The 121896-nt window shown below is 38.2% G+C and overlaps 2 protein-coding genes across 2 annotated transcripts; one reads left to right on the top strand and one right to left on the bottom strand.

The window, feature by feature from the left end:
- Positions 1 to 237: 237 nt before the first annotated feature.
- cracr2aa (calcium release activated channel regulator 2Aa) lies at positions 238 to 32505 on the top strand. Its single transcript, XM_079824711.1, has 18 exons — positions 238 to 491; positions 13005 to 13293; positions 16489 to 16600; positions 16727 to 16916; positions 19500 to 19646; positions 21103 to 21193; positions 21834 to 21929; positions 22886 to 23073; positions 23381 to 23452; positions 23532 to 23577; positions 23664 to 23758; positions 24034 to 24382; positions 26400 to 26532; positions 27927 to 28008; positions 28150 to 28264; positions 29022 to 29123; positions 29371 to 29447; positions 31257 to 32505. Exons 2-18 carry the CDS (start codon positions 13099 to 13101, stop codon positions 31339 to 31341), a joined length of 2175 nt encoding a protein of 724 aa, XP_079680837.1. The 5' UTR covers positions 238 to 491; positions 13005 to 13098; the 3' UTR covers positions 31342 to 32505.
- A 2736-nt stretch (positions 32506 to 35241) lies between these two features.
- Positions 35242 to 88416, bottom strand: LOC307131765 (protein arginine N-methyltransferase 8-B). The gene is made up of 10 exons (XM_079825640.1): positions 88312 to 88416; positions 69738 to 69977; positions 67822 to 67977; positions 53739 to 53802; positions 51437 to 51579; positions 51246 to 51333; positions 49404 to 49519; positions 46299 to 46449; positions 40029 to 40150; positions 35242 to 36068 (listed from the first exon to the last, which is right to left on the bottom strand). Exons 1-10 carry the CDS (start codon positions 88378 to 88380, stop codon positions 35985 to 35987), a joined length of 1233 nt encoding a protein of 410 aa, XP_079681766.1. The 5' UTR covers positions 88381 to 88416; the 3' UTR covers positions 35242 to 35984.
- Between the last annotated feature and the right edge of the window lie 33480 nt (positions 88417 to 121896).

Genomic DNA, 121896 nt, shown 5'->3' with positions numbered 1-121896 from the left:
ATAACCACATAAGTAGGCTACATTTAAATTCAATTCAGTTCAATACCCTAGTAGTTGTTAAATTCGGAACCGTACTACTTTTACACATCTTTCTATGGCTGAAATAGTAAGAGTAGTATGCTAGTATGTGGTCAAGTATTTAGTATGTACTACCAACTTCCGCGTGCGTTCCTTGGTTGCTATAGAAACAGACGGATGCAGGTCCACGTGGACGCAAGTGTCCCTCCCCGTGAACGCGCAGCAGTGAGTGTTTGATCAAACTTGTCGGAGGCTTTCTTGTCTCATGGGTCCTTAACGCGCTCAGCTTCAGTTTCAGGATCTTCTGGACGTTCAATTAAACTTCAGTCTCAGTCTTTGCTTGCTGAAATTTTCTGCAGTTAATGCCACTTCAAAATTGTGAAAAGTTTCACTCTTAATAGTACTTTTCAATAATATATATCTACTTCATGGGTGGATTTTATGAAGTAACATCAGCGGCTGCATGTTTAAAGGTAAAGTTGTTATTGTTTTTACCTAGATGTGTGTTTAACTTCACCATTTCTGTGTTCTATGTTTTGGCAACTCAGAACAGGAAGTGTGAAAGAAAGTGTGTGAAGGAATCTCCTACTGAGAGGAGGAAACAAGTGTTCCTGTTTTCATCAACTGCTTGTAGAGTTGCGTATTGTTTTTCATGTAGTACACGAGTTTTTCACATAGGTCCATCTGTAAAACCGCATTGCTTTGCCCCATTGCGTTCACTCTCAATGTGATATGCAATAACAGTGTATTTAGTAACACAACAATTGTTTTGTTCTCTTTTGAATGTAGAGACTCCCTAAGCATTGTCTATAGCTACTGTGTTAGTACAGTGTTGTCTAACTAGACTGGCAAGAAAAACTTTCCATTTGAGTCTTGATACTATGTTTGCATAGTGTAAGATCTTTGTTAATCTATGCAGACACGCAAAGTGTGGATGGTTTGTGCTAAACTAAAGGATTGCAGCTGATGATAGTGTTCCTGTTGCTAAATCAATCCATTGATTCTCCAAAACACTGTAGGGTCACAGGATGCTTTACTGGTAAATGTATTCCTTAAATACATTGGAAGTTGCTTTGGATAAAATCACCTGCCAAATGCATAAATATTAAGGTTTGCAATAAGGTCAGGCTTTTTTCCGCAATATTCTGGCATAGGATTATTGTGTTTTTTTTATGGAGCATTGCAGTGTGCATTATAATTTATTTATCCATGCAAATTATTATTTTATTATTATTATTTTTTAAATATTCATGTGTTCTTGTAATCTTTATTCAAAATAACTTCCCCTCCCACTAGCGACATCTCTGATGTGCGAGGGCGGGACAACCTGTCACTCACAAACCACAGGAATAGCAACAACAGTCCAACGAGCCAATCAAGTCCCGCCCTGCTTTTTTTTCTTGTTCGAGAAGCCGTTTCATTCGGATATACATCACAATAGGGAAGAAAAGACTATTGCAACTTCCATTTCATACCGACTTTAGTACAAACCTTATGTCATTACTCACCCTCATTTCGTTCCAAACCCGTAAGACCTTTGTTCATCTTCGGAACATAAATCAAGATATTTTTGATGATTTCCGAGAGCTCTCTGACCCCTCCATAGACAGCAATGTAATTAACACTTTCAAGGCCCAGAAAGGTTGGAAAGACATCGTTAAAATAGTCCATGTGACTACAGTGGTTCAACCTTAATTTTATGAAGCGACTACGTTTTTGCACGCAAAAAAACCCCCACAACAATAACAACTTTATTCAACAATCTCTTCTCGTCTGTGTCAGTCTCCTAGGCTGTTGACGTAGTAAATACAGTGCAGCACTTTTGAAGCGCTACGTCAGAACGCGGCTTACCATTGGCCGGCGGCGTTCACACAAGCACCATGACGCAGGAGCTATCCAATGGTGAGCCGACGTTCTCCCGTAGAGCTTTGAAAGCACTGAACTGTATTTACAACGTAAATTGTGTATAGGAGACTGGCATAGACTAGAAGAGATTGTCGAATAAAGTCCATCTATATATATATATATATATATATATATATATATATATATATATATATATATATATATATATATATATATATATATATATATATATATATATATATATATATATATATATATATATATATATATATATATATATATATATATATATTCATATTCCAGTCTGGTTTTTGACATTACATTAAAGTGAAGCTGTAAGTAGCTTTGCCCATGCACCTAAACTGTTTGAACTGGTGTGTTTGAGGAGAGATCCCCTGATATGATTGTAAAGCGCTTTGGGTGTACAGTAGTACATAGTAAAGCGCTACATAAATGCCTCATTTCAACTTCATAGCAAAGTACAGTGTTCTCTTTATTAACATGGCAGTATAGATAAAGGTTTCATGCAAAGCAGTAATGAAATTCCTTCTGAAGGGAGTTCACAAAGGGAGGTGTGTAGGCCTAGTTTTGGTGAAAGAACTCAATAGGCTAAGATCATCTTACTTATTTTCTTTTCCTGAAACATAATAAATCATTTACAAATACTTCAAGGAAATGTCTAGACTGAGGGTCTTTAAACTTTTTCAGGTCAAGCAACCATTTGTTACATGCATTACCATTCAAAAGTTTGAGGTCAGTAAGACTTTTTAATACCTTTATTCAGCAAAGATACATTAAATTGTAAGTGCCAGTTAATATGTTTAAAAAAAATCGATTTAAAATAAATACTGTTCTTTTTAACTTTCTATTCATCAATAATCCTGTAAAAATGTGTAATGGTTTTCACAAAAATACTAAGCAGCACAACAGTTATCAACATTGATAACAATAAGAAATGTTTCTTAGGCAGAGTATTAGAATGATTTCTGAAGGATCATGTGACACTGAAGACTTGAGTATTGATGCTGAAAATTCAGCTTTACCATCACAGAAATAAATAAAATTTGAATAATATTTCACAATATTACAGCTTTTTTCCCTGTATTTTTAATAATATAAATGCAGCCTTGGTGAGCAGAAGAAATTTCTTTTCAAAAACAATCAAAATAGAACAAATAATTTTTTTGCACATTTGTGTTCACGCTCTGGAGAGCACCAAATGCATCTATTTACAACGTGTTTTTGCAGTGGTGAGTAATGTAGCCAATCACAGATATAGTTGTTGATCTGTTGAACGGGATCCGAATCTCACTGCTCAAAGTTAAAGCAGGCTCGCGAAACTCGAGGCTATACAGTCTATAAAATCCATTGAATAAAACTATATTCATACTGCTAAGAGGACCGACGGCCAACTGCATGCTGCATAGTTTCGGAAGTGACATCTAAATATAAATGCTGATTCTCTGCACGAAACAGAAATATCCTCCTGAGACCCAGAATAGAAGTTTTACCTCTGTAGAGGACATTATGTTTTAGTGAATTTCTATGACAACATACAAAGTTTTAAGGATGGATATTCTTATGAAAATATTCCTTTTTATAACTCCCATTATTACACGTCTTTTTACATTAAATATTGTCCCAAAAACACATTACTATGCAAATTAGGTATAGTGTATAGATGCATTGCATGGAATGGGAATGGCATTTATGGCCATGCTTATCATTAATACTTGGTCAGTTTATTGATTTGTTTGGTTAACTTTGGATAAATATTCTATTTTAATACTATGCAGTGCACAAAATTAAGATTCGAGAGATGATTCAAATCAGTGTTCACTGTTCAATAAATTATGTTAAGTTTAGAAATGTTCTGCATCCACTTATTAATGTGACATTTTAGCATGCAAAGGAAGGGGAAGACTTCAAGATATCAGCCCTAAATATCGGCAACACACATCGGCCATCGGCTGACCCTGACCCTGTCGATCACTATAGGTAACAATGTCAATATCTTGATTTTTGAAAGTCTAAAAATAAATTGTTATTAAGAATAAGGAAAACATGGCTAATTAGCTAGTGCAATACTTTTTTTCACTTTTGTATCTCATAAATGTACACATCTCTGGAAGATATGTGACTCAACATAATAATCATAAATGTTTCTTGAGCATCAAATCATCATATTAAAATTATTTCTGAAGGATCATGTGACACTGAAGACTGGAGTAGTGATGCTCAAAATGCAGCTTTGCATCACAGTAATAAATTACATTTTAATTTCACAATATTACAGCTTTTTTATTTTTATTTTGAATAATATAAATGCAGCTTTGGTGAGCAGAAGAGACTTCTTTCAAAAACAATCAAAATAGTACAGTTTCCAAACTTTTGACTGGTAGTGTATATTTTTGGTACTGGAATATTGTTAAAATTGGTATGTGTAATGCAGTTATATGTTAATAGAGGGACAGAAGATACAATCCTAGTGTCAGCATTATTTATTCTTTAGGCATTCCTCTTTAAGTACAATAAGTATCAAGCTGTTTGAAAAATTCATTCACTTTTTTTTTTTTGACCATTGAAATGGGTACATTTCAACAATTTGCCCATTGAGCCGCATTGAGAGCAGCAGATCTCTAGGAATTAACCATGAACATCATACAAATGAACATACCAAAGGAAAAGTTTAAGAAGCAGAATCTAAAAGGATATTGATATATATTTAATACTTGAGTGACAGTTATGCAAACTTTGAGGGGAAAAAAACCCCTTGAAAATACATTTTCCCATAATTTGAAGTGTCACCATTGGAATATAATGAACATATTTAACTAACATACATGCCAATCTCTGTAAAAACAGTAATGCTGTTGCCATCTTTCTAAAGTCATTTTTACCCCCCTGTAATTTGGTTCAAATTCTCAGGTGAAAATGGTCATTTTGGCCCCCCTTACAAAATGGTGGTGGATTACTAAAATATTCATCCATGACATCTATTGTTTTGGAATTCATCACTGTTTATGTTTGTCTTTCCTCAGAAAAAAATATATTATCCTATAATGCGGAAGGTATGAAGCATTTATCTGAACTTTGCTTCTTAGCTTCCTAATAATAACTTGGTTGATTGAAGTTCACTTAATATTGTATTTGACACATATTGTGTCCAAAATGAGTTGGATCAAGTCCAAGACCCTATGACATAATTATGCCAGTGACTGACATGATTTTGGTCTGTCTTTAGTGGGTTAGTTTAGAGTTTGTGATTTATTGGTCAGGTTTACTAAGGCCACTGAAAGCACTGCACATCACAACTCTTGTATCTGTGGCATGGCTTGTCAGCTCCCATCAATCCCATTAGCTTTCAGCTTGTGGTCACTGCACAAATAACGTCTGTATTCCACTAATAAGAGAGACAGTGTTCCAGTCCTCTGGTTTCTGATGTTCTTGACAGCCAAGGACTGATTGCTTTTTTGTCTCTCGAGATGTTTTTATCCAACAAGACCCTGATGAAATTCAGATGTCGTATTTAAGTGCCACAACTAGTTTGTAGGGGTTGATGTAGTCATAAAGTTCTTTAAAAAAAAAATTGGGAGAGGCGTGATGAGTTTTTTTGTAAGAACCCATCTTAAAGGGATAGTTCACCCAAAAATGAAAATTCTGTCATAATTTACTCACCCTCGAGTTGTTCCAAACCTGTATGAGTTTCTTTGTTCTGCAGAACACAAAAGAAGATATTTTGAAGAATGTTGGGAACAAAGCAGATACAGCCACTATTGACTACCATAGTATTTTTTTTCATACTATGGTAGTCAATAGTTGCTCTCTCTGCTTTGTTACAAACATTCTTCAAAATATCTTTTGTGTTCTGCAGAACAAAGAAACTCATACAGGTTTGGAACAACTTAAGGGTGAGTAAATGATGACAGAATTTTCATTTTTGGGTGAACTATCCCTTTAAAGTCATTTTATAGCTCATATCTACAGTACTAAAGCATTGCAAACAATAAGTTTCCCTCCAGAGTTGTGAATTTAACAAATTTGAAATATTGCATAAAACATTGGCTGCAAAATATCTGAAATAAAAATGGAAATTGTTGCAATCGTGGAAGCCACTGTGGCTCTTTTTCCTTCATCATAAATTACTTGGACCTCAGAGCGTGCAGATGAAACGTCATGTTATTTTGTATTTGGAAGCAGATGCTTTCTTATAAAAATGATTATTTGGTGAAGTAAATACTACAGAAAAAAACTTATTTATACATGAAAAAGTTCAGACAAGAAGTGTAAAATCAATGTCAATTATATATTAGTACTCAATTCAAGCTTTTAGAAAATTCATAAATATCAATGATATAAAATTAAGTAAAATCTACTCAACTTTTCTGATAATGGTCTTCCCATCATGCACTAGGGCATGAATAATTAATAATGTAGATTTATGATATAATGTAGATATAATGTAGGTTTAGTCACTTGCCTTTTTGTGACATCATTTAAGTTCATTTTCTACCCAAAATGACACATTCATACGGTCTTTTACAGTCATTGTGTACCAAGTATTGAAGTCTCTGTGTTTGGGTGAGTGCCGCATTCCTGTCTTATATTATGTAGATGGGCATTATTTACTTAGATGTTTCTACGTAAAACAGACACTTTAAAAGCATGGTTTAATTCACTGTTATATTGTTTGAGTAAAATTTTTATCTTGTTACATTTACTTAACTTAGTTAAGTATATTTTATTTTAATTCTATATGTGAAATGAAATAAAAATAATTAATATTTACTTTTTTTTTATGAATGATGTTAAGTTCAAAGTAAGTAGTCACTTGATAAAAAAATCAAGTCACTTGATAATAATCTCTTGTACAGAGCAGTAGCAGTAAAAAAAACAATTCTGTGAGACAATTCAGGGAGGTTATCATACCCAACCCAACCATTTTGATGGCATTTCAGAATGACCCAAACCAACATTTGAGATACTATGGAATGGAATTGGTCTGTTGGTTATTCCAGTTATCCAATCACATCTTTTTTTTTCTCTTTCTTTTTTCCGAAGCAAGGGATTTATTCGGTAAATGTGTTTCCATCACAGTTTATGCACATGTCGTCTTATCAGATAAAAAAAAATATCTGCCTCAATTAAGCTCAAAGACTGCTTGTATGACAATGTATAGGAAAAACAATTTAATCACCAGGAAACCTAGATAACTTTTCATGAGGCTTTAACAAGTGCTTAAAAAAGTGGCTTAAAAAATGTGATAAACATAAAAAAAAGTTGTTAATGTCTAACATTTTTGCTTGATAAGCACATTAATACACACAGACATAATTGTGTGATATAACTGATCCCCTAAACCCTTACATACACTATTATAACCAACTAACTCAATTTGTAGGCAATCTATGAGATGTCACCGAGAAGTTATCAGTGTGATGTGTTGCTTTGCGGACTAATAGGCTTTACAAACTTTGAAATTACTTGTGTGCAGTAGAAATGCTAATTAAGATTGATTTCTCTTGTTAGACAACAAAAAACAATATTGCGCACATTCAAGCTGTTATGACAGGCAAACAAAATATGTAATCAATACACCTGCCATGAAACCCAGAGGTGCAATCATTATCATACATTTATTTCTTATTTTTTCTGCTTCATCTGCTTGCTTCATTTTGCATCAAAGTACCTTACCAAGCTGGCTATATTTTTAGTGTAAGTTCTTAGTGACTAACTTTGCAGTTGCTAAGATTTAAAGATGCAAGGATTGTAGAGGATTCTTTGAATGTAAATGTCTCCACTTAAAATTATTTGTTATTCAAAGATGCATTTTTTTATATATACAGTGAGGAAAATAAGTATTTGAACACCCTGCTATTTTGCAAGTTCTCCCACTTAAAAATCATGGAGGGGTCTGAAATTATCATCGTAGGTGCATGTCCACTGTGAGAGACATAATCTAAAAAAAAACAATCCAGAAATCACAATGTATGATTTTTTAACTATTTATTTGTATGATACAGCTGCAAATAAGTATTTGAACACCTGAGAAAATCTTGTTTGCAATTACAGAGGTCAAACGTTTCCTGTAGTTTTTCACCGTTTGCACAAACTGCAGGAGGGATTTTGGCCCACTCCTCCACACAGATATTCTCTAGATCATTCAGGTTTCTGGCCTGTTGCTGAGAAACACGGAGTTTGAGCTTCCTCCAAAGATTCTCTATTGGGTTTAGGTCTGGAGACTGGCTAGGCCACGCTAGAACCTTGATATGCTTCTTACAGAGCCACTCCTTGGTTATCCTGGCTGTGTGCTTCGGGTCATTGCCATGTTGGTGGAAGACCCAGCCTCGACCCATCTTCAATGCTCTTACTGAGGGAAGGAGGTTGTTCCCCAAAATCTCGCAATACATGGCCCCGGTCATCCTCTCCTTAATACAGTGCAGTCGCCCTGTCCCATGTGCAGAAAAACACCCCCAAAGCATGATGCTACCACCCCCATGCTTCACAGTTGGGATGGTGTTCTTGGGATGGTACTCATCATTCTTTTTCCTCCAAACACGTTTAATGGAATTATGACCAAAAAGTTATATTTTGGTCTCATCTGACCACATGACTTTCTCCCGTGAGTCCTCTGGATCATCCAAATGATCATTGGCAAACTTAAGACAGGCCTGGACATGTGCTGGTTTAAGCAGGGGAACCTTCCGTGCCATGCATGATTTCAAACCATGACGTCTTAGTGTATTACCAACAGTAACCTTGGAAACGGTGGTCCCAGCTCTTTTCAGGTCATTGACCAGCTCCTTCCGTGTAGTTCTGGGCTGATTTCTCACCTTTCTTAGGATCATTGAGACCCCACGAGGTGAGATCTTGCATGGAGCCCCAGTCCGAGGGAGATTGACAGTCATGTTTAGCTTCTTCCATTTTCTAATGATTGCTCCAACAGTGGACCTTTTTTCACCAAGCTGCTTGGCAATTTTCCCTGTAGCCTTTTCCAGCCTTGTGGAGGTGTACAATTTTGTCTCTAGTGTCTTAGGACAGCTCTTTGGTCTTGGCCATATTAGTAGTTGGATTCTTACTGATTGTATGGGGTGGACAGGTGTCTTTATGCAGCTAACGACCTCAAACAGGTGCATCTAATTTAGGATAATAAATGGAGTGGAGGTGGACATTTTAAAGGCAGACTAACAGGTCTTTGAGGGTCAGAATTCTAGCTGATAGACAGGTGTTCAAGGGTCATTCCACGAAATTGGTGCCTTTTGTGTCCCTAAGAAATAATCAGACATAGAATTATTATAACAACACATAAATTTGTGATTTAAAAACATAACAATACTATGTATTGTTTCCTCAATATTACATTAAATTAAAGTCAATTAAATATTATTTTAAGTAATTAAAATTGCTTCTAAGATGATAAGGGTAAGGTTTTTGCCATGTCCCTCGATATCATTGTTCTTTTTCATCAGGACTTTTAATTTGCAAACTGAAGGCAAAATTATTCTAAAATCACATTTGCATATAGCTATAAGTATATTCTCATTGTTGAGCAGTGTTTGGGCATAAGTATACTTTTTTTTTTTTTAACATATAAATAATTTTATCGGTGTCCCTTGATTCCATGTCATTCCTGTTACCCTTACCAAAAACCCCTTTAAAATAATTGTATATTCCAGTGACATCACTTCCAGGAAGTTACATCAGCTCTCATCATTATTCCAACAGTTGAAACACAAGTCATTTTCTCTCTCTCTTTTATAATGTTCTATTTTTGATGATTTATGAGGGTTGACTGAGGTGGGGACATCATGCAATGTCAAAACTGTTACCATTTTTAAAGTATAAATTAAAATTATTATTTATTTAACATAATGCAATCAATATCTACAAGTAATATCCTTTCAAAGTTTACTCCATGTGTTTTTGTGGTATTGACTGTTAGCTAGCAGTTAGCAAATTAGCTTGAATTTGTCAAACCTGTTACCGTCAGCCCTGTTACTTTTCTAGAAACAGGTTGTGACATGTGGGTAACAGGGAAAATATGACATGTGTCACCTAAGCCACACTGTTTTTAAAGTTTATCTGTGTAAAATGCAAACATTTTTAAATGTCATCCTGCGTGTATTATTGAGCTAATGCCTATATTATTCAGAGTGGGTGGTATATGAGGATCAGTTACATTTTTAGTTAGTATTTTTGGTATTAGTATTGTTGGTAATTAAAGTATTAACTGTTTAAATAGTTTTAACATTTGTGTGATGATTTAAATTGTATTTTATATTTGCACTTTAATGCACTTTTTCAGATGATGGTAGTATGCCATTAAAGGGTTAGTTCACCCAAAAATGAAAATTCTGTCATTAATTACTCACCCGTAAGACCTCCGTTCATATTCGGAACACAAATGAAGATATTTTAGTTGAAAGCTGATGGCTGAGAAAGGCTTCACACAGGCCTCCATTGGCATTCAGTACATTGACACTTCCAAGATCCATGAAAGGCACTTAAAACGTCGTTACAAAGTCTATCTCACCACAGTGGCTCTACAATAATCATACAATGCGACGACAATAGTTTTTGTGCGCAAAAAAAAATCAAAATAACACCTTTATCCAACTTGTTCTCGACTTCCGTGTGCGCCTCCACGACGCATGCGCGAGAATATGACGCAGATCCGGCGTTCGGACATATGACCCAGAAGCGATTTGTTTACGAGCAGAGGAAGACGCGCGTGTCTAAGCTGTTGGATTCTACATTGATCGTGCTTTAGGTCTCGGCGTAGTGCTCAAAATGGAGCTTAAGTGTGTATTTCATCGATTCCCGAACACCGGCGCTACGTCATATTCTCGCGCATGCGTCGTGGAGGCGCACACGGAAGACAAGAACAAGTTGGATAAAGGTGTTATTTTGATTTTTTTTTGCGCACAAAAACTATTGTCGTCGCATTGTATGATTATTGTAGAGCCACTGTGGTGAGATAGACTTTGTAACGACGTTTTAAGTGCCTTTCATGGATCTTGGAAGTGTCAATGTACTGAATGCCAATGGAGGCCTGTGTGAAGCCTTTCTCAGCCATCAGCTTTCAACTAAAATATCTTCATTTGTGTTCCGAATATGAACGGAGGTCTTACGGGTGTCCAACGACATGAGGGTGAGTAATTAATGACAGAATTTTCATTTTTGGGTGAACTAACCCTTTAAGTGCAGCAGAAATTTTGAAACAATCCAACTGAAAAGAGGGACTAAAATACTGCTCAAATACATTAAAACTATAACATATTTCTAATTAAAACTATTGAATATAGTAACGCTTGTGTCTGCAACAGGGATGACAAAAATATCAAAACATGAGGTAGATAAATAGTCATAAAATAAAAAATTTCATGGATCATTTCATGGATATTTTTAAAACATAGATTAAACTTATTTTGTATTTTAATTTTTCAAAGTTGAAAAGGCACCAATTTCGTGGAATGACCCTCAAATACTTATTTGCAGCTGTATCATACAAATAAATAGTTAAAAAATCATACATTGTGATTTCTGGAAAAAAAAATTGGATTATGTCTCTCACAGTGGACATGATGCTCCTACGATGATGATTTCAGACCCCTCCATGATTTCTAAGTGGGAGAACTTACAAAATAGCAGGGTGTTCAAATACTTATTTTCCTCACTGTATATGGTAATTTTTTTGGCTTCATCCTAGTAGGTATTCCCTTTATCCTAAGGGTACATTTTTAGCAAACAGACAACAATGGTGTCAAAACGATCCCCCTTCAAGCAGGCCTGCAAAAACGCCTACAAACACTGTATTATGGCCATGTCACTTTGTAAAGAAACCTATAGTCTGAATACACAATATGCATCCGCATGACATCACTGTTTTTACAAATTTGCGCTTTTGTAGTTTACACAGAGACGATAACGATATCGTTTTCAAAAATGTGCACTTTGAAACCCGCTTTCAAAATTTAGCGTTTTCAGTCCCCCAAAAAGCCATTGTCATGTAAATGAACGGCCAAAACACATAGGCCTAAGTTTTAAAGGCCTAAGTTTTCAAAGTTTTTAGTTGAAAATGGTGTTGTGTAGACAGCCTCTAAATGGACAAGATCACCATCAGGCATACTAGAGACCAGAATATCACATTAAATAATAACCACTCAGAATATCTTAGAAACTGCATAGGAACACCCTGGCAACCACTCACAACACCCTAACATTGAAGCAGCAAGTTTTACAGGACATGCACCACACAGATAGTTACAATTATAGTTTTCTTTTTGTAATATAATTGTTTTTAAAAGAAGTTTATTATGCTCACCAATGCTGCATTTATTTGACTAAAATACATTTTAAAAATAATCATAAAAAACAGTAATATTGTAAAAATATGACTATTTAAATTTTTTAAATATATATATTTTTTCTTTATTAATAATTTTAAAATGTAAGTTATTCCTGTGATGGCAAAGCTGAATTTTCAGTCTCACACGGTCGTTCGGAAAACATTCTAATATGCTGATTTGCTGCTCAAGAAACATTTCTTATTATTATCATTAATGTTGAAAACCCTTGTGCTGAAAAACACGTTTTTTTTCTTCTTAAATTTTTGGGTGAATAGGCTCAAAAGAACAGCATTTATTGCTGAATTCTATAACAAAAAAAAACTTAGACCACAAACTTTTGAACAGTAGTGTATATAGTATTTTATGTTATAGGAAGCAAATCCTATAAATTCTAGGTCTTTTTTTTGTCACAGCTCTCTAGCAATTGAAAGCAGATCCCTTTGTGATTTCTCCTCTTTATATAATTTTCTGTCAATGCATCAATTTATGACAATTCAGCTATAACATGTCAAATGGGCTGTAAATGCAATAATGCTTCCTCTGAATTCAGAAAATGGAAAGGTTATGACCATTTGTACTCGAAACATAACCTTCTTTCTCTCAATCTGTCTTTTTTAATGCTCCTTCTTTTCCTGTGCCCATCTTGGTGCCCTCGTTGTGTAATTAAAGAGGTGGTTGCTAAGAGATGGTGCTCGGCGGCACTCTAAAAGGATGCGATGTGGTGTAACTCAAAAGCTTTGTTCTCTCTCTCTACTCTTCTCTTCTGTCAAGGGCTGACCCATGTGAGGAAGGAGAGTTCGCACACACATACATACGCACGCACACACAAACACACACACACACACACACACACACACACACACACATGGACGCCATGGCATCTTTCTCCACCTTCAATACCTGTGGCTCCAAGGTGGATCGGGCGTCCCATCGTAGGGGAGAAGACAGACAGAGGACGTCCAGTGACAGCGACTGCAGTGCTGTGCTTGAGAAGACCAGAGAGTTTTTCCAAATGTGTGACTTAGAGGGCAAAGGCTTCATTACACGACGGGATATGCAGGTAAGGATAAAACTAGGCATTCATGTGATTTGTGATCAGGCCTGGAGTTTTATATAAAGAATGAAAACCCCCCAACATTTATTGAATAATTTCCTGGCATCGTTTTTAGCTGCGAACCATGAGCTAATTTGTGTTTGTTCACTCATATAAATTGTTTACTTGCAACAGAACATAAACATTGTTCTAAATAAAGTAATTCACTTAAGTAAACCCTAATTAAAAACACAGTTGGTTAAATACGGTGTGTAATTGGCAATTTGGTCTTTAAAAAATAACAAAGAAATACAACATGCTTTTTTTTTTTACCTTACCAAAGAAGAACAAAAAATAGTTTTTAAGGGTTCCCACAGTCTTATAGGAAATATATATATATATATATATATATATATATAAAAATTGTAATTTCCAGGCCTGAAGAATGCATGGAAGCTAGTTTTTTTTTTGACAATGACAATTATAATAGTGTCCTGTACCCACTAGTAAAAAAATTATATCTGGTGTCTGAATAATTTTTCGTTTGACTGTGTGTGTGTGTATATGTATATATGTGTATATGTATATGTATGTATATATATATATATATATATATATATACATGCATACATGCATACATGCATACATGCATACATGCATACATGCATACATGCATACATATATACACAGTCAAACGAAAAATTATTCAGACACCAGATATAATTTTTTTACTAGTGGGTACAGGACACTATTATAATTGTCATTGTCAGTGAGGATAGCAAAATAAAGTCAACTGTGACATAGTATACCCAAAAATTCTTCATACAATGGACTACCAGTAAAAATTTGGGACCACAATTATTCAGACATTTTGCTAATGCGACCTTTAACACCACATGCAATTGTGTACTTAATTTTAACATAATAGAATGCATACATACCTTTCTATCAAAGTTATCTGACATTATCAAGATTAATTTCTTCTGACACAGTTTGAGTTCTTGTCATATTTTATTACCATTTTCTAAACTATAGCGAATAAACTGTGATAATGTGAGAAAATGCTGAAGGTGTCTGAATACATTTTGGTTTGACTGTGTATATATATTCATTGTAAGGTTATGGAAAATGGAATATTCCACCAGGAGATCCATTATAAAGTTTTAATATATATGGATATAATAAGGATTTTCAGCCTCTTCTTGTGGATGTCAGGATTGGAGGAGCATGTGAGACCGTCCTGGAATTGGGGTGGGTGTTTTTAGACCACCCCTTCAGTTGTATTATTGTGCAGATTCGATCACCTCCTCCATTGATTGTACAGGCTTCCTTTGAAGTCTCGCTCTCGGTCCTTGCTCTGAAGAGCCTCTTTCAAAAGCATCACAGCTTTGATCCAGTGTCTGTGGAAAATGCATTATTAAACATTGGTTCCTCATCTTTATTTAAATGATGGCTCTTATTATGTCAACCGGTTTGGAATAAATAGATCCCACAGGTTTAAATCTTTCTATTAAATCTTTGTGAATATGCTATAAAAACTGACAAAACATTTATGCCTTTGCAAAGTAACTTGCATCATGGGTCTACCACATGTTGGTCTGGCAGAAAATGCTGACAACACTATTGGTGTTACAAAGAGAAACTTTTTCTAAACCTTCAGGCTGTCAAAAAAAAAAAGCCACAGGAGGAGTTTTATTACTGTTGTTAGAAGCTGTCACGTTGGTTTGCGGAGGAACTGGATGATGGCTCACAGTTTGTGCGCATCTTTACGCAAGTGTTTTCACATGTCCGTCAGCATTTACAACTGACTTTTACAAGTACAGAAAAAAAAAAAAAAACTCACTAAAGTCCACATATATGTGGAGTTTTATGGGACAGCTGATACCAGCGCATATTTGAGCAAACATTTGGCAGGTTCCCACACAAGGGTGTGTTGTTTGCTTCCTAAGAATAGTAACGTTCTTACTGTGTGTTAAAGGGGCTATATGCGTTTTTCTGAAATTTAAACTCGCGACTGACACTTGTGGCCAAAAAACAGAACTGCTCTCATTTTCTGCTCGCTCTCGCAGCGGTGGTGACGTCACATCCGCAGACAGCGCGGGAAAAGACGACCCGCCAGAAAATAGGAAAAATAGGAGACAGGCTTATAGGTGCACCCACTGTGAGCGGACAAGGTGTCAGTATGCTCATCAGGAGATGTTTGAGTCATAAATGGTAAAATAAAAAGGCTATTGTTACGTTTATTTTGGGGAAAAAGTTGCATATAGCCCCTTTAACTGGGTTGATCACCGTAAGATACAGCCTGTGTGATTTTTAAAGGTGTCAAACGTCAGCCTTTTGTCATGACACACATAACCTGGTAAAGAACAGGGGAACAGGTTTGGTTTTTAGTAACATTCAGTTCATGCTTCTTAAAAAAGGTTAAATTTGAGTTTTTATTTTCTTTGTAGGTGTGTATGACATCCTTCTTTCATTCTTACAATCGGAGTTATATAAAAAAAATGTCCTGGCTAACCCAAGCATTATAAACGCAGTGAATGGCAGCCCAAAAATTGAAGCCCAAAAAAGTGCATCCATCCATTATAAAAATAATCCAAACGGCTCCTGGGGGTTAATAAAGGCCTTCTGAAGCGAATCAATGTTTTTTTTTGTAAGAAAAATATCCATATTTAATACGTTATAAAGTAAAATATCTAGCTTCCGCCAGACTGCCTTCCGTATTCAACTTATGAAAAAAGCATAACTGGCGCGCCGATGTCGATGTAGCCTAAGCGTTTTGAACTGCGAGAGGCGTTACACTTTCTTCACAAGTTGAATATGGAAGGAGGCCTGGTGGAAGCTAGATATTTTACTTTATAAAGTTTCAAAAATTTATATTTTTCTTACACAAACTCATCGATTCACTTAGGCCTTTATTAAACCCCTTGGAGCCGTGTGGATTACTTTTATAATGGATGGATGCACTTTTTTGGGCTTCAAATTTTGGGCTGCCATTCACTGCCATTATAATGCTTGGATTAGCCAGGACATTTTTTTATATAACTCTGATTGTATTCGTCATAAAGAAGAATGTCATATACACCTAGGATGGCTTAAGGGTGAGTAAATTATGGGCTAATTTTAATTTTTGGATGACCTATCCTTTTAATATGCTTATTTTCAGGTGACGCAAAATGCTTTGTGCTTCTCTTAACATCAATATCATTTGTCATGTTGTTGTAGAGGTTAAATGGAGAGCTTCCTTTGAGTGCTGAGGAACTTGAGAACGTCTTTGACACTTTGGACGCAGATGCCAATGGATATCTGACTTTTGAGGAGTTCTCTTCTGGCTTTAGTATGTTTGCATTGCATTGGCAGTTCAGATTTGAATCCATACAGCAGTCATTTAAAAAAAGAAAAATACTACGTTGTATTTTGGGTTGTCTATATCATTTATTTGCTAATGTGTTTGTCTATTCAGGTGAGTTTATGTTTGGCCCTGGTGTGGCATCAATAGAGCATCATGCAGGTGAGGAGCCGGTCTCAAGAAAGTCTCCGGAAGTGCTCTATGAGAGCCAATGGGATGAGAGAATCAGCAGGGCAGAGGATGACGAGGAGAAACACTTCTGCATGCTAATGGAGAACCTGGGGGCGAGCAACATCTTTGAAGAGTGAGTGTCATTTCAGTCAGCTACACTTACTGGAAAATCTACCGCCACTTGAAATGGATCCTATAATTGATCTTCATTTTTAGGTTGTTATATATTTCAGTTAGGGTTTAAACATCAGTGGTTTCTTAAACCACAAGTTTTCTTGCATGGAACTACTCCAGCTAAGATACTGATTTAGTTTTTAAACGCATTAGTTATGTATTTCTATCTATAACAACGACAGTTATTGTATTTCTAAATGTCGTAATCATATAATTTAGATTTCATTTAAATGTCTCTTTACACCAAAATAAACAAGGCATGGGAAGTTTACATATAGATAGAAATTTCCACAAAACAGTCAATAGTAAAGGTCCTTGCAGTCAGCAAATTTTTGTATGCATTATTTCGCATTCGTCATCCTAAAAATGTTATTGTCAAAACACCACTCAAAATACTTGGATGTGAGAGAACGCATAAAATTGCCCCCGATCCGAGTGTGTAAGCGTGATTGACACAACATGAGGTCATGTTTTATTTATTAATGTGCAGAAATTTCAGACAAGAATTTCGGAAGGACCTTAAGAGAGAGAGTTTTGGCGGGTTTAACACGATCACGATAGATAAGCGAAGGCAAGCAGCTTTTCGTTTACATTCAATATGGCGGCCACCGAAGCGCAGCAACACGCTGCTGTTTTAAAAGATTTCAAAGGCAAGTTTTCTTTGAAAACGGAACAGAAACTTGCCCTGGAACAATTCCTACAAAAGAAGGATGTGTTTGCCTTACTACCGACCGCGCTGCAAAGTACATTACTTTACGTTATAAAGTAAAATATCTAGCCTCCGCCAGACTGCCTTCCGTATTCAACTTATGAAAAAAGCGTAATTGGCGCGACGATGTTGGATGTTGATGTAGTGTAAGCATTTTGAACTGCGAGAGGCGTTACACTTTCTTCACAAGTTGAATATGGAAGGAGGTCTGGCGGAAACTAGATATTTTACATTATAATGTAAAGTAATGTACTTTGCAGAGCGGTCGGTAGTAAGGCAAACACATACTTCTTTATAAGGTTTTAAATATGGATATTTTTCTTACACAAACCCATCGATTCACTTAGGCCTTTATTAACCCCCTGGAGCCATGTGGATTACTTTTATAATGGATGGATGCACTTTTTTGGGCTTCAAATTTTGCCCAAATTTTGTTGGTCTGATTGGTTGAAGGACTATCCAATTGCGTACAGAGTCATTTGAACTGTACCTGTTGACCACGTCTCTTGTGCAGTAGAAAATACAGAGCAGACTCCCCAGACTAATGTTCAATCTTAAAAGATTGAGCTTGGTCTAGTGATAGCCAGACAACATTTCCTCCCTTCTACTGGGAAATTGTTAGATTTTATATCAAAGTGAAAGAGCTTATATAATTTTTATAATTATTAAATAACTGTATAGAAATGTCTTTATTTATTAAATTTTTTTACTTTGAGTTTGCCATAAGAATAACCTTTGCTGCTGATATGACGTTAAACAAATAAATATGAAGACAGCACATTCCCAAAGGAAGGTACCTTTGATAAGATCAAGGGATTTTAATACAGGTCAATTATTGTCATCTCATTGACCATATGGTGAGTTGTCCCATTTTTTTGACCGCATGACCGGATGCACTTTCAATAAACTACCGCCACTCCTAAAAGGCAAACGGTGATGGTGGAAGACATCAATTATAAAAGTTCATCCTTCTGACTAACTGTAATCCTTGTGTACGGTTATTGCTTTTTCAAAGGGGAACTGACAGTTTGGATTAGATTCTGATATGCATTTCTAGTCTCAGCCGCAGCCATTACGCCCACCGACCGTTGGCTGAACGTTTGATGCATATGGTACACAACACTTCAGGAGTTTCAAAGTTGTCATCAGATTGGTTAAATTCTCTAGGATTCTTTAACGGTCCATCTGGAAACAAAGCCGTCGTGATGCCTAAACCCCTTATCTGGAAGAAGAAAGATGTCGTGTTTACAACTATGACAATGAGCGTTTACCAGGATCAACTAAACTTTGGATTTTCAAAAGTATGTGAAACATACCATTGTTACGGTCTGTTATTATGGGGACATCGACTTTATATTTGCCCGCCCCTAAACATGACGCTGAACAAAACTAACTGTAATCGGTCCTTGGCCAATGAAAGCTGCTATGGAGTCTGCCGTCAGTATGAAGTTATGACTATGCAAGACTAATGCATCTCATATATCAGCATATAAATAAAAGCTTTTAAGTTTTTTTTAGTCGTGATGTGTAATTTGGAGCTTTTCTTTGCTACAGTCTTTACTTAGTACTCGCAACCATCATGATTGAGAAGCAATTCATTTCTGAGACCAAGGTTACTGTACTAAAAACATTATTATAAAATCATGAGTTTAGAGTTTCTCATTTTGGGCCTTTGTATATTCATAGATCTTTTTAACAGTGGCCTCAAATATTTAATACAGTGTAATGCTTGTAACACATTGTTCTTGGAGTTTGATGCAAGAGACTACAATAGATAAAACTTACAACAAAGTTCTTTTTTTTTTTACAAACAAGTGTGTTGTGATGTTTCAGTCCAGGAGAGGTGCGGAGTCTTTGGGCCCAACTCAGAAGGGACGAGCCTCACCTCCTGTCCAATTTTGAGGAGTTCCTTTGCAGGGTCACTTATCAGATCAAAGAGGCCAACCAGGAGAAGAAAGAGATGGAGACTGCTCTTAAAAGGTCAGATGTCACTTTAGCACCTTAGTTCCTCTTAGAAACACCTTGTGCATTAAAAAGAAGTCATATGCAACAAGACTTTTGAAGTACTTACATAATTTAACATTTTCAGTATTTAGAAACGTAAGGGTGTGTTCACACTTGCAGTTCGGTTCTCTTGGTTCTTCTGGTCCGGACGAAAAAAAGTCCTGGTTCGCTTGGTGTTCAAACTGTCATTTTTTCACACCGAACCTAAAGATACAAAACAAAAAGATGGCTTTTAAACATATCATTTGCAATAAACTAGTCGAACATCCAAAACAAAGCTATGTGCGTTTGATGGAACTGAGAACTCATGAAAAGCTTATAAAATGTGTAAAAGGAGGCAAAACAATGGCACCTGTGAGGAGACGTGTTTCTCATGCCTGTACTGAACTGTGATGGGCAACATTGCGAGTATGACGAGAAAAAACATATATGCTTGAGCATTCTGTCCTTTTTAGGGTCGCATCTTGTGACATCATGCCCTGCCTTTGGTTAGTTTACATGGTTTTGGTCCGTGTTGCATTCATAGTTCTGTCGAACGAGCCAGAGTTGACTTGGAAGTGGACAGAGACCCATCTTTTCAGGGGTATTGGTCTGCTTGTTCGGATCGTACCCAGGTTCGGATGGCATCTTTCACACTTATTCAAATGAACCACGCTAACAGAGCAATCACACCAGAGTTCTTTTAATTTAACCAAACCTGCCAAGTGTAAACACACACCCTTACCGTTCAAAGGTTTGGGGTCAGTAAATAATTTTATTCTGAAAGAATGAATTAAATTATAAAAAAAAAAAAAGCAGCTCAGCTGTTTTTCAACATTGATAGTAAAAATGTTACTTGAGAACCAAATCCGAGATTCTAATCAAATATTTGAATGATTTCTGAAGGATCATGTAACACTGAAGACTGGAGCAGCATTCTGTTGACTATTTAAGGATATATTACATGCAAGTCAATATACCTTTTTTTTCTAATAAAAACAGTAAATGCAAGTACAATTTCTGTAAAAATACTACATGTATTATTGTTTAACCACAATAGAGAACATGTACTGAGGCTTGATAGCCATGTCTACTGTAGCTTTTAAAGACATATTCTTTTAAAAGAATATGTCAGTCTGACCCACCAGTAATCATATGCCATGGCAAAAGCATGGCATTTATTATAAATGAAAGCTGTCACGCTGCTTCTTTTCCTAGAAGATTTCTCTAGCTGCTTTTGTTACTTGATTTGTTTCTAACTTTAATATTCTCTCTCAGCAAACCGAGAAAAAATGACGAGTTAAAAATAGAGAAATCTCTTCTGAATCAAATTGTACAGAATAAATGCCCCTTTGAATGACGTCCGTTCCATGAATGCATTGAATAGTGTTTAATACTTTGATATGACCAAATTACTTAAAAGCTTTTTGAGTGACCCTGACTTCTTTAATAGGAAAGCAGCGACACATGATGATGAAATCCAGAGGCTGTATGAAGAAATGGAGCAACAGATCAAGAATGAGAAAGACAGGATACTCTTAGAGGTGAAGCTTTTATTACAATTTGTCATTTGAACAAATCCCAAACCCAGAGTATATAATGTGTTAACATTAACCTCTAAAGGTGATGATACACGGGGCAACTTTTTGAGCAATGTTGCCGTCAACGGGCAACCAGTTGAGACACAGGGCCTATGACTGATCTAAAGTATCCAGAAAGAAATGTGTTGCCCATTCTCAATGAGAAAGTGCCCAAGCAACATCGCTTGGCAAAATTGCCTGGCAACATTGCTCAAGTTGCCCCATGTGTCATCACTTTAATTGTGGACTTTAAGAAAAGCATAAAGGAGGACTATACAATGGGGAGAATAAATCTCATAGAACTGCATTGAAGCGGGGATATGAGGCATATGTAGAGACCAGAATATCATAGAGGTTTAGGAGAAGCGTCTTTTTACTTTAAACAAAAAAGAACCACCCAGAGCACCACACACTGCCATATAGGGTCTTTGGAGATTAAAAAAGTTATTGACGTTGCATTATATGTTCCTTTGATCAGATATTTGGTTCATGGGCTCTTCTAATCCTATTTGCATTAAGTTATGATTCTACATTAGGAACAATATCTGTAAGTATGTTTTTGGTGGAAACCATGGTAAATTGTCATGTGATCTTTGTTCTCCAGGATTCCGAGCGGTTCTTGACTCGCAGTCAGGACATGGAGCATCAACTTACCTCTAAGGAGAAAGAACTGGAAATTCTTTCTAGCAAACAGAAACGGGTTGGTCACAACTAATTCCTTTGCTTATTTACGTAGTCACCAAACCAGTTTAACTAGTAAAATGTATCAAGAAATTGCTCGTCCATTCACTATTTGAGTAATACATTGTAGTATAATAAAATAAAGGTATTTGAATATGAATAGGAACACAAAGAGTGAGATATTTTCCAGAAAGGATTGTATTCCTGAACAAATTAACATCTGAATTTTAAGAACTAACTTCTTACTCTATCTTCTAACTATCTTACTCGAGTTTCTCAGCATGTTTAACACAAACAGCAGGTGTTGTTTATCATTTGCTGGAAAGTATGTTCAAATTTCAGAAAGCCTCGTCTAATAGTGCTGACGCACACTAAAATAAAGGCTGATCTATGCACACAATAAACAAAACCCAGCAAAGCCTTTCATTGCTAATGAATGAACAGAAAGTAACAGGTCTTAATGCTTCCTTTGCTTCTCTCATTACAAGCTTCATTTTCTTCTCTTCTCGTCTGTGAACAACTGAAGCAAATTACTTTCTTTATTGCTTCAATACAACTTTGTGCAAAAGGGATTAAAACTGACTTTCAGTCAGTGCTAATGTGTTTGACTTTTATGTAAAGATCAAGCTAAAGTTTGGTACTGCATGTTTGGTTAAAGACATGCTATTGTGTGTCCTTTTTGTGTCTATATTTAGCAGCATAACTGTGTGTAAAAGCATGAGTGCAAGAGCTTTCTTATCAGTTCATTCCTCCCACGATGTCCTGGCCAAGCATTCACAATAACACTTCCAAGGCCATCTCAGTTCTAGATAGTGGTGTAAATATGCAAATCTGGCATAGATGCCGAACATTTATGTTAAACCTGATGGTCATGCTATCCCGCATGATTTGAGACTGTTTTAAAGATCTTTTTGTGCTTTAATTGTTTTCAATGATAACTCATTTTGTACACGTGTGCTGTTTGATCTCCGTTAGCTGGAACATCAGTGTCGAGAGCTGCACAGCGAGCAACGAGAGACGGCCGTGGAGAACGTCAAACTCAAACAGTATAATGAGGACTTGAGCCGTGACCTGGAACATACCACCCAGGAGCTGAGCCTGGCCCAGGAGCAACTCATGCTGCTGCAGGATCAGTCCTCACGCCTTCACGAGTCGCGAGAGATGTGAGGATTAGTTATGACATTTAGTGCTTTACTTCGAAATCTAAAGCGTTGTGTGAAAATACCAATAAGCAGAGTTGTTTCCTTGATAGTTGTAGTTTGAATAATCAAATGAAGGACAATTTCATACATACATGCATACATTTATGTATGTATATGTATTTGTGCATGTGTCCATCCATCCACATCCATCCATGGTTTCTCATAATGTACAAAAGCTAATTGAACAGACATTATGTCCCTTGTTTGATTTGTTGTCAGTCTTGCTGCCAAACTCATTGTCATTTAAAAGAGTTTGTGTTTTCTTCAGGGAGATTTATAGGGTTACAGAAAGCCTGCAAAGAGAGAGGGCAAGTCTTCTCAAGCAACTTGATTTGCTAAGGTAAGACATTACTATAAATGAAGGAGAAGGTCTTAATGTTTGCCCAGAATTGAAATGTGTTCTATTTAATTCCTCCTAGGGAAATGAACAAACACTTACGAGATGAAAGAGACATATGCTATCAAGTAGGTTCATATAGATGGGTGCTATGCAAGACATTGTACTGATCCTGCATTTTGACTATTTCAAGTCATTGTTTGCTGTCTCTCAGAAACCAAAGACGACTGCTGAAAAAAAACTCTCATGGAAACAAAGGTCTGGATCAATTACTGTGAATCATGCTGAACGGAAGCAGTCATTCAAGAGGTAAGGCTGTGTGAAAATGCCATCTGTACACTCAACGGTACTCAAGATGAAAGGATACAGTGAATCTGCAAATTCAAAAAGGATTTGTGTCTCCCGAGATAAAAGAACTAGTCATTTTAGACGCAAGTTTAATCAAAGCTTATTGTGAAGACATCAATAAGATGATGTTTTCTTGATATTTATAGCTTGAGTAATCAAAAAAGATACTACTACATCTTGCTCATGTCATTTTGGTGAATACATTTAAGTATACATGTGGCTGTTGTTGTCTCCAGCGACGACGATGAAGAAGTTCTGCCGCATTCTAAGCGGAAAAACGTGATTGGCGTAAATGGGCACAGCATGGACCTGGAGGAGATGGTAGATGGGCCTCCTTCAAAACATCAGCTCCAGAGGATCATCTCAATTGAGGAGGACCACCTCCCCCAACTCCTTCAGCAGGGTTTTCAGGCCCAGCTCAGAGAATGGAGTGAAGATGAAGAGTTGGAGGAGGGCATTGATCTCCAGATGAGCAATATCTACCCCACAACCAGCACTCCAACCTCCGTTTCACCCCCTCTAGGAGTCTCACACACACCCACTTCACCCAGGGGGCAGCCTGTGGGCAAAGAGACTGTCCATACGGTGAGAATATGATTTGATTGGTCAGAACCTTGGACATTTTGTTTCAAAATGAATACACTCTTAAAAATAAAGGTCTTTTTATTGGCATCAATGGTTCCATGAAGAAAATTTAACATCCATTGGATCTTTCCATTGCACAAGAAAGGTTCTATAGAGTGGAAAAAGGTTCTTTAAATTGACCCTCTGAACCCTCTGAACGCGCCGGCGCGTTTGCTCTTTTTTTTTTTTTTTTTTTTTTTTTTTTCTACATGACAGCAGAAACCACTTAAAATACTCCGTCATTTTTGGCCATACAGTACATATGAGTGCAAGACATCGTTATAAACGATATATAATCTACTTTTATTTATGTACACTCACAATAACAACATTGTTTTTGTAAAATAAAGAAAATAACAGGGTGCGCTTTCAGCTGTCTCTCTCTCCGCAAGAAACTTTCTGAGAGACGCCTGAATAATGAACTGAAACTCAGCGAAAACTTCTCACAAAGATGAAACGTACGTCTAAAGAAAGCTTGAAATGTCTACTTTTAAATAAAACAATTCTCATTTAAAACAAATATTCTCCTGCAATGTTATCCGTATGAAACTAAAGAGATGTACAGTTTCACCCACGCACATTCATAAGATAATGTACGTGATCTATGCAAAATGGTAAACGCCCCCAACAATGGCTTAATAAAATGTTCTTCACTCTAACTACGTTTACCCACACTAACTACACACAGATGAGTTAAGGCTGTTCTGTGTCTGTTCAAAATTCTGTATAAAGACAGTGCTGCATAAAAGTTTGATCAAATCATGCCTGCTCTGATCCATCTCAGGACCTAGTATCAAGCTGTGTAAATGCATTTTTGACATCTCTGAGCAGCAGTCTTTGTAAAGAAGCTTAAATGCCAGCTCAGAAGCGCTTCTGTGCCACCTTTGCAATGGAAATTTGGTATAAGAATAAATCTTTCCCCGCCATTGACAGAAATTTCCGTAATTTATGAGAAAACGCTTCCCCACCATTGATGGAAATTTCCGACTTTCCACTGTTATACGGTAGGGGGCGCTATGACACATCATCCGAAAGAGTACTGAATCTCCTGATCAGAACACGTGCTAAAAAAACGCAGAAACAAGCGATATCATATGTAATCATATGCATATGTAAAATAGGATCAACCTTAAATAGCATATAAATCAAAACTGCCTAATATTACTGAATGAAATGTCTACCCAGGACGAACAATAGGACTGTGCAAACATTAGGGGTGTTGGTGGACTTGTATCTAAATGTTCCTCGACCTGTGCTTTGATCATCATTCTGAATCCGATCTGGTTGTAGACAAAAACATGTTTTTCTCAGGATTGAAAGGATAAACAATTCTCAAAATGTTTCTTTTTTTATTAAACTTACCCACATTCAGGTGTTGATACAAAATAATGCATTAATCTAGAATAAAACACTCTTATGTACTTTCTTTTGAAACATTGCATGTTCAGATATTCATACAAAATATTCTGGGGGCCATGCACATTTTGGGAAAATGATCAAAAATGCTGCCGGTGGCTGCTATCTTTAAAAAAAAAAAAAAAAAAAAATATTGGCGGGGAAAGAGTTAAGAACTGTTCACTTAAGATTCTTTTGAGAACGCAAAATGCTTCAAGCCTTAATTTTTAAGAGTATAGTAGATATTAGGTGTATTTGTGTTGGATATCAGTAAATGTAATCCTTTCCTTTACTTAAAGAATGGCAATGAATTAATTAGCAGCTATGAAAACACAATCATTTTGCAATACCTGTTAATGAATTGAAAAAATATACTGTAAAAAACTAGAATTTATAAATGGTTTGCTTCTTTTTAATTGATTTACTGACATTAGCATGTATACTCTTATTTTTATTACAATTCAAAATAAAATGTGCTTGCATTCGGTGCATGACAAATGTAAATTTTGGACATTGGGTGTAACGTGAGTATTTGAGTCAAATGGATCCTGCTGATCCTGCTTTATTCCCTTTTTTTTTCCAGGAAGAAGGGTCCAGTTCAGGTCCAGATCGTCTGTTTAAGATTGTTCTGGTAGGGAATTCCAGCGTGGGAAAAACATCTCTTTTGCGTCGCTTCTGTGATGACTGTTTCCACCCTGATACGTGTGCTACTGTAGGTCAGTGGCCTTCAATTTACTTTTAATTTTTTATTTAAATTTTTTTATTTTATTTATTTATTGGTCAACAAGCAAAATTCCATTTGCAATCATTTTACACAGGAAAGCATGAAACATACAGGTGCATACATACAATTATGTATATACAAGCGCCCATAAATTTAAAAAATAAAATAAAAATAAACAAAAAATAATGTTTACATTCTTATTGACCAAAGGTGTAGGCTGAAGCTAAAGCTTATATTATGCCTACCCTTAACTCCACACAAGCAGCACTAATTAACATTCATTTAATATGACAAATATAGGATTTTCTCAATGTGTATTTAAAAAAAAAAAAAAACATGCATTATTATTATTATTATTATTATTATTATTATTATTATTATTATTACCACCATTACCACTACCAACACTGTCATCATTACCATCATGACTACTTGTTAATGTTTACTGGTATCTATAGGTATTTTAATTTATTTAACCTAAATAGCCTCAATGAAACACTAGTTCACCCAAAATGAAAATTGTCATGATTGACTTAGCCAAGAAAAAAAAGACCACAGCTTGTTTCACAACTTGTTGCCAAGTTATTGGCTCTGTTACTGTAATTCTTCACATGCTGATGACAGTGACACTGTTAAACGATATTTAGTTTCGTACTACGTTGAGGTTTTGCTGACTCTTGATTTCAACCTTTAACACAGTAAGGAGTGTTTCAAATAGAAGCCCGTGGGAAAGTTTTTCATAATTTTGTCATTGTCTTAACTGACCATTTTATAGTTTTTTTTATTGCGTCAATAATAATAATAATAATGATAAATATTATTATTATTATTATTATTATTTTTATCTCTGATGTTCACCATTTATTTGATCAAAAATAGTCAAAACTGTTTTGTGAAATAATTGTTTTCTATTTGAATATATCTATATTAATATTGTTGGGGAATCCAGGTAATTTTGATGAATAGAAATTCTTTCAAAAGTTTTTTTGTTGTTGCAATAAATAAAATAAACTTTACAAAATAGTAGACATGCAGTAATATCACTGTATTTTGACATGTGCTATGATACTGATCGATAATGTTCATGCACCATACTATTTTCATGGTACTTGAAAAGAATACCATGGTACTAAAATAATGTAGTAGCACTGGTAAGTTAAAAACATTGTGCCTCAATTTGCATGATTCCTATATTTAGCTGGTTTAAAACATTTATCAATAACTTGGTATTGACTAAAACCTCAAATCAATTCCATCTGCCCTTTAGTCAGGGCTTGTGCGAGTGGAGCTTCCTCTGGGATGGAAGAAAGCATAAAGACATTAAATGCCAGATCCCCTTCCTCCTCCTTCAGACTGACCTCTTTCATTTGTGTGACGTGTGTGCAGGTATTGACTACAGTGTGAAGACTCTGACAGTGGACAACAGCCAGGTAGCCCTGCAAATGTGGGACACAGCAGGACAGGAGAGGCGAGTGATATTTTCTAATTGAATTGAGTTTAATTAATCATAGTCCGTATGTTATCAGAGGCCTAGTTGATCATGCCATTGTGTCTACTAACTGAGAAAACCGATGAATGCAACTGATTCATTGTGGGTTTCCACCGTCAGGTATCGCAGCATCACTAAGCAGTTTTTTCGCAAAGCCGATGGTGTGGTAGTGGTGTATGACATCACTAATGAGCAGACTTTCACAGCAGTGAGGCAGTGGCTGGCCAGCGTGCAGGTGAGTGATTCATTTCCACTTTCTTTAGGAGTAAAAGACTAAATTTATGCTTAAGTACACAGACACCACTAAAATGTGGTGAGAAATTGATTGAAATATTAATGAAATAATGGGGTAAAGAAATATTTTGTCCAATAAAATACTCTCTAAAATACTATAAATACTACCTACTTCCAACTAGTAATAGCAAGTAGCAATTGGCGCTTTTTTCATTTATTTTATTTTCTTTTCCTTTCTTTTATTTATTTTCATCAGTGGTACACTGTGGTTTTCTTTTTTTTATGTAAGTTAGCTATTGGCCTAAATAAAAGAATGTGCCCTTTTATTAGTTCAACACAAAGTTCTGTTTCAAAAATCGTCACAAGGAAGAAAATGCCATCCAAAAATTTGGGGTCAGTAAGATTAAAACAATATATGTAATACTTTTATGCAGCAAGCATGTATTAAATGTATCATAAGAGACAGTAATTTTTATGATATCCTTTTTCTATTCATCAAAGAATACAAAAAATAAATGCATTTTAAAATATATTCAAATAGAAAGCATTTATTTTACATTGTAATATTTCACAATATGACTGTTTTTGCTGTATTTTTTTTAAAACATTTGTTCTTAACAATCTCAAACTTTTGAATGGTTGTGTATTTCTTCACCAAAAAAAAGCAATGAACTGCTTATTGCAAGTAAGCAAACGTTATCATCAATTCAGTTTTTATTAGTTAAAATGTGAAGTGGTTGTCATTTTTCATACTACAGGAGGGAGCAGGTGAGGGCATTCCCATCTTGCTCTTGGGGAATAAGACCGATATAAACGGCCAGAGAGTAATTCCGCTGGGAACGGGAGAGAAATTAGCAAAGGTGAGTGAATCTGGGCCCTGGAGTGGCACTAATGGATCACCATTAAACATTGTAAGCATGATACTCTTGAAATGAGCAAGTAAAAGAACCGACTCAGAAGAAGAATCAGTTTGTAGCTTGATGAGATGTATGAAGTGGTTTCCTGTCAGTTACTGTTGCATGTACTCAGCAGAACCACACTGAATGACATCAGAATGACCCTTTACTCTTAACATACCTTATTTTGACATTCTATTTACTCTTTCAGGACTTTCAATTGATTTTCTATGAGTGCAGTGCTTTTTCAAGCCACAATGTGACAGAGTCCATGATTCACATGGCAAGGTAAGAGTTTATGGTTACACTTTATTTAACAGTGTTACATGTACTTATTGTAGTAATAAGAGTAAATGATACATAATTACAAGCAACTTGCCTTAAACCATCCCCTATTCCTAACCCTACCCTGTAGTAAGTACATGTTGTTAATTGATATTACCCAGTACGTAAATGTATAATTACACTGTAACAGGGACACCGTATTAACAAACGTATTATATGACTAATTTCTTTTTAAATCAGAATATGGAAGAGTGTTGCTAAAACACACTACAGGTATATTCTGTGGTTCACTTTGCACTTTAATCTGACCAAGAGCCGCCCTATTCACACAGAATGTGCTTTTGCATTTCACCGCATGGAATTTCCATGGTTTTTCAATGTAAACATGCGCTAGGCGGATGTATTTTACATTTGCGCGCGTGTTTCGAACATGACACGCTGTTCTGAAAATGCAGAGCTCAAGGCTAAAAGAAGTTTAACATTTAAAAAATGCATCTCTAGACCTAAATGCATTTTGTGTGAACGGGCCCCTTAGACAGGAAATGACTGCATGACACCCACAAAACAACCAACCACGGTTTGTTTCATTTTTACGTGTTAAGTGCCGGGTTTATCTGTAATCTATGATACCACAATAATAGATAGATGTAAAAAAAATGGCACAGTGGTCCTGGTTGTCAAATAAATACAGATTATTCCTCTTGCATAAATGATGAAACTTGATGAAATATACACTTTTACTCATGACTCTTAGTGAATCTTCCTTAAACCACATTTTATGACACCACCCTTGGTTTACAAGCTTAAAATCCAGTGATTAGTTATTTTTTTTATATAAAAATGTTTCCTCATTGTTGTTATAAATAACTGAAATAAGTTTAAGTTGAAGGACCAAAATTACTACAAATAAAACTGAAATAAATAAAAAAAATTCAATGATTATTTACCCCTCATTATTGCCTTCCATCCTGTAACAAATCCTTCCCTCGTGGGCTAAAATGACCCTATAATTATACTTTTTTTGTCCAGAAACCTTTTCATATCATTTAATTTTTAACATATTTTGTTTCTATTTTTAATGATATTTTTTGGAGATTTTTTTGTATTTTATTTACCTTTATATTACTAGATTTTATCAAGAAATAATATAATTTAAGCACATTCTTCGCAATCTTTCAACTTCACATCAGCTCAAAATATCTCACAATGGCACAATTTGGGTGAAAAACAATAATATAACATGATATTTCATGACTTATAGCCTTATAGCTCTATATGGAGCAAATGAACAGTTCTGCTGGGTCAGTTCTTGAGTTTATCTATTCAGTATGCCTTTAGATACACATGTAATAATGTGTAAATAATTTTTTGGTAAAGTTTCACCATTTTTGGTTTAAATTTTGAACATTTGTTAGGTTTTTCTATGTTTACTGAAGCATTTCTCGCATTCTATTCATTCCTAAAGGGGGTCAAATTGACCCAAATAGACCTCTTTTTTTTTTACAGCCACATAAAATCAAAAAAAAATGTGTGTATACATGGTTCAAGTGCGATATCAAAATTGCACTGGTCTGTTTCCTGGCAGACTGGTAAAGGTCAATAACCCTGATTGTTGTGTGTTAATTCAGGCAATGTTATTGAAACTTGCCAAGCGTTGTCCAGTTTTGAGTTCAATACTTCAGTTAGTGAATAGACTGTTGGCATAACAATTCTTAATACCCTGAAAAGTCAATTGCATATGATTCCCACATAATAATTGTGTTGCATTGTACTGCACCTCATAAGATGTGGCACTTTTTTCCTCTCTGCCAGAGTTCTGAAAGAACAAGAGGACAGAGAAAAAGAGAAAACCGTGTCGCTCGTAGACAGCGCGGCTAAGAAGAAGTCCTGCTGCTAGTAGAGAACCACCCGTAAACACTCACAGAAACCTTGGTGTTAATGCTGATCTGGTTTTTCTTGCTCTTGTGTTCCATTTTTCTCTAACGTTAGCATTTTTGTATGACCACTGTAGAGTTAAAAATGCTTGGGCTTTTTTTTTTTTTTTAATAAACCAGTACCTCTTTACAGTGTGAAACAAACGAGTTTTATGAAAACAGTTAGATGTTGGGCTTTGAGTAGTTTTGTACACTCACTAGAATTAATCAAAAGTGTCCCTATTAAGGTCATTTAAATCACCCGTCACACTATTGAAGTAAACAAAGCTGTATTTTCGTATGTTGACTGTTGTTGTACTTTATCTTTTTAATATGAAGGTCTAGGAAAGTATATTTTAAATTAGCAAAAAAGGCTCCTACACGTGCTTGTTTACAGTCGTTTGCACAAATGTATTATTTATTACTTATGTGATGGATTGAGGATCTTGAATTATTCCTTAATTATTCCTAGCAAGCAGACACATTCTGAAAAAATGTCTCTATTTGCTCTCATCAGTATGAATATTTTTAATACCCTGCCATGAAGCAAACAGATGGTTTGCATGAGGATTCGGTTTTAACAGGGTTCAGTGTTGTTTTTTTTACTACATTGAAACGATTGATCTATTGAATTAGACTTTGTCTAATATTGATTTCAGAACACTTTTTGATTGTATTTTATGTATTGTGCCAACAGTAATGTGTGTGTGTGTGTGTGTGTGTGTGTGTATATATGTAGTCTGTAGTTGTAATTTAATGCAGTCAGTGTTAAATCAGTGCAAAAGTTACTCTTCACACTTAAATAACAACATAATTTCCTGCCATTTTTAAGGATGCATTAATTGTCCACCAAACAGTGGACTTGCGTATGCACATCTGAGATGAACAATAAGGCTTATACTGTGTTTTATCAAGTTTTATCTTGATCTGTAAATTGAGTTTACATGTGGATTCGCACATTGATTCTCTATCACAGCAGGGCAGAATGACACTAAATTTGAACATCTTGTGAACATTTTAGATGATTTCACACTCATGCAGTCTTGTAAAGGTTCCTTCTTTATTATGTACTTGTGTAATGTGTAAATATTAAATAGAAATGTATTTTGAGTGAAATGTTGGAATAAAGAATAAGATGTTTGCATTAATTCCAGTTTGTGCTTTCCAGTTTGTCGCCTTTTGGCTTGGCTTGCTCAGTTGGGGACACTACATTTTCAACTAAATATCCAAATAAATCTAATTAGTAAACTAAATTAACCATATAAACTAAATTACTGATCTGCCCACATTGTCACTGTATGATAATTGAAATGAGCTAGATGACAATACTGTTTTCTCCGGAGCGGCTGTACGGCTGAATAAAATTCTGTTGCATTATTTTCCTGTTTATCACTGTGAAGCTGCTTTGAAACAATCTGCATTGAAAAAAGCACTATATAAATAAAATTGACTTGACTTGACTTCAAGGAAATGGGAAGAGGAGGCATTACATGCCAGCTAACAATGAAACCTAGAAAATAATAATTCAAATATTTAAAAGGCATTGTTCTGAAAGATCGGTTTAAACTATTTAAATGTTTTTGCTGTTGGTCAGTTTCCAAAACCCCCTTTAAATAATACCAATAATTATTTATTTATCATATACACATTGGCTATGTTCGATTTTAGCACACCGTATCTCTTATTATGCTGTGTGTATAATGTGCAAAGTATGGACATTTCCTGAATGCAAAGATTACCTGAAAGATTGCAACATTTTCCAAAAAGTGCAATACACAACCAGTGCACACTGTGTGTGGAATTATGTATGACACGATGCAAAGCATTTAACTTTAGTATATCAAGAGTGATGATCTGGAAATAATATCAACTGCCTTTTTTAAAGTCTGAACTTGCTATATTAAAGGAAACATTGAGCGTAATGAGTTCATGTGAGTTCAATATACACCGATCAGGTGTATCATATACATTATAACCACCTTCCTACTATTGAGTTGGTCCCACTTTTGCTGCCAAAACAGCCCTGACCCGTCGAGGCATGGACTCCACTAGACCCCTGAAGGTGTGCTGTGGTATCTTTTTTACTCAATTTCCTTTGGTACGTTAAAAGGAAACGTTTAGTGCCGCATAATATAGCCTATTGCATGTTGTCCATACTTAAAATATGTAGTAAGCAATATATACTGTGCAAAATGTAGTAGCCAGTATACTAGCATTTAATTTCAAACATAGCCAGTGTGTCAGATAGACTTGTCTGTTTTTCATAATCTTTTCAAGCCCCCTTGTGGACTACAAGTGGTACTACATTTAGAGCACAATGAAGTATTACACTGCACGTTAAAGGACAAATGGCTTTTATTTTTTTGCTTTACCATCCAACATCTTACATCAACAAATGTCTTTTTATGTCACTTACATATTTATCTTTCATAACAGCACTATGTCAATTTTTATAAACAGTCAAAGACGCTTTCAATATGGCATGCTATTGTACACCTAAACATTTTAATTAGCTTTAATTTGATTAGTTTTAAGCAGTGTTATTTATTATTATCTTGATAGATGCTGAAATCATGGCATAATTATCCCTTTGAACCATTTTATAAACCTCAGATTTCAATAACAAACACTCTATCAGTTCTGTAAATACAATATTGGATGAGGAACACATTCTTGTGCACTGAGAATATACAGTTTATTACAGGTACAGTTATTTTTCACATTCCCAATATTGCACAATATTCCACAAAGACTCATCAGACCCTAGATGAATACTTATAGGGGAAAAAAACCTAATTATAAACAGTAAATATAACACATAATAAAGGACAATGTGCTTCGCTAGTGAACTGAATGTCTTTGGTGAGGACTTGAACAGTATAATCAGCTGTGACACGGGGGTCACAGATGTAGCGGGACGGGGACGGATCCCAGTCATCGCCTTGGCAAAGACTCTAATAAGAGCACAGGTGAAGAGCAGCATGCCATCTGAGTCCAGATCATCAAGATCTCACCGCAGACAGAGCCAACGTTCCACATGGCATCTATCTTTTGATATGTATTATGTTCTGTTTCTCTTTCTCTATTTTCAACTCTGTGCTCAGTTAGCAGATGCAAGTGGAAATGTAATTATCACACATCTAGAATCATAAATAACACTAACACTACATATTGCAATCTCATAAAGCTACTAGAAAAACAAATTCACAAATTCATCACATCACTGTTTTGCAATCACTCTTTCATCTTGTAACTTCCATTATTAGCTTCTGATGCATTTAAAACTGTCATTGATGCCTCAAATCTTAAAGCGATAGTTCACCCAAAAATGAACATTCTTTCATCATTTACACACTGTCATGTTGTTTCAAACTGTTATGAATCTGATGAACACAAAAGAAGATATTTTGAAGAATGTTGGTAATGATGGTCCCCAATGACTTGCATAGTATGGGGAAAAAATACTGTGGGAGTCAATGGGGACCAACATTTTTCAAAATATCTTTTTGTGTTCAGCAGTAGAAAGAAACTCATACAGGTTTGGAACAACATGAAGGGTGAGTAAGTTCTTTTTTGGAGGAACTATCCCTTTAAATTTATTATGGATGGGTGATTCTCAGGAAATGGTGTGTAATGCACTTTTAAAATAAAACATACCGTTTTAAATGTATGATTTTCTTTGCAACATGCAATTGCAATGCAATTTTATTTCAATGTCCTTTCATAATAATATAATATAAATATAATATAATATAGAATACAAAGAATAAAAAAAACAAATGATAGCTTTCAATGAAATTTAAATGCAGATTATGCTGTGACATTTAAACAAAATTGATCTTTTGTATATTTTAACATCATAAAAACGTTCCACCACACGGTTTCTCTTACACTCTTTATCAATATGTTTTTTATGGACACATTTATGTATATTGGCTTTGTAAAGCTGGTTTTTGCAAATCAGGTGAAAAATAAAATCATTGTGCTTAGAGTTCTGTAAAGCATTAGCAAAAGAGAAATGCTAACTTAAAAAAAAAAAAGCGATGTAGTATTGGCCATTGATATTTAAGAAAAACCCTGACATTTTCTAATAAAAATGGCCTCATTTCCTGAAAATGACCTGGATTTTGTCAAACACCTGATCCTAGATCTACAAAATGACTTAACTATCCTACTACAATGAAGTTTAAATTAAGTTCAAATGAATTATTACTACCGGTATGTAAGTGAAGTAATTCTCTTAATGCTATATTTGTTAAACTTCTCAATGTCTGGGACTTGGAAGCATACCTCAACATGAACTTACCCTCCTAATATAAAAAGCAAAGTAGCCATAAACTAACACTTAACATTCATAAGCCCATGACATTCTTTTGTTTGCAGTGGGGTGTAGTCATAGTTGGCCCCTGAACAGTCGGAGAGATGGCGCACTAGTGCAGGCTATAGTTGGCAAAGGCAAGGACGCTATTGCTAGAAGTGCCACCCCGCTCCAAAAAACATTGGCAAGACTCCCAGAGATAACTTTTGAGGTCTTTCTCTCGGTGTCACTGTAGCTTTGATCTGGAGCGGCTCCTGCCTCTGCTTCTCTGAGTGCTGTCAAGAACCGCCTCTCGCCTCTTCTGAATACTTAGCGCATCTTATAGTCGTGAGCGATAGCGGCCTCAGATAGCTGACCTTTAAAATCCAGCTCAAAGGTAAAGTCCAGATCACGCTGGATAGAAAAATACAAAAGCAAAAAAAACGTTAAATTGCAGAATCACACCCACGTTTCTTTTTACAGTAGCGCCCCCTGGAAATAGGTGGATAACAATTTGAGTAACGGAAGTTGAATTGAATTATACACTGCCATTCAAAAGTTAGATTTATTGTATTATAATTGATCAAATTAAATCACAAGAATTGCGAGTTAATCTCAGAATTGCGAGATATAAACTCGCAATTGCGAGAAATAAAGTCAGACTTGCGAGAACTCGCAATTCTGAGAAAAAATATATATCATGCAATTGCAGTCAAAATTATTTATAAAACTTTTTTTTGATTCAGTGGCAGAAATAAACTTATTAAACTTATTTTAAAAAAAAGTTATTTTAAATGGTAATATGTCGCAATATTCCTGTATTTTTACTGTATTTTTGATCAAATAAACGCAGCTTTCATGAGAATAGGAGACTTTAATCAAATCTTACCAACCTCAAACCTTTGAACAGCAGTGTATTTAAAGGTGGGGTAAGTGCTTTTTGGTAACCGACGTTGATATTTCAAATCCCCAAAACAAACACGCCCCTATTTTGATAGCTCTGCCCCGCACAAACGTAACCCAGGCAACGACTATGGAGGAATCTGCTGTGCCAGCCGGTGTCATGAGAAATACTGTCCCCCTGTAAAATAGTGTCCGATTAGGACCCCAGAGCGATTTTATTGGCTGAAAGAACTTTTAATGGGAAAATCTGTTCAGAGTCTGATTACAATTCTTACAAAATCACGTTTTGATTTTTGTCATTTAAATTGAGTTAAAATAGTCTTTAACGTCTTGCAAATCATAGGTTTCATATACTAGTACATAACCGAAGCTATAAGTTGTGAAATCAAGCATATCTCGTTCAAAATGTTTTTTTAGTTAGCGAACGTTCTAGCATAGCATAAAGCTACCCGATTAGCTTAGTTTATACACCACGGTTACTCTACCTACATCTTAAAAGCCCTAGCCCCGTTTTAATGTTTATAAAAATACAATAAAAATGTATTTATTTTGTGCACCTGTTCTGTATATTACAGTTTTTTTTTTATTCTTTATTATTACATTATAGGTACATTACTATGTTATGATTTTGTATTGGTATTATTACTTAGTTTATCAATTGAAATAATTTACAATATGTTAGGCATGTTATTGCTAACAGCTTTTGATCAGGCATTTAAAACAGCTACCACGTTGGGTCCTAAGTGGACAGGATTTCTCATGACACCGGCCAAGGGTATGATGCAATCAATAGTGAAAGCAATTTGTGTTACTATGGTAATCCAGGTCGAATGTTCAGTGAAAAAGTCATCCCTTACATCCCAAAAACACAAACACAGTTCTAATGAACAACTCAAAAGCACGAGCACGACAGACCAACTAACAAACATATCACAATTATGACAAGATTAGAGGGTAATATCGATGATGAAAAGAGGAACCAAAGGACACAAACATATTTTAGGAGTATATTATCTTACTTTTCGGACACACTGCGAGCTAACGCTTGAAACAGACAGTGGTTTAACGTTATAGGATGTGGAAATTAATGGGTCTTTATCATCGCTGAAGTGGACGAGAAATTGTATTATTACATGTGTATCCAAATTGTATTCGAATTCTAAAGGCAATACTTATTGTTAGAGGGAAAAAGTACTGTATTGTATCCTATGCCCACAAGAGGGCGCAAGCGAGCGCAACAAGCAAATGTAAACCAAATCAAGCATCGCGTCTTTTATTGAAATTAAATGACATTCACTTTTTACAGTGCATCAACTTTTCAAACAATTGTTATTTAATAAAATATAATTTCATTAATGAGCATGTAAGGAAAATTAGGTAACAAAAGTGCATAAAACGGCAAGTGCATCAGTAACCTGAGAAAACACGACAACGTAATGCGGACACAAAATAGCAAACGGACATTCAGAAACAATCCATTTCCACTCACTAAACATCTACATATTGTTCGTCAAAAACACCAAACAGTCAACTTGACCTGCAGCGAGTACTGAGCGTTTTTTGGTGAGGTATGATCTTTGCCAGCTGCGCAAAATGTGGATACATATAACGTTATACCGCATGAATTTGCCACCAACTGAGAGGATTTTCGTCAGCAGGTAGCGTATCTTCTCTTTCATTTATATCCATCTCATGCTCCAAAGCCCTGATTGCCTTCTTCTGCACTGCTCTGTGTCTGACTGTATACGGCGTCGAACAGGTTGCCCATTTTCGCTCTGACTCTGAGTCCTCACTGTTTTTCCCGCCTTTTTTCCAATTAACAACACAGCCACACCGCTAGGGTGGGGTACCGAAACCCGGTGCCAATATGGACCGGACCGAATCAGAACGCAGATTTCGGTGCTTCATTCCGGTGCCACTTAAATTCAAACGTGCTTTCGCGCTTTGGCTGGTGCCGAGCCAGAGAGAGACGCTCTCAGCGCTTGTCACATATCACAACAATTCAGTGTTTTCAACCACATAATGTTTATTTTAGGTTTCAGACATTTAAATGCTCATAAGTACTAGCAAAAAACACACACACTGATGTCTATGGAAGCGGCAAAAACAATCCTTTCAGACAGTTATTTGACTAGGCGTGTTTTATTCATATCAGATACACATTATATAGTAACTATATAATGTTATTTACTCTATTCTTCTTCCAGTTCACCGGTCACTTACTTTCATGTATTTCGTGAGACGTGAATGAATTTACGTGATCCGATTCTCTGAGGCGCAAACCAACATGGCGCCGCCCATTGCGCATTATAGATCAACTAACACACATTCACCCACACATATTTGAAAATCAGAATATCAGATATTTCATGAAGAAAGTTCATGACATAGTTAGCAAGTTTGTGAATATTTTGAAAAAAAAATTAAAAACGAAATAAACCCGATACAGCTGAGCTGATTGTACAATCTCGCTATTGTGGCAGCTGTGTGTCATATGAGAAGAATGACGCGTCGCCATTGAAATAATAAGCCGATGCGTTCTAAAATATTTAGCCAGAGAATATGGTCATATTTCTGCAAAATAAAGCTGAAGCTTGAAGCTGGTCTGTAGCAGACCAAGAATACAGACGACTGCTAGTATTACTATAACTGTTATTTAGAGTTAAATTAGGCCTGTTGTAGTTGGGTTAGGTGGCTTTAGTTTTACTGTGAATTTAAGTAAATTGTGTTTTGTATTTATTTATATTATATATATAAGTATTCTTTAAACTTGTAATAAATTGTTCAATTTAAATAATAAAAAAAATCAATAAAAAGACATTCTTTAATTTCATCCACTTCGTTTTGTGGCTCTTTTTTTTTTTTAAGTGTCGGATCAGGCACCATTTAGGCACCGGTACCGTTTTAAAAGTATCGGTTTGGCACCGGTATCGAATAAAACCCAAACGATACCCAACCCTACGCACCACGCTGTACTGGATAGACACACCACATCAGTTCCGTCATCGTCATGTCTCGGGCGCCTCTACCAAAAATTCAAATGTACGGTTTTTGCATTCGAATGTGCAATTTTTTTGTAAATTCAACGAATATTCGAAATATATTCTCATTTTTATTTGACAGCCCTACTGCAAGGCTGATACTTCTTGCCTGATCGTAAGCCTTCTTTAGTTCCTTAGACATATTTCACGTGCTTTTTTTATCTTATCTGCCTTCTCTCTTTCTATCGGCTAATACCCGTCCTGTGTCGTGCACTGAGCGCTCTCTTCTCCCCATCATTAGTAGACACGCCCCTTACTGCTGATTGGCTACCAGTTTGTTTTGGTCCACGGCCCGAGACACTTTTATAAAGCAGTTTTGAAATAACACTTACCCCACATTTAAAGAGTCTGGAAAGCATGTTTTAAGCGGTACTTATATTAAAGAAAGAAAGAAAGAAAGAAAAGTTTGAATAGTTGCGGGGGCACATACCACATTCTTCTCGTTTGGCTTCATGCTGACAGTGCCGACTATCTCCTCTCCTCTTTTCACAGTCAAATACTCCTCCAGATAAAAGACTGTCTGCTTCCAGTGTGTGTACGGGGAATCTGGTGCTACAGTGGTGTAAACAGAAGAGAAAATACAATATAACATTAAATAAATAATAGGCTATCTCACACATTGTTACAGGGCTCTCTGATACACTTGTTTCAATCAATATATAAATCTATATTTCATGTTAATATATCTATTTGCTAAGCAATAAGCACGATAAACTACAGTGAGCTGATCAATATTACAAAATATCAGGATCCTGATGATCCTGTCTGTCTTTATTTTGCAATAGACATGAAACTTTACATTGCATAACAACATACAAGTGAATCTCGTACTAACCCTGACAAATTCACTTCGCAAATTCAGATTTTCATGCTTTCCCAGGCATAGTCCTGCACTTCTTTGAAGATTGCTGCCAAATAAGATTCAAATGTTGTGCGTGTGCGTTTGAGAGAGGAAGAAAAGAGTCTATGTGTTAGTTTTCTTGCCAGCTAAAAGATCACTTGTGCTTCCAACCAAGAGGAAACGTCTGTATGCTGACTGAGCAATACGCAGAGCCTGAAAGGTCAATAGAACTTAACAGAGTCCTCAGATCAAAATCCCACAACACCTTACAACACTGCAACTCAACATCCTGGAGTCTCTTGACTTCATACAGCTAAGGTAAACAACAGGGGGGGAAATGAAGAAATGCAACAACAAAACCCACCAAAAATAATCTGTGTAAACCTGAAGCACAGATCTAATTCGTGCCCAGGTGCCAAACAAGACTTTGGGGACAGAATTAATAACGCAGAGGAATGTATAAAGCCTACACACAAACATTTCACATGTTATTTATAATGAAGTGTGGCAAGAAAGACAGCAGATCAACAGAGGGCGCTACTCGCCATTACATTCCAACTGGTGTCAGTGGCCTTCCTCTACTAATTGCATGCTCACTAGTGCTGGTGCTGCGTCCCAATTCGCAGGCTATCCATTCTAAATAGTAGGGGTGTAACGATACCCTCATGTCACGATTCGATACATTTCACGTTACTGACCTCACTATCCAATATTTTTGCGATACTCCAAGACATATGGTAAAAGGTTAACAAAAATGCACTGTTGATTAAAATGCTAAATTTGGTATTGCATTGGGAGTGGAAATGAATAGGCTTGGACGTGGTGCTGTCAATGCAATGCACAGGACAATGGAGACACCAGAATAAAAATATTAATGATTCTAAAGCTGAAAATAAAAATGCAGAATTATTTTAGATGAATATGCTTGCACTCTGTCACTGACTAGATATATTTCAAATAATTCAGGTCACTTTTTACTAGTAACAAAATACATGCATTATCAAGACCCATAAATATTCCTCATTGCATTATTATACATTGTATTCAACATTATATATAGTAGTTTAATGTATAGTAGTATAGTAGTTTAATGACACGGTAAATCATCAAATTCTTCTGTCCACCCTCTCATCACTGGGCATCACAGGGACTCCGCTCCATTGGTTTGAATCTTATCTCACAGGTAGGTCCTTCAAGGTTGCCTGGAGAGGAAAGGAATCCCAAGCGCATCAACTGACCACGGGGGTTCCTCAGGGCTCATACAGGCACATGGCTTCTCATATCACTGCTATGCTGATGACACTCAGCTCTACCTTTCATTCCAACCAGACGACCCCACAGTGGCTGCACGAATCTCCAGCTGTCTGGCTGACATCTCTGCATGGATGAGTAAAAATCACCTACAGCTCAACCTGGCAAAGACTGAGTTCCTCATCTTTCCCGCCAGTCCCACTATGCAACATGACTTCACCATCCAGCTAGGTGCATCCCTGATCTCCCCTTCAAAATCAGTCAGAAATCTTGGAGTTACATTTGATGACCAGTTGTCCTTCAGAGATCACATTGCTAAGATAGCTCGCTCTTGCAGGTTTGCGCTCTACAACATCAGGAAGATCAGACCGTTCCTAACAGAACACGCAACACAGCTTCTTGTCCAGGCCCTGGTTATTTCTAGACTTGACTACTGCAATGCGCTTCTGGCTGGACTCCCCTCTTGTGCGATCCAAACACTTCGAATGATCCAGAATGCAGCGGCACGTCTGGTCTTCAACGAGCCCAAAAGGACCCACGTCACACAACTCTTCATCACTCTGCACTGGCTACCACTCGCTGCTCGCATCAAGTTTAAGTCGCTGACGCTTGCCTACAGAGCCACCACGCACTCAGCTCCTGCATACTTTGACTCGATTCTACGTCGCCACACCCCCACCTGAAGCCTTCGTTCACTCAAGGAGCGAAGGCTTGTGGTACCTTCACAGAGAGGCAAAAAATCCCTCTCCAGAACATTTTCATTCAACGTTCCCAGCTGGTGGAATGATCTGCCCACCGCCATCCGAAATGCGGATTCATTGACAACATTCAAAAGTCAACTAAAAACTCATCTCTTCCGTGAGCACTTAACCTCCTAAAAAAAAAAACTAAAAAAAAAACTTTCCTTTCCTCTTTTCCTCCTCTTTCCCGCCCTACTCTAGCCTGTGCTACACTGAGAAATGTACACGGACCAAGTATTTCAGGCACTTGTTGCGCTCACTCGACTCTTCACGACCAATCGCTTATTGTACCCCCAAGTTGTAAGTCGCTTTGGATAAAAGCGTCTGCTAAATGCATAAATGTTAAATGTTAAATGTTGTACTGACACTAAACATTTTTTGGGTGAACTATCCGCAATACATATTGTTGCATTTTTGTATTGTCATATATTGTGACACGATATATTGTTACACCCCTAATAAATAGTATTCGAAATAGAATTACTGCATCCCAAATCGTAGTATGTTGAAACGAGCATTCCAAAGATAACTGGATGGTCTACTTTTTCCGATTAGAATCCGAAGTGCAGAACAGTGCACACTCTAAATCCGAAAGTATACTTAGTTTTTTACACCTGCGCGAACGTATGCACACAGTCGAACTTGCAAAGTATACTTCTTTTGAAAAAATTAAATGTAAACCATTGAAAGTTGTAAACCAGTAACAAAAATCCGGCGGTTCGCATTCAGTACGCGCGTAGGCTACTCTTCTGGTGAGCAAAGTTGCGCCACGCGCACTGTACACTGACCCTCGTGCACGTGTAAAAAGTTTCATATACTTTGGCCTTAATGGCTAATATTGCCCACAATCCACTGTGATTTAATTAAAACTACAAACATGGATAAAAAGTGTTTAAAAAAACTACAAATACGGCAGATGTGACCATCCGACGGTTAAGTAGTGAAGTTTAGATAAAGGGGTTATTAATTACCAGTATCAAACCTGACGAAAATATATTTATTCAATGTTGTCCACATTATATTTCATCTGCAACAGTATTGTGAACTTTTGTAATGATACGTTTGGCGATTAACTTTTAAATGCATCATTACTATTCACACGAGGAGAGTCTCCACATGAAATGCCCACAGCGGCTGACCAGCGTGCTACTATTCTCTTCGATACGGTAGGACATTAAATGAAATTGAACATAGAGGATTTTAACAGTGAAAAGATGATTGACAGGGTAGTTTAAACGGTGACAGGATGCAACTAAAGGTGATGATACATGGGGCAACTTTTTTGAGCAATGTTGCTGGGCAATGTTACAAAGCAATGTTGCTTGGCCACTTTCCCATTGGGAATGGGCAACAAATTTCTATCTGGATACTTTAGATTGGTCATGGGCCCTGTATCTTACCTTGTTGCCCGTTGACGGCAACATTGCCTAGTAACATTGCTCAAAAAGTTGCCCTGTGTATCATCACCATAAGGGCGTATTCCAAATGGCATTTTGGCACTATTGAAGGGCACTTCAGAAAGGTGGACGCCATTTGTAGGAGCATTCCAAAATAAAGTGAACAACTGAATCCCCCACAGGTCCATTAGCGAAGTGAGCAATGGTCATTTTAAAGAAGTAATTTAATAATGTACGGTCATGTTCTGCCCTTCGGAGTGAGTAGGGTATAGGGATGCTCACTTCCAAATGGAATTTGCCCTAAGCAACAGAGCTGTCCATTAAAGATGATGAAGTAGTAAGCCTATGTCCCAAAGCTTGCCTACTCTTCTGCTACACACTCAAAAGTATGTACTTTTTCTTCTGAAAAAGAGTAGGGTACAACAGGGATAAAGGCTCCACGGGGTAAAAGGATTTTATTTTCCTCTAAACCACTAGATGGCACAAAAACTTGCCTCAGCACTTTCCAAAACATCTGCTTTTCAAGATGCACGTGGAAATTTGTCTGATCGTTGACGCGATTACAGGCAGCAGCAAAGTTGATTCTGCGCTCATTTGATCTAATTCTTGATGTTTTTAAAAATGTTGTAGATTTAAGGAGCAAACGAGAATCGCTAAAACGATTGAATATATTTTGAAACAAAGGTCTTGTTAATGTTTGTCAGTTTTGTTCAAGGTTATTAAAGCAACAGTTTTTCAATAACAGAAGAATATGTAAAAGCATGGTATTTGGGGCAAAAGGCACCATACTTAACATGATAATAAACAGCTGGCTGACTTTTCCAGTTGTTGACATGACATGGTTAGATTCAGATTCATATATATTCATAATATCATATATTAAGTTGGGTGTCCACCTTAGAGATCACCATATTTATAATGAAACCATCATATTTAAAATGTGATAGTAATCATATCATATAATAAAATATCATTTATTGTTACTACTGTAAATCTATATTAAATTATTCTGGGATCTCTTTCAGAATCTCTACTTTTTTTAATGATTTTGTTTCTATTTATTTCTATATTAACATATTTTAATGACAGCATATTTATTGATCAAAAATGAATTATTCTATTCATCAAAATAAACAGAAAATAGTTCAAACTTTGCTAAAGTAATTGTTTTGAACAAGTATTAAAAACATATTATTTTAGCGAAAGTATTTGTATCAATACTGTGTGCCTTTTGCCCCATGCTGGTTTGCCCCACCCATGTGAGGGGTAAAAGGCCCCCCTCGACACCCCATTCATTTGAAAGATTTTTAAATCAAATAAACCACTTTTATGATTTATTTTCATACATCTGTTGCTCCATAAATGTTCAATACAAACATATATATTTTTTCTCTATATCATACATTATAGGAGTAGTGAAAAGCAAATTTTTCTTAAGTTGTGCCTTTAGCCCCGTTGTACCCTACATACTTTTAGGGCGTAGTATAAGTAAGTGAATTGGGATGCAGCATAGGTTTGCTATTTTTCACATTAAACAAAAATGGCCGCTAGAGCACCATTATCGTGTCTGACTTGGCTTAAAAGTAAGGTACATAATACTACATTAAAAAATCCCAAATATAACCCTATACGCAAATAGCGTTAACAAGCGCTTTATGAAAAGCGTAAGTTTTCATCTTTTCTACTGTTTCTTGCATCATGAGTTTTACTTCAACACACGACACGAGGCACTTGCGTTTCTGCATTACGTCAAGCCGTAAAATGTTTACTCTATGAATATGAAGGAAATCAAGGTATAAATTGATATAAATCAAGGTATAAATCAAGGTGCGTAAATATTAATTAAGTCATGTGGATGTAGCTTGGTAAACTTATAGGATGTAAAGTCAAATAGCTTAAATAAATGTGTATGTATTCATAATTATTTAGGCCAATTCATGAACCTTTCCTGCATAATAGTAGGATTGTTGCACGCCAGCTGGTTACCAAATTATTGCTTTCACCCCAAAAAGGTTGGGCCTACTAGATAAAACATCAATATTAATATTATTAACATTAATGTGCAAACTCAGCAAAGGCTTCTCAAGTTACAGACTCCGGTTATATCTTCATAGAAATTGTATTGCTAACATACCATAATAACTTTAATATTTTTAACAACCATTAATGCTCAATTTTAATAGTAAATAATCCTAGAATTATGAACAATATTTATGAAAACCACGAATGTTTGATTAAAATAATTTCATATTCATATTTATGTTTAACTTTTTTTTTTTAATTATAAAGTGTAAATATGTGTTTTTATAACTTTATGTACCCAAGGTAAATTTGTTTACCTTATCCTGCAATATCTGTGGCAGTGCTGTGTAATAACTAAGCCACTAGAGGGCAGACACCGACCACAAAGTACACATTCACATCACTGTGACCACAGGTGCAGAACTTAGAGAAGTTTTTAAACACAACACCTGTGGAGAAGCCAGTCTTTTTGTGACACTTGGTGAATTCAATATTGAAGTAGGTGACCAAAGCATGGACGTAATCGTTCCTCTGGATCTGCAGACAGAAGGCGGAGGTGAAGGACAGTTCCTCTGGCTTCACCGTGTAGATGTCCACTTCCTGAGAAAAGATGAGCAAAGCTTAAAGTTGCTATTTCATGGTCCAAAGGGCTTAATGAAGTGCTCTGTTGCGTTTCTTTTAAGTATTAGCTATGTCTCAGAATTTCAGCAAGAAAATAAGACCTATACGATTTATATGTATAGCACAACAGATCATTTGGTCTTGGTAGAATGAGAACGAGAAATGTATTTAGATATTTTACGTTTCATCGCAGACTTCGGTATCTCCTGAATCTCTTTGCTGTTTAGGAGAAACAAATTAAATATTAAAGAGATCTCTTTTGTCATTCGCATGGAAGCTTGTTCCGCCACAGAATAAAAATTAAAATGATAATTTAAACTTTTTTTCCTCACAATTCTGACTTTTTTCTCACAATTGCGAGTTTATATCACACAATTCTGACTTTTTCGCAATTCCAAGTTTATATCTCATAATTCTGACATTTTTTCCTCAGAGTTATGTGATATAAACTTGCAATTGCAAGTTATAAAGTATGAATTGTGAGATATAAACTTGCAATTCCGAGGGAAAAAAGTTAGCTCACAATTCTGACATTGTTTCTCGCAACTCCCAGTTTATAGCTCACAATTCTGAGAAAAAAAGTCATATTTGTGAGATATAAACTGTCTTTTTCCCCCTCATAATTGAGATTTTAACTCACAATTGCGATTCATAAAGTCAGAATTTGGAGATATATATTTTGGTCAAATAATCATAATTGTGAGATAAATAGTCACAATTATTTTTTTATTTTTTTTTCATGGCGGAAACCAGCTTCCATTAATTTCTCTTTCCTGTGGGAGAAAATAAAAAATCTCTTATTCTATCTCTATCTATATCTCTTCTTCTGAAATGTCATACTGTACTGGTAGCATTTCAGTAATTACATTAGGATGTTATTACTGCTCTTAGATCAGTACTTTCAGGCAGCTGTTTCCATCATTTCCCGACAGTAAACTGAGCCCTGCCTCTCTCGCCGCTGATATATTTACCTGAAAAAATTATTTGTAAGTATAACCCTTTCTCTCGCTTTTTGTGGTTTTATATGCCTCTCACCTCCATTAGACATCAGGCCTCCCATTTGTAAATGTGTCCGATCTACTTTAGATTCAGTTACAAAGCACAAAGTTTGAAATGGAGCATTAATCAATGTATGTATCAAACAAAGCAATGGAGGAGGTCAGTGTGAGTGTGCGCATCACACTTCCATTCACCACTTAATTTAAGTGCCTTCATCCATTTTCCCCCAGCATTGCTTCACTGGACAGATCTGATATTTAAAGTTAGTTACTTTGTCTAAACTTTAAAGAAAGATAGATGTGAGTAAAGGACAGTTCAGGACATGCTTCAATCAGTACAAATAGAAAGTGGCATACAATGGCTCCAAATCGTATTAGGCCAATTAAATGGCCCCTAAAAATCATAAATGTCATAGCATTAGATTTAAAACATTATTATTTTAAAGAAAGACACCAAAAGCACACTTCAGGGAACATATTTTCAGTCAATATATTAGATATTTTATTTATCGGTGTATATATATTATCAATTTGTTTTCATTCCATACATTATAATATTGATATCGAAAATCACTTGTTCAATTTTGGTATTTATAATTTTTTTTTACATAATTGGCTATAACATTGGCAAAGGTGACTATAAAATACACTATATGCTAAAAAGGCTAGCATTATTTGATTGTAGATAGGGTTTTGATATTGTTATTTAATGTAATGCAATTCATAATTTATTTTAGTGTCAACATGTACTGTATATACACCGATCAGGCATAACATTATGATATTTCCTAATATTGTGTTGGTCCCCTTTTTGCTGCCAAAACAGCCCTGACCCGTCGACCCCTGAAGGTGTGCTGTGGTATCTGGCACCAAGATTTTAGCAGCAGATCCTTTAAGTCCTGTAAGTTGCGAGGTGGGGCCTCCATGGATCAGACTTGTTTGTTCAGCACATCCCACAGATGCTCGATTGGATTGAGATCTGGGGAATTTGGAGGCCAAGTCACCTCAGACTCGTTGTGCTCCTCGAACCATTCTGTATTCTGTGTATTCTGACACTTTTCTACCAGAACCAGCATTAACTTTTTAAGCAATTTGAGCTACAGTAGCTCGTCTGTTTGATTGGACCACACGGGCCAGCCTTCACTCCCCACGCGCATCAATGATTCTTAGCCGCCCATAACCCTGTCGCTGGTCCACCACTGTTCCTTCCTTGGACCACTTTTGATAGATACTGACTACTGCAGACCGGGAACACCCCACAAGAGCTGCAGTTTTGGAGATGCTCTGACCCAGTCGTCTAGCCATCACAATTTGGCCCTTGTCAAACTCGCTCAAATCCTTACGCTTGCCCATTTTTCCTGCTTCTAACACATCAACTTCACTTGCTGCCTAATATATCCGTCATAATGTTATGCCTGATCCATGTATGTACACACAATGATTGACAATAGTATATACAAAATTCTTAAATTCCTTTGTTTAGACTTTTACATATCAAATAGTTTTCCAGCTTTGATTCACATCAAAGTTTTAAATTGGATTTGCTGTGACAGAACTGCTAAATTCATATCTGCGAAAAGCTGAAAAGCCTTTTGTTTCAAATATATTATTTCTTATTAGCTTTCAGCAGTTAAAATGAGAGGTTTGCAGATGCATTTCACAGTCCATCTGTGGAGCCATACATTTTCCAGGCTTGATGAATCCGATTCAACCAATAATCATCTCATCAGCAGCTTCTCCAGTGGTTTATAATGAAATGAAATTGCATTTCAACGGATCATTATGTAACTGTCACACTGAGTGATGCAGCTAATGATCAGTTATACACTAATGCTGTTGTATTCTCTGTGGATCTACTTTATCTTCTCGTCTACCAGACATGTGGAGAGAAACGCACACATACGTGATTTCTCTAAAAGTGTTTTAATGGCTGACCTTGATCAGGCAGGCGTTGGATACCACTTGCTTTGAATCCACGATGTCCACCAGTGGTTCTTTCATAGCTACATTCCTGATGCAGGTCATGTCAAAACCATAAACGTTCTCCCACCCTGCTCAAACATAGAAACATTTGATTTTTGATAAACAGCATGACTAGGGCAGAAAATACTCAAATACACAAATGTAAAGATAAACAATCTATTCCCCAACTCAAAATGTATCAGATTTCAAATGTATAGTGCATTGTAGAAGGAAATTACATAAACTGTCCTACACAGGGCCATTTCTAGCTAAATCCATATTGGTGCCCCTAGTAAAATTTTAAAAAGCAACATTGGTATTACTGGTATTAATTAACAAATACATACAGTGCATACATTCCAAACTATATTTGCATATTTGTTAATAAGAATTAAAATCAATACCAGTAATACCATTGTGTAGCCAGATGCCTATATATATATATATATATATATATATGTATATGTGCAATTCCTAGTTGCTAAGAAATTGTTCTCAGACATAACTACTTAATGCTTGAACTTCCCCTTTAAATAAAGCGATGCTACGCCCTCTGTGTGTTCGAAGCACTATTAGAACTGAATGAATTGATTCAGCATTCAACACCATCCGTAAAGATGCTTTAAATTCGACAAAGTGATTTAAAAAAGGATGTATTAATGTTGTGAATTAGCACATTTTATAATACCATTTTTAAATTGCCCTTTAAAGTTTTATATAGGACAATTACAAAACACACTGATTCTCTTAACAGTGCATTGGCGCAAAAACCTTTTGGAGGTGCAAGTAAGAGAAGAAAGCTAAATATAACTGCACACTCACTTCAGCATTTCATTGCCTCTAACATACAAAAATGCTATCTGCCCATTTCACAGCGTGATTACTCGACTGCCACAAATACTGCCCTAACAAAATACAGATTCGTGCACTTTTTACTATACCTGTTTTTTTTAATTGGCCTTTAGTTTGAATTTAGCTTTATTGTACGGTTAAAAAAGCATTACCTTGCCAAAGCATTAACCGAGTTCTTTGATCTAATGGTGTTGTTGAGCGCTCCAAACACATACTTTTTTGACAGTAATTGACAGTACTCTGATCCAATGGCACATAATGAGATAAATTTACTTATAACACCGCATAAGATATTAAGACTCGCGGCTTTCATAGATTGTATCTTGGGTATATTTTGTCTTATACTATATTGGCAGATTTTTCCCCTATTTGTTTTGAACTTGTTTATGCATAAAAAAGTGATGAAGAAAAAAAATCCACTGGTGGAGAAAGACAAAATACACTTATATTCAAGATACAATCTATGATCTGTGTAAATGTATCCTGTTTAAAAATGTAGCTGAAAGATACACAAACATAATCAATAAATGATTTGTAAACTTGTAGACCATATTTGGACATATTTTGAAACCCTCATCAATCAATATGAGATGTTTGTGTGTGTGTTAGGGGATGTCACAGACAGTGAGGAAATGTTCGCATGGGCATCAGGGAGCTGCTATTAAATTGTGGGGTATTGAAATCACTTTTGAATGCACAATTGCTTTTCAATTTCGCTTTAGAATTCACAATCATGTGCACTCTGTGTATAGGGTGCGGCGCTACTGACAGCACATTTTACAAGAGAAGATATTTGTCAATGACACTCCAAATCCTCCGCCATCGTCCTATCAGTCATCTCACGTGATACGTGAGTACTGACTCCTGCTGCACTGTGCAGTAATCGGTGTACGGTCGAACACAGTGTAACACCAATAACATGGACTACTACAGCAAGTCTAGTATGTGTGTATTGTGACTCACAGTGAATCTTGAAGTCCTTGTACTGCCTGTCTTCAATGGCCACCACATAGAGAGCAGCCCTGTCTGGGAACATCAGACCTCCAGGTTTCTAAAGATGAAGAGCACAGAGTCTATGTTCACTCCAAGAGACCACACTCTCGCACACAACCATACTTCCTGTTTTACACAGCGACACACATATAAACACTGACCAGCCACTTATCTCTGGCATAGATGACCGTGTTCAGCATGGACTCATAAAAAAGGCAGTAGCCCATCCACTCCGAGATGATAATGTCCACCTGATCTACCGGCAGCTCCGTCTCTTCCACTTTCCCTTTAAAAATGGTTATAACTGGAACACACAGACAAATATGGCCATGGAGACGCTTGATAGATCCTTTCTACTCTTTGAATTTTTAAGGCCAGTTAAAAGATGTGGGTCAAAACGTGTGTGTGTGTGAGTTTTTGTTGAACTTCCATGAAGATACTGCAGTGGTTTGATCAAAAACTGAGCATGTTATAGTGATATTATATTCTAGCTAATTAAAAGAGCCATAACCTGTTTGCAATGTGCTAACTGAAAACAAAAAGGTTTCGCATTTCATGAGTTCACACTTACATATAATTAGATTACAGCAAAAGAGCATGCGTATTTAGCGTGCTGTACAGGGGAGGGCTCCAAGCTCGGAATGTGGCCCGAACCCAGAGTACTCCCCTGTATCCCTGGATAAGAACTAGCCAAGAGTGAGGAGTCGGGTGGCTGAGGGATGCAGAAAAGACTGTTGAGGAACGAAGGTGAGCCGGCTATATATAGGCCTCCAATCGTACTGAATGGGTAGATCATTTGAACAACCTCTTCTTGAACTTCGTTAATAAAACATAATTTAATTTAAAAGTTTCATCCTGCATACACACTGCATTTCTGTGTGTTGAATAGCGCAAACCTTCTTTTGGCATTAAAAAACAACGGTCAGGATTTAATAAAGACATGCAGCGAAACATTTGCGCTGAAAAGGCATGAACACTGTTATTTTTGCAGCTGACCATAATGCATATGCATTTGTAGTAGTTTCCTTTTCAGACGCAAAAGTTATGGGAGGAGAGTATTTAAATAAAATCATTAAAGGTGATTTACTAAGGTTTTCACTCATCAATTTACTGGTGTTTGCGCCATTATTTACCACCCAAAAAAAGCACGTCTTAAACCAGATGCTACTGGTAGATATCGTTGGTAATTATGGAAATGATCCGGCTGTGTCTGTGTTTTTTAATTTGCGAGTCGTCAGTAGGTCACGCGCAGAACTGTCCACTCCCATTGGCGCTTTTATGGAATTGCGCTCTCATGCTAATTTGCCGTGTTTAATAAATCTGACCCTTAAACTTTATCTTATTTGGAGGTCAGTAATATTCAAGGGACAATAGAGACATTACATGCACAACTGTTTTCAACTGTGACTAAATCAGAAAAGTTATATTAATCTATATATTACAATAGAAAAGTTATTTTAAAATTCGAATAATATATTCACAATAGTACTGTTTTACTGTGTTTTTATGTGGCTTCTTTTAAAAGCATAACAAATCTTACCGACCCCAAACTTTTGAAAATTAGAGTTTATTTTTTTTACTGGAAAATTATAAAAATACTGGGTTTCATTTTATTTTGATGGTCTCTTTAACACATTCTGATGACTATAGTTAACGTTGCTCCTACATGTCTACTAACTCTCACCAGAGTGTAACGGACTGGTAGGGTTAAGGTTAAAATAAGAGACATGTACTTGCAAAGTTACTTATAGTCAGTAGAATGTCTTTTGGGGAGCAACACAAAGAGTTAGCAGATATTAAGAAGACAGTCTAATAGTGAAGTTATTAAACGTAATTTCGGGAGGAGTATGCCCATCTAATCTTCCAATTAATACCAAGGTATAAAACCAGCAGCTTACCTCTTCCCATTTTTAGTTCCTGCAGCATCCCTCCTCCTCCCCTGCTTCTCCTTTTGTACAATTTTGCCTGTTATAGGGGGGCAATCGGAGCTCGGGTAGAATATCCTCTCCGAGCCCCTCTATAGCAGACAGCAAGCCAAATCTGTTTACCACTTTCACTAAAATTATATGGGCACACAAACTCGTGAAATGAGTGTTAGTTGACATGTAGTTGCAAAGTTACTTATAATCAACAGAATGTTCAAAAGGGACCATCAAAATAAAGTGTTGCCAAATACTGATTAACATGTCTTATTTGGAAGACAGTGTCCTTTATAGTCATTTTATCATTTGTAAAAGCAGAATATTTGCAATTTAAATTCTCTCAGAGTATTCAAATTACTGCAGAGGTTTTAAATGATGTAAATTTAGGAGGCTGAAGAGAAGAACATTTGTCAACCACTCTTTATCCCATCAGAGTCTCATCCTATTTGTCATTCTGCTTTTCTCACACACCTACACAAGTCAGCCAACTACACAGCAAACACACACTTCTACAATATCTACAAAGATCGAATCTGCTTACCACTGTCCAGATGATTGGCCTTGATGATTTTCTCAGAGTATTCTGATATACTTGAGCATTCAATCTGAAGAAGGAAAAAATTAACATTTTTAACTTACAGTAGTTATTCCCTGTTCTCTTGTGCTTCTTAGACAGCACAGATATTCAGGGTTGGTTACATGCTGTTTTAACTTGTAGACAATGTTTTACCTTCTCTATCCTTATATCCTCTTTCAGACAAGACATAGCCTTATGGAAACACTGTGTTTGGTTAATATTAAAATACTTGGTTCCTATATGATTGGCTCATATTTATTATTAATCAAAGAAAAGTATAAATTCTAAAAGTGTGCATAGAGAAATGTATGTGTTCAATTGAGTCAGATTTTTCTTTTATCTGATAAGAAGACATGCAAAACTACTATTGGAAACACAATCAAAATCCCTTGATGCGAAACAAAATAAGATGTGATTGGATAACTGGACTAACCAGATCAGTTTCATTGCACAGCATCTCAAATGTTGTTTTAGGTATTCTGAAATGCCTGAGCCAAAGTCTGTCATCAAAATGAATTGGTATAATGACCTCCCAGATGTCTCACATGATTGCATTAAGGTACTCTACATTACTCTAAGTAATAAGGTAGCTCCTACTTTATCTGTGTTCAAATCTAGTTTTATTTTATTTCCCATCACATATACACACACATATATATATATATATATATATATATATATATATATATATATATATATATATATATATATATATATATATATATATATATATATATATATATATATATATATATATATATACAGTATATGTGATGGGAAATAAAATAATTTGTTTGTAAAGCACTTTGGTCAACATCATTGCTGTTTTTAAATGTACTTAAAGGGTTAGTTCACCCAAAAATGAAAATTCTGTCATTAATTACTCACCCTTATGTCGTTCGAGACCCGTAAGACCTCCGTTCATATTCGGAACACAAATGAAGATATTTTAGTTGAAAGCTGATGGCTGAGAAAGGCTTCAGTTAGGCCTCCATTGGCATTCAGTACACTTATACTCCCAAGACCGATAAAAGGCACTTAAAATGTCATTACAAAGTCCATCTCACCACAGTGACTCTACAATAATCTTACGATGCGACGACAATAGTTTTTGTGCGCAAAAAAAAATCAAAATAACACCTTTATCCAGCTTGTTATTGCCTTCCGCGTGTGCCGCCACGACGCATGCGCGAGAATATGACGTAGCGCCGGGGCTCGGGATTCCATGAAATGCACACTCTAACCCCATTTTGAGCACTACGCCGAGACCTAAAGCACGATCAATGTAGAATCCAACAGCTGAGATACGCGCGTCATCCTCTGATTGTAAACAAATCACTTCTGGGTCATCTGTCCGAACGCCGGATCTGCGTCATATTCTCGCGCATGCGTCGTGGAGGCACACACGGAAGGCAGTAACAAGTTGGAAAAAGGTGTTATTTTGATTTTTTTTGCGCACAAAAACTATTGTCGTCGCATCGTAAGATTATTGTAGAGTCACTGTGGTGAGATGGACTTTGTAACGATGTTTTGAGTGCCTTTTATCCGTCTTGGGAGTACAAGTGTACTGAATGCCAATGGAGGCCTTTCTCAGCCATCAGCTTTCAACAAAAATATCTTCATTTGTGTTCCGAATATGAACGGAGGTCTTACGGGTCTCGAACGACGTGAGGGTGAGTAATTAATGACAGAATTTTCATTTTTGGGTGAACTAACCCTTTAACAAATAGAACAATAACGCATTCACAAACATCTGAATCCGTGTGCCCCGGTACGCGTTGTGTCGAGCCATTCGTCAGTCTGGTTGATTGATGAGAAAAAGATGAAACGTAGCTGCAATACACACATTAAGAATCCGTTCAGCTGTAGCAGCACAGGACTATTATTCTGCTGTGCAGAACTGAGGAAGAACTGGGCTGCGTTCAGCCCCGACAAAACGTAAAACTTTTTTTTTAAAACGGAAACTGAAACAACTATGGCAGCTGAGAAGGCCATTTGTTTTGTTTTTTTTAAAGAATTTTCGGAGCCTGATGAAATCAGTATAAATACGTGTTTAATACTGCAAAATATGCTCGATGTTACAGTCACTGCACTTGCCATCCAGAATAAAAGAGAACATCCTAATCGAGTGAAGGGATTTGTGGAAACTGTGGTCCCTAATTATTGTGATCCAACATTTGCCTCTTATTTCAGGATGAAAAGACAAAGATTTCAGGTGAAGGATAATCCACTTCTTACTTCCGAGACTGTGTTATGATCTATATGACCTTATTATTTTTATTGTGAGTATTAGGCTTATCATTATTGCTGATCACAGTTGTGCTATGATATTGTAATATTTACCATTATATAAAAGTTTATGAAAGTGTCACTCCACAATACAATAGCAAAATATATAAATATGTATAGTATTTTTATGGACCTATTGTGCGAACTGTCTCTTTAATACCACGTGGTTTATATACATGTTGCTGCTGATTGGGCTGACATTTTTGACACCCACCAAACAAGAAAAAATGTATCTTAAACCCCACACCGTTTCCAGAAAACATGTCGTTCAACCCAGAAACTGTAGCAAAACATTGCGCACCGGTTTGAGCTTGAACGTGCCCCTGATGACGGAATAGTTTGACCTTCGGCTGACCAATCAGCAGAAAAGGGGTGTATAATTCCTGCCCATGTGTAGAAATCGGGAAAAACTATTCAAATTTTTCTACTTTCAATATTAAATAAAAAAACGACGAACGAATGATACACGGATTCATCAGGCATCCGAATGCAAGATAACATGACAGCGTTTACTGCATTTCATTTGCGCGCTCCCCAGACAGCAACATAGTGTTGGCCCAGATCCGGGCCACATCTGGTACATGTGGATTCAATGCGTACCAGATGTGGGCCATTTCAGGGTCTATGTTGCTGTCTGTGTCTGAGGCGCAATTCATTTGTGATGTATGATAAAAGAGCCACAGCGTCTTCCTCGATTGCTGCATCTTCCATTTTTATCCCAGATATCTTGCACCAATTTCCCAGGAAGGGACAATTTTGTTCTATTGAATACATGGGACGAAAACTGTGCTTTATTCGCAAATCCATCCATCTTCTTCCGCTTATCCGGGGCCGGGTCGCGGGGGCAGCAGTCTAAGCAGAGATGCCCAGACTTCCCTCTCCCTAGACACTTCCTCTAGCTCTTCCGGGGGGACACCGAGGCGTTCCAAGGCCAGCCGGGAGACATAGTCCCTCCAGCGTGTCCTCGGTCTTCCCCGGGGCCTCCTCCCGGTTGGACATGCCCGAAACACCTTCCCGGGAAGGCGTTCAGGAGGCATCCGGAACAGATGCCCGAGCCACCTCAGCTGTCCCCTCTCGATGTGGAGGAGCAGCGGCTCTACTCCGAGTTCCTCCCGAGTGACTGAGCTTCTCACCCTATCTCTAAGGGAGCGCCCAGCCACCCTGCGGAGAAAGCTCATTTCGGCCGCCTGTATCATAACATAAGCTCATGACCATAGGTGAGAGTAGGAACGTAGATTGACCGGTAAATCGAGAGCTTCGCCTTACGGCTTAGCTCTTTCTTCACCACGACAGACCGGTACATCGACCGCATTACTGCAGAAGCTGCACCGATCCGTCTGTCAATCTCCCGTTCCATCCTCCCCTCACTCGTGAACAAGACCCCTAGATACTTAAACTCCTCCACTTGGGGCAGGAACTCTCCACCAACCTGGAGTGGGCAAGCCACCCTTTTCCGACTGAGGACCATGGCCTCGGATTTGGATTTTTTCGCAAATGTTTTATGCAATATTAAAATTTTAAGCATAAGTTAAATTTGCAATGTCGGATGGAAACATAGCTAATGTGGCAATATCAAAACTTCCCAGATAGAGCAACACTGGCTCAACCAATGGAATGTGTTTGTGTTGGAACATTCTGCTTTCCTGACCAATGTCACTATTTTTGCAGTTCTGTTTGGTTAGTCTAGTGGTGCTAAAATAACACAGCTTGACAGATTAATAGACAAAAAATGTGTGTTTGTCATTAGAGGACAGTTAATTGTTATATATAAGGCTGAATTATAGTTCTGCTGGCTACGTCATAGACTGTGTGTAGCACGCGTAGCCTGTGGCGTAGCCTGACCATCACTTTTGCCGCCATCACTGCTGTTACTTCGCCAACAACGTACACATTAAGCTGCTTCTTCTTCGGCTTTTGCCTTGATACTATGGGTTACACCATCAACATGCCTAGTCTGCATGTGTAATTGCACGTTGACGCGGACAATGACGCAGAAGTAAATGAAAACCGACACCGCATAGCCTGCAGCCTAGGTCCGACACAGAACTATAAATCAGACTTTGTTTTGGAAATTGGGGTTTTTACGTGCGCAAAAAAAAGGACGAGGAAGCGAAAAGAGGAGAATATGGACATGGTCATGGCTAGGGAAAAGAGGCCAACTTGGCATGCCAATTTTGCGAATGGAGCTTGAGGTGATCAATACGCCATTTAATATTGCATTTTATTGGCTAGTCAGTAGATGTAGGCCGTAGCAGCAAACACACTGTGAGGTGAAAACTGTTATTATCGCAGACTATCTTTGGTCGCAAGACTGTGACAATGTCCATTTTTGAATATCTCTCACTGTACAACATAGGAGCCACGACCACAGAAATCGCCATTATTGGTCATATTTCATCTGGGACATGTTCCTCTGGCCCCAGCCACCTAAAGAGCATTATTTCGCATGTAGTCCAGATTCCTGTCCCATTGTCAGATAGAGATATATGTAAATGAGCACACAGTAACAGAGCTGTCAATGGCCCAAGGCTAAAGGGAAGAGAGATTAAGTAGGAAGCTGCCAGCAGTAGAAGTGAGAGGTTGATTCCTGACAGCACAGATCCTTCTGCCTCATGACATCCCTTGTGTTTTCCCAGCAATCGTTAGTGTCCATAGCCATCGCGTCAACTCGAGTGTTGCACGCGAAGTCAGTCAGAATCGCTTCAAATGACAAACCCACGCCTTCGCCGGTATATGGCAGCCCCACCTGTTTCTGGAAAAGTTTCACGTACTGCAGTGGGTCAGCATTGAGTTTAAAAGTAATCAGAGAAGCCCATAACACAGTCAGCACATTTCAACTCTCAGAAGAAAAGTTCTTGATGTGCACATCAAGATGAGGGGGAAAGTGCCTTGGCTTGAGCTGCAGTAAACAGAGATCAAGGGAAAACCTTTGCAAACATGACAAGTTTAAATATAAAAGATGATTTTATTCATAGTTTGGGTGAATGACTACTTTAAGCATGTTTTAGGTGTTTATTTAGACATTTTTTGCTATACATTAATGGACTTTCCCCTGGTTCATTTCATGCTATCAAGGAACAAAAATGTTCACAGTAAAGCCCTTATAATGGAGGCATATAGGTCTTTGCATCAGGGGAAATGTTGTACTGTTGTATAACATGAGAAGATAGCTTACCATATTAATTTACCCAATATTCTCCTGTCATGACAAAGTTAAGCTAATAAGCCCATGGCATGACATATGTGAGGACATAAGAGAGGGACTGTTTTCAATGAAAATATGCTAGCAAAACATAATCAGGGGTTCATACACCTAAGACAGCAGTTCAAAACTTCTAAAAGGATTATTTAGACAACTTTACAGCTCAAATAACATGTTTTTTGTGCAGGAATGTTTTAAGCAGTTTAACAAAATAAGTCCCATAGACTTCTCTTGTAAACACATTACTGTGAAACTGAGGGATGTCAAAATTATTTCAGTGATAACTGACACAAATGTCAGTATATGCATAATCGCAATGGTTTGTGATAAATTAATGATTTAATACTTCAAAAAGTTATGTATAGTCAAAGTTTTAGGTCAACGCAGATAGTATAGCAACTGGCACATGAATATTAGTTGGGAAATGTCTGCGTGTGTGTGTGTGCATGATAGCGTGCGCGTGCTCTGACGCAAGACAATCACAAGCTGCAATGCTCTCACAGCAAACTAATCTGAGAAAATGAGTCAGCCCGAGGCATCCACAGCTGCTGCTGCTGCTGACGATTGAGTGCCAAAACGAAGAAGCACCTCAAAGATATGGCAGTATTTTGGTTTTAAAAGAGATGACCACATGCAGACTGAAGTTGTGAGTAAATCATGTAAATCTCGAGTGGCAACGCAAAGGGGAAACTCTACAAATCTTTACAATCACCTCAAGATGAAGCACAACAATTTGTATCAGCTATGCTCTGCAGAAAAATCTTCAAGCCCAGATGATCAACCCTTGTTCCCGAACCTAGGCAACAATCCATGGCATCAAGCTTTGAAAGCTTAACCTGCAAGCTCCCGGCATCATAGAGAAATAACATTGGTATTTAACACGCTGTCTGGCAAAGCATATATATGGTTCCGATCGCCACAGTCTGAAAACCAGGTTTTGTGCACCTGATGAATAGACAACCGGTATAATATTGCTCTTATTTTTCCCAAATTGCTATCCCCCAAATGTATGAGCATACTTATACGCGATGGTGTCAAGTTGAAACTGAGAGATGTCAAACATTTTGTATGACAGACCTCTGGCCCAGTGGGACAACAGAGCTGTACATTAGTTTAACGGTTAATTTTATTGACTAAGACTTTAAAATGAGAAATTGGTAATTGCAGACGGCAAATTTTCCCAGTGAGTACAACAGGGAAAACAGCTCTAGGACTGGGAATGTGCAAAAGGCTGATGGGACATTTTGCCCATAGCTGGAAAAATAAAGAAGCAAAGCACAGAGAAAACTTAACCTGCCATAATATAGTCTGATCACAGAGTGCCCAACACGATGGGGCACTAAGCAGCAAATAATGGAAAAGACACTGGAACAGAAGAGGGCTCTGCCACAAATTCTCTCTGAAAATCGGAGTACATGACATCTGGTTGAGGTCCTTGAGTCAGTAAACAATGCATTGACGAGTTTACAGATTTTACAGAGTTTACACAGTTTACAGATCTGCCTGGGGAGGACTACACAAGCATTTCCTATCTACAGCCAGTTCTTCATTTACTGAAGACAAAAACATGTGCTGCTGATGAGGAAGACACGGAGCTAACACACTCAATAGGGGCTTTCGCGCCGGAGGAACCTTTTCATATTTCCTAGAACTAATGGCGGCCTGTGTGCTTAGGCTCTGGCATTCTCGGTGCCGTCAACATAAATGTCTTCCACACGTCAAAATAAAAGTCACAACAACAAGCGCGGCTTACGTCACTTCTTACGTCACACTGGTTGTGTGAATGCAACCAGGAAAATGGCCCTAGGGGAACATTTAGTTCTCTGAGGAACCACCCTGGTGGCTAGCTCCTAGAACTAAGTTCCTAACTACCCAGTGCGAAAGGGGCTATTTAAAACCAAAGTGCTGGCATACATGGAGGCAAAATATGAGGATCCCACAACCCAAAGTGTGCTGAACATTGCCCCTTTTCTTGACCCAAGGTTAAAAAAAAAAACTACATTTGTAAGGAAAAACTGTCACAAATGAGTTCAAGGTTAATATCGGAAATGAAGGCAATTCAGAAGGTATAAGGATATTTTAAATGGCAAGGATGATTTGAGCTCCTGAGTGCATTCATGCTTTATTTTTAATTATTTTACAGCCTGCTGTTGAAATCTAATCATCAACAGATGCTGAGTCAGGGACTCAGCCGAGCCAAAGTGCCACAGCCACAAGTGCAAAGTGGATGAAGAAGTCTTTAGGACGGATCTACATCTCCCTCTGAATCCTCTGACCAAGCAATCATTGAAGTAGAATTTAACAGCTACATTCTGATCCCCAAACTCCACAGTGAGAAGAACCCTTTGGCATGGTGGGAAATTTAACAAGCTGGTGCGAAAGTATCTGCCTTCCACTTGCCTACCCTCTGAAAGACTTTTCAGGCAATGTATATCAACACTTCTCTGAAAACAAGCAAATTGGACATGCTGGGTTTCTTATCCACAAATCTGTAACAGTATGAATGCTGGATTTTAGTATGAATGCTAAAATGTGACAAAGCAAAGCACCATGCACTATTTTTACAAAAATTATACAATATTTAATATTAGTCGCATTAAAGGCAGATGATAAGTACAAAACAATAAACTACTCCGTTTAAACTGTATGTTGTTATGTCCCATCAGCTAGAATTCAATTATTGGTGACTTGATAGACTAAAGAATGAAAAAGGATTCAGTTTTGTGCTAAATAATGTTTTATAAACATAGTTCGGGAGGAGCACGTCAGATAATTGACACAGGTGGAGAGCACTCAGCTAATCAACAGTAAGAGGTATATATATACACGCAGCAGTCTTACCTCCATTCATTGACAGTTTCTAGCATCCCTCCACCACCCCTTCTCCACACTTTTATTTTATCAACCGCTTTCATATACGGGGGTACTCTGGGTTCGGGCCAAATTCCGAGCTCGAAGCCCTCCCCCGGACAGCACGCCAAATACGCAGTTAAACTTCTCTCCATAAATTATATGTAAGTGTGAACTCGTGAATCTGATGAGATCCTCTAGTGTCTGTCTTGTCGTTTTTGTAATCATATCTCATTGGCGGTCCTACTTGGCACCTTGTACCCTCAATCTATCCAATCGTGACATTCTTTTACTGTTATCTTTCCCTTCATACTGTATGACCTCGAACTTTGTGCTTCGAGTGGCATTTCCAGTTTGATTCCCTCTTTGACTTGTTATTCCGGCTTGCTGTCCATGGCTCACGCAGGATTCTTCTCCAGCTCCATATTTCAAATCGAGTCAATCTTCCTTCGGTTTTGTTTTCCGGATCATCCAGCTTTCGGAACCGTAGGTGACAACTGAGAATATGAGGGTCTGAAATATTTTATCTAGAGAGTTCATTAGTATTGCCCAGTGCCAAATAATTTTTTTTTGAGTACTAGTTGAATCATTGGTCACAAGGGCACCTTAAATATATATATATAATAGATTTATTTAAATAATATAGATTGTTAATCTTTTCAGTAATCAGTAGTAGGGCTTGCTGATGCACTATTGTCCATACTTACGGTTAGAGGTTGTAAAGTATTAAAGGGTTAGTTCACCCAAAAATGGAAATTAGCCCGTGATTTACTCACCCTCAAGTCATCCTAGGTGTATATGACATTCTTCTTTCAGACGAATAAAATTGGAGTTATATTAAAAAAGTCCAAGCATTATAATGGCAGTGAATTGTTGTCTCATTTATGAAGTCCATAAAAGTGTATCTCTCCATCATATAACTGCTCCACACGGCTCTGGGGGGTTAATAAAGGCCTTCTGAAGCGAAGTGGTGTGTTTGTGTAAGAAAAATATCCATATTTAAAACTTTATAGACCAATAACTAACTTCCAGCGGATTGCTGTACACATCGATTTACAGCAAAAATCATAGGCTAATTTTCATTTTTGGTTGAACGAACCCTTTTAGCTTCGGTGTGTAACTGCATAATTTGAGCTGTGGATATGTATGATGTTTGCCTGGCAGTGGACAGTAAAATAATCCCATAAACTTACAATGAAGCAGGGACAAGAACAATATATTTACGTTATTTTTCAACGCGGAAGTAAGGCAAAAAATGGCTCTTTTACATAAAAAATAAGGTGGATATAAATATCAGAATAGGCAGAATACCCTAGTATTGTGGCAGCCAATTTTGCATAGGCATAAAAATCTAGTTTATTTCAGCACTGAGCAAGTGTTTTTTGTTTGCGATGAGCACTGTAACATTGACACTGAGGAGAGTTTGTGCTCTCCGGCATTTAAATATATGATGAAGCCATTCAGAGAACTGTTCATTATCACAGTGCAACTGGATAAGAGCAGCGAGGTGCAAATCACATCAGCTCAATTACAGCAGAACAGCGACTCAGACACCAACACACGGCTAGGCTTCCTAAGGTAGTTTCATTCTCTTCTGAAAATTAAGGAAAACTCTTGAACATTCTGTCCCAAGAGGATGGCAGGACACATAAAATTGAGTTTTTCTCTCTGTTCATACTCGGCTTAACTTGGCTTAACGAGCTCTGGCTTTGGTTCTCAAAGAGAAAGTGCAAAACAAGCACCACATGGTTAATGGGGCTCTTCTGACCTTTACTGCGTTCTTTGGTGTGCCTTTTTCTCAGATTTATCAGAAGAGCCAATTACCACAGCCTCACAATGTAGTGTGTTAGATCCTGATATATCAGCACGGCCAATAAAGGCTGCCCGCTGAAAACCTTCACTAACCACTGGGCAGGAATGCATTAAGGGGGAGAGGTCTGAATGGACAGGCCAGGAAGTGAGAAAGCGAAATGGAATGAAATTGGGGAATTGCTAAACATAAAACAGAAAGGGTCCCTTAAAAAAAGTACTGTGGTGGTGTAATGGTATAATGATATCACATGGTAATCTGACTGCACTTTGATTTGATATATCAAGTCAAGTCACGTTTATTTATATAGCAGTTTTTTATAGTTTGTTTCAAAGCAGCTTCACATTAATAAACAGAAAAATATGTGTTAATGTTGTAAATTTCATCCATTATGAAACCAATTCATTGTCAGTTGTAAAGCAGAACTACAGAAGATAATAGTGTTATGATAGTAGCTCAATTTAGTTTTTTTACAGTTTTTTTTATTCGCTTTAGTACTATTTTCACAACCAAGGTGTACATTTTCAAAACTCATAGTGCTAATATCACAACAGATCATCAAAAGTGGACTTTTTTCAAACATTTCAGCATATTTTCAAATGTGTTAATACAATACACAAAACCACAAAGTATCCTTTTCACTACACAAAATAAGTGTTTCCTCTTTATAAATGTTTCATTCACAGTAACTGCCTTTCATAAAGCTCTTACTATCAAACTTTTGATTTGCATCTCTTCTCGTTCACTTTAAAACATTTGTCTATTATTTAATCCAACTGATCTTAATGGTTAATCAATGAATCATTTGGTTCACCTATAGATTTCTATAGATATTGATTATATAGACATAGTTTCTACTTTGTTTGCAATTTCCGATATGGATAACCATATGTAATGAATTCTTTTTACATTACAAGCGATTTATCTTAGATTATAACTACTTTGTCAAAGTGTGTGTGTGTGTGTGTGTGTGTGTGTGTGTGTGGGGCCTGGTAAACTCTACATTATGGGGACAAAATGTCCCCATAAAAATGGCAATATCCTAAATCCTTGTCCTTGCGGGGACATTTTTTTTGTCCCCATGGCCATGAGGAAACTTATAGATACAGAATGTTTTTTTTGTTGAAAATTTAAAAATGCAGAAAGTTTTGTGTGATGGGTAGGTTTAGGGGTTAGGGTTAGTGTTAGTGTAAGGGGAGAGAATATACAGTTTGTATAGCTTGTAACCATTATGCCTACGTATACCCAGACAGATTATAAGAGTATAAGGGAGAGGAAATAGTCAATGACGGTGTAACATCAGACTGATCAGAAATCAGAAGAAGGGCGACAGATGGCATCAAATATAACATTTTACATTACAGTATGTATGCCATGTGATACTGTAAACAGATTACCATGGTAGAGTCTGCCACATTACTGTAACTCACCCTTATAAAGCTCAACTTTAGATTCGAGTAATATGGTACAGTGAGAACATTTACTGTATTGGCAGCAAACTCTGTTATAGCACAGAGCATCATGGCTGTGTAATAACTTCATCACACCTTTTGATAACACTGAATAATACTATTACAAACATTATGGATTCAATGACATAAGTTAGGTAATGTAAGTGTATTTTCTAATGAGGCAAATGTAGCCTCTGTTACAGTAGATAATTCAGCAACGAGGGAGATTTGAAACATGTATCTTATATTGTTTTCTGTTGGATGAACTGATTGTTAAAAGTACTAAACTGAAAGAAGATCACACTGTTGTGTTTCGGTGATTAAACCAAATGTTCTCATTATATATTATAATAATCTTGTGTTTGAAACAATGATTACATGGACTGAAAATATGTGCAACTGAATGAAAGCATGAGATCAGGTTTTGAAAGAATGACTAGCTGTGTTACAAGTGTGATCAGTTTGGATTTTTGCACTAAGAGTTTTGAAAATGTACACCTTACTTGTGAAAATAGTACTAAAGCGAATAAAAAAAACTGTAATTCAGTTCAATCCACAGTAGCTGAATTTATTAACTTGTTTCATAATTGAACTTTTAAAATGCAAGTCCTGCACAGTGGCCAGAGGGATTTTGAGCCATTCCTCTTCCAGAACAGTGGCCAGGTTACTATCTGATGCTGGTGGAGGAAAACGTTTTCTGACGTGTTCCTCCAAAATACCCCAAAGTGGCTCAAAAAATATTTAGATCTGGTGACCTTACAGGCCATGAAAGATGTTCAACTTCACTTTCGTGTTCATCAAACCATTCTGTCACAAATATTGCTGTGTGTTTTGGTATGCTACAATGCTACAAATTTGGCATCACAACATGATGTTCATTATGAAAAACTGTGATATCGATTTTTAAATTCGAGCCGCAGAGTCTGTAGCCATTTTCAAAAAACGGCTAAAGACACGTCTTTTCCAGCAGCACCTAACCAATCAAGAATAGCACTGAACATTCCATTCGATTCATTTTCTGTCTGTCTAATTTATTTAAAAAAAAAAAAAAAAAAAAAAAAAAATTGTTGTGTGTTCTGTGTTAGATTAACTGAGACTTGTTACAGCACTTGCATACTGTAGCCCTTGACCGTTCTAGTTGCTTCTATTGCTCTCATTTGTAAGTCGCTTTGGATAAAAGCGTCTGCTAAATGACTAAATGTAAATGTAAATGTAAATGTACATGTAAAATGACATTTAGCAGTGTCACTAATTTATTTTTGAAGCCAAATTAAAGCTGTAAGTGAACTATTGATACTGATTTTTACTGTAAAACTTCTTTGAAGCAAGAACCTTGAAGTACCGTATTTCTGTCAGGATCTCTATTGTCAAAGATGACTGGCAGTTAGCATACAGTTTGGATTGCCGGTATGGTTCTGTTCTGAGCAAGAGCAAGAGAGCAGTGATAACCCCCCTTATAGGTTAAACAGAACAGAACCAAAGTATTGCGATATCATTCATTTTCTTAAAGGAACACGCCAACTTTTTGGGACTTTGGCTTATTAACTGTATTCCCCAGAGTTAGATAGAAGTTCATACATACCATTCTCATCTCTGTGCGTGCCATAACTCTGTCTGATGCACCCCTGCCCCCGTTTACCCCTGTTTATAAGATGGCTGTGTCTCATGTAACCTTGTTATTTGTACACGCTGTGACTATACACATCACAACATGTAAATAGGAAAATGTTGGCGTTATTTTGTCACTTATTGAGCAGTAGGCTAGCTGGAGCCATATACCTCCAGTCTTTGTGCTAAGCTAGGCTAGCGGTGTGTGCGTCAGACAGAGTTATGGCACGCACGGAGATGAGAATGGTATGTATGGACTTATCTAACTCTGGGGAATACAGTTAATAAGCCAAAGTCCCAAAAAGTTGGCGTGTTCCTTTAATGACAATAATTAAATGTACAACATAATTGAAGAAATTAGTCGGATTCAAGAGGACTATCAGAAAGCCCAGTCCTGACTAAACGAGAGGAGGAGCTGGGGATGGAGGAGGGTAATTAGCTTCTGAGCAATGCGATAAAGCTGCTGCATGACAATACGGAATGAACCATATACTGTATATACTGTATTGAGTAGCTGATGCGAGCACTACTAACGCTACCCTTGATAACTTGCTAAGCTTGTTTGCTATGCCCTTTAAACAGATTATTTCTTTCTGTTTTCATCTGGGTTGAACTTTTGATCTTTATTATGAAATAAGTAGGTGGTGATATGTCATCATATTTCTCTAAAAAGAGGATTATTCGCTTATACCTTCAAATAAACTCTTCAAATATCGCTCTTGGTGCGACACAGCGACTGCCACACATGATGCTATTTTGGGCTCTGTGGATTGTTCCAGCACGGTAGGAGGCTACAGGCTCATGCGGTTTTAGGCATAAGGAGGGCCAACCTCTTACCCCATACACGTGCTTGGCTCCGGCCTTGGCAGCGAACATGGAGAGGATGCCAGTACCACTCCCCACGTCCAGCACGATCTTGTCCTTGAAGATGTGTTTGTTATGGTACATGGAGTTCCTGTATGTCAACGTCCTCACTTCATCCTTTAGCATTTCCTGTACATCCATGCATGCACAAAAACGTTTTACTGCTTTGTAACATGATCGTGTTTCAAATTTTAGTGAGCTGCCTATCTAGACAACTGTAACAGAAAAGTACCATAGCATAATCTCATAGTTGTTTGGGCACAGTACCATGGTTTATTTTAACTTTGAGTGTCATTAAATGGTATTTTTATATGGTAAATATTTATATTTCAGCATGGTATATATACATACCATGATATTACTAAAAAATCACTGTTCTGCAAGGTTTTTTTTTAAAAAAAAAAAAGTGTATCTAAAATGCTGTCTAGGTAGGCAGCTCAATATGTTTTGAAACACAGCCAATTAATTAAGTCTTCATTATTATAAATTATAAAGGTGTTGTTTTTTTGGGCATGGAAATATCTGGTTTATGGACATGTATTGGACATGTACATGTATTAAGATTTGATACATCACTATACCTTGGTACAGCCTTTTCTAAAAAAAAAAAAAAAAAAAAAAAAGGTATGGGCCCATGAATGCTGTCTAAGTAGATACAGTATCTCACCTAGTTTTAAAACACAGCCAACACATTATCCAATAGTTATGTTTAACCCTATAAAGCCTATGTATCATATTTGATTACAAAATGCTTTGAAACCTTTCATGATTTTTATAAAGTAAACGTAAGAATAACTTTTATGTTGTTATTAGTAATATTTCAAGATGAACACTTACTGGACTGAAGCAAGTTCAGTTTAATTGATGAGTCTGATACACTGTTATAAATATCTAATTTATTTACATTACAAGCTATCAGAATTTCATCTTACTTTTTGGCCATATAAAATAGATAACTTCACCTAATTGCATATTTTGCTCAGTTTGGGCCTCGGAATAAAATTGAGGTGTTTTTCCTAATTGAGTATGAGCTCTATATTCTCCTATATCATACCAAATGAGCCATACAAATGTCTGATGAATATGTATATATATATATATATATATATATATATATATATATATATATATATATATATATATATATATATATATATATATATATATATATATATATATATATATATTACTACTTATTTTCGGATCATTTCATATTTCAGGCTTTATAGGGTTAATGAAGCAATGTGGTAATTAAATCTAATCAATAAAAATTCAATACAGTAATCTGCCTATAGATATGTGATGCTATAGGTGCGTTTGAAAAAGCCTATGCTAACAAAGCATCATGGTATTGTCTTGTTTTTTTGGACATTATTTTTTAAATGTGGTATATTATATACCATCATTAATATATACCATCAATAATCATTCACTTCCATGGTTATTATTAGCATTATTGTACAAACGTAAAATAAGACGTGGATCTCTGACAACCTGTGAGATTGTAAAAAAAAACTTGCTGTCACCATTACAGCATGTCTCCTCAGATTTATGCAGCTTTTTTTGGTGTACGCCTCTGTCACATTTAGATGAGAGAAGGGAAAAAAGATCTGACCTATATGCTAAAAATGAGTGTGAACAAAATTAATCTTGCAGGTCTCGCCTGAACCTCCCGTTCTCTGCGCTCTCTCATCCTAAAATTCAATGACACCCCCCACCCTCTCTCTCTCTCCTGCTCCATTTCTCTGCACACTCTGCATTATATATAACTCCCAGTATAAATCAAGATGACTGATGTTGATTACCATGAGTACTTATATCCTACAGTTCATCATATAAATCAGCATCTATGTTAAATGTAAGCATCCGCTGCTCTGATGTGCTCATACCTCATGAATGCCGAAGTGGGCATACGAGTCAAAATAGTAATCCCTGGAGGTCATCTCATCGGGGTTGAGGAACTTGGCCATCTTTCCTCTGCCGGGGCAGCTGGGTAAACTGGCTGAGTGAGGGGTGTGAGGCGGATGGGACGGGTGTGTGGGCCGCTGGGCATGATGGACCGATGACACTGGTTTGGGCAGAGGAGAAGGCTGGACCGACTGGGATGGGGCGGCACTCAGGGGCTGTTGCTAAAAAGGGACAAAGGAGAGTTCAACAGGTGTATCTGATTAAGAAATGTCTGGCTGAGAGAGAGAGAGAGAGAGAGAGAGAGAGAGAGAGAGAGAGAGAGAGAGAGAGAGAGAGAGAGAGAGAGAGAGAGAGAGAGAGAGAGAGAGAGAGAGAGAGAGAGAGAGAGAGAGAGAGAGAGATTCTCATCACTGTAATGTGAAAAAAGTAATTATATACAGTAGCACCAAAAAGTATTTTGACACTTAAACCTTCCTTTTAAAAATTCAAATTTGAATTAAAAATTAAGGCAACATTATTATGACACCGTCTGATTGTCTAACATTAGTGAAACATCTTTTTTGTTTTGTTTTGGGTTTTGTTTGGTCACATGCAGGCTTGACTTTATCATCCAGCCAAAGATGCTGGACACAGAAGAACTCTGAACTCACATAAACACCAGGAACAATACAGCTAAACATGAAACTTCAACACAAGACAATGAACAGAAGATAACTGAGGGATTAAATACACAGTGGCTGACGAGGAACAGAACAGGTGAGACAATAATCAATAAAACAATGAATCACTAGGAAACAGAAACTAAACAGGAAAAGTCAAACTAGGCAAAACAGGAACTTCAGACTAAGCGTCCCAACACACACAGGCCAAAACTATTTTGTTTTGTTTCGGGTGAAATGTGACTAGGGGCCTATACCATGAAGCCAGTTTAGCTGGCTAACCAGATATGTTTAAGATTACAGAGCTGCCAACTCTCACGCATTGGCCGTGAGACACACACATTTGATTGGTTTCACGCGCTCACACGCCACATCCCCGATTTCTCACGCGGAAGTGTCAACCCTGTCGGTCAAATGCCTGAAAGATGAGTTTATCTATAGATCTACCTGTTGAGCCACTCGTGGTCGACTAGTTATGCTTTAGGTGAGGGGGTTCAAGATAAATGTGCAAATAAATAGGGTGTAGTGTGACCACAAGCTATATTCTGTTTTGGGTTCTGACAGAACGAGCCTGTAATGAGAGAAAGTGTGCGCCGGAGCGATCGCATTGCACATGAACTGGAGCGCGTCAAATAAATTAACCAAAACTCAGCAGGCTACTTGCCTCACAGACATGAGAAATATGTGTATAGAATGCTTTAAATGTCCACTTTTCGAAACGGAAAATAAATAGTCAAGCAAAGTGCACTGTTCACGAGCAGCTCTGGCGTCCAGTCCCGCTACTGGCCGTCTTGGTGCCCTAAGCGTAATTATTTTATGGTGCTGCTGGCATCTCAGAGCGTTTCTGTTCAGAATGCTGCGCTCCATCACTGCATGAGCTGTGAGTTTAACCTGCGTTTTAGACTAATCCTGACTCCTGAGTATTTCGTTTTAGTTGCACATTATGTTCTTGCACTGATGTTAAGTTTTTGTAGCAATTTTGCACTAACAGCCAGTTTGAGATATAGGCTATATTTGATTATTGTGTGTATCGGATAGTTTACAAAATCAAATGATTCTGACCATTTTTGCCATTGAAATGACTGGGGAAAAAAGTGTCCCAATCTCCCTGAATTCACCCCATACTATTTGAAATCATAATTACATGGCATTATGTTGCCTGAAACCCCAAATATTATAACATTCTTCATTAACAATTATTCAGTTATTTTTAACAATGTAATTGTAAAAAAAAAAAAAAAAAAAAAAAAGGAGTTTCAATGTAACTAGCAACTTTTTGATAGTAACCTGTAGTGTTTTCTTTCAAAAGGGTAGCTTGAATGTAACTTAAATACTTTAACTTACAAGTAGCTTAATTAATTATCAACCTATACTTATCTATAAAAATAATATATATTGCAATATTGAAGAAAAATGCGATATGCGATATCCTTGTTAAATAATGTGATATTGCTTTAGTGTGTAAACTCTATTTCTTTCACCAACTGATATCTTTCACTTAAAGCATAACCGACTGTGTTTACATGAATACTCATCAAGACAGCCATTTTGACATAACTGTGTGTGTATTTGACAGTTCAAGAGTGTAACAAGACACGAAAAAAAGAACAGCTTGTGCGCACGTTTCAATGTGTGTGACAGACAGCAGACAGCGCGAGACTGCAAGGAGTTGTTTTTTGTAAGTTATTGCGTTTAATAACTCTTATTGACGTCAAGCAAGTAACATAAGTAACAGTCGTGTGCCCAGTCTATCTGTCAATCTGAAGACCACGCCCACCGGGGGGGGGGAACAATCGAACGCTCTCCATTGACTTTGCATTGCGTGAAGCGGCCTCCTTGTCATTTCAGACTTATAACAAAAAAATAGAACAGTGTCTAAAAGCGGATATGTGACAAAGTGTACAGCAAACAAGCTAAACAAAACCCACAACCAAAAACCCAGAAGTTTTTATAAGCTGTTGACACAAAAAACAAGCATTTAAGGACACAAAAGTGGATACAGGCCATTGAGACAGAGCGTGACACGTTATATTACACTGAGAAGTACACACACTGGAGGGGAACGTAATCAGCGACAGGAAATATAATATATAAACCTGACATTTGGATATTTGACTTAACAAAATGTTTACTGCACACATACACATACTGAGTGTCAGGATCTCAAAATTTACCCATTCTTCCTGCTGAAGCGTCACTTTTTACTGCCTTTATACACTTTTGTCTCCTTAAACTCTCGTTTTTTGGGGTTGACAGCTTATAAAAACTTATTTCTGTGTTTTTTAGCTTATTTGCTGTACACTTTGTCACATATCAGCTTTTAGACATTGTTCTGTTTTTTGTTATAAGTCCGAAATGACAAGGATGCAGCCTCACACAATGCAAAGTCAATGGAGAGCGTTGGATTGTCCCCCCCCCCCAGTGTGGGCGTGGCCTAAATACGCTCTGTCTCTATATGCGTCGACCTAAAACGTACACTTTTCACAATGTTGAAGTAGCCTATTAAAATCATTTAGATATTGCGTACTCTTGCGATATGCATATTGCGATATGTACAATTGCGATATTTCGATAATTTCGAAATATTGCGCAGCCCTTATATATATATATATATGTGTGTAACTGGATTTTGGACTTCCTAACTGACAGACCCCAGAATGTTCGATCAGGATTCACCTGCTCCACATCCATCTCAACACTGGTGTACCACAGGGCTGTGTGCTAAGCCCGTTTCTCTACTCCCTCTTCACCTCCGACTGCAAGCCTGTGTATGGATCTAATTCCATCGTCAAGTTTGCGGACGACACTACGGTGATTGGTCTCATCAGCAACAATGATGAGACTGCCTATAGGGAGGAGATCCAGCACCTGGCCACATGGTGCACTGAAAATAACCTGCTCCTCAACACCACCAAAATGAAGGAGCTCATCGTGGACTTCAGGAAGGAGTCAAGAGGCACACACGACACCATCCACATCAGTGGCCTAAATACGCTCTGTCTCTATATACGTCGACCTAAAACGTACACTTTTCACAATGTTGAAGTAGCCTATTAAAATCATTTAGATATTGCGTACTCTTGCGATATGCATATTGCGATATGTACAATTGCGATATTTCGATAATTTCGAAATATTGGGCAGCCCTTATATATATATATATGTGTGTAACTGGATTTTGGACTTCCTAACTGACAGACCCCAGAATGTTCGATCAGGATTCACCTGCTCCACATCCATCTCAACACTGGTGTACCACAGGGCTGTGTGCTAAGCCCGTTTCTCTACTCCCTCTTCACCTCCGACTGCAAGCCTGTGTATGGATCTAATTCCATCGTCAAGTTTGCGGATGACACTACGGTGATTGGTCTCATCAGCAACAATGATGAGACTGCCTATAGGGAGGAGATCCAGCACCTGGCCACATGGTGCACTGAAAATAACCTGCTCCTCAACACCACCAAAATGAAGGAGCTCATCGTGGACTTCAGGAAGGAGTCAAGAGGCACACACGACACCATCCACATCAATGGAATGGCGGTTGAGCTAGTCTCCAGTTTCAAGTTCCTGGGGATCCACATCTCGGCGGACATGTCGTGGACAACCAACACCTCCAGCCTGGTCAAGAAGGCTCACCAACGCCTCTTCTTCCTGAGGACACTGAGGAAGAATCAGCTCTCCTCGGCTATCCTGGTGAACTTCTATCGCTGCGCAATAGAAAGCATCCTGACCAACTGTGTGGCAGTATGGTATGGGAGCTGCTCTGTTGCGGAGCGCAAGGCACTGCTGCGGGTGGTGAAAACTGCCCAGCGCATCACAGGGACTCCACTACCTGCCATCGAGCACATCCAGAGGAAACGCTGTCTGCATCGAGCTCGCAGCATCCTCAAGGACTCCTCTCACCCAGCCCACAGACTGTTTTCTCTCCTGCCCTCCGGCAGGCGTTTCAGGATCCACCGGACCAGGACCAGCAGACTAAAGAACATTTTTCCCCAGAGCTGTCTCTTTACTGAACTCAAACCCCCGTTGATCCACTTCCCTCATATACTGTTAACTCTCCTCTCCCCCCTCACATCTGCCTTCACTTTGTTATTTGCACTACCGACTGTTTATTACAGTAACAACTGTTTACTTATGTATTTTGCACTACCATACCTTAACTGTATTATGCTCATTTGCACTGCCGAATGTTTATTACAGTACCTACTGTTTACATTTGCATTTTGCACCGTACTTCTAACTGTAATATGCAACCACTTTCCACTGCACTTTTACACTTTCTCGGATAGCTTCTGTCCATAATTTATTGCACTACCTTAATCCACTACTATATTCCTCATTTAGCCTAACATATCATTGTATAACTCTATCTGTAAAATTCTGTTTATAGTAATAACCATCTGTATATTATATTCATAGTACATATTCACCTTTAAATTCTGTTTATAGAAATAACCATCTGTATATTATATTCATAGTACATATTCACCTTTAAATTCTGTTTATAGTAATAACCATCTGTATACTTATTCACTATACATATTCACCTGTAAATTCTTTATAGTTTATAGTAATTACCATCTCTCTATTAATATATATTTATATATATTCAGTACATACCCATGTCCTGCACTTATGCAACCGCTATATATATATTCTTTTTTGGTATTTTTTTTGTGTACGGTAATGATGCTGAATGAGCCAAAACAAAAAGTGCTTTGCACGCGACAAAATTTTAGTTGGCCCCACCAAATCTCACTCCAGTTTTTTTGAAAAGTTGCCAGCCCTGGATTAGTTTGTGCCAATCCTGGGTTTTAGGTACCATTAAAGTGGTTTGGCTTTTAGCAGTGTTCATCTTTATAGTAACTTACTCTCCACGGCTAACTTGCTCCAGGAGAGGTTATGTTCTGGATAAGAGATCTCAAACTGAAATCGTAGTAAGATTTTTCTTTAAGTTGGCCTCTTTTATCTTCTTTTTTCTTCTTATAGACAGCTTTTTTCTGAATCTCGCTGCTTATCTCGCGAGAAGTGAATCTCAGTTTCACTGATCCACAGCATGTGATTGGCTGTTCACTACCGATGTCACAGCTAAACTCCTAAACTCAGGATCAAAGCCTGATTTGACAGAGAAACCTGATGGTCTGAATCATGGGACCAACAAAGCCTGAATAGATTGGTTTAGTTTTGTCAAACTCGAAACTAATCCTGTAACCCTGAGTTTGTTAAACTACCTGGACATTTATTGATGAAATTACCCAAACTGTGACAGTTTAATGTGGTATATGATCCTTCAAAAAGCAAAATGAACAGTGACACTGTATTCAGTGCTGTTTAAAAAAATAATCCTGTTTCAGGTCAGGGGAGCCTTTCCAAGATTGTCTAGCATTTGTCTGTCACATTTCAGAAACCTTGCAGAGGTGGTTAGTGCCTTAAAGGCCCACTGAAGAGTCTTGTGTCTCTGGACCGGAGCAGACTGTGTGTGTGTGTGTGAGCTGCGGCGGTGCGCGTAAAACTAGACCTCATTCACCTCAACTGAAAGCATATAATTAAATAATATTATAAAATACATACAACATTATAATATATAAAATATTAATTAAATGATAAATTGTTACTAAGAAAATCCAGCTGTTTTATTTAATTAGGGGTCCTGGTGTTACTTTGAAAACCCCTAATCTAGAACATTTTTATAGTAACTTACTCTCCACGGCTAACTTGCTCCAGGAGAGGTTATGTTCTGGATAAGAGATCTCAAACTGAAATCGTAGTAAGATTTTTCTTTAAGTTGGCCGTAACGTAATCAGCGACAGGAAATATAATATATAAACCTGACATTTGGATATTTGACTTAACAAAATGTTTACTGCACACATACACATACTGAGTGTCAGGATCTCAAAATTTACCCATTCTTCCTGCTGAATCGTCACGTTTTACTGCCTTTATACACTTTTGTCTCCTTAAACTCTCGTTTTTTGGGGTTGACAGCTTATAAAAACTTATTTCTGTGTTTTTTAGCTTATTTGCTGTACACTTTGTCACATATCAGCTTTTAGACATTGTTCTGTTTTTTGTTATAAGTCCGAAATGACAAGGATGCAGCCTCACACAATGCAAAGTCAATGGAGAGCGTTGGATTGTCCCCCCCCCCAGTGTGGGCGTGGCCTAAATACGCTCTGTCTCTATATGCGTCGACCTAAAACGTACACTTTTCACAATGTTGAAGTCAGTTTCACTGATCCACAGCATGTGATTGGCTGTTCACTACCGATGTCACAGCTAAACTCCTAAACTCAGGATCAAAGCCTGATTTGACAGAGAAACCTGATGGTCTGAATAATGGGACCAACAAAGCCTGAATAGATTGGTTTAGTTTTGTCAAACTCGAAACTAATCCTGTAACCCTGAGTTTGTTAAACTACCTTTGTGGTACAGGCACCTGGACATTTATTGATGAAATTACCCAAACTGTGACAGTTTAATGTGGTATATGATCCTTCAAAAAGCAAAATGAACAGTGACACTGTATTCAGTGCTGTTTAAAAAAATAATCCTGTTTCAGGTCAGGGGAGCCTTTCCAAGATTGTCTAGCATTTGTCTGTCACATTTCAGAAACCTTGCAGAGGTGGTTAGTGCCTTAAAGGCCCACTGAAGAGTCTTGTGTCTCTGGACCGGAGCAGACTGTGTGTGTGTGAGCTGCGGCGGTGCGCGTAAAACTAGACCTCATTCACCTCAACTGAAAGCATATAATTAAATAATATTATAAAATACATACAACATTATAATATATAAAATATTAATTAAATGATAAATTGTTACTAAGAAAATCCAGCTGTTTTATTTAATTAGGGGTCCTGGTGTTACTTTGAAAACCCCTAATCTAGAACATTTTTGTACTTTAAAGAAGCACAAAACTCTGAATGTTTGGAGCTAATATTCTACATATCTCATACTGTTTTGCAATTTTGTGATAGTGAAGATACGTGCATGTCTTTGTATTTGCATAAGTGTGCCTGTCTATATTTGCCTATCAGTATGTGTGTGTGGCGGTGTGCAGCCTTTCAGCTCAGGGGATTTAAAATAATGAGTGTCAGCAGAGGGGAAGAGCAGCTGTATCAAGAGGCATAAAGGTGTTCGGATTGCATCTATTAGAAAGCCGGGAGAGGGGAACACATGTCCTTGCCCCTCCAGTGAGCTAACAAATCTCATTTCACATTCTATTTTTAACCTCAACAAATGGCACATTTCGGCAACATTCCACCTTTCAACCATGCTCGTGAAAACTCTAATAGTTTTTTCGTGACATAACTGGATTGATGCGTGTAAGGGGAAAATGGGTGCTCTTGGGATCCTTTCACAAACAGAACTGCCATAGCATTTCTCTGGTGTTAGCTTATGACAGGGAACAACCTACGGGTTTAAGAGTTGTTTTGCATTGCATGTCTAAATGATTAATGTGTTCAGAACAGCTCTTATGAATTTTGCAGATTTATAGGCAGCCCTCTCTGCTTTGGCTGGGCATCATGTAAAAAGGCTGAAACTGCCAGTGTGCATTTCAGAGCTAAGTGGTATATCCTCAAGGACGATCCACAACTTTAAGATTTATACTTTTGAAACCCTCTGCTGACCTTGAAGAGCACAACAACCTCTCTATTGAAAGGCTGTAAAACCTCTCAAATGACTGCATTCAAGTTCATAGCCATTCAAGAACATTCAGGCGGAGATATTGTCAATTACTTAAAGGGATACACTTAAAAAAATGTTCCAAAAAGGTGTTTTTGCAGCAATGCAATTTGGGTCTCCCAAAGAACCTTTCAGTGATAAAGTTTCTTAGTGCAAAGAATATATTAATAATTTGAAGAAACTTTTTCACTATTAAGAACCTTTTGAACAATGGAAATAATCGTTGGAATCCATGGATGTTAAAGGTTCTTCATGGATCCATAGAAGCCAATTAAGAACTGATTTTTTAAGTGTCTTTTTCTCATTCTCAAGTCATTCTTTGCTTTTTTTTTTCAATGTTCAGTAAAAGTTAAAGGAGTAGTTCACTTCAGAATTTAAATTTCCTGATAATTTACTCACCCCCACGTCATCCAAGATGTTCATCTCTTTCTTTCTTCAGTCGAAAACAAATTAAGGTTTTTGAGGAAAACATTTCAGGATTTTCTCCATATAGTGGACTTTGTGGGGTACAACGGGTTGAAGGTCCAAAATCCAGTTTCAATGCAGCTTCAAAGGGCTCGACGTTATCCCAGCTGAGGAATAACGGTCTTATCTAGTGAAACGATCTGTCATATTCTAAAAAAAAAATATATATATATATATATTATACACGTTTTAGCCACAAATTGTTTGTCCTGAGCTGCTCTGCGCCACGTATTACGTCATCACGTTGGAAAGGTCACACGTGACGTTCAACCCGTTGTACCCCCTTGAAGTCCACTATATGGAGAAAAATGTATTTATTTTCGACTGAAGATAGAAAGACATGAACATCTTCTTGGATGAAGTGGGGGTGAGTAAATGATCAGGAAATTTTAATTCTGAAGTGAACTACTTCTTTAATGAGGTCCAATGTGGTTTTGAACCCATTTGGCTTTCATTGTGTGAACTAAAACATTCTTCAAAATGTCTTCTTTTGGGTTCTGTAGTATACAAAAATCATACAGGTTTGGAATGACATGAAGGTGAGAAAATGTTGACATAACTATCATTATTTAGTGAACTTTTCTTTTAAAAGCCTAGTCAACTTACGCTAAGCACACCACTTCCACGTGGAACCCTATTTGATCGACTAACAGCCCTAGTGCAGAGCGGTCTTCAGCGTCTGCTATTTTGGGAGAGGTTTCAGAGGTCAGACCGCATCTATCAGAGGGTTTTAAAGATCCCTTGACATTATACGGTGGCCTACTGCTGCGCTGAACTTTGCAAGGAACTTTTAACAACAGCTTCCTTCTATACGCCCATTTCTTCAACCTTTAAAGAACATGGATTAGATTTCATGCTTCCATGACTATGTCAATACATTCCAGCTGGATAATCCCTCACTGAGGATTGCATTAAGTTCAAGGCCACTAATGAAACTGGAATTCATCAAAGAGTTTTGCGCAATGGCAGCACTGGATTGCAAACTTGTGTAGATGAACACGAGCGTATCTGATTCTGAATAGAGTCAAAGTTCTTTTTATAAACAAGGAGAATGCTCAGGAGAAAACCAACGAAAAAAACTGAGAGGAACTAAGGGCTTCAATACACAGAGTGAGGTAAACAACTGGAACAGAAACAGGTGCATGATAAATCAGAAACCATGGAAGTCCCTTTTAAGCAACACTTAAAGTAGTTTTCCGTCTCTAAAATTATTTCAGTGGTAGAACAACTCTTAACCGGACTAATTCTACTGCCGTTGATACCTGAGCAGCTTCCTAGCGGCTAAAAGCACACTCTGTAAGTTTTGTGTTCGGGGTCGGTACACACAGCCCCGCCCTTTCCCTGCCAGCGGAAGAGTGCGACCTGCTTTACGGCATACGTCACATACTTTACTCGTAGCCTGGGTCGAGTTAGCCAACAGATAACTATAATGACGATTTCACTCGCTGGATCACTGCTCTTTTCACACTGCATGACTATCTGGGCCAGCATTCAGTTGCTGGTGTGTTCACACTGCATGATAGATCGGCGACAGGGGGTTTCACACTGCATGACTGTACAAGAGGAAGAATCGCCGACAGCTCTGTCCCTTCCGCAAACTACGTTTCACAACCAAACACACGCGAGAAGTGAGAAGAAAACAACACGAGATCACACGTGCGTCAGACTGGAGTTCTTGCGCGAGACTGGGACTTGTTATAAAAAATATAGACTGCAGTGCAGAAACTTGCGATCCAAATAGTATGTGCGCTGATTTGCAGCAAAAAGGAGAAAAAGAAAAAGATTATGGCGGAGGAAATGGTTGGGGAGGCAAAGGGAGCAAGGGTTGTGTTCTGCAAAGAGAGTTTGACGTAAATCTATAATTTTGCACCGTGCTGCTGTTGCGGCTTGTCAAGAAAATGTTTGTGCTTTGTTTCTGTTTGATATAATTGTAAATATATCTATTAAAATACTGATATTCTGGACCATAACTCCTCTGCGAACCTCCCACGGCCCTGTACCTTGCTCTCTCATTGGCTGTCGGTCATCGCAGATGTAATTTTCAGTCAAAACACATTTCACACAGCAGGAGATTGAATCGCCGACAGGTCCAGATATTTAGAATGCCAAATATGTCACGGGCGTCGGCGACTCATCTGTGATTCTCTCTGATCGCATCTTCGATCATCCACACTGCGTGATTGTTACTCACATGCACGAGCACCAATTTGCCTATGATTTCAGCATTTGTCGGCGATTTCGCAAAACCTGTCGGCGAATCAAAATCGGGACTAAAATCAGGCAGTCTGAACTCAGCATAAGACGAAATGATCTATACAAGTCTCAAAACCAACGGCATGGCAGCGCCAGCAAAGAAACCAAAGAGGGTTTTGTCGGAGGAAGCGAAGAAATGAAAGCGAGAGAGTGATCAGACATGAGCCCGAACACTAATCAATATTGGACGGGCTAACACGCCGTGGCGTGAGCTAAAAGAAGCAGTTGTAGTGGCTAGATGGAAAGTAAAGTCTGTAACCAAGAGTGCTCCCAAAATAGTGAATATTTTTTGGACACTGGCTGTAACCATGTGTACCATGTTTGTTTCGACATCCAAGATCCAAAAACTAACTCCCCAGTCTACTTCACGTCTGAACAGTAATTCAAATAAAGAGGCTCTGTTACTTTACAGCCTTATAAACTTATGACAATGTCTGACATTTTATTCTATTATACAAATTACAAGCTTTGCAAACAATACGAACTATGCAAGCAAAAAAACTAGGCTAATATACTATTTATAATATAATATATACAATAAAGTGTAACACAGGCTCCAACCTGGTCGTTGGACATGATTTCCAAACAAGGTTTCTGCATTCGCTGGTTCAGTGAGCTTCACATGTATTGCGCAGCCCACGGGGAAGTTTATACAGCGACAGTATTTACGACACTAGTAACAGACAATTGAGCTTATCAACCACATGGGGGAACCGTGAGCAAACATTACATAAGCTGTGTCCCAATTCAAGGGCTGCGTCCTTTGAAGGCCGTGTCCTTTGAAGTGCGCGGCCGACGCAGCCTTCAAAGGACGCACCGAGACTCGTTTACAGTGGAAGGTATAGCGGATTGCGTCACCGCAGCGCGACGAAGGCCGTCCCAATTCGTAGGTCCTTCGAAGGCTCCTTCAAAATATGGCCTGCAAATGCGTCCTTCTTTTCCCATGAAATGAAGGATAGTTGGATGGATGCTTCGCAGCCTTGCCTAACCCAGAATTCATTGCGCGCCGCGACGTCAGATTTTTTAAGAGAAATTGCCAGATTACACTTTTAAATGCAAGTATTGGGTTTCAATTTACTCCAGTAATCTAATGTATCTACTGATAAAAATAAAACGTTGACTAATATGTTACCAACATATGATTTTATATAGTTTATACTCTTTATTATGCACATAAATGGGCCGAGGTAAACATCTTTAGCTGTTTTGTTTTTAGGCAGTTGAATATAACTTTAAAGTCCAGTATAAATGTTCATTTCAGTTCTCTTCAACGTCAGCTGTCAACAGTTGCTAAATATTACAAATAATGTAACGAAATACATTTACTCTGTATTTGAGTATAATTGTGAAGTACCTCAGATTTTTATTCAACTTCATCTCAGAGGCAAATATTGTGGTTTTATGAAAAACTGACTTTTAACACATGGATATTACATTTTGATATAAGTTATCGTTTAAAAAAGAATCTAAAAATAAAATACACTAGAAATATGTCTTATAGATCAGGGATAGGCACCGTTGGTCTTGGAGGGCCGCTGTCCTGCAGAGTTCAGCTCATAGAACAGTTATGCATGTTAAAATATTTTGTTGTTTGCTTTGAGGATGTGAGTTAATTTAATTTATTCTTCCCTCTTTCTGAAAACATCTTAGCGACATGGCAGCCGTCGAATAAGTCAGCACTGCAAACCTGTTGGTAGACAGTGGAAAATGCACTGATCCAGATGATGTCCCGCTGACAGAGGCTTCACCAGGGTCAATAAAGCCCAGCTCAATAAAAGACTACAGAAAAACATTTTCTTCCATCTGTTATGTACAGTTAATTTTAAAATGTATTTAGTTTTTCTAATCTTAAACATAACTTATGTAAATAGTTGTAAAAAGTACTGTAAATAAAAATGTATAGAACAATTTATTTTTTCATTTACAAATTAATTGACATGACAAAAATAAATGTACAGAATTATTTATTTTATTAACAAATTATAACTTGCATAACAAAAATAATGTGTAGAACGGTAATATTTCATTTACACATTTTAATTTACAAAACCAAAATTTTAGTTCTCAACAATCTCTCAAGAAGAGAAAACAATCAGTCCATTCTCTCCCTGCTGTCCTCTGTCTCTCGCTGAAACTTCCTGTCCTCCCTCAGTCTCTCCATCAGCTCATCATCTCGTCTCGTCTCCTCTTGGCTGGAGTTGCTCCTCATCTTGGTCATCCACTGCTGAACTTGGCCCTGGTGTGTCCTCAGGGATGGAGGCAATGAGGACAGTGGGGTTGTCCCAACACCTCAATCATGAAGACAAACCATGGCCAAGTTTCCCACTCCCTCACCTGTCCCAGGACACTTTCAATCCTAAGGCAGAGAAAACAAACATGTCTGTCAACAACAAACACAACAGCACAATACATTTCAGAAAAGATGTGTCTATTAACTTGCATACTTTTTATTTATTTTTTAAGTTGTAATAAGTTTACTTTTTTTACCTGCAAGGCAGGGGTGCAATCTTAAGAAAAATTAAAAATATGATGCATCAGTAGCCTACAAACATACAAAATACTCCAGAAATCATATTTATAGATACTCAAATTCTATATTCTCGATTTTTCCGGCCTGGTAAATAAATACTAATTTGCTGCCTCATTTTAATAAAGCTGCTAAAAGTAACTTGATCCATAACAAAACGAAATATTACATCAGATCACCTAACGAATAAAGCTGTGCCGTGGTAACACAGAAATAAAGACCACCGGCTTTTAAAACGTTTCGTTGGTTATTTTAGTAAATTAAAACACAACAGGCTACTTACATGTATAAGTGTTCCTCGGCCGCGGGATGGGCAGAGGAATACACTGCGAAGGATCCACTTGTTCTGGTTGGTTCTATCCTTCGCGGCCGGGGAGAAAGACGGTGGGTAGGGTTGCCAGGTCTCTGCAACAAAAGTAGTCCAAAACTCCCAATGCGATTTTCTCCATCGAGCGGCCGAATTCTCCACTGCAGTTGTACGTTTGGGGGTGTTGGAGCGGCGAAATCGTACTTATGGGGTAGAAACAAACCCGCGGAAATAATTTTTCACCCGCGGCAACAACTTAAAAGTGGTCTAATTCGGCTGAAAAAACGGGGACTTGGCAACAGGGACGGCAGGCTGCATTTGAAGGCTCCTTCGAATTGAGACAGCCTTCGTCGCGCTGCGGTGACGCAATCGGCCTTCAAATGCGGCCTTTGAAGGATGCAGCCCCCGAATTGGGACACAGCTATTGTGTTGCTTTAAGACAAATCATTTCACTCGGCGGCCATCTTTGAAACACGTCTTGGGAATGCAAGTGCAGCTCCTATCTCTCTGAATCAAATCCTCCATATTTGAAATCACCAATGAAATCTGACAACAACTGTCTCATAAATTTGGTTACACTCGAATCATGACCAAAAAAAAAAATAATTTCAGCTTGGACAAAGCTAATGCACATGCGCAATCCCAAACTCGCGTCTCAGAACACTGCCTGTTTCTATAGCAAAAGGAGCTTCTCACGGCAGCTCCAGTGACGCAATGACTTTACTAATCAACGATTGGCTCTTTCATTTAGAAGGCGGAGCTTATTCGCCACATTGCGCTTTGCACTTTCTCCCATTCATAAGTAATCAGAGGGCACTGTCTTCCTATATAATAAGTCTTTCCTAATAATGACCACTGCTTGTACTACTGCTTGTAGTACTGTGATTTAAACCATGTGGATGATGTCTCCGAATTTTTGCTTTCTGCACTATTGTAAATGGACTTCATTGCTAATGCCCTCCACTAAAACTCTGGCTAAATGCTGCAATGGGACACTAAGGTAAAAGTGCTTACAAGAGTGGGCCGAGGGCCAATTCCGATTTTAAGATGTCTTCCTTCACACAGAGAAAAAGGGTGTCAAAATTGTACAGCTTGTCACTTAAAAAGGACATCTTTGTACCTTTTTTACTCCTTAAAGTTGCATATTAGTATTTTAGAGTACAAATAATATGTACCTTAAGGTACTACTATGAATCTTTTTGTGGTAAAAAAAAAAAGGTACAAATATGTCCTTTGTACCTGCCCCAGTGGGGTACCTAGGGTACTGCCCCAGTGACACGCTGTTTTACCCCTAAAGGTACAATTTTACCAACCTTTTTTCTCTGTGTTTATGATTCTAAAGCTTTCATACAATAGTTCCCAAGCTTGTAAAATCTCAGTAACAATAATGTTTTGAGTCAAAAATTCATGTTGAATAAATGCTTGTTTTCTAGTATGTCGCTAAATGTTGTTTTCACCAAGGTCAATATGTCTTAAATAAGAGCATCAATAAGTATGTGACACTGGGCTACATTCAGGCTTCAAGGTTCAACTACATAATGAAGGGCAATTTTAACCAAAAGTTATGTCAGATTAGAGCAAATTGTCACATTTCAGGGTAAAATGTATGTTGTAATTTTTAACAATAAATTACAATTTTCAGAACAATTGTTTGATACTTTTGTGTTACCTTTTTCATTTGTGATAAGAGAGAACATTTATTTAGTACTGTTTAAGCCTACAAATATTTTAATATGGACAATGGAAGATCAGATGTGTTTTTTACTTTTTTTTCCACATTATTTAATATTTACACTGTATTTAAAATTTCAAAAAAGAAAATATTCTTAAATCTGTGTATAATTAAAGGTAGGGTAAGATTTGGTTAAAAAAAAATTTTCCAAATTTGTTTAAACTTTCTTTATATATCAATACATAATTAAAATGTAAGTACTCTGAAAAAGAAAGTATAAAAATTGAGTGTCTGTAGACCTCTCACGACTGTTTTAAAGACAGCTCATTATTTCCATTCACTCCACCTTCTCCCTTCTGGGCTCTTTCCAAAGCCACGCCCCCAAAACACATGAATGCGCTACGCGACCCATAGACCGTAAAAGCGTCGACCGCTCAGCTGAAAGACGCATTATTTACCTGAGACGAGCAGAGAAGAAGTGCATTTAGTGACATCATGTCAGAATCACGTAATAAAAAATCTAACTTTATCATTATGAATATAAACAAATAAGATGTCTTTTAGTACTCACTATCAAGCTAGAATAACGATACTGGTAAAGTTTAAAATACACACACAACACAGTGTCTACGACACACACAGATACAAGATAAAAACATCAGTAAACATTGGTAGAGTATATAAAAACAAACCAAGGGCCGAAATAAACGTGCAGGTAAAGTTCCCGGTGAACATGGTAAAAGAGTTTAGACAGAGGGTAGTAGCTAAAGCTAACTTGGTTCTAAAAAAAGTTCCTGGATGCGGTGTACTAGCTTTTACACATGCATTTTGTTATCTAAAGTTACATTTTGCGAAATTCAACACGACAGCGATCAACTTGAGCTAAGCATATTGAGTATTTATCATCTCTACTAATGGCTCGCTAAGTGTATAACATCGTAACTTTATGCTAAGTAATGTTATGTTAGCTATATTAGGCAGCTACGTGTGCTAGTGAGACATGCTTCATGAAAACATAAACCAAAAAAATGTATAATCAAAATGAAAGATTACCTGTCCAGCAGAAATCCAGCCTCTTGAACTCCTCAAATCAAACTGGTGCGCCAGGGTTGCCAGGTTTTCACAACAAAATCCGCACAATTGCTACTCAAAACTAGCCCAAAACAAGCCCAATCGTGTTTCTCCGGTAAAAACGCATTTGGGGGGTAAAATATGTGTCTTTTTGGTAGGGCTGCCTGCTAAAATTCGCAAATCCCGGGGCAAAATATCACATAATTGGGGTCGCTTCAACCCGCGGACATGAAAAACAGCCCGCGGCAACAGTGTTTGAAGTAGCCCGACTTGGCAACACTGGGGTGCGCGCATGTGGGCAGATCCTGAAGCAAAAGCGGTGGTAGCCATGGTAGCGAGAGAGAGTGACAGTCGCCCAAGCCAATCACTTGTTTCGGCCCGAACGAAAATAATGAGCGGTGTTTATTGCAGATTAAAAAGTCTAGAGTCACTCGATTTTTTTACTCTCTTTTTCAGAGTACTTAAATTTTAATTATGTATTGACATATAAAGAAAGTTTAAACAAATTTGGACAAAAGTGTTTAAGATCCTTCTTACCTACCCTACCTTTAAGGGGATAGTTCACAAAAAAAAAAAACAACTTCCATAATTTACTCACCCTCAAGTTGTTCCAAACCTGTAAGAATGTCTTTCTTCTGCTAAACACAAAAGAAGATATTTTGAAGAATGTGGGTAACCAAACAGTTGATGGGCACCACTGACTTCCATATTATGGAAAAAAAGGTCCATATATCTTATTCAGAGAAGTGCTATGACAGTTATGAAAGTGAGGCTGTGAGGGATAGACTTACCATGTTTTCAACAGAATCTGCTGAAAAAGCTGTATAAAGCTCCTAGATCACTTATAATTTTTCTGGAGTTTCTTGTCTACTGAAATTACTTGGACTAAATATACTAAATATATTTTTGCAGTGTCAGCAGAACAATAAAAAAAAACACATTAAATAATAGTACAACCCACTAAAGAGATGTGTGTCTATCCCTCACAGACTCGCTTTCATTCCCCCAAATCAAAGATGGCGCTGCTGCGAATAAGGTGAATAAGGTCAACTGTTAATTTGGTTACCGACAAAATGTCTTCTTTTGTGTTCAGCAGAAGAAATTAATATATGTTTGGAACAACTTGAGAGTGAGTAAATGATGGCAGAATGTTATTTTTTTCGGTGAACTATCCATCCTTTTAGTTCTTTCCCATTATCCTACTGCTGCGCCCCTCGACGCATGTGCAGCACCAAGGACAGCGACCAGACTCTAGCAGAGCACTGGGAGCTTTGCTCATGACACTAATTACGAACCAGTCACTAATTAGTCATTTAGCTTACGCTTTATAAAAGTGTCTCACAGACAGTATACTATTAGAGGAGCAGTCTTGTGGTTAAGTGTCTTTCTCAATGGATCAACCTTTGCAGTCTGTTCCCAGATCTGTTCCCAGATCTGTAACTATTTGCGCACCACCCCAAAGCAGCTTTTAATTACGAAATCGTTCTCGGACAGACCAAACTTGACTATTGCACGTGAGTGTGTTTACAAACTTGTCATATATGTAAATGTTTTAACAGTGTTTTCAAATAACGTATCAATACAAGTTAGCGTAGCCTACGGGTTACTCACCAGGCGAAAAATAAATGCTTGAACTTATTCTTGCTAAAAGATATAGGCTATTCGATTTGAGATGACCTGTGAACTGTGCAAGGGATGGCAAAAAACAAACAGTGTGTGGCGCGAGAGAAACCTCAACCAAATGAGCCGCGAAAAAATATAGAAGTTCGTTAAACACGCGGACCAACGTCAACGTCTTTATGCAATTCGCACACTGGTATAAAAACTCAAAGCCTCGAACCCAAAGTTGCTTTTAAAAGCACGTTTTGAAGTAGTGAGTCTTACATAACTTAATATCTCGTTAATTCACGTCGCTTACCTCAGTGCTCTCAGTATCCGCCATTTTTCTCCTAAGGAGCAAACAGCGGGAGGAGTGTTTAATTCCCATAAGAGCCGACGGGATCTGCTCCGGATCGTGCGATAAATGAATGATAAAACCCTCTTCAAAGTCTTTAGAAATCCTGCAGCCGTTTGCTTGATAACCTCAAAGAAATCACGTTCCAGAAGATACGATCCCTAAAACTTGTTGAAAGCCCTCCTGAATCCATGGTATAAAAGTTACCTACAGCAGTGGTTCCCACAAGAGCGCATGGCGAACTCTCCATATCGTGGGAAAAATATGTAGCCTACTTATAAAATAGCTCCCGTCGTTCCATGATTTGAGGAACATGAGATCAGCTGGTCAATAAAAGTGTTAATCATTCATGTCTTCATCATTAGATCTGGAATAAAGTCCCTGAGTAACCCAAGATCTTATGGAGATCCTTCGTGTGAAAATCTCTCTTTATAAATTGCTTTCTGCTGCTCTGAAATCGTTCGTCGATCACTGAAGAGATTCTCTCACGTATATAAAAGTGGCTCCACGCTCCGAATCGGATCTTCGAAGATTTTCAGAAAATAGTCAACGTTTAAAGTTCCTCTCATGAGATGCTGAAGGATCTTAAAGGACAGATCAGTTGGATTCCTTTAAATGGAGCAGCGGGAGCCAATGAGATGTGTTTTCACCTCGCCTCCATCCTCTGACCGGCTGAAACAAATGTGATTCAGGAGCTGAGCAGGTCCCAGTGTTGCTGTAATACCGAAGCCCCCACCCCACACACACGGGAAACTTAAATTAGTTGACACAAATAATGTTCTTATATTAACGTTGTGGTTCTTTTGTATGGTCCAATTATGTAGGCTATGTATAAAATCATATATTCTTTCTACGATTAGTATTTTCGAGACATGTGACCCAGGACCACAAAACCAGTGGTTTATAATAACATTATTATTCATTTTATTTTTAAATAAATAAGCTTTACATTGATGCATGGTTAGTTAGGATAGGACAATACTGTGCTGAGATACATACAACTATTTGAAAATCTGGAATCTGAGGGTGCAAAAAAAAAAAACGAAATATTGAGAAAATCGCCTTTAAAGTTGTCCAAATTAAGTCCTTAGCAATGCATATTATTACTAATAATACATGTTTGATATGTTTACGGCATTTTACAAAATATTTTCATAGAACATGATCTTTACTTAATACCCTAATGATTTTTGGCATTAAAATAAATATGACCCATACAATGTATTGTTGGCTATTGCCACAAATATACCCGTGCGACTTATTACTGGTTTTGTGGTCCAGGGTCACATATCATTAAACCTTTACAATCACATGTTGAAAACTCCAGACATGTCAATCTTCTAGAAATAGCTGTTTTTACTTTATTCCATTTACAAATGTTACCCCAAAATAATAATTTAATTGACTCTTTCTCCGCGAGTAAAAAGAAAAAAAAAAGGTACAAAAAAAGTTACCAGCGAGCACCAGCGTTTTTGGAAATTTGAACAAAAATGCCATGGCCGCCAGAATATTTTGTTTTGTCGTCTGCTTTTAAACAAAATAAAATCTGTTTTAGCTTCATGCATTCTTTTTTTTAATCAACCCTTGAATGTGGGTAAGTTTCATAAAAAAAACTTTGAGCAAAAAGCTGAGAATCACTTTTTTGTCAAAGACTACGTCTGGATCCGATTTAGTATGATGATGATCAAAATATAGATGGATCGAGTACCCCCCCCCCCCCCCCAAAAAAAGCTTGCACAGTCCCATAGCTCGTCCTGGGTTGACATTTCATTCAGTAACATTAGGCAGTTTTGATAAGTATGCATTTAATTGTTGATGATCGCATTATTTTTCATATGTAAGCGGATGCATTGCATGAGATTGCTTGTTTCTGCTTTTTCTTTGTTCCTGTGTTTTGATCTGGAGATACTGTACTCGTTCAGGAGAAGCGTATAGTGCCCCCTACAAATTAACTCCTCAATAGCATGGAAAGAGTAAAAAGGGGATGTGCATACCTACATAATACATTTTGCCCCTATCTATGTCCTAATTTTTTCCCTTTTTTTCATATTTCTCTTGTTCTTTAGTAAAACCATACCATCTGAGACACGGCTGGGCTCTTCTTTGAATTGTGATGTTTAATGGAGCTCCTGGTTCAAAGAACTAATGGCAGCAGGGTGGATGTAACATCCGCTCTCTCTCTTTGTACTTCGCTGAAGAGCTGCTGTTAGCTGTGATGTTCTATGAATTACCTTTCTTGGCTTTATCAGATCACTCTCATCTTACAAAGTGCTGCAATTCAAGATCTGGCCCTCTCATCTCCTAGCATAGGATAGGTAAATAAATAAAAAAAAACGCAACAGGAAGGAACAAACGATAATGGTAGTCTGCGTAAGGTCCCTTATCTTTCATCTAACTTGGAAACATTATGGTTGGATTGCTACTTTCTAAGTCATACTTCAATTTACATCAATAATGATACAGAATCATGTCTGTGTTATCGGCAATGCACTCTATTTAATCATAAATGACTGCATTGATTTTTATTATACAACATATTGTCACACAATGCTCTTTCAAACGTATTTTTTTATTCCTTTATAACTTTTAGGAGAACTAAATATAGAAATGAAGTGTGGGAAATGCATGTGGGTTTTCAAGACTTAATTATAAAAGTGAAATGATTAATGTAAGTCACTTGAAATAATCTGGCTTTGCTTCTATTTGCATTAAAAGATAAGAATTGTGGCAGCCAAGAATTTTCCGCGGAGCATGAGGGGATATTCTGCACTCTTCTGAGAGCTGTGGGAGTTGTGGTGCCTGAACAGGAGCATGGGCTTGTGGGTGTTTCAGAAAGATTAAGCCAAACTGTGCACCAAGTGGGTGGACAGGCCATCTGCCAAATTTTTACGCTATCTTGCAAAGTTTACAGAATAAAATATAAAACATACTGCAGACATGCTGTGAAGGAACATTTTTGAATATGTATATAGATGTAAAGGGACATGATGAATTTTGAGTACATGAGTTTCTGTGAATATATGTTGTTTTCATGGTTACTCAAAGAGCATTAGTTGCTAAGTCATCTGTGGGTTTGTGTCATGATCCTGGTTCTTGAGTTCATCTCACACTTCTCATGATCGCCTCCTAGTGTTAAGTCACTCCTTTGGCATGTATGGTGCAAACCACAATTTGCTGCTGATTAAATATCTGATTATAAATAATTATAATATAATGCAATATTATACAATATAATATTCAGACTGCATTATTTGAGAGAAATAGGTCAAACAAATATTAAACTAATATATAGATATAATATATAAACTTATATTATATTAATTATATTATATTATTACGGGGCTGTTGAATGCTTGAATCTGATTGGTTGACAAACGTTCTGGTGTGCAATTAATTTCAGGGAAAAGTAGTTCCAGGCAGGTCTTGACCGTATTACATGTCAATGTCACTTTGCCAAATGATTTCAGTTATTTCATATAAGGTCCTTACAGACTACAGAACCAAAAAAATAATAGAACCAATAGAGCCAAAACCCACAATGACACTGACCATGCAAATAAATATGGTAAACAATAGGATAAAAATATATATTTCCATGTTTTTTTGCCACAAAATTGTTATTATGTACGGAAAGCACATACTCTTTCTCCCAGTCTCTCTCCCACTCAAATGCACACATGCAGTACGGACACACACAGCATTGCTCTGGCGATTTTATCAGTAAAATAGTTTAGCATTGTTAAATGTGTTGACAATTTTCACTGACACAGGAAGACTGGGCGGGGCATATCGAACAGCTCCTCCCCTTTTAGCCAATAGCGTTTAGTTTATCAGCCAGAGCTGTTCAGCTCATCTGAAGTTTCCTCCTAATCTCTAACCATGTCTCCTTCTAATCCCCTCGATATCACTTTAAAATACAGCATTCTGTGCAGAATTCAAGTGGGTACGATACGTTTTCTGGTCATATGATCCGGTCTGTGCTATCGTGTCACTGGACCGGAGCAGACTGTGCATGCGCTGCGGCTCACGTTACACTAATGTGAAACCAGATTTAATTTTCATTCACCCCAATGGACAGCATATTTACACTGCCTGAATCGATATATCCCCTACATAGTGCACTATGTGCCATTCACCATGTAGAAAATAGTAATGTGTGAACAAGTGACCGATTTTAGCGGCAGATTTAGCGTCTATTTAAAGTGTAGGGGGCGGGATGCTTTATATTCTAGAGAGCATTTGATTGGACAGAAAAACTGATTCAGGTAATTCACACACGCGTGCTCTCTCTTTCTCTCGTTCTCTCTCTAAACTGCATTAATAACTGCATTAGTCTGATATCAATGGCTCAAGCCTCCATTACTTAGCCTGGATGCCAGCCGAACTTAGCCCCGCCCACAACATTTTTACTCGGGCAGTTCGGTCTGGACTTGATCGGTAGAGAAGTAATTATGCCCGAACAGAAACTGTTCGGACCAATGAAATTGTCAGGGCGGGCTTTAGACGATGATGGACAGATGATCAACAGTAACGTAATCATCCACGTCATCAAAGGCGCTTGGGTTGAGTTTGTTCTAATCCTAAACGGAGAACTTGTTCGTACATGCGTTCACCTTTACTATTTCTCTCAGAAATGATGATCGAGTTGGTAAGTACTCTGTGTATCCTTAAATTATTTTTTTACAACACCGGAAAAGATCGTTTACACTCATCTTTTTCTTCTAATGTTAGGCTACTTATTCCAACATGCGTGCAGGTACAGGGTTGCCAAGTTTTTACAACAAAACCTGCCCAATTGCTAACGTTCCTCAAAACTAGCCAAAAACAAGCCCAATAGCTTTCCAGGGGGGGTTCTCCGGGAAAAAGGGCATTTGGGGGGTAAAATATGTGTTATTTTGACAGGGCTGGCAGCTAAAAATCGCATTCCTGGGTCTGTATATCACATAATTGGGGTCGCTTCAACCCGCGGACTGGCAACACAGTGCAGTTGAGTTCTGTTGACATTTGACAACTAACGTTATGCGTCGCTCCGTTGCTCTGATTGGTTGTAGGTCTATCCAATTGAGGTCTTTCCTGGTTCGGTTGAAACACGCCCCATAATCACAGCCCAACGGAGCAGTATCAGACTCATATTCTGACTAGAATTGAGTATGACGACGTCAGGCTATCCGTTACTAGGTCTAAAATTACTTTTTGGAATTAGCAACAGAGGCGTGGGATGAAATGCGTAAGAAATTAGTCCACCTTTGGTGTGCATTATTTTCGAATAAATTAACGGCCGTTGTCATTTATTTCTTACTTGTATTACTAAATAAGATTATTATTATTATTATATAAAAATATATATTTGCGACAAATTTGATTCTCTATGAGCATCAATTCATGAATATAACACAATAGGCATATCAGTATTTACCAGTGGTGGTAATTGTTTTGCGTACCCAGTTGTGCCACCTGCTAACCCACAATTGAGCCATCACTCTGAGCCCAGGCCTGAAGAGCTCTTGTAATTGGATGATTGGCAGGTGGATGTGGCATGTGTGAAAACTCATTAAGCTTGTAGCATGAGGCCAGTGTGATGAATCAAAGTTTTATAATTTGTTACAATGGACCTCTTCTGATATAAAGCATTTGAGACAAGAACCCAAAGTGTTTCTATTTAAAGAATGACGTTGAGGCTCTACCCCAGCTGTAGTAGTTTAGCCAGCAGTGTTGGTTCTTTGGGATCACTAATACATTTTTTCTGACCCTTTAGAAGACTATTAGCATTGCTTGTATTACCTATAACATTCTGGCTTTGCAGTGAGAGTGTGTTTAAGATGCAGGCAGCTCACTGGGTTTGGTAATAGAGCTTAGTAAAATAGCGAAATGTTAAAGAGGACCTTATGCAAAGCCTTGAATTTGTTTTTGGGCTCTATTAGAATAGGTTTTCATGGTTGAATGTAAAAAAAAAAACACATTATTTTAACATGGCCTATTTTACATTGTTGCGACACCTCTTTTCCAACTTGGTCAGTAACACTCGGTTTGGTTCTGGTTTTGAACAGGGCAAATTAGCATGAGAGCGCAAATTCCAAAAAACAAAGATGGGAGTGGAAAGTTCTGCGCTAGATCTACTGATGACGTGCAAATTAAAGAACACAGACGCAGCCGGATCATTTCCATAATGACCAACGCAATTTACCAGTTAGCGTCTGGTTTAAGATGTGCTTTTTTTGGGCGGTAAATAATTGACGAGCGCAAACCTTAGTAAATCAACTTTCATGATTCATTTAAATACTCTCCTCCCATACATTTTGCGTCTGAAGGGAAACTCCTACAAATGCATATGCAATAAGGTCAGCCTGTATGGATTTGGCCGACCCAAATTGAAGAGCTTCCCATACACACAGTGGTCTCTAAATACACAATTTTGGTGTCATTTTAAAGGAAACCCTTTGACGTTTCATAAACCACTGCTAAAAGTGATAAACATCTAAGTATATGTTGTCTAAGCTGTAATACCCCCCAAAAAAGACGCTTTCTGATTTTTGTTGGTTATAAATTCAGTTTTGAAAGTGTGTAACTCCAGCCCTGTGTGCTCTAACACCCTGCAGACAGTTTGAGCTGTTTCCACTAGATTCCAGAAAAGGAAAATTGAAAAATTATTTTTACCAGTGTTTGCTGATATATGCTGGAAATAACCAAAACTGTCTGCAGGGTGCTAGAGCACACAGGGCCTGAGATATACTTACAGACAACATATACTTACATGTTTATCACTTTTAGCAGAGTTTTGTAACTTCAAAGGGTTTCCTGTAAAATGACACCAGTATTGTGTGTTTAGAGATCACTGTATGTGGGTATGGGAAGCTTAATTTAGTTGAGTAATTTAGTGTAAATAAATGTTAAACATGCCAAAGTGATGCATATCTCAAGAAAGTAGAGACTCCAAGCTTTGCAGCTCATACAGAGCTGCAGCTCATACAGAACGCTGCTGCCAGGATCCTGACCAGAACCAGAAAATATGACCATATCACACCAGTCCTCAGATCTTTACACTGGCTTCCAGTTACATTTAGGATCGATTTTAAAGTGCTATTACTTGTATATAAATCACTCAATGACCTAGGACCTCAATACATTGCAGATATGCTGATTAAATACAAACCCAACAGATCACTCAGATCATCAGGATCAAGTCAATTAGAAATACCAAGGGTTCACTCAAAGCAAGGAGAGTCTGCTTTTAGCTATTATGCCAGCCGTAGCTGGAACCAGCTTCCTGATCAGATCAGATGTGCTCAAACAGTAGCCACTTTCAAATCCAGACTCAAAACACATTTGTTCAGCAGTGCATTTACAGAATGAGCACTGTGCCACTGTACGTGCTTTGTCCGAACTGCTTGCATTTTAATTTATATGCTTAAATTTAACCCTGTTCTTATTTTTATTCTTAATTATACTCTTTATTTTTATCTTTCAAAGTTTTCTTTATTTTTTATTTTCTTTCAATTCCTATTATAACTGTAATATTTTTATTTCATTTCTGTGTAAAGCACTTTGAATTGCCACTGTGTATGAAATGTGCTATACAAATAAACTTGCCTTGCCTTTCAAATGGTACCACATATGAGGTCAGAGCTCCTCCACAGACAAAAAGTATATGTAGCACGCCCGCCGTACGACTGGCGGTGCTGCAGTTAATTTTCTGTTAGAACAAACAAAGAGACAGACAATGTTGTGCTGCTTTCCATGAGTCGCTCTCATAATCATTTATTACATTAAGTCAAAGATGTCTGATTCACAATGTCACCTTACATGTGACTCATTTAAACCAAGCACCAATAAACATGTTCATTACTCTTGTAAGCATCTTTTGTCTTATTCATGAGTAGTATCCTTCATGTAACTCAATACTTTTTCATAAACATACATCACATCTCACCATTTCTGTTGTATGTTCAAATGTGTACCACTAAACACTGCAGAAATGAACAACTGTATACAGCAGTTTAACTTATATGGAAGAAATATTATAAAAACAGTCTGTAAAATACAAATATCAACCGTTAGATAGTATATAATATTCAAAAATTAAATATATATATATATATATATACTTCTGACAGTTAATCAATATGTAACCGGTGTTAGGGCCGAGGGACGATTACCACACTCCGGAGGAGCAGACACCTGAGGATACCAAGAGGCGGACAACAGAATGACTTTCAAAGGTAAGTTTTTTTTATTAATTTAAAACAATAAAAACAGTGCTGAGAATGTTCGTGGCTGGAACCCGATTTGGGAAGAGGAACTGGGGGGGGGATATTCCTCTTCTCTACTGACTCGTGGGTGGGACAGTAATTTCTTCGACTCGTCAGAAGGTGCTTGTAGGACGGACAGAGGCTTCTTCTCGCCTTCAACTTTGCCCACGGACAGAGTAGGTAAGTATTTGGCCCGTGAAGGTGTTCTTAGGACAGCTGATCGAATGAACAGTAGCTTCCTCACCTCTTCTGAGGGACAGACAGTGACGGTGCTCAGACTCGGCTTGTGGACGTGTTCATAGAACAGCCGATCGAATGACAGCAGCTTCCTCACCTCTTCTGAGGGACAGACAATGACGGTGCTCAGACTCGGCTTGTGGATGGGTTCATAGAACAGCCGATCGAATGACAGCAGCTTCCTCACCTCTTCTGAGGGACAGACAGTGACGGTGCTCAGACTCGGCTTGTGGATGTGTTCATAGAACAGCCGATCGAATGACAGCAGCTTCCTCACCTCTCTTCTGAGGGACAGACAGTGACGGTGCTCAGACTCGGCTTGTGGATGTGTTCATAGAACAGCCGATCGAATGACAGCAGCTTCCTCACGTCTTCTGAGGGACAGACAGTGACGGTGGATCAGGCAATAACAAGTGAGACAGGACCGTGGTAATTTACCCGCCTTTACTCTCGTTCCGTGCGTAGCAGAGCGGCGTCGTTGGGAGAGTTCGTGAGACTGGACTTTCGTGGACGTGAGAGACAGTGCTCGTGGAGTGTGGTACTCGGGGTGCGTTGAGCTCTTTCCCTCCACACCGTACACTCAAGTGGGAACCTGGACACAGCTTTAGACAGATCAATTTGAAGGGATCTTCAAAGTCATAAGTCAATATTCATCCATCAAAGTTTCAGAGGGAAACGCAGTCGTTTGATCTCACCACACTTGTGCATAAATCACTCTTATAACTCTTCACACGTGTGCACTTCACTCTTTCAGACACTGCAAACTCACTTCATCTCCACAGTGATTAATCGACTCGTTTCTCTTCTCTCTGTAGGGTGGATGACTCAAGGAATAACGTTTTCAGAAGATCAGCATGAACACAGCAACGATCCTCCCAGCTGTTCCAGTTACTACACTTCGTTCTGTCAACAAGATCACACACACTGCCCACAAACAAAGGTTAGTTGCACTCAGGTGATGGTCAATCTTCAACTGTGGTTTTCTCAACGGGTAATCAAATGAAGGGTGCACTTAACTTTTCCTCGGTGAGTCACTCAATATCCTGCAGTGGTTTCCTCTCTCACTTACTTCATTACGTTGCTGTTCGTGGTTTCTTCAGAAAACTCACTAAATGAGCATGCCTCGGGGAATCTCACAGTAGAACTCCGATCCGGCGTTAAACCTTCAGCCTTCCTCTTTCACCGCCACTGTCAGAACACACACTGCTGCCTACCCGTCCTCCCACACTGCGCAAACACTGCCTTTTTATGCTCCTTTTCCTGAGCACATGCTTCAATGAAGCACAGCTGATTTGCTTCAGCTGGCGCTCGTTATGGCCAACACTCAACAGAGCCAGATTTAGAACCAATGAGGAATCTTTTTGGATTTACCAGGTTTTCACCCGGTGACAAATACATGACTCTTTATACTATAAACACAATTATAAATCTATATATGCAATTAACATGACATTAGTTGGGATATGCAGTGTGTTGGAGCCTTTTACCCTGATGATTTTATAACATCAATACCAGGCCTAATGCGGGACATTCGCGAACGAAGCGCTATTTTTGTAAACCTAACACTATCTCGTTTTGACATCTTAACTTTACTCAGGAACTGTATATCATCCTCCTCAGACAACATAAACATGTTATTTACATATTGTTTCATGTTTTAAGTCCTTGGTGATCGATTTCACCCACCTGTTAGAACAAACAAAGAGACAGACAAAGTGCTGCTTTCCATAACAGAGTCGCTCTCGTAATGGCGGCTTCTTCTCCGCGACTCATAGTTACCCGCATATTCTCTGATCAGCACCTTGTCTCCCCCCTACTGTCCACATGAGGGTATTACGCATCACAAATACAGAATAATGACACTAATAGAAACAATATCATGAACACGATAAAACAATCAAATGCTTAGAAAATCAAATGCTTAGAAAAAGGAAAAATAAATAATTATTCCTGTGACTTAACCTACAGGGTGTCACACTCTCCCCGACAAAAGAAATGGCTCCAAACAACACTGACCCTTGAACACTTATAAACAGTTTTCTCAATAACACAAACATACTCCCCACATTGCAATACATTTTAAAAATGTATGTGTCAGTGCAATGTATAAGTGTGTTGAGTCTTGTACACAATCATATCTCTGGTGTGTCCTAACCCTGTTTCCTTACTAATTCTCTAGTATCCACCAAAGACAGCATAAGGTGATATGGTAGGATAGGACCCTATCTGGTAAGGAAATGTAGGTGGGACGTGAGCACAAGTCACATATACTGGTCCTGATACCCCATTAGAGTAATATGGTAACGTTTGTGTCGGCATACATTGGGCAGCTGCTCTCAGTTGGCAGTTCGTAATTGGGCTGACCCAATGAAGGTTAAGTGAAGACCCGTGTAGGTTTTCTTTCCCTGTTGGATCGTCTCATATTTCGGTCTCCTGAAAAGGAGCGAGAAGCCACTGGCTCAGGTAAGTATTCTTCCTCTACTCCTAGAGTAATCTCTCCATGCCTCACAGTTCTATCTTCTTGGTTGTTCGGAGGACCGCAACCAGTAGTAAGCTCTTGGAGTATCACTGTCATCTGAACATGAATCACTTGAATTACCTTCCTCAGGCCCTCTCGCAGATTTTGACAATCTCTGTTTCCTCCCCTGGATGACGCATTCGCTCCAAGAGGCGGCGGGTCTACAGGCAAGTCATTAACCAGATGAAGCAGGTTCCGATGCAAGGTACGTATCATTGCTGGATTTTGGCCTCCACTGGTCTCAGGATACACTTGATAGACTGGTCCATCTCCTATCCTTTCTTTGACCACGTGCACTGTTCTCTCCCAATACGACCTTAACTTTCCAGGCCCACCTCGTTCACTCAGGTTCCGAACCAGAACTCGATCCCCTGGCTGCAGCACAACACCCCGAAGGTGCTGGTCATAGCACTTTTTGTTCCTTGCGCTTGCTTGTTTACTGTTATCCGAGGCTATTTTATATGCATCGGCCATCCGTTGTGCCCACTTCTCTGCATAATCTCGAGGTGAGTATTGGCCTTCCTCTGATCTTAGACCAAACAACAAGTCGACAGGCAAGCGAGGGTGACGTCCGTACAGGAGGAAGAATGGAGAGAACCCAGTTGCTTCATGCTTGGTGCAATTGTAGGCGTGGACTATCTTCGGGAGGTGGTCTTTCCATCTGTCCTTTTCCTTCTCCTCCAGCGTCCTCAACATTTGCAACAGAATGCGGTTGAAACGTTCTGCTGGGTTTGTTTAAGGGTGATAAGGTGTTGTCCTCGAGTTATTAACACCTGTCAACCGCTGCAAAGTTGCGAAGAGCTGGTTCTCAAACTCACGTCCTTGGTCGTGATGGAGCCGGCAGGGGTAACCAAACCTTGGGATATAGTCGTTAAAAATCCTCTCAGCTGCCGTCCTTCCAGACTTGTCTCTTGTCGGGTATGCTTGGGCAAACCTAGTGAAATGGTCCACTAGCACCAGGATATATTCGTATTCACCCCGACTCCGCTCCAAGTGCAGATAGTCAATGGACACCAAGTCCAATGGGCAACTTGAGGTAAGGCTCCCAATTGGAGCCCTGATCCGCACCACAGGTTTCTTCTGCTTCACACATCGGCACTGCTGGGTGACATAGTGCTCAATCTCCTTCTTCATAAATGGCCAATAGAATCTGTTCCTTGCCAAGTCTAGAACACGCTCCGTTCCTACGTGGCCCATGTCATTGTGTAGCTGTTTCAAAGCCAACTGCTTAAACTTTGCTGGTAGAACAAGTTGAGATCTATGATTGGTCTTACGATAAAGCAGTCCCTCTTCTATTTCCAGTTTTCTCCACTCATACAACAGTCTCTTGAGGCCTCCTTTAGCAGTTTTCGTCATTTCAGGTGACAGTTCTCCCCCATTTTCCTTCAATTCTATCCCCTTACCAACGACAGAATCCTCTCTCTGTGCGGCTTTCAACTCAGAGAGATCTAGTGCCATGAGCCTATTTTCAAACTGGTGGTCGACATCCTCTTGACGTGCATTGAGAGCCGCGACCCAGGCAACATCATTCTCTTGGTCAACACGACTTCCTTCCCATGTAGCCTGGACCACCTCCTCTGTGAGAACTTCAGTACATGCGGCCATAAACGTATTGATATCAAGGGGACAACGAGAGAGCATGTCGGCATCCGAGTTCGCTTTGCCTGGTCTGTAGCGAATGTCAAACCTGAAGTCTGCTAATTCTCCCACCCACCTATGTCCAACCGCATTGAGCTTAGCTGTCCTGAGAACATACGTCAACGGGTTGTTGTCGGTGAAGATTGTAAAGTGGGGTGCATAGAACAAGTAATCGCGGAACTTCTCGCAGACCGCCCATTTAAGTACTAGGAACTCCAGTTTTCCGGAGTGAAGTCTATAACTTCTCTCAGCGGGAGTCAACGTCCTGGAGCCATATCCAATGACTCTGAGTCTGCCCTCTTGATGTTGGTATAGCACAGCCCCGAGCCCCTGTTCGGATGCGTCTGTATGGAGCACAAAGGGAAACTCAAAGTTTGGATAAGCTAGTATTGGGGGGGTAGTAAGAGCCCCAATGAGTCTCTGCAATACACCTTGGTGTACACTCGTCCACTCTATTTTCACACGGGATGGTAACTGGTTACCTCTTTTCTCAGCTTTACCAATCTTAATCTGCTCCCCACCGGCTACCACACTCCGAGACTGGAGGAGCTCGTACAGTGGCTTAGCGATCCGTGAAAAGTCCTGGATGAAGGTGCGGTAGTAACTCAGGAATCCTAACAACCGCCGGAACTCTCCAACAGTAGTGGGCTTTTGCTCTTTCAGGGAGAGGACTGCTGCTAGGTCTTTTGGGTCGATGCGGACACCATCCTCCGAAACGAGTCTTCCCACATATCTGACCTCCCTCTTGAAGAGTTCGCACTTTGCCGGCCTCAACTTTACTCCATGATCCCGCAGTACTCTGAGGACTCTTCTTAGCCCCTGGACATGGTCATTGAACGTTTTGCCAAAGCAAAGTATGTCGTCGAGATACGGTATGCATAATTCATCTCTCAGCGAGTCCATACCCCTCCCTCCATACTCCTCTGGAATGCCGCTGGTGCGTTTGCCAACCCAAAGGGTATGCGTACCCACTCGTATAGTCCCCAAGGGGTAGTGAATGCAGTAAGGTGCCGAGATCCCTCTGCCATGAATCCCTGATGGTAGGCCTTTCCCTGATCTAGAATTGAAAACCAACGGTAGCCACCAAGGGTGTCGATGAGGTCCTGGATCCGGGGAAGTGGATGTCGGTCAGGGACTGTCTTCTGGTTTAGCAACCTGTAATCTATACACAGTCTCAATGTGCCATCTTTCTTTTGGACGCACACCACTGGGGCTGCATATGGAGACTTCGACTTGACCACCCAACCTCGAGCTAGTAAGTCCTGGACGTATTCCTTCACTTCCTTATACAGGGGTTTTGGGATAGAGGCATAAGCACGCTGAACAGGGATGTCGTCCTTCAGGTTAATCGTCATCTGTAAGCTCGGGATACACCCGATATCCTCATCTCCACGAGCGAACACATTGGATTCTTCATAAAGCATATCTTGGACTAATTTCTGATGTTCTTCTTCCTGATGGCTTAAATCAACAGGCGGATGCCACAAGCTGTCTGCCCTGTGGTCGTTCTCTTGTTCGTGGGAACCTGGTCCTTTCCCCCAACTCACAGGTATGTCACTACTGTTTACCAAATGTTTTCGCTCAGTTTCGATAACACCAGCTATGGGCTGTATAGTTCCTAGAGGTGTATGTCGTCTGATAGTGACTTCACAAGCTGTAGGATTGCCCAGGGGAATCCTGACATAGGGCCGGTCTGTCCCCTCTACTTCCATCAGACCTTCTCCAATGTCTAGTTGAGTCAACGATGCACTCTCCTCGAACAGTACTACTGCCTCAGAGCATTCTAAGTTAACTGGAACTTCACACTTTACATGAGTCACCTGGCCTGGTGGTATGACAACATCTCTAGGGCCGACTGAAACAATAGCCCCTGGGTTCACATGGGGCAGTTCCTGAATGAAGCTCACTATAGCGGTGGCTTGCTCATCTTTGATGTCCAGAGCCATCTTTAGGAGTTCTGCGAATGCACATAGACCACGCTCAGTGTCCTTCTTTCCCCTTATTATCTCCTCGACGACATTAAACCCCAGCAATGGCCGCTCTAATGGCATCTTCTCCACGAGGAAAGGCACTTGAATCGTCAAACTTGGATCATCATTCCCAGGCAGGTTCACAGTCAACTCTACCCATCCCTCAAATGGGAGTTGTTCTCCATTAACCGCTGAGACATTAAAGTCGCCCCCATTGATTATCTCTGACAATGGTCGCAGAACTTGATCTGGCAAGTACTTACTCTTCCAGCTGCAGTCAATTATACTAACTTGTGCTCCTGTGTCCAGTAGAGCAGCTACTGCAAAACCATGAATGTGGCACTTGAATATAGCTTTCTTTCCAATGAGCTGTGCTACCCGGTCACAGGGACTTTGTTTTTGCTTAGGCGAATCAGATGTCCTACCCTTCTGAGCTCCTTTCTCCTTAGACTGGGGCTGTGGTTGCTCGGTCACTGTTCGCCCCTCATCAGTGGCCGCTGGTCGTTTCCCGACACTTTTTCCCTTCTCAGACAGCCCACCGCACGATGTCCTTCCTCACCACACACAAAACAATGACTGCAAGTGGTGACATCCTTGCTACTACATTTGGGACACATTCGTCTACGATGCCCTCGCTGCAGCTGGGAATCTGTGACTTTGCACTGACCTTCTGTCGTTCTCGCCTTTGCAAGTGATTCAACAGTCTTTGTAAGAGCTTCAATTTGTGCACTCAATCGACGAATTGTCTCAGTTTGGTCGTTTTGCCTATTGCCATCTGCATCCTTACTTCGGCTGGACTCACACTGGGCACTGAGGGCATTCGACACTCTCTGCCGTGAAGCTTGTCCCAACCGACGTTGTCTTTCACTCTCATCGCTAGCTATCTTGGTTACTTGGCGCAGGAGTGCCTCATCTGTCACCAGTCTGTACCTCATCTGTACCACTAAACACTGCAGAAATGAACAACTGTATACAGCAGTTTAACTTATATGGAAGAAATATTATAAAAACAGTCTGTAATATACAAATATCAACCGTTAGATAGTATATAATATTCAAAAATTCAATATATATATATATATATACTTCTGACAGTTAATCAATACATGGCTCTATATACTATAAACACAATTATAAATCTATATATGCAATAAACATGACATTAGTTGGGATATTCAGTGTGTTGGACCCTTTTACCCTGATGATTGTATAACATCAATACCAGGCCTAACGCGGGACATCCGCGAACGAAGCGCTATTTTTGTAAACATAACACTATCTCGTTTTGACATCTTAACTTTACTCAGGAACTGTATATCATCCTCCTCAGACAACATAAACATGTTATTTACATATTGTTTCATGTTTTAAGTCCTTGGTGATCGATTTCACCCACCTGTTAGAACAAACAAAGAGACAGACAAAGTTGTGCTGCTTTCCATAACAGAGTCGCTCTCGTAATGGCGGCTTCTTCTCCGCGACTCATAGTTACCCGCATATTCTCTGATCAGCACCTTGTCTCCCCCTACTGTCCACATGAGGGTATTACGCATCACAAATACAGAATAATGACACTAATAGAAACAATATCATGAACACGATAAAACAATCAAATGCTTAGAAAATCAAATGCTTAGAAAAAGGAAAAATAAATAATTATTCCTGTGACTTAACCTACAGGGTGTCACATATACAAAGTATACACTTGAAGGATTTCATTCCTGTACAGGGTCCGCAGATTTTAAGTGGTTAAATGAAGAATATTATGACATATACATTCCCAGCAAAAATCTCAAGACTACAATCGAGGAGTTTCAGAGAGTTAAGACACTTTGGAGTGGACATTGGTTCATTTGGACATTTTTCATGCTCAAACAGCAACATTACAAATGAAAGAAAGTTGAAAATAAGCATAATAGGGCTTCTTTAAATAAATGCTCTCGGAATTGGTTTTTGGAAAACTAAGGCAGTGCGAACATTCTGTACTTTGACAAATCTAGTCCATGCATGGTAATAAACGAGAACATTTACATATTTTTCACAGTGTCAGCAAGGTTGTTTCGACACTTAGTAATTAGTGAAGAGTAAAATAAAGTTCTGAGTTGAAGCAATTTGTTATAGAAGTATTTTGTATCCTCTGTGCTCTTTCATGATGTTTCTGTAGCCTACTATATGAAATAGACCATCACAAAACGCAATTAACAGTTCAGTTCATTAGCAAAGGTTTGTTGTTAACAAAGTGAAATTCCTTTTGGAACACCTTTTCACAATAGAGCCAAGCTCTTTTTGTTAGCAGTAATTGACTCTTCGGTGCACACTTCCCTTCGAGCAATGCAGCAATGTTGCACTTTTATATTTGCATCCTCTGTGCTGTGAATGTCATGGAAGTGTTGAAATGGTTTATCTTTGACAAACCTGCTTGGATTGTACAGTACCTTACAGAGTAAAGAAACGTCTTAAAAGCATTTGAGCCTTTGATTTCAACATGGCAGGTCATGACAAATGCATCAGTGTGATCAGAAATTGAACATTTCCACAGGGCATTGCATTACGGTGCTGCATACTTGAAATGCAGGAGCCACTACACACATGCACATCCACTCAATACAAGAGGATGATTGTCACCTAGAAAGTATTGGCAGAGTGGATAGCATCCATTTGCCCAGTAACCCATGCCCAACTGCGACTTTGAGAAATATCATTGTCTCTTGATTTCTAGCATATATTTAATCTGGCAGCACAGAGCTGGGAGCCACTTTGACACTGACTAATCTGAGTCCCTGCAGGAGGACACAGATAGACCAGCTGAGTGTGTGTGATGTAAAGGCCATCTGGTCTAGTATTTTCCACCCATAGACATGTGCTCTGTTCCAAACCTAGAGAGCTGCCAGCATTTTAAGGCATCATAAGCACATCCTCGATGCGAAAGCATTCCAAAAGGTATTTACCTTCTAGGATAGCTTCCTTTGGCCAAATTCTAAAGTAGCATTGCGTGTATCCTTTGCCGAGAAGGCAATCCCAGAATGTATTGCGACACGTTCCGAAAAAATACAAAATGGTAGACAAAGCAAGAGAAATGTTGAATATAAATATATGTATAATTCAAGTATAGATTACAAAAGAAGTCAAGTCAAGTCAACTTTATTTGTATAGTGCTTTTTACAATGCAGATTGTTTCAAAGCAGCTTCACAGTGTTAAACCGGAAAATAATGCAACAGAATTTTTTACGGCCATACAGCCGCTCCGGAGAAAACGGTGATGTCATCTAGCTCATTTCAATTATCATACAGTAACAATGTGGGCATTAGATTAATAATTAGATCAGTAATGTAGTTTATATGGTTAATTTAGTTTACTAATTAGATTTATTTGGATATTTAGTTGAAAAATTGAGTGTCCCCAACTTAGCAGGCCAAGCCAAAGGCGACAGTGGCAAGGAAACCAAAACCCCATCAGGTGACCTAATGGAGAAAAATAAACCTTGGAAGAAACCAGGCTCAGTCGGGGTGCCAGTTCTCCTCTGGCCAATTAACAAACAGCGTCTGATTATTATTCTGGCAACTTTACAGGTCAGAGGTCATAATAGATCGGAATATTCGAAAGATCAGAGGCAACACGCCGGAGACGGGTTTATTGAGGATGATGTGTCGATTAAACAATTATTAAATTGCAATATTAGAATACATAATTAAAATTGATTATTAATTATATTACATTATTATTTTATTTTTGTTACACAATATTAATTATCCATCTCTTGCACTTTTTAAGAAATCCTTCCCTCGCCTTCAAATTATACTTTTTTTTTTTTGTCCAGAAAGCTTATTTCATTTTGTTTTCAAGTTAAATTCAACTTAAACATTCTTTCAACTTAAATTCAAAATAACTCACAATTTCATGCATAACCCTTTGAATTCAGCACAAAATATCTTACATTGGGTGTCTTTGTCGACCTCTTGTGGGAAAAAAATAATATACCATAATATTTCGTGACTCTTGCCACTATATGGCTCGATATGGAGCAAATGAGCTGTTCCGCTGGGTCCTAAAGTCTGTTCTCGGCAGTATGCATTCAGATGTAGACATTATACAATCATTTTCTTTGGTAAATGTTTAGCATTTTTAGGTCTTTCTGTGTTTACTGAAGCAATCATCGCATTCCATTCATTCCTAAGGGGGTCAAATTGACCCATGAGGGAAGGATTTGTTACTTTTTTAAATTTCAAGCACAAAACTCCTCGAAACCAGTTAATTTTTTTGTGTATGTGTGTGTATTCGTGGTTCAAGAGCGACAAAAATCCTAGGCTCTTGGACCACTCCGATGAACACAAAAAAAAATGACCTGAGGAAAAGATGAGGAATATATTATGCATTTATAATATATATATATATATATATATATACATTTTTATGTTGTTGAAATAAGTCACTTATGCTCCGCAAGGCTACATTTGATCAAATTTTTTTGTAAAAGCAGTAATGTTTCATTATTAATAACTAATATTCTATATACATATATTTTATATTGTCATTGATTACTGTGGTGGCAAAGCCTAATTTTCAGCAGCCATTACTTTATTGGTAAATTTTTTTTATTGCAAAATAATGTTCAAACATTAGTATACAGCAGGAACACTGTTAGTGTTAATGGGGGTGTAGGCAACAGTTGCCTATGTAGGCATTAGACAGCGAGGTGGCTCACTAGGCTTTGGAACACAGCCATAGACAGAATGCAAGCTCATCGTTTAAAGTGTTGTATGGGTTTGCATCAATGCACGTGAGTGTGTGTGTGTGTGTGTGTGTGTGTGTGTGTGTGTGTGTGTGTGTGTGTGTGAGAGAGATTGTGTGTGTGAAGTTTAATGGAAGGAGTCCAGGTGGGATGTTACTCTCAGGTTAATTAGACTGCTGTTGTGTCATGTTTAGTAGTTTGTGGGTGTGTATGCAAGCTGTGTGTTTTGTGTGTGGCCACACTTGAGTGTGTTACCTTGTGGCATTGACATTGTGATGTATTTGACATATTTAGCACTAGGCATCTGGCCCTGGTTAATAGTGTTTCGAGAGAGGGCTGGGGATTATACAAAAAAATCTCTACAGCTGGTGTTACCCTGCAGTGCTGGAGCTGATCCAAACTTTAAAGACATGCAGACGCGTATATTGGATTCAAAATAGGACCGGAGATCTCATAAGACTAAAGAGGAGATGTGATGAATATGGCATTAGGTTATTCTAACTTTTTCTCTCTTTCCCCTGTCTGTCTATTTTTGGTATATGTGACTCTTTTCCTCTCTTTACACTGATAGGGCGGGATTCATATTTAATGATCCATGAGAAATGGGCCACTGCAGAGCTAACCTGAGAGAAGAACAGCCATCTCTTCAATAATACAGTCTGCCTTTAGCCCTTTTGATTCAGCTAGGAGACCTGAGCTAACCTCCACCACAGTAGATCTGAGTCAAATCTGTTTGACGGTTCTGAGCACAGGTGAAAAGAAAAGTCAGAGCTTGGCTTTACCTTAAAAGACAAAAAAAATTCCCAAAACAACATTAAATTGTAACCCTTTTGGCTGTAGTAAAGCACACAATAACAAAGGAGATCAACAAAAAAACAGTCTTTGATTAAAAAATCAAAAGTGTAACACACAGGAGATCGACAGAATAGCACAACCACATGAACATAAATGAGACCAAACACTGAAAAGAGAAAACAAAGGGCTTAAATATAAAACTTAGGCAGCTGATGTGTTGTGTTATCAGGCAACGACTTTGTAGGCAACGTTTGCGCATGAAGGTACCTGACGAAACATTTCAGACAGACATCTGAGGCAGCGTAACGGTTTAAAGGGGTCATTAACTGGCTTTACCCTCTGGGGCTCTTCAGTCATTTGCGACCTGAATTTTTTAAAATAAAAATTGTTAAAAATCGTAGCTTAATCGGAATGGTCCGTAACTTGGTGACTTTATTGGTACTTGGTATATGAACACCCCAAAAACTTGGGGACAGGATTTGAAAAGTCTAAGTGGTCGTAAAAAAAATAGTCACACTCAGGACCTTCGTGTCAAAAATGACCCCCATAGGAAATTAATGGGAAATTAGTTTTTTTGTGCATGGCCGGTCGGCCCGATCGGTGGAAATAACCGTGAACCATGCATAACACACACACATGTGCGTCAGCCCTGGCCCATACATGTTAAAGTCTGATCAGGAATCGCAAGAGTCAATGAACCAACTCAAATACAAAGCCTGTGTGGTAAGTTATGTCTAGTTAGAAACGTTTAATATATATCAAACACAACAATGCAATACTATCACATTTATAAAAAAAATATAATTTTGCTGACATAATTGTGTTGCATCATTCCTGTCAGATTCAAAGCTACATCATCGTTTATTAATCTCATCCTGTCTGCAAATCCAGCTAGTTTACAAATGAATCCATGGTGAAATGAAATGAACAAATGCAATGTCTTCCCCACGTGAGCTAGATCTTCATTAAAAATAATGTTCACCCATGCATTTTGGAATCCGAAGGAAGCTTAATTCATGTTTGAAACATGCCATAAGCTTTATTGCTTGGAAGGTTGATCCGGTTTAGCTCCTCATAGGCCTTTTATTTATCAAACATGCCAGGCGCAAGTCAGTGGGTGGGGCTACAGGATCAGACGCGGGTCTTCTTCTGTTGAGGTGGTGTTTCACCACACGCTGACGTCACAGCCTGGCACATTCTGAAATCTCTCGTTTTCTGGGCCTGGTGTCAATAAAAGCTTTTCTTTGACTAACAAGGAAGTTTTCAGCTCTGAAACTTACAGGATATTCTTGTATTACCATGACCTTATATATCAAAAGGGAAAATATCAAGGGAAAGTTGATTTCTCTATTCATGACCCCTTTAATGATCTACAGCAAAATAGAGCGAGCTTTTGTAATAACCAAGCAAATATTTACCATAATTGCTACAACAGTAATTTCTCACTAGAAGTAATATCAGATGTGGAAAACGTTAGTCAAAAACGTACATTTACACACAAACTGACCTCCAACTGCAACTTTTAGATGTCATCTTTATTTTTTAGATCAATGGTCACACAATGGAAAGCACAGGATTGTGGGATATCAAAGGCAGCGGAGGATACATCTACACTGCCTTCAAAAATCCATCAGATGAAGGTATCTCAGGAGACAGGAAGTGAAGCTACCTTGGAATGCATCCTCCGAAGGCATCATATGTTTTCGGATGCATCCAGGGAGACTAATCAAAGGAATTAGGAACAGGTGGTTACTAATTAGAAACTATGACAACAGATGACTATAGAAACTATAGCAACTAGAGCACAGGCAAACGAGAAACAGGGAAAACCAAACTTAAACATAATCAAACTGAACTAAAGATATTAGTTATCTTTTACTCCTGGAAGGTGGGTTCTCGCACCATAACAATCGTCCAACAGAGGAGGGAGGGTGGGGCCTCTGGAGGAGGACGAGGAGACAGAGACAGGTGAAAAAGGGAGGAGCTAGCAGATAGAGACACCATGGTGGAGGGCGGAGCAAGGGTGAAGACTTGGCATGTGGAACCAGGGCTGCGTTCCACTCCACTTTTAGACACGCACTTGCAAACTTCCCAAGTACTTCCCCTTGGGGGAATCTCTGCTGCCATGTTGAAGTGCGTTCCACTTCGTGAAGTTTATATGGACAGACCCTCGCTCCCTCTGTCAAATTCGGGTCTACTTTATATGTACGATTCAGGTAGCTCCATATAGCACAATGCAACACAATTGTGACGTCACCGCATATCGTGTTTAATTTGCCCCACCACAAACAACTAAATAAAATGAAACTATTTTATTTGTTTATATTTAAAACAACCCAGACACACCTATATACAAACGCTACAATTTCATAAAGGACAAAAATAAAAATAAATCAACTTCATAGTGGATTCCAAGTGATCAAGGGCTTAGGACGTTCCAATTCAGCCCATTGCAAAGGTTCCGCCAGTAATGGTAAATTAAAAATAAAAATAAATGTAAATAAATGTTTAAAAAAAAAAAAAAAAAAAAAAAAATATATATATATATATATATATATATATATATTATTATTTTTTTTTTTTTTTAAATGTATTCAAATTAAATGTTGTTCTTTTGAATTATATCTTCATCAAAGAATCCTGAAAAGAAATGGGAGCTCTAGCGTAAGTTTTACCCGCAGGACTCAAATGTCACGTCACTCATTACCCATAGATCTAGCCAATCATCACTCAACATCTGGAGTATATAAGTTCTGTTCCCACCTATTATTACGTTCACAGATACTGACACCAGCGTTCACCCCCATCCTTGTCCATCCATTGGGGGTAGGCTCAGCCCCTAATTTGCATACAGTTAAATAAATCTTTTTCAAAAGTGCTCTTGCTCCTGAGTCTTTCTCGTAGAAATGTATCACAGTTTCCGCAAAAAAAAATATTGACCAGCACAACTGTTTTCAACACTTTTATAACAATTATAAAAAATGTTTCTTGAGCAGCAAATCATCATATTAGAATGATTTCTGAAGGATCATGTGACACTGAAGACTGTAGTAATGATGCTGAAAATTCAGCTTTACCATCACAGGAATAAATTACATTTTAAAATGAATTAGTTAAAATTTAAATAAAATTATAATTATAAATTGTAATCATATTTCACAACACTATTATTTTAACAGTAGGTTTCATCGTATAAATGTAGCCTTGGTGAGCGTGAGCATAAGACATTAAGTGACAAAAAAAACATTTTTAAAAAATCATATTGACCCCAAACTTTTCAGCAGTAGTATTTATTATGTAACTTTTTTTTGTATTCCCTTCAACAATGATTAAAAAGGAAAGATCTGAGGGGAATCTGAAAAGATATACAGTAGGCTACAGTTGAATTTAGCATGTATTTTACATGCCTGTTTTAAATCAGTGCAGCATAGTTTTGCCAATGCTGTTGTCATAGTGACCTACTTGTCACTATGACTTGAACACTTCCCCATGCAGAGAATTTAATGCCAGCAACACAATTTTTTTCACAAAAAGTGTCACATTCTGGCGTCTGCCTATACAGAGCCAGCAGATTTCTCCACCGATCCTTAGAGCGCACGGATCAAATGCGTTGCAACCTGTTCTCTATCTGAGAGGCATAATTCAACAGCTTTTACTGAAGAAAAACCCATAAAGAGTATGATCTCACTACTTGGGAAAACCATCCCTAAAATCATAAATTAACGTTTTTCTTGTTTTATTTAGAGGGCTAAATGAATTTTATTTGATTTTGGGCAAGAGTATTTACATATGCTGTCTCCTTTCTTCAAAGGGTTTTTGTAACGTCTCGCAGGGGGGGAAAAGGGTTTGATTCTACCAGAGGCAGACCTCACAGTCATCTTCCAAGATCTGATCGAAGCTGTCAAGCTAGGTTCACCGAATTTGCGACGCCCCTTTCCTAATTATGATTCTCTTTATAATAAATCGCTTATCTGAGTGTTTTGATTTTAGGCTCAGGATGTGTGGAAATTGATTGGGTTCTGTGTTGATATAGAGCCAACTGTTTGTTTTGGAACCTCTATCATCTTTGATCTTCATCTCATTATGGAGAAAATGAGGCGAGGACAGATTAGCCCTGTGTGATCAGCTCGGTATTCCGAGACAAGGACTCACATCCACTGAGTTCATCTGTTCATGCTGAGAAAAACGAAGGCAACTCTACCAAGAGGTCTGGTAAACAATATGTGTGGTGTTTAGACATGTGGATATATAAAAGTGAACATTACAGTCTTTATTCCCCCCGTTATCCATTAAAGCTAAAACAATTAGTTGAGATGGAATCTCTTTATTAAGAAAACAGCTGTGTTAAAATTATAACCACAGGGGGCATAACACAAAAGCATTAGCAGAGTAAACAAATATAGCTCTAGTCTTCAACAGAATAACATAATGTGAAACAAAATGGTTCTCTTCCAATGAATTTCCTGAGACACTGCAACTTCAAGTGATAACAGCATAAATACACATTTATTGATTGATTGATTGTTTGATTAATTGCTCAAGACCACCACAGGAATTAAATGGAAACCATTTGTATTGTTTATAATTTGTTACCTGTGCTGGCAAAATGAGTCACAATAAGCATATTTTGAGATGGTCCTCAGTGCAGAACACAAGATCCAGGGGGCAGGGTTGGATCCAGATCCAACTCCTCCCACTTTATATAGCTACTTTGCTATAACTGCAACAGTGGAGCCGCAAACTTCACATACATTTGAAAATCCAGTGTTTAGTTGATCCTGGTAAGCGCTGATTTTCACAGTTGTAAACAGGACGGCGTTCTTCTTCCACAAGGGAGTTTGACATCACAGCATTTTTATTTCCAGGCGGAACGTTAAAGAACACGACACACACGTCTCCCGGACATCCTGTAGAATTCATACAACCAGATGGCGACTTCAAAAAGTGTTTAGAGGTAAGTGTGCCATTATGCATCAGACGTTCAGCCAATGGACCATGGGCGTGACGTCTGAGGCTAAGACTACACCTTCCCCAACCCTAATCCTACTTCCTACCCCAACTCCACCCCCTGGATCTGGATCCAACCCCGCCCACTGGATCTCATGTTCTGCAGTGAGAAGCTACTGCAAATTTTCTAAAATTTGTTATTGTTATTGTTATTTACATTCTCTATTAAAATGATGCATGATTTGTTTCAATCAGACAAAATGACTGAGCTACACATGGTTGAAGTCAGCAAAGTCAGTTTTGATAAAAATCGAGTTAAAGTTTTCTGAAGGTTCCCAAACAAAATCACTTAGGAACCATACCTTAAAACCCCTGGTAATAACACCAAATTTAGCACGCATCAAGTATTCAAGTTTTTTTCCCCATGATACCACAATTGTTTGATTAAAATTAATGAAACAGACAGTCTATATATTAAGACCTACAGTACCGCACGGATCTAAAATAATGCTACACATCAAATGTTTTCCCCCAACAGTTAACCAAACGTTAACTTAAGACATAGCAGATAATGTTTGGTGAATACTTGCCAAGACAGATATTTTGAAATGCTGTAATTCTGTGTATATTGGGATTGTGCGCTGTCTGAGGTGTCTTACACTTTGGATCTGTCAGTCAGCGTGAATAAGATACTTTTTCATGGACCAAAGAAAGGTACTCTTCTCAGAAAATGTACAAATAAAGATACTTTTAGATGTTTCATTGCTATTTGAAGCTATTTGGACAAGGGTTTTTTGTGAAAACCTCAAAACTGACAAAAATAACATTTTTCACTTGTTTTGAAATTATCCCTTGCGGATTCCAACTCGTTTTGCCAGCACGGGTCACATGTTATTTGTAAACCCTACCCTTCACTAGCAACTATCTTGAGCTTAGTTAGCCGTGACGTGAAAGCTAGCAGACTGGGAGAAATGGGTTAATGTGATCCCTTTAAGAGAAGAGTAAGAGAGAGAGTTAAATATAAACTGGAAAACTTCTACATATGTTGGAAAACTAATTGTCCAAGGTCTAGATCAATGGGACTAACTGTGAACCAATTATGCAATCAACAGTTCACTAATGTTATTGCATATATTTTATTATATTATATTCCTGAAGATTTTCCAGCAAGTTTGATGTGGCAGAAGCATTCGTCCTATTCTGAAAAAAAGTTGGGTGTAGAAACAATTTTCTGTCTGGCTAAACCAGACTCAAAGACAGATATAAACAATCCAAACAGTCGTTTATTGAAGAGATGGATGAATGGGACAGTGCAGGTGAGTAAATGGCACATAAACAGTTACTGAGTGAATGCTGGAGGAAAACTTGTGTTTCTTTTTTGTTAAAGAAGGAGTGAGTGGTGATGATGGTGGAAGAACTGGATGAAACCCACACCTCTTGATGATCACGGTGAGTATACAGGTTTCAGGCATGGAGATGAAGGAGATGGTTGAAGAGACAAAGGAAACCGGTAAATCGACACAAGACATAAACCATGGAGGTAAAGAATCTTTTTCCACGTTCAAAGCCATATGATGAGTGACTGAGAGGTGTGACTGAGAGGTGTGTGCTTCCCTTTCGAGTGGGAACTTGCACCATGTCCTAGGATGCTTTGGAGAATGCCTCCAGCGTGACCGGTGTCTGAAGCATGTGTCTAAACGTGAGAATAACATTGGCCAGCGACAGCCTATGATGTCACTACTGTTGCGACAGAGTATAAAAAGCAATCTGTATTTCACGTCAACAATGTCTTCAGTATCCATTTGCTTATGTACATATGAAGACGATCACTCAACCAAGTGTTTCAGAAAGTATGTGCCTCCGTTTCAGAGACGACACTTGAAGACACACGACTTGCGCGTTATGCGTTTTGGTTAAGGAGCATGCACATACAGTTCTCCAGGGAACAGCACTCCAGTTCTTCAGTTGTCATTGTGAGGCGCACTTTGTGATGCATTCACAAGACTGACTGAAAGAGACAAGTAAGAAGCTTTTACTTAATTGTTCTCACCTGATGGTTAGTAGTTAGTGTTTGCACAAGCGCGTTCAGCTCTCGGGGGAGTCAAAGGGACTCACAGTGATATGTTTGTGGCTGTTCTATGCATGATTCTTGATTGGTGATAGATTCTGACGTTTGAGCAGAGCACGTTCAACTCTCCAGCTCTTCATGATGCGGTCGCTGTGAAGCTCCTTTGTTGTTTATTCTCTCTCGAGGGATGAGAATAGAGTGCCTGCACACCACGGTTTGGGTCCAGCGGCTGCCATAGTGGTAGGCAGGTTCGATCATAGAGGTGGTGGGCGGAGTTAATGGAGAGTCTTGTGAGATAATTTCCCTATCGGGTCTGCCTTGTTCTCTGGAATTAGATGCAAAGAGAGTGAAGGCAGGTGTTATTTTTAAAAACATATTTTTTGAGTGTTGGAGTCCTTTTTCAAGCCCGTTTTCCCTTGGGTTTGACTGAAGAGCAGAACCTTCTCTCTTAGTCGGGTTGTGAAGCAGGGTCCTCCAGTCCCTGGGATGAGCTCTTTCGTACCTGAGAACCTGACAGGAAGTGGGGTTTTCACCACATTCTTTGTCGTAAATCACCTTTGCGGGTGTCTGGAGTTTTGAGATCCTACGAAGACATTTGTTTTTGAGTGGTCGCAGCTAGCACTCAGCTGGCTCCCCTTGATGGCCATGTTTTCATGGTTGTGTGTAAGTGAAATCCTTAATTGTAGGATTCCCGAGAGTGGGTATTTGCTACCGCAGAGACACAGAGCGAGTTCCCATTTCGAAAGGGAATGTCTCAGTTACAAATGCAACCCTTGTTCCCTGAGAAGGGGAACGAATCTGTATGAATTAAGTCTTTTGAAGAGACTTGAGAACGCTACGATGCAAAATCCTCATTAGATAACTACACATTATTTAAGTTCACCAAAAATTGAAAATAAACGTACTTACTTCTGCCGAACACAAAAGAAGATATTTTGAAGAATTTTGGTAACAACCAAGAATGTTGGTAGCTAATAGTGGCTCACAACCAGCATGGGAATTTTGCATCAATGTTCTCATTTAAAATGTGCTTATGACATACAACCCACCATCCTGCCTTTTACACCTTTTGGCATTTACAATGGTTTAGCAGTGGTCAAATTTTGTCCTGAGGCATGTGATGTTTTTGGTCATTGTATATTTAGCGCTCTCCATAACAGCCACACAATCACAAACCATTAGAGTCATGCTGCTTGACAGGAACGATGTAGCATCCACCAATTTGCAAGGCTCATACCCACAAAACATCCTTCCATGCATATGTAATTAGTTCGCCTTAAAAATCAATACAAAGCCGAGGCTGTATTATCAAGTTTGTTTCTGACCATTTGACAGTTTCATATTCACAAATAACTCAGACAGAGCCAATATTCTTCCACACTGTGACAAGTAGGCAATAATCCAGGGAGCTCAGATGAGCTGCAAATTCATATTTGCCTTGATGGCAGAGATGCAGGTGGTTGTCAGACATTTCTGATGTTTTTGCCCACATCTCAGTTGTGGGAGACAGCACAGTGAACAAGCTGAAGATTGAAGTCTCATGTTTTTCCACTCTCTGTCCCATAAGCGTAGCTGCACTGGAATGAGACGTAATTAATTGTCATGCCACAAGCAGACAACTGTCAATGACAGAGATGGATATTTCACAGATTCCAAATCATGACCACAAAACTTATACAAGATTTATGGCAAATAAACATATGATAATCAGTAAACATAGCATATAGCTAAATGCAATGGATGGGTGACATAGTTTCTATAGGTCTATGGTTTTCTGTTCTTAATCTACTTAGTGATTACTTTAAATCTTTATTTTATTTATTTATTTATTTTTAAACCCATGACCCAATTTTTGGCCCTTAAATACAAAAAATAAGTACCGGTAATACTCCAAGTCAATAATATTGTACACTTTGGAAAATGTTGCCTTTGGATGACACATTTCAAGGTAGGTAGGCATCAAGGTACGTCCGAATGTTAGCTTCACTTCCTGTCTCCTGAGATACCTTTATCTGATCGATTTTTGAAGGCAGCATATTTGTATCCTTCGCTGCCTTTGATATCCCACAATCCTGTGCTTTCCATTCTGTGACAGTTGAGCTGAATAAAATGGCATCCGAAAGTTGCATTTGCTGGTCAGTTTGTGTGTAAATGTACACACTTCTGATGTAATTTGTTTCGTGATGCCTTCATGCACAAACGTCTGATAAGGCAATGTGTCAGCTGCCTAGGTTTTTGGACTCAGCCCCTGTGTATTTATACCCTGTGTTTTCTCTCATTCTCGCAAGCCCCAAGTAATTTAGTTAACATTTTTTCATCTAACATTTATATCTTATTTCAGCCTTATTTCAAGGAACAAAAATACTTTTTAATAGTTTTAGTTTTAAGCGAAATGCAACAATGTGTGTAAAAGATTTTCATATTTGGGGATGAACCGTCCCTTTATGTCTCACAAGCCTCAAGTACACATAATACATACCAGTTCATGAGTTGGGTTGAACATGATAAAAGTAATGAAACAAATCATAAGATTCATTCATTCCGCCTGGTTTTGCAGTATTTTTGCTATTGTGTGGTACCAGAGAGAATAACACAATAAAAAAAGATATGTTTGTCAATTTATTGCTTTTGTACTACTGTGTTTCATGGAAGCTCCATCACTACAAAGCAGACTCCCTACTAATAATGAATTCCAGACGAGAAAAAAAAGGAGCAGTGTGCTGTTGGCTCCTAAAATCAAATATTCAGGAGCCAATTTTTCCATGTCTATGTAAACATAGTAGTAGTGCCGGAAGAACTTTCAGAGTACTGTATGTCAGTACAGTGATCTGTCCACAGATCATGAAACACAATTTGCAATATACTATTTCACCCTATTGTGATGTATATCTTAGTGAACGGCTTCTTGAACAAGAAAAAAAAAAGTCTAGGGCAGAACTTGATTTTGTCCATCAGGAATTTATTGGATCGTTGTGGTTTGCTATTGCTGTGATGTCATGTAAGTGACAGTTTGTCCCGCCCTCACGCCAGTAAATGCGTCATCAGAGAAGAGATGTTGCAGCAAGAGGGAGGGGAAGTTATTTAAGATTACGAAGACACATGTATTTTAAAAAAATTAGGATGTCCACTGATAAATCTTTTATAGTAAATAATGCAGTATTCCATTAAAAACAAGATTAAAAAAAATGTCAATATTAATTTATGGTGACTTGTGTCACCAAATGTGTTTAAAAAATCAACCAAATGTCACCAAATGTGTTTAAAAAAAATTTGAACCAGTTTTGATTCCCAATGTGTATTTGTGAGGATGAAGAGAAGATTAAATCAGCGTTAATCTGTAAATTAGAGATTACAGCGATGTCATGTGTCTGACAGGAGGCCACTGCTTGTGCTGACAGCCCTCTTATTAACCAGAGTCCAAATGAAGGGTAGATAACTAAAGCTGAATTGGATCACAAATGATTAAAGGGATTTCTGTTTTTCCTCAGGGAAAAAAACTTAATTTTTAAACCTTAGTAGATCCAATTAAAGCATTTCAAATGACCATATCATGATCCTCAAACATGACAATTACACAAACAGGCCTGTGATAAAAATCAATACGTTTTTATTTTTTTACAAAATGAACAATAAGAGGTGACCTCCTTTTCTTTTCATTTTTCCTGTTCGGTTTGCTGTCCAAAAAGCATTTTCATCCTATCCATTACACAACTGAATTTGGAACTGTGGATGTTTTCTCCCCCCAATGTCCTCTGGACTTTAACTGGATTAACACCCCTGGGTGATTGTGTGAGTTTAGATGCACCTGATTTCTCAGCCGTTTGTGATGTATTGCTGCACCATTATCTGTGGAGTGGCATTGTGGAGCACTTCCTGATGGTTGAAGCCTTTGAACTTCAGCTCGAGGCGAGAGGAGTCCTATCTGGAGTGTGCTGATAAAACCCTCGATCGACTCTGAAAATCTGACAGTCCTGTCAAACACTCTCAGGGACTCCAACATCACCTAGTTAGCAAGGACACCTGAAACTAAAAGGCTAAGAATACCACCTGAAACTGCTAAAAATAAGTTCATCTGATGTCTAATATTTCTCATCCCGAGCTGCAGTCTCACTTGGAGGACCAAGGTCAACCAAGGTCACCTATTAGGTTTTTAATCTCTTAAAGGAATAAATTCTGTCATATTTGTTTTTTTTTTACATTTTATACCCCAATTGTATGCAGAGCCAGTGAAACAAGGGGGCATTGCCCCCTCAGATCTTATTTGTGCCCCCTCAGTTTCAAGTAGTCCACCCACGAAACACGATTGATTTTAACCCATTGTCGTACGTGTATTTTCAGCCTAACTGTGCGTTCACACCGCCGCCGGTGAGAGCGTCAAAGTGGCCGGAAGTCATTCATTTTCAATGGGAGCCGGCGGCGAGCTCCGGCGAGAGCGGCACGGCGTGTCTTGGACGATTTGGGCGTCGAGGAGAGTTGAAATCAGGTCAACTTCATGGTAATGAGCTATGACGCGGTTCGGCAGCAACCAGGCGGCAACCAATGGGAATGTAGAAGTGCTCCGCTTGAGATGATTCCAGAGAACGCAGTCCTGGAAACTTTGGTTCCGACCACATTAGTTCCCAAGCAAAATGGAGGAGAGGTGGTGGGTGGTTGGTTTAATAAGAAGGCGCGTGACAGTATTTATATGCAACATTTTCGCTAGAGAACTCTTGTTTTTCAGTGGGAATACAATTCATTTGCTCAAAACAACAACGATTTGACCAATTGCATTAATCCTGCACTTCAACAAGGACAGTTATTGTAATGTACGTTGTACACAAATTAATGTTAATCATAGACCGAGGCTAGCAAACGTCTCCTATAAACTACATGTTGAAATTAGACTAGCACTTAACCATGAACACAAAAGTCACACCACACAAATGGCTTTTAATTGGTTTATTTAATTAGCAAACATGTTAAGTTCTTTAACTTTCACATTTAAATTATTTCATGAGGTTACCTTATAAGGTTATACCCTACATGTGCTCAGTTTGCACAAAGGCCGAACAACATGATTGTTTGCTTTGCAGTCCCTTTAAATAAAGTTTAATTAAAGACCAAGCATTCGATCTACGTCAGAGCGGCAGCGCGTCCACAAATCTTTCGACAGCATCGTTGGCAAGGCGGCCAGAGCGAAGTTTGGCGCTCTCGCCGGCAGCAGTGTGAATGCACAGTAACATGATCATTATATATTTGTCAATCGGAATATATCATATAGTTCATGATATAGTTAACAAGTTTGTGAATACTTTGAATAAAAAACGAAAAACGAAAAAAACGTGATACATATCTGTAGTGTGGCTGCATGACGTGTCGGCATGGAAAAAGTTATAAAATAATGTTCTAAAATAATGGTTGCCTTACGCCGGGGGCTCAGCTAGAATATAGAGCCCCTAGAACATATATTACCCTCCCTTGATGGCCACCTCAAGAATTATAAACACCCAAGTTTGGTGGTTCCAGAAACACCTAGTCTAGTGGAACCACTTCCTAAGCCGCCCTCGCTGCCTGTCATTCCAAAGAGGATGCTTACAGAAGTGGGGATACAATCTTGTAATACCAGGCTAGAAACAGACTAACAAAGAGGATCAGAGTGGCTAAAAGTAGCTTCGCTGAAAAGCTGAAAAAACCAACAACTTAGTTTTCAACCAACGACTTGGCGTCAGCCTGGATAGACCTGAGAACCATCGCAAAGTACAAATCTCCATCCCTCTGATCTGTGGATAATCAACAAATGGCTGAGGATCTGAATGAGTTTTACTGCAGGTTTGAAAAGCCCAGACTTCACTTCACACATTCACCAACACCTCCTGCAACAACCCCTACTCGGCCCTCCTGCCATTCAACCTGCACTTAAGGTCTGTGTGGTGGACGTGTGATTTATAAATTACTCTTGTCTTGTCGATATAGGTCTAGCTGTATGATATATCACAAACAAAAGAATGTTCCTTACCGCATGCTGCTATACATATCATCCATCTCCATCTAATCATTCTTTTTGTTTTCGCTCTTCTGATGGTTTTCAGCTTTCTCTTCCTGCAAATTGTATAACTTAGTTGTGTATATCGATATGACCCAACACCCAAAATACTATCAAAACACTCCAAAGCAGCTTCCATTTTTCGCAAAAGATGGATAAAAAGGTACAAAGGAAACAATAACCTTGAAAAAAATGATCAGGATGCCAAATCCTGGCCACAGAGATGCTGATTCGCACAGGACTAATATTATCACAGGACCTCGTTGTTCAGCGAAATAGGGTAGGTCATTGCGGGGGAATTTTTACTTTACAAATTACAGACATGGCCGATTTGCACGGGATTAAGATCACAGACAACCTCCGCAATGATTACAAATA

Source organism: Gobio gobio, assembly GCF_949357685.1.
Source record: "Gobio gobio genome assembly, chromosome: 9".
NCBI classification, from domain to species: domain Eukaryota; kingdom Metazoa; phylum Chordata; class Actinopteri; order Cypriniformes; family Gobionidae; genus Gobio; species Gobio gobio.
This window is presented reverse-complemented; position numbering and strand designations above follow the sequence as displayed.

Coding starts and splice junctions, on each gene's coding strand:
- cracr2aa (XM_079824711.1), top strand. CDS start 13,099: ATGGACGCCATGGCATCTTTCTCCACCTTCAATACCTGTGGCTCCAAG. Junction 21,930..22,885: donor TTTCTAGCAAACAGAAACGG/GTTGGTCACAAC, acceptor GATCTCCGTTAG/CTGGAACATCAGTGTCGAGA. Junction 28,009..28,149: donor GACACAGCAGGACAGGAGAG/GCGAGTGATATT, acceptor TTCCACCGTCAG/GTATCGCAGCATCACTAAGC.
- LOC307131765 (XM_079825640.1), bottom strand. CDS start 88,380: ATGGGAATTAAACACTCCTCCCGCTGTTTGCTCCTTAGGAGAAAAATG. Junction 51,334..51,436: donor ATGCCAGAGATAAGTGGCTG/GTCAGTGTTTAT, acceptor CTTCATCTTTAG/AAACCTGGAGGTCTGATGTT. Junction 36,069..40,028: donor AGCCAAACGAGAAGAATGTG/GTATGTGCCCCC, acceptor TTTTCTATCCAG/CGTGATCTGGACTTTACCTT.